General features: G+C 42.2%; 1 protein-coding gene across 1 annotated transcript; it reads right to left on the bottom strand.

Moving 5' to 3' along the window:
* Nucleotides 1–51601: 51601 nt before the first annotated feature.
* On the bottom strand, nucleotides 51602–116208 carry OPRL1 (opioid related nociceptin receptor 1). The gene is made up of 4 exons (XM_075276976.1): nucleotides 116032–116208; nucleotides 108573–108792; nucleotides 66372–66727; nucleotides 51602–52623 (listed from the first exon to the last, which is right to left on the bottom strand). The coding sequence occupies exons 2-4, from the start codon at nucleotides 108776–108778 to the stop codon at nucleotides 52100–52102; spliced, it is 1086 nt and encodes a 361-aa protein (XP_075133077.1). The 5' UTR covers nucleotides 108779–108792; nucleotides 116032–116208; the 3' UTR covers nucleotides 51602–52099.
* Between the last annotated feature and the right edge of the window lie 27971 nt (nucleotides 116209–144179).

The raw sequence follows: 144179 nt of genomic DNA, 5'->3' as shown, positions 1-144179 counted from the left end.
AGTCTGCTCATCAAGGAGGCTTAAGAAGCCAGCTCCAGCAGCAGACTTTGGGCAGAGCTTGGCTGGAGAGCCAAACAAAGAGGTCATATTTTTGGAGCTGTGTCCTGAGTGATTCAACTGGCTTTTTGACTTCTGTTATTCTAGGTGAGGTAACCTATTCTATGTTTAGTTAGAGCCTAGCTGGGCAGGGATTTATTCTTGTATTGTCTCCTTTTGTTGCTGCACTATATTTTTGAGTGAAAATAAAACTCTACCTTTGTTTTGGACTAAAGAAACTGGACTTGTGTGTCTATGCCACCCCACCTGGCAACCCCAGACCCTGACTATATATATATGTATATATATATATATATATATATATATATATATATATATATATAGTCAGTATTGTCATTGGCCCTTAGTAAATCATTCAGTCCATACAAATTGGTTACCTGTGCTGCTTTTAAAGGTTACATAATCAGTCATAGAACATGGCAGGGAGTGATATATATTATAGCTCAGACGGGTAATCCAGCAAATGATTATGTCCTGGCAGGAGATGCATTAATTATTATAATGTAAGGCAGATTGATATGAGATCTGCAGGTTAACTGTCAAGCTTCACCAATATATGAATGTGAGGACAGATAAATATGATCCCTTCAACAGGGAATAGAACTTTCTTTTAATAAACCTGTCTTGTAGGCTGAGCTGGAGCTTATATTAAGATGCTGTGCTTGTCTCTGGCAAGTTCCTTCCTTGGCTGTGCTGTGTATTAACATCATAGAGCAATGCAAACCCAGAGTCAAAGGTCCATGTGGAATAACACAACATAAAGTGCCTTATCTCTAGATGAAAGCAGAGCAGAGTCATACATCATAGATATCTAACCACTGCCATGATGCCCAGGAAGACATTATACTTGACATTGATTGATTATTAATTTTTAGCACAGGATAGTGGTGGAAAGGATGACTAAACTGCAGATCCCTAACAGGCCAGGCTTCATACATTTTATTATTTGGTCTGAATTCATGAATCCTTGTTTGTGGGGTATAATTTGCTTTTATCTTGTTTCTTTTAAAGGCCTGAAGGAGTAGGGGGCCCATAACAGCTGGAAATGGCCAAAGCCCCGCAGAATCATGGCAACAGTGAATTAAGTGGAGGCCCAAGGGAGGTGAGTAAAAATACCAAACAGTTATGCTCACATCTCCTGGGCATCTGGTTCATCTATTTTCCTCTTAAGGCCTCTCCAGGCTTCTGGCTTATATCACGTGCCCCAGGGTCAGAGCTGAGACGTATGATTGGGCCTCAACAGTCACATGGTATGCAACAATGTAATGACACTTTGAACCAGTATCATGATGTTGGCGCATCTCATGTGATGGGACCTTACCAAGTGACTCCGCAGCCGTGATGTCAGCAGAAGCTGTAAACATGGTGGCAAAAAAGCACTGCATTTTACAGTACCTGCAAAAAATATTAGACTATTCTGTCCAATCTTATCCATACAGTACAGAAAAGCTGCATTTTAAAAAGCGCTTGCGTTTATGAAAATGCAAAACATCAATTATACACATGGACAAAATTGTTGGTACCCCTCATTTAATGAAAGAAAAACCGACGATGGTCACAGAAATTAATAATAACCAAACTATATGTTGACAAAGTCACAAAGCTTCTGGGAGAATTTCCTACGGACAGATGAGGCAAAAATCTAACTTTTTGGCAAGGCACATCAGCTCCATGTTCACAGATAGAAAAATGAAGCATATCTTAAAAAGAACACTGTCTCTACTGTGAAACATGGAGGAGGCTCTGTTATGTTCTGGGGCTGCTTTACTGCATCTGGGACAGGGTGTCTTGAATCTGTGCGGGGTTCAATGAAATCTCAAAACTATCAAGGGATTCTAGAGAGAAATGTGCTGCCCAGTGTCAGAAAGCTTGGTCTCAGTCGCAGGTCATGGGCCTTGTAACAGGGTAATGACCCAAATCACACAGCTAAAAACACCCAAGAATGGTTAAGAGGAAAACATTGGACTATTCTGAAGTGGCCCTCTATGAGCCCTGACCTAAATCTTATTGAGCATCTTTCGAAGGAGCTGAAACATGCCGTCAGGAACAGGCACCCTTCAAACCTGAAACATCTGGAGCAGTTTGCTCATGAGGAGTGGGCCAAAATACCTACTGAGAGGTGCAGAAGTCTCATTGACAGTTACAGGAATCGTTTGATTGCAGAGATTGCCTCAAAAGGTTGTACAACAAAATATTAAAGGGGCTCTATCATTGGGAAAACTCATTTTTAACTAAACATATACCTGCATAGCCTTTAGAAAGGCTATTCTACGAGCCCACTTTTATTCATTAGAGATGAGCGAACAGTGTTCTATCGAACACATGTTCGATCGGATATCAGGGTGTTCGCCATGTTCGAATCGAATCGAACACCACGTGGTAAAGTGCGCCAAAATTCGATTCCCCTCCCACCTTCCCTGGCGCCTTTTTTGCACCAATAACAGCGCAGGGGAGGTGGGACAGGAACTACGACACTGGGGGCATTGAAAAAAATTGGAAAAAGTCATTGGCTGCCGAAATCAGGTGACCTCCATTTTAGACGAATAGTGGATTTCAAATCCGGGTCATATGAGAATGTGAACTTTGTGACTATGAGACAGGGATAGCTGTACAGGCAGGGATAGCTAGGGATAACCTTTATTTAGGGGGGAATGTTATTAAAAATAACTTTTTGGGGCTCTATCGGGTGTGTAATTGTGATTTTTGTGAGATAAACTTTTTCCCATAGGGATGCATTGGCCAGCGCTGATTGGCCGAATTCCGTACTCTGGCCAATCAGTGCTGGCCAATGCATTCTATTAGCTTGATGAAGCAGAGTGTGCACAAGGGTTCAAGCGCACCCTCGGCTCTGATGTAGCAGAGCCGAGGCTGCACAAGGGTTCAAGCGCACCCTCGGCTCTGATGTAGGAGAGCCGAGGGTGCACTTGAACCCTTGTGCACCCTCAGCTCTGCTACATCAGAGCCGAGGGTGCGCTTGAACCCTTGTGCACACTCTGCTTCATCAAGCTAATAGAATGCATTGGCCAGCGCTGATTGGCCAATGTATTCTATTAGCCTGATGAAGTAGAGCTGAATGTGTGTGCTAAGCACACACATTCAGCTCTACTTCATCGGGCTAATAGAATGCATTGGCCAGCGCTGATTGGCCAGAGTACGGAACTCGACCAATCAGCGCTGGCTCTGCTGGAGGAGGCGGAGTCTAAGATCGCTCCACACCAGTCTCCATTCAGGTCCGACCTTAGACTCCGCCTCCTCCGGCAGAGCCAGCGCTGATTGGCCGAAGGCTGGCCAATGCATTCCTATGCGAATGCAGAGACTTAGCAGTGCTGAGTCAGTTTTGCTCAACTACACATCTGATGCACACTCGGCACTGCTACATCAGATGTAGCAATCTGATGTAGCAGAGCCGAGGGTGCACTAGAACCCCTGTGCAAACTCAGTTCACGCTAATAGAATGCATTGGCCAGCGCGGATTGGCCAATGCATTCTATTAGCCCGATGAAGTAGAGCTGAATGTGTGTGCTAAGCACACACATTCAGCACTGCTTCATCACGCCAATACAATGCATTAGCCAGTGCTGATTGGCCAGAGTACGGAATTCGGCCAATCAGCGCTGGCTCTGCTGGAGGAGGCGGAGTCTAAGGTCGGACCTGAATGGAGACTGGTGTGGAGCGATCTTAGACTCCGCCTCCTCCAGCAGAGCCAGCGCTGATTGGTCGAGTTCCGTACTCTGGCCAATCAGCGCTGGCCAATGCATTCTATTAGCCCGATGAAGTAGAGCTGAATGTGTGTGCTTAGCACACACATTCAGCTCTACTTCATCAGGCTAATAGAATACATTGGCCAATCAGCGCTGGCCAATGCATTCTATTAGCTTGATGAAGCAGAGTGTGCACAAGGGTTCAAGCGCACCCTCGGCTCTGATGTAGCAGAGCGGAGGCTGCACAAGGGTTCAAGTGCACCCTCGGCTCTCCTACATCAGAGCCGAGGGTGCGCTTGAACCCTTGTGCAGCCTCGGCTCTGCTACATCAGAGCCGAGGGTGCGCTTGAACCCTTGTGCACACTCTGCTTCATCAAGCTAATAGAATGCATTGGCCAGCACTGATTGGCCAGAGTACGGAATTCGGCCAATCAGCGCTGGCCAATGCATTCTATTAGCCCGATGAAGTAGAGCTGAATGTGTGTGCTTAGCACACACATTCAGCTCTACTTCATCAGGCTAATAGAATACATTGGCCAATCAGCGTTGGCCAATGCATTCTATTAGCTTGATGAAGCAGAGTGTGCAAAAGGGTTCAAGCGCACCCTCGGCTCTGATGTAGCAGAGCCGAGGCTGCACAAGGGTTCAAGTGCACCCTCGGCTCTCCTACATCAGAGCCGAGGGTGCGCTTGAACCCTTGTGCAGCCTCGGCTCTGCTACATCAGAGCCGAGGGTGCGCTTGAACCCTTGTGCACACTCTGCTTCATCAAGCTAATAGAATGCATTGGCCAGCACTGATTGGCCAGAGTACGGAATTCGGCCAATCAGCGCTGGCCAATGCATTCTATTAGCCCGATGAAGTAGAGCTGAATGTGTGTGCTAAGCACACACATTCAGCACTGCTTCATCACGCCAATACAATGCATTAGCCAGTGCTGATTGGCCAGAGTACGGAATTCGGCCAATCAGCGCTGGCTCTGCTGGAGGAGGCGGAGTCTAAGATCGCTCCACACCAGTCTCCATTCAGGTCCGACCTTAGACTCCGCCTCCTCCAGCAGAGCCAGCGCTGATTGGCCGAATTCCGTACTCTGGCCAATCAGCACTGGCTAATGCATTGTATTGGCTTGATGAAGCAGTGCTGAATGTGTGTGCTTAGCACACACATTCAGCTCTACTTCATCGGGCTAATAGAATGCATTGGCCAGCGCTGATTGGCCGAATTCCGTACTCTGGCCAATCAGCACTGGCTAATGCATTGTATTGGCTTGATGAAGCAGTGCTGAATGTGTGTGCTTAGCACACACATTCAGCTCTACTTCATCGGGCTAATAGAATGCATTGGCCAGCGCTGATTGGCCGAATTCCGTACTCTGGCCAATCAGCACTGGCTAATGCATTGTATTGGCTTGATGAAGCAGTGCTGAATGTGTGTGCTTAGCACACACATTCAGCTCTACTTCATCGGGCTAATAGAATGCATTGGCCAATCAGCGCTGGCCAATGCATTCTATTAGCGTGAACTGAGTTTGCACAGGGGTTCTAGTGCACCCTCGGCTCTGCTACATCAGATTGCTACATCTGATGTAGCAGTGCCGAGTGTGCATCAGATGTGTAGTTGAGCAAAACTGACTCAGCACTGCTAAGTCTGCATTCGCATAGGAATGCATTGGCCAGCCTTCGGCCAATCAGCGCTGGCTCTGCCGGAGGAGGCGGAGTCTAAGGTCGGACCTGAATGGAGACTGGTGTGGAGCGATCTTAGACTCCGCCTCCTCCAGCAGAGCCAGCGCTGATTGGCCGAATTCCGTACTCTGGCCAATCAGCACTGGCTAATGCATTGTATTGGCTTGATGAAGCAGTGCTGAATGTGTGTGCTTAGCACACACATTCAGCTCTACTTCATCGGGCTAATAGAATGCATTGGCCAGCGCTGATTGGCCGAATTCCGTACTCTGGCCAATCAGCACTGGCTAATGCATTGTATTGGCTTGATGAAGCAGTGCTGAATGTGTGTGCTTAGCACACACATTCAGCTCTACTTCATCGGGCTAATAGAATGCATTGGCCAATCAGCGCTGGCCAATGCATTCTATTAGCGTGAACTGAGTTTGCACAGGGGTTCTAGTGCACCCTCGGCTCTGCTACATCAGATTGCTACATCTGATGTAGCAGTGCCGAGTGTGCATCAGATGTGTAGTTGAGCAAAACTGACTCAGCACTGCTAAGTCTGCATTCGCATAGGAATGCATTGGCCAGCCTTCGGCCAATCAGCGCTGGCTCTGCCGGAGGAGGCGGAGTCTAAGGTCGGACCTGAATGGAGACTGGTGTGGAGCTATCTTAGACTCCGCCTCCTCCAGCAGAGCCAGCGCTGATTGGTCGAGTTCCGTACTCTGGCCAATCAGCACTGGCCAATGCATTTCTATGGGGAAAAGTTAGCTTGCGAAAATCGCAAACTGACAGGGATTTCCATGAAATAAAGTGACTTTTATGCCCCCAGACATGCTTCCCCTGCTGTCCCAGTGTCATTCCAGGGTGTTGGTATCATTTCCTGGGGTGTCATAGTGGACTTGGTGACCCTCCAGACACGAATTTGGGTTTCCCCTTAACGAGTTTATGTTCCCCATAGACTATAATGGGGTTCGAAACCCATTCGAACACTCGAACAGTGAGCGGCTGTTCGAATCGAATTTCGAACCTCGAACATTTTAGTGTTCGCTCATCTCTATTATTCATATGCTATTTAGCAAGCAACGAGCACCAGATGTCTCAGTGAGCACTGTCTGCTGTGTGTGTGAGAGAGCAGGGAGGCTGCTGCTGCTGCTGATGACTAATCAACCTTCCCTGCTCTCTCACACACAGCAGACAGTGCTCACTGAGAGCCTAGCCACATAGTTAATGGAAAGAGGAACAGCCACCCATGTGGTGTATTTACATGCTGCTGAACCCTTTTCCAACAGAAGCCTGTTTGCTACAGTGCAGCAGAGCATTGGCATCTAGGCAAGCTGTTTCCTTAATAGTCACTGACACTCATGTATAAGGGGCAACACTGGACTCAAATTTTCAGAATGTTTCGGGGTTAATCTGGTATCTTCTATGGCATTCCAGCTGTTGTAAAACTACAACTCCTAGCATGCATACTTACTGTTGTTGGAACTCCCATGGAAGTGAATGGAGCATGTTGGGAGTTATAATTTCACAGCATCTGGCGTGCCGTAGTTTGCTGACTGTTGCCCCAAAGCATAATAATTGGAGGCTCAGGGGAGTTAAATAAAAATAACAAACACACTCACCTCTCAAGGGTGTCCAGCATACTCTTCCAGCCTCTGCCTGACATCACAATTCCTGAGTTCACCTCTGAGGCCTGTAATTGGTGTCTCAATGTCAATGCCCCACATGACTACTGCAAGTCATTGGGAGTATTACGCTGTGTAGGGTCACTGTGGAGCATTATATAGTGGAACACTGGGGAGCATATAATACTGTGGGGGGAAAGGCTCTTGGGCCAATTATAGGGGGTCCGGGAAGCATATTATATTATGTGGAGCCACTGTGGAACATTATATTGAGTTGGAAGTCTAGGGTGAGTATCTAATACTGTGTAGGGACACTATGGAACACTATACTGTGTGGTGGTTGTAGGGCTCTGGAGAACATATTATACTGTGTGGGGCCACTGTGGAACATTATACTATGGTGGGGGAGCATCATACTGTGTTGGGAGCACTGGGGTACATTATACAGTCCTATGAAAATGTTTGGGCACCCCTATTAATCTTAATCATTTTTAGTTCTAAATATTTTGGTGTTTGCAACAGCCATTTCAGTTTGATATATCTAATAACTGATGGACACAGTAATATTTCAGGATTGAAATGAGGTTTATTGTACTAACAGAAAATGCGCAATATGCATTAAACCAAAATTTGACCGGTGCAAAAATATGGGCACCTCAACAGAAAAGTGACATTAATATTTAGTACATCCTCCTTTTGCAAAGATAACAGCCTCTAGTCGCTTCCTGTAGCTTTTAATCAGTTCCTGGATCCTGGATGAAGGTATTTTGGACCATTTCTTTCTACAAAACAATTCAAGTTCAGGTAAGTTTGATGGTCGCCGAACATGGACAGCCCGCTCTCAAATGAACTGAAAACAAAGATTGTTCAACATAGTTGTTCAGGGGAAGGATACAAAACGTTGTCTCAGAGATTTAACCTGTCAGTTTCCACTGTGAGGAACGTAGTAAGGAAATGGAAGACCACAGGGACAGTTCTTGTTAAGCCCAGAAGTGGCAGGCCAAGAAAAATATCAGAAAGGCAGAGAAGAAGAATGGTGAGAACAGTCAAGGACAATCCACAGACCACCTCCAAAGAGCTGCAGCATCATCTTGCTGCAGATGGTGTCACTGTGCATCGGTCAACTATACAGTGCACTTTGCACAAATAGAAGCTGTATGGGAGAGTGATGAGAAAGAAGCCGTTTCTGCACGTACGCCACAAATAGAGTTGCCTGAGGTATGAAAAAGCACATTTGGACAAGGCAGCTTCATTTTGGAAACAAAAATTGAGTTGTTTGGTAATAAAAAAAGGCGTTATGCATGGCGTCCAAAAAGAAACAGCATTCCAAGAAAAACACATGCTACCCACTGTAAAATTTGGTGGAGGTTCCATCATGCTTTGGGGCTGTGTGGCCAATGCCGGCACCGGGAATCTTGTTAAAGTTGAGAGTCGCATGGATTCCACTCAGTATCAGCAGATTCTTGAGAATAATGTTCAAGAATCAGTGACGAAGTTGAAGTTACGCCGGGGATGGATATTTCAGCAAGACAATGATCCAAAACACCGCTCCAAATCGACTCAGGCATTCATGCAGAGGAACAATTACAATGTTCTGGAATGGCCATCCCAGTCCCCAGACCTGAATATCATTGAACATCTGTGGGATGATTTGAAGCGGGCTGTCCATGCTCGGCGACCATCTAACTTAACTGAACTTGAATTGTTTGTCCAAAATACCTTTATCCAGGATCCAGGAACTGATTAAAAGCTACAGGAAGCGACTAGAGGCTGTTATCTTTGCAAAAGGAGGATCTACTAAATATTAATGTCACTTTTCTGTTGAGGTGCCCATACTTTTGCACCGGTCAAATTTTGGTTTAATGCATATTGCACATTTTCTGTTAGTACAATAAACCTCATTTCAATCCTGAAATATTACTGTGTCCATCAGTTATTAGATATATCAAACTGAAATGGCTGTTGCAAATACCAAAATATTTAGAACTAAAAATGATTAAGATTAATAGGGGTGCCCAAACTTTTTCATAGGACTGTATATACTGTGTGGGGGCCATAGGACAGGAAACTGTAAAATATAATGGGGAGGAGGGGGGGCCACACATTCCTGCTTACAACCCTGTGTAATATACCTGCATCACATCTTTCTCAATAAACTCCTGCAAATGGAGTGGGCTTTGGCTGTGTCATTCCCCATACAGTACTGTGCATAAACTGGCCTTGGAGTTATTTGGGCATTCACAGTACTATAAGGGATGAAAATACAGGGAAAATACTCAATAATGTGCAGCACTGGTTTGCAGCCAATCAGAACACATGCAAGATTTCAGTGAAGGAGTCGTGATGTAGGGTATTCCTAAAAAGCTGGTGGATGGGCTCCCAGATCAAGTTCCTTTGTTGGACCCTAGGCATTTCAGTCTGATTCTGGATTGAAGCACAGATCTGATATATTTGTAGTATGGGTTGCGCTTTCTCCTGAGATAGGAATACCAATTCTCAAACACAAACACAAAAACAGCTATATCTGTAAACTTGCTGACATTTCTTATTATACAGTGATCAAACCATTGCGTTAAGGTCTGAACCTGCAATTCATCAGCCAATGTGAGGCTACACAGTTCCCATAGAGATCAATGATTTCCATGTCCAGCTCAGTCCACATGTATAATTACTACCGGTGTATCGTCACTGTTGACTTATTACTGGAGTCATTAACAAGGTGTCTGTACTAGGGAAGTATCAGAAGCCATTAGCAGAGTGTCAGATGTTACAGTAAGGTGTCAGCAGTACTAAGAAACCATTAAGGGTGCTATTACATATATGCATATTTACTCACACTTTAGAGCATGCATTTTTTGAAGCCAGACAGGTGTCTTACATGTTTTTAACCATGTAAATCATTGTCATTGGTGTAGATAACAAAACAGCACATCCATTAATCTGAGGAAGGCTGAAGTCGCTCGTTGCAAAAACACAGCATTTTACGGTACCTACAAAGTGAATAAGATTGTCGCTAATCCTGTCCTCATATTGCAGGAAAAAATCTGTTGGCGAAAAGCTGCGTTTTCAAAAACATGTAAGTTATAGCATCGGAAATGCTGGAGTTTTCCCTATAGGTTTAATAAGGGAAAAAAATCTTCTGAGCAAAAACACAATGAAAAACTCTGTGTTTCCAACGCATTTTTTTCTGCAGCCTTTTTTAGCTGTGTTTCGCTATATGTGGGGCATCTGCGTTAAACAGCACATTTATTAGCACCATAAGGTTAAAGCTCAACATTGCCAAAGTCAGGAGCGGATTTAACAGAAGGAAAATGTTTAGGTGCTCCCTTTATATTTTCCATTCCATTTCAATACACTCCAGGCTTTGGCTCAAAAAAATGCAGAAAAAGCTTCAACAAAACGAGTTTCCGCAATGTGGGGCCTTTTATTAGCTGAGTGTGATTAGTATTAAACCATAATTAACAATTTGTTAATATTAATAAACACTGGAGTCTCAACAAATGGAAATAATATAAAGGTGTGACCGACACCTAGAAGGATCTATAGGATAGGGTCCCACCCCAGTGCATATAGTAAATAAAGAGATCCCAATAGATAAATAAAATTTGTTGTTTTTATTGAATTGCAAAGGGCATTGTGCTACACGTGGGTATACAGAGTGTCGAGCAACGTTTCGGCCTAGTCGGCGTTTATCGAGCTCTTAGCTGGTATGTTTCCAGTTGGAAGGTGTCAGAGTCCTCCCGAGGGTTGTGTGTGGCCTGTGGGGCTTATTTGGGAGAAGGTGTAGACTTATGTCCCACAGTAAATGGTATTGCGTTGTATGGTAGCCTTTTGGAATAACAGATTCCCTCCTATGTTGGAGTCCCCAGTTGAGGTATGCAGTATGCCCTTGGAGTCCAAGGGGTCATGTGGTCCGTTGGTGGCGGCAGTGGGTAGAAGACTACGCGCAATGTATTAGGCGCAAGTTTTTTGGTCAGGAATTTGGTCAGGAAATTTAATACATTGCTTATTACATTGCTTACTTACTAGGTGTTTAGACTGTGATTGTGTTGCAAAGGTTAAAATTTAGAAAGAAAAGCTTATATCAATAGCTGATATTCTCATTAGCAGGTACTGGAGCGGTGTCATTAGCAGGCGTCAATACTAGATTAGAACATTTTTTAAATTCTTTTACTAATTTCAATGAAATTAAGGTAAACGGTGGCCTGCGGGTGACTTCCAAGAAAACCAAGCAAGAGAGAAACAACAGACACAATATGTAAAAAGCCTTGAGTAATGTGTGGTGCCACGAGCCAGCAAACCAGGCCCTAGAGGTCTGGTGCCTTTATGTACGAAAAAATTTAGAAGGAAAAACCTTTAAAAAATGAAGGTTCATAGCCAAAGAAAAACTAACATCACAGATTAAAAAGAATTCCTGGGGGAAGAGGAACCAGTGAATAAAAGGGAAAGCAGTCTAATATATAGCTAAAGATCCATTTCATGATATGGGATCCATGTCTAATATGTCGTAGGGCCTTGAACAGAAAATCCAGTCAAATGTTTTGTCTGAAAATGAATAACCAAAAAACAACTGTGGCTCAGTGGTTAGCACTGCAGCCTTGCAGCGCTGGAGTCCTGGTGTTCAAATCCCGCCAAAGGCAAAAAACCATCTCCAAGGAGTTTATATGTTCTCCCTGTGTTTGCGTGGATTTCCATCCCGTATTCCAAAAAAAGACATACAGATAGGGGAAAATGTACATTGTGGGGCTCACAATCTACATTAAAAAAAACAAAAAAAAAAAAACTGTGGTGACAGGGTGCTGCTAAAATATGACACAGTATAAATGAGGCACATTTTAAATCATGTGCTACGTGTTATAACGGCAATGTGTTTAAGATGAGGATGGAAACCCCACTGGACTTTGAGTCAAGGAATACACTCTGGTTAGAGATGAGCAAAGCAATTTATAACAAACCAGTTTCAACCAAAGGTTTAATTTAAATCAAATCTTCACGAATCAACTCAGGTGAGCTAAAATGACTGTATTGACATGTTGAAAGTTGAAAATACAGAGGACAAGTTATAACTGGAGATGAGCGAGTACTATTCGAAAATCCCGTTTCGAATAGCACACACCCATAGGAATGAATGGACGCAGCGCACGGCAAAGTCTGTGTGCCAGCTGCTTCTATTCATTCCTATAAACTCATCTCTAGTTGTTAACATATAACACCTTCTCTTGGCGTCTATTAGTGGGGAAAAATAAGTAGCTTATTCGCCATTGTGTGTTGACAGACAAAAAAGCAGGCAAAGCAGGCAAATCCATGGCAATATGCAAGATCTGCAACCATAAACTTAATTTGGCCACGTAGGAACAAATGTAAGAACTATTTCTCATGAAAAGGCACCACCAGCTGATGTGGCAAAATTGGCAGTAGCACTGTCATGAGAATTGAACAAGACTGTCCAACGCGTTCTCCCTTTGAACCCCATCAACAGCCAGAACATGGTTGTCATAATCGTCATCAATAATTGTTTCTCCTCCTCCTCCTCCTCCATGTAAATGTAAATCATCTATAAGGGAATGTATGTCCAGGAAACAATAAGCGTCCAGTCATCAAGCGGTTTTCCAACTTAACTTTCATCTGTCCAAGTTGTTGGCATTTTTCTCATTGCTATACTATGTAGGGGATCCATTGATGGCATGTGTCAATAGCAGATGCCTAGTTGCCATTATTTCTCTAGGAAAGCTGGCTGTGTTTTATATTGCCATGTGTAAGAAAATGTGGGTCTTTCCTTGGATATGTCAATATGGGGAGAGTTTCATGCCACTGTTGACATGTCGAGCAGCAATTATGGACAAGGATAATACATGGGCCAATTGGGTCAATGTTTTGAGTGGTAGTGGCCACAGTCCAACCCAGTACATACGTGGCCCATCCACCTCCTCAGGATCTTCCTCTCTGGACCATTTCCACTGCCATCATCACCAGGACAAGCTGTTGCTTCCAGTCCCCCTTCCCTGTTTCATGGGTGTAAGGTATAACACTGCCATGTGACTATACAGCTATTGAGCCTGGATCAGAGAGGCCAAACAGTGGAGGAGTTGCTCCGCTGTATTCTGCAGCTAGTATACCATTCTATAACTTCTCACTAACTACAATTGGGCAGTGTTGCCAACGACAGTGGCACCAATATTGTTGTTGTGCTGCCACTGGGTAAAATAACACATTGTCGGGGGCCACACGGTGGCTCAGTGGTTAGCACTGCAGCCTTGCAGCGCTGGAGTCCTGGTGTTCAAATCCCGCCAAGGGCATAAAACCATCTGCAAGGAGTTTGTATGTTCTCCCCGTGTTTGCATGGATTTCCATCCCATATTCCAAAAAAGACATACTAATAGGGAAAAATGTACATTGTGAGCTCTATGTGGGGCTCACAATCTACATTTAAAAAAAAAAAAATAACACATTGTCCCTGTATGGCATATGTGCTTAATCTGGTGGTGCATCATGTGTAGTGATGAACTTGCAGCAACAAAACAAATTGCCCTTGCACAGCCTCAGCTGCATTTTTATAACTCAATGGCATTCCAGCTTGTACATGCTGAAGCATCTGTGTGTGCAACAGAAGAAACTGAATGATTACTACATGAAATGGAACACAAGGACATTGGAGGCTCAAGAGGGAACTGTGTTACCTTCTGAAGCCCTTTAAGGAGGCCACCAAATTTCAGGAAGAACAACTGCAGCATCAATGATGTAACCTCTTTATTATATATCTTACAGAAAACACAATCATGCAGCTAGAACTTGTCTAGATAGAGCCTTAGGAGCCCTGACAGTGTCATACATGATGTTATAAGCCACATTCTGATTTATACTAAACTTATTTGACCCAAAACAAATCTTTCAACCAAACCATTTGAACATGAAACAAAATGAAGTTCTGCTTAAAATTTGTGGCACCAACAGTAGTATGCCCTTGCATTCATTATAAATTCCAGGAAAGGGTGCATAACCCTGTGAATATAGTTAGTTACTCTGGAAACAGGCAGAATGGTAACATCATCACTATTGTGATTGACAGTGTGATTTTCCCAGGCTTTCTACAGGATGTTCTCTTTTTTTCTGTAAAAGTAAACTCTGAGCAGTTAGTGTCTCTGGTCTCTGGCTCTCTAAGAGCCTGTGTATTCTGTCCATCTCAAGCCTGCTCCAAAAACTTGTTGAAAGGGGCCACCACTGTAATATAGAGGTCTTCTGATGCCTCTGTCTCAAAGAGTCCCTTGAACTTGAGATTATTGCAGCACCATCTGTTCTTAACATCATCCAAATATAAGGCAGGCTCAGTCTGGTCCACTGGGATACCGGTGAATCCATCAGTGGTACCGTGTCTTTAGGGAGCCCTACCAAAGCTCCACTGATTTTCTTAATAAGGAATGGGGAACCAGAAATGACTCCTATTTACTTATCTCTCCCCACTCCTGCTAAATGCAGTCTTCCTCTTCAGCCTCCAGGAGGCCCCTGTGCCACATCATCTTGACATGATGTGTGGTACAATGGACCCATTGAAGACTAAAGAGGCAAGAAGAGGCACAGGGATCGGTAAAAGAATGCGGCTAGATTCTCCCTGGTTCTGCTGATCCAGTTTTTAAAAATAATGCAGAAACAGGGAGAAAAGGTGCCCTGACATGGATCTGCTGCTGGCAGATCAGGAAGCTGCATGCTTTCTGCTCTACCAGTCCCCAAATTTTAGGCCACAGGCCACATTGAACCTGTGGCCTACAAGCTGCGTGGGATAAGGGGTAAGTATCAATATCCTGAGGATAGACCATATAAAAATTAAGCCTAATAATCCATTTAATACTTCCCCCTAATGACCTACACACTTTAATTCCAGCCCACAAAGGGTACTACAGTATGGAGGATCAGTAAAGGGGCCATTGTATGGGGGTGGGGGGATCCAGTGAAGGGGCCAAATAAAACTTAGGCCGAAACAACTCCTTTAAAGAGGTTGTCCATAAATTGAAGCAGTCCCTATGGAGGGTAAAATTTTAAAAACAAAAACATACTCACCTGTTGCCTTACTCTGTTGTCCCTGCCTGTGGACAGTAGAGCACTGGGGACACGTGTATACTTTTTTGATTTTAGCTCTACTGTCCACCACATGGGTTGCTCCAGTTCCTTGACACCCTCTTTGAAGGATTTATCCATCTTTCTAATATTGATGGCCTCTTCTTAGGAGAGGCCATCAATATTACATCTGCAGAAGTCCAGAGAGCCAGGACCTCTGCAGATCAGCTTTTCCAGTACTGCTCTGCAGGTAATGTTAACAATTCCAGAAGCTACGCTGCTCACTTACAATACAGAGTGTAGCGGCGGGTTTAAGTAGTGCAGTGGTACACATCATATGGCAGAGGTGAGCAGCATGGCATTGTTATTATCAGTAGCCACGCAGTCTCAAAAAGCTGATCTACAGGGGTCCTGGCAGTGGGCCTTAGAAACAATTCATTTGGTGGGCCCTGGATATCCCAGTCCGACACTGATGCAGGAAAAATCTCTCATCTTGGCAGCCTGTGTATCAAGGGTGGAGGAAAGAGAAGATACCTCAGTAGAAATAGATAAGTTTTGCTGCTTGAGGACCATAACGTGCACTTTTAGAGACTGCACTAACAAGTTTATGTCTTGAAGCATGTTTATTCTCCAGGTATGATAATTGGGCCTCGAGGTGCCTATCTTGTGGAGAGAACTCCCACAGATCAGCCAAGGTACAATCTAGAGGTTGTGAAACAGAAAAACACAACAACCAACTAGATTTAGTGGTGTAGACATGTGTATGGAGAGTGGCTGAGAATTAGTGTGCTGTAAGTCTTCAGGCTATGTACACAGCAGTGCTGGGGAGCCCCAAGTCCAAGATCACTCCAATGCCATGTGGACAAGGCAGCCTGCTGCTGCCGCTGTGGGGAGCTGTTGAGAATCAGCTGTAGCAGACTGATGCAGTGAAGTGGCCAATGCTGCTAGAAGTACACAGGCTGACTCCTCTGCTTCTTTCCCTTCGTCATGCCACATGCAGATTGAGCTGTGAGTAATGTCCTTAGGGGGCGTTCACACTACCGTCGGTGTCCGACATGTAGTGTCCGCTCAAAATCTGTCACAGACACTAGGAACGGACACTAGATGTGTCCGTGACACCTGCCATTCACTTGAATGGGCATCGGGTGCGTTCTTTTGCACTCCGTGCCCATCCTTCTCTGTCCGCAAGAAGATGCATGCAGGGTTTTTCTGTCCGCTTGAGAAGTCGGACATCTTCTCTTGCGGACAGAGAAGGACGGGCACGGAGTGCAAATGAACGCACCCGATGCCCATTCAAGTGAATGGCAGGTGTCACGGACACATCTAGTGTCCGCTCCTAGTGTCCGTGACAGATTTTGAGCGGACACTAGGAGCGGACACTACATGTCGGACACCGACGGTAGTGTGAACGCTCCCTTATTCAACCATGTTGAAACCACCCCCATTAGGGAAGTATTAACACTCTCAGCTGCTGTCAGTACTGTGGTACGATTAACAATTTTGTTAGTAGGTGTCAATACAAGGGTAAATAAGATTGTCCTTTGGCTGTAAAAATCCCCACAAGTCCGAAGACCATAACTATTGATAGCTATGTTGCTCTTTTGTGTGCTATTTGTTTGTGGTGTGGGTATATTTGGTGTCTTGTGTACCCATAAGTGGAGAATGGTGGCAGCTCAGTATGTAGATCTTTGATTGTAGGGGTCACATCATCCCTTTGTATCCTAGTGTAACAGGTGAGCTGAGACAGTGTGGAAGCCGAGTACCCATTCTTATAAACACATGCGTGTACAGTGGCGTAACTACCATGGTAGCAGTGGTAGTGGCTGCCACAGGGCCCGGGATATTTGGGGGCCCGGTGACAGCCACTATCACTGCGGGTTTTTTTTTTTTTTTTTTTTAATAGGCCGTTACGGGCCTTATTTACTTACCGAAAGGGCCGGGATCGATGAGTGATGCCGCGGGCCACACAAACACTGTCATTATACACTCACCGGCCACTTTATTAGGTACACCATGCTAGTAACAGGTTGGACCCCCTTTTGCCTTCAGAACTGCCTCAATTCTTCGTGGCATAGATTCAACAAGGTGCTGGAAGCATTCCTCAGAGATTTTGGTCCATATTGACATGATGGCATCACACAGTTGCCGCAGATTTGTCGGCTGCACATCCATGATGCGAATCTCCCGTTCCACCACATCCCAAAGATGCTCTATTGGATTGAGATCTGGTGACTGTGGAGGCCATTGGAGTACAGTGAACTCATTGTCATGTTCAAGAAACCAGTCTGAGATGATTCCAGCTTTATGACATGGCGCATTATCCTGCTGAAAGTAGCCATCAGATGTTGGGTACATTGTGTTCATAAAGGGATGGACATGATCAGCAACAATACTCAGGTAGGCTTTGGCGTTGCAACGATGCTCAATTGGTACCAAGGGGCCCAAAGAGTGCCAAGAAAATATTCCCCACACCATGACACCACCACCACCAGCCTGAACCGTTGATACAAGGCAGGATGGATCCATACTTTCATGTTGTTGACGCCAAATTCTGACCCTACCATCCGAATGTCGCAGCAGAAATCGAGACTCATCAGACCAGGCAACGTTTTTCCAATCTTCAATTGTCCAATTTCGATGAGCTTGTGCAAATTGTAGCCTCAGTTTCCTGTTCTTAGCTGAAAGGAGTGGCACCCGGTGTGGTCTTCTGCTGCTGTAGCCCATCTGCCTCAAAGTTCGACGTACTGTGCGTTCAGAGATGCTCTTCTGGCTACCTTGGTTGTAACGGGTGGCTATTTGAGTCACTGTTGCCTTTCTATCAGCTCAAACTAGTCTGGCCATTCTCCTCTGACCTCTGGCATCAACAACGCATTTCCGCCCACAGAACTGCCGCTCACTGGATGTTTTTTCTTTTTCGGACCATTCTCTGTAAACCCTAGAGATGGTTGTGCGTGAAAATCCCAGTAGATCAGCAGTTTCTGAAATACTCAGACCAGCCCTTCTGGCACCAACAACCATGCCACGTTCAAAGGCACTCAAATCACCTTTCTTCCCCATACTGATGCTCGGTTTGAACTGCAGGAGATTGTCTTGACCATGTCTACATGCCTAAATGCACTGAGTTGCCGCCATGTGATTGGCTGATTAGAAATTAAGTGTTAACGAGCAGTTGGACAGGTGTACCTAATAAAGTGGCCGGTGAGTGTACTCGGGGTCTTTGCAGACCCCCGAGTATAATGATCGGAGGCCGGAGAGAGGTAAGAAACATAAAAAACACTGTTACTTACCTCTCCACGATCCCGCCAGGCCTCCTTCCTAGTTGTCTGACATCTCTAATGTCACATGAACCCGGCCTGCGTCCCGGGTCATGTGACGTCCAACGTCATTGAAGAAGGACGGCAGCGGAGGACGACAGCGTAGGATCTGGGGGACAGGTAAGAAACAGTAGTTTTTTATGTTTTTATTCCCCCGGGTCTCTGATTAGTATTCTCTGGGGTTTGAAAAGTATATTCAAAAACTTCAAAAATGACACATATATGATCCCACTTATTCAGAACCAGGTATATGTTATAGGAGGAAACACAGGATATACCTGTATGTGCCTTTTTTTAGGAGGTGCTCACGTCCAAAAACATTTGTTACACAAATTGTATACAAAAGATGAAAAAATGCGGGAACTCACCAGGGCACTTTTTTCATAAAAGAATTTCTTTATTCCACATTCTTTAAAAGCAAAGGGAGAGAACGACATGCATCACGGCTGTTGCCTTTTTTCTTCGCCCTGATGCATGTCGTTCTCTCCCTTTGCTTTTAAAGAATGTGGAATAAAGAAATTCTTTTATGAAAAAAGTGCCCTGGTGAGTGCCCCCATTTTTTCTTCTTTTGTATACAATTTGTATAATAATTGTTTATGAGTGTCCACAGTGGGACATAATACTGTGTGCAGGGGCCACTAAGGGACATAATACTGTGTATAGGGGCCACTAAGGGACATAATACTGTGTACAGAGCCCACTAAGGGACATAATACTATGTGCAGGAGCCACTGAGGGACATAATATTGTGTGAATGGGCCACTGTGGTGCATAATAGAGCGCGCAGGAATGTGGAGAAGGGGGTCGGTCGAGGTCTTCGGCGCCGGTGTCGGTTGGGGGGGGGCATGTCAAAAGTTCGCCACAGGGCCCCGCCATTCCTAGTTACGCCACTGTGTGTGTGTATATGACTAGTGAGGTGTATGGATTCCCCACAGAATTGTCATACAATAAGCAAATATATCTGGTGTGAGGCTGATTCTTGACAGGTATTATTAACATTCTTATTATTAGGTGTCAGTTATAGGGTTGTAACACTGTCAGATCTTGTCAGTGGCAGTAGTAACACTCTTGCTAGCAGGTGTGTGTAGAAGAGTAGTACTAGTACTTTTAGCTGGTGTAAATACTACGGTAGTATTAACATTATTGTTATCAGGTGTCAGTACTATGGTAGTGTTAGTACTCTTAGATAGAATCAGTACTATAGCAGTATTAATATTCTTGTTAGCAGGTATCAGTACTAGGGCAGTATTAGTATTCTCAGATAGTGTCCGTAATATAACAGAATTAGCATTCTTGTTAGCAGGTGTCAGTTCTAGGGTAGTATTAGTACTCTCAGTGTCAGTACTGTAGCAGAATTAACATTCTTGTTAGCAGGTATCAGTACTAGGGAATTATTAGTACTCTCAGATGGTGTCAGTACTGTAGCAGAATTAACATTCTTGTTAGCAGGTATCATTTCTAGGGCAGTAACAGTACTCTTTGCTAGTGCTAGTACTATAGCAGAATTAACATTCTTGTTAGCAGGTGTCAGTACTAGGGTAGTATTAGTACTCTCACATGGTGTCAGTACTGTAGCAGAAGCAACATTCTTGTTAGCAGGTGTCAGTTCTAGGCTAGTATTAGTACTCTCAGATGGTGTAAGTACTATAGCATAAGTAACACTCTTGTTAGCAGGTGTCAGTACTAGGGTAGTATTAGTAATCTCAGATAGTGGCAGGAATATAGCAGAATTAACATTCTTGTTAGCAGTTGTCAGTACTAGGGTAGTATTAGTACTCTCAGATGGTGTAAGTACTATAGCATCAGTAACACTCTTGTTAGCAGGTGTCAGTTCTAGGCTAGTATTAGTACTCTCAGATGGTGTAAGTACTATAGCATCAGTAACACTTGTTAGCAGGTGTCAGTTCTAGGCTAGTATTAGTACTCTCAGATAGTGTCAGTACTGTAGCAGAATTAACATTTTTGTTAGCAGGTGTCAGTACTAGCGTAGTGTTAGTACTCTCAGATGGTGTCAGTACTATAGCAGAATTAACATTCTTGTTAGCAGGTGTCAGTTCTAGGCTAGTATTAGTACTCTCAGATGGTGTAAGTACTATAGCATCAGTAACACTCTTGTTAGCAGGTGTCAGTTCTAGGCTAGTATTAGTATGCTCAGATAGTGTCAGTACTGTAGCAGAATTAACATTTTTGTTAGCAGGTGTCAGTACTAGCGTAGTGTTTAGTACTCTCAGATGGTATCAATTCTATAGCAGAATTAACATTCTTCTTAGCAGGTGTAAGTACTAGCGTAGTATTAGTACTCTCAGATAGTGTCAGTACAATAGCAGAAGTAACTTTCTTGTTAGGAGGTTTCAGTACCAGGGCAGTATTAGTAATTTCAGATGGTGTAAGTACTATAGCAGAATTAACATTCTTGTTAGCATGTATCAGTACCAGGGCAGTATTAGTACTCTCAGATGGTGTCAGTACTATGGTAGTATTAACATTCTTGTTAGCAGATTTCAGTACTAGGGTAGTATTAGTACTCTCAGATGGTGTCAGTACTGTAGCAGAAGTAACATTCTTGTTAGGAGGTTTCAGTACCAGGGCAGTATTAGTAATCTCAGATGGGGTCAGTACTATGGCAGAATTAACATTCTTGTTAGTAGGTGTCAGTACTAGGGCAGTCTTAACACATTCATTAGCTGGGTGTCAGAACATGACTGTTTTCAGTGATCACAAATTCAGGCTAGTTAGTGCTCATGAATAAATTGCGTTCTCTAGAAGCGATCATGAATAATGGATTGTGAGGTCTGATTCTGTAGACATGAATTATTGATCAGGACTAGTCTTGACTATTTACAATGCATCAGTACTAGTCAGTGTTGTGTAACACACCCTGGAGCCTTTTCTTGTCTTCCAGACCAATGATCCAGTCCCAGCTGCTACACTAAGTCTCCCCAAATTATTGAGCTTCCCTGGCAGACACAAGTGCACAAGCTTTTTGATAATGTCCTCCAATGCCTTCTTCAAGTATCTAACCTCATTACTATATATTTAGGAAATATTGTAAAATTTTCATCCAAAGTTCCCTCAGGAAACTGAATTCACAGGACAGCAACATGGAAATTGTTAATAGACATTCAGAACTTAGAAAAAGTGTGTCAGGTCTCTGGTGGCTTCAAGTATTATACATCCAAGCCTGAGGATAATGAAGACAGCAGTGCCAGCAGCCTTGGATGTTTTATAAGAGATATTGTCCTGCCTGGGGGATTAGAACAATGTGGGATGGAGAGGGGAAGATTGCTGGATCACAGGTATTAAAGAAAATCTCACACTGAGGTGAGGATTGACAAGAAAGTGACAAGATGAGTCTTGGGAGCTGGAAGGGATAGTCTAAACTTTCCCCTGGGCTGTAGCCAGGAGCTGTCTATGGTTCTGAAATCAACACTTTTATCAGTGTAATGCACCTTTATCACTCAGAGCCCACCCATTGCTGGCAAATGTGGGTAAGATGGGGGCACTTGGTATTTTGGCAGATCACCAACCACTGCTGACTTCTTCATAGTTGCTGCGGTGTATTGAGGAGCTGTGAGATTTTCTATTTAATTTCACACACAGTGAATGTCTGATGATTGTGGACAGGAAGATAATACTCTGAATGTAACCGTTCTCTCTGTTCCACTTCTATGATATAAATCATACAGGCTGCATATTATAACATTCATCATTTGACACTACAGTAAACAGGAGATATTAAAAGTCTTCTACTGAGCATGATAGTATGGTTAACTATTTGCTCCCTAGATCACGTGTTTCCATGGCAGTGACGATTGCAATCAATCTAAGGAGCCAGGGCTAAAACCTCAGTCATTACACCCTACTTCACATATGGATGTCAGTGTATATAGGTTCAATGAAGTTGTATACGTGAAAATATACAGGGAGCATGTTATACTTATCCAAGGGATGCAGAATGCAGGCTGCTGCCAAATAGTCTGTTTATAGGAAGAGATGATAAGAAAGCAGTAGGGATCTTAACATCTCTCAGACTGAACGTCAATATCTCAAGGCTTCTGTAGGCTTTATAGGGGGATTCTGACAGTAAATATATAGTAAGGAATAGGAGAATCAGTGCTTAACATAACACAGAAACTAAAGCTTCAAATATCTCATGTCATACACACAGGGGTTCCAGAAACTCAGATTTTACAAGTGGTTTTATTGCGTCTTTGCACTGTAATAACCACTGGCTGCTATTTTCTATAGTATTAGAGGTCTGAGACATATTATGAGTATTTACATCAACGTATTGCTTTACATGGGTGTGCATGGGTATATGTATGTGTATCTGCATACATTTGTATTAGTTAATGTTTTATTGTCATTACATCTATGCCCCATCTTTCTGTATTATCCCTGTGTGGTGCCTGTATATGTATGTGTTGTCCTGATCTTTCTACAGCTGCACTCCCCTTTCCCTTTACCCATCGCCATCACAGATACATTACGCTATTGAATTTCATTACTGCAGTGCAGCGTACGTTAACATGTTCAGATTCCCTGGTGTTAGCAGCCACTATTGATCTAGGCTGCATGCCACTTTGGGAGGCAAAACCGAGAGAAATTGATCAGAGAAGACCAATACTGTAGTCTTAGCTGATTAATTGCAGCATATCTACATTGACTACAGAGTCAGACAGTATTCAGACAAGATAAGCAACAAGCTTGCTGTTTCCTCCTTATAATCCATAATGGGTTATTCAGCATCACTAAACCCCCCTCAGTGCCTAAAGACCCAAATCTGTTTGGGGAAATAAAACTGTTATCTCTTTGGTTGCTAATGCAGAGCTAGATTCCCTGACATTCCCTGCTAGAACAGTTTATGAAGAATAAGAACACACATTCAGACATAGCAATGAGGGCGATGGACAAATGATGATGTATGCACTAAAGATAATGTACATAAATACTGGTATACTAAGGGTTATTTACTGGCAGGGTAAAAGGTTAAACACTATTTCCACTCTCCTTTTCCCACTCTCTGGGAATATCTACCACCCTCCTTAGATCATTTTATTTGGGTAATGTTTGGTGGTACTAAGAGTGCACCGCCAATGCCATGTGGAAGTTTTTGAAATATCACTTTTTTGCCTTATTACATATTCTTACTGTATAGTCTGTTCTAGCTCAGCTAATTCCCCTTCTACTGATTTGCTAAAGGTAGGGGGTCTCCACACATGATATTGAACCCAGAGGGTAACAAAGAGCTTCTAGGACTCTATTTAGTCAATCTCTAGCTCTCTAAGATAATCACATCCTAAGTTATGTCAGAGTGACATGTATGTCTATTGGAAAATGAATGATAAGCAGCGGATACAATCTTCTAGGTTAACCATGCACTGCTTACTGCTTTTATGCATTTTAACATTCAAAACACTACAAAAAAAATTTACTTTTTTCAGGAAAGGTGCTTGCCCATAGCTTTTTATACACATGTGATGATTATATTGCAAAAAGCAATGGTTTTATATAATGAAAAAAAATGTCCTTTTTGATGACTTATAAGTTCTACAGATGATGTTCAGCTCTTTAGGAGCAGCAGGTACAGGGACACGGTGGCAGAACTATTCAGTGGTATTAGCCAAAGATTAGTTAACTGCCTAAAAAAGATAAAATTTAATCTAACTGAACTTCATTCTAGATGTCCTTCTCGAACAATTCTTATGATTATTATGGTGATGATAGCACCAGTGTCTCTCAGCTTGAACAGATCCCAAAAATGGCTAATATCTTCCCCAGCCTAAATCTTACCCCTCGTTCACATCTGCGTTCGGTATTCCATTCGGGGAGTCCGCATGGGGACCAAACGCAACTGCAAGAGGTGTGCTGTAAAAGCACACGGAACCCATAGACTATAATGGGGTCCGTGTGCTTGCCATGCGCTGCCTGCACGAATCCTGCGGACAGGAAAGTAGATTGTAAACTACTTTCCTGTCCACATGATCCCTCCGGAGACCTGGCGGCACACACATGGACCCCATTATAGTCTATGGGGTCTGTGTGCTTTCACTGGCACACCGCTTGCAGTTGCGTTCAGTATTCCGTTTGGGAGGTCCACATGTGGACTCACCGAACGGAATCCAAACGCAGATGTGAACAGGGCATTAGATTGTGTCTATGACATCCGCACTGTAAGGTCTCCACTCCTACCACTCATTATAGGCGGTCAGGTGATGCCAGAACCCAGCCAACGTTATAGACATGAGTCTCTTCTGTATTTACACTGAACATTGTATGTCGAGGAAGCCATTTTAGTTTGTCAAAGATGAATGGCAAAGATTTCATTAAACAACAAACATTTTGGTCATATCCAGCTTGTAAGGAATCAGTTCATCCATTTCTAGTACTAATTAAATTGTCCAATTTTGGATGAATCCTTTACACTTGTATTTCAGACCGAATATTTACATTTCCGTCATTGGTTTTACTTTGTATCCTCTTCCTGAGATGAATTCTGATGTCCAATCGGCGCTGCTGTACTGAATGACCTCCATATTCTATGACCTTTCATGTGGATGGATTGTGTATATTCTGATGATTAAGAAACCAAATCCAAATGGAACAATAGGAGCTGAATGTCAGTCAAGTGCCTGATACATTTAATCTCTGCCAGCTGCAGTCAATTGTAAGGCTGGATTACTTTGTCTCCCAGCTCTCCGATTTACTGGCTTCCTGAGACAGATTGTGAAACAAGAGCAGACTCCAGAGGATGGGAAGGGAAGCTGAGGAGGCACAGCTAGAATATCACTTTGGAGATTTTAATGTCACTTTTCAAAACCACAATATGTTACGGAATCCTCCCCCAGCCGCCACTGGGAAATGTTCATGCTGAGTAATTCTGTAGCCTAATTGTTTAAGATGATTTGAGAACCTACTTGAGGAAAAGGTAGCCTGAACATTACAATGTGTTTGTTCTTATACGGCTCATGTAACATTAGCTGCTGTGCATTTAAAAATGTTCTATGCATTTAATAAACAATGTATGATTGACAACCAGAGACAGAGTGAGTCATGGGTTAATGGCAGTGGCATAGCTATAGGAGTTTTTAACAAAACCAAACAAATGGTGATTTCTTTGGGAGAACAAAATTGGTCATGATAGAAGAAAATGGTCACTGTGTTCCTCTGTAGGCACAAGTGCACTAGATATACCTAACTACACAATAGTGAAGTAGTAGTGGTGGCTATGGTACTTCTAGTAGAGCATCCTTCGCTAATGTAAAAAGTAATCCCCGTTATTTTGATGTTTTTTGGTGTATTCATTCACCCAAAACAGTGAACAAAATATTTTAAGCATGGGACAACATCTGTGGCTCAGTGGTTAGCACTGCAGCGTTGGAGTCCTGGGTACAAATACCACCAGGAACAACACCTGCAAGTAGTTTGTATGTTCTCCCTGTGTATGCATGGATTTCCTCCCATTCTACAAAGATATACTGATAGGAAAAAAAAAAAGTACATTGTGATCCCTATATGAAGCTCACAATCATTTTAAGTGTCTCTCTGCAGGCGCAAGTGCACTGAGTGCGCAAATGTAATTCTAGATATACCTAACCACACAATAATACAGTTGTAGTGGTGGCTGTGGTACTACTAGTGCATCCTTCTCTAATGTAAAAGAATTTCTATTATGACTGGGGGGGGGGGGTTGTTAATAATTAAGCACCATGTGTATTCAAAAAATTAGTGAAAAAAACAGCGCAGATGACAGACAAAATGACGAGGAGGAAACACTTGTGCAAGTACTACTACTGCTTATGTCAATGAAGTTTTTGATTATTTAACTTGTTCAACTCAGTCACAGGAGGATATTGCATTCGAGAGTGATATGATCTTGAGTCTGGATAGATTAGCACTGTGTGCAAGCAGAGGAGAAAGACATGACAGCAACTGAAAAGACGCAAAATCCAAAAAGCCTGCCCAAGGAAACCTCTCAGGTTGGGGTGGTGGCACTATTGGTGGAAGTGGCAGACTTGTTTCCACTGCTACTGGCAGGAAAAATCCATGGAGATGTGCAAGATCTGCAAGCATATACTTACTTGTGGCTGTGCAGGAACAAATGTAGGAACAACATCTCTATATACTCACATAAAAAAGCATCACTCTCTTATTTGTAAAAATAGACTTGACAGTGGCAGCGCCAGGGAAAGTGAGCAAGGCTGTTCTTCTACTGGGGTGGCGTTGCTTTGATGTCCCTGTCATCTCTCTGGGTTTACTAATCATTCCAAGCATGGCTGTAGGTAACCTCTATTTTTGTGCATATTTTAGCACTGGCTGTGGGATTCATTGAGCATTACTATCAGGGCCCCTTCACACGGAGTTTACGCTCAGTGTATTCAGTCCATTTTACACGTGTAAAAATACACGTGTAATGTCCGGTTTAAAAAAACGGTTTCGCGGCGGAGAGCATAAAACGCTCACCGGCGCTCAGGGCCGGACCCGGTCTGACAGGTTTCCGTCTTCTGCATGCAGAAATTACAAATTACATCTAGGGTAAACTGAGGTGTGTTCACCTTATGTGTTTGACTGTTTATTTAGAACTCTCTGAATAGCTTTATTTACATGGTTTACCTGCTTTATCTATATTATTACTTGCATTGTACCTGAGTCTCTTTTCTGTACCTTTAGTGTCTTGTTGTTCCTTGGCTTTATTCCATCTTAGTCCTGCTGTAATATTATTTATATTGATTTTAATTGGATTATTAATAAATGTATATTATTTTACAATATGGTTGTAGTTTTTTTCTGGCCTGTCTTTCTACATCTGTGTCTCCTTGTCTTGTTTAGACCGGGTGCATTGATTAGAGCCATTTTTCCATTCAGTATGGGTTCTCCTACTCCTCCCCATGATCTTCCTGTTAGACAGTCCACATCTACACGTAGCACTAATACATGGTCGTTATTATCAACATTATCACCATGTTTCTGCTCCTGTTCCTTCTCTTCCATGCCAACATTCTCTAGGAAAACTGTCCCTACTTTATATCGCCATGTGTTGGAGAACGTGGGCCTTTCTTTGGATACGTCAGTCTGGGGAAAGGTGCACATCACTGTCAACACGTGGAACAGCAATTATGGACATGGACAATACATGGCTTTCATGGCCCCCTGGACCAATATTTTGAACAGCAGTGGCCACAAACCATAAATACAGTAAGGCCACGTGTTAGTTCCACCCCAATTGTGCAGGCCCAGTTCTGACACCATGCAAGGCCCATCTACCTCTTCTGGATCCTCCTCTCTGAATAGTTTCACACTACCATCTTCACCAGGGCAAGCAGTTGCTTCCACTCCTCTTGCTACTCCTCCCCCCTTGTTTCATGGGTGTTGCTATGCACTTACTTTTTGCAATTAATGAGCTTAGATCAGAGGAGCTGCACAGAAGAGAAGCTGCTTTGCTGTATCCTGTAGCAAGTATCCAACTGGGAAGCATTTCAGCGACAATAGCACCAATAATGCTGCTGCATTGCAGTTAGGACGAATAACTCATTGTCCCTGTATGGCACATGTCCTTAATCTGGTGGTTTGCCACTTTATTAACCTGTATAGTGGATTAAAAGAGGTACTCCATATGGGCAGAAAAAAAATCTCTTAAATTTTCAGCCATTCTTACATTGCAAAAAAAGACCCTGCTCAATTTGCAGCAGGGACAACTGCAACACCAGCTATGGGTTCCCTTTATTGTATATCTTACAGGGAACCCTTACACTCATGCAACGGAGGATGCAATAGTTGCCACCTCTTAGTACGTGTCATTGCCCTGTATTCCTGGAGGAAGATGAGGATCTGGGTCAGGGTCATCATGGTAGAAGAACAGAGAATCCAAGACTGGAAGAGGAAGAAAACTCTCCCTTGGAAGCAGAGGAGGCCCTTGATATGTCACAGAAACATTCAGGGAAGGAGGCCAACCCTTATCTGTTTCAAGAAGAAGATGATGATGACGACAACCATGCTGGACAAGAACACCAACCATGGCAGGCCTCTTGGTCTGTGCACATGCTGGCACAGACCAAGGGGACATCTTAGATCCTCCCTCGCTATAAAGACAAAATGGAGTATTCTTTCCTGCTTTCAAAAGCGAAGAAAACTTACAATATTATAAGGATAGGCTGTATATCCAGCTTGCTGCAGGGAGACCACTGCAACTGCCAGTCACATGCGTACCCAGGTGACCTCTGCCCATTCCTAGTCCACCTCACTCAGCCAGTGCTCCTCCTCCTCTTCCAGTTCCACAAGTGTCAAAAGGAGTAAATGAATCAGTAGCTTATGAACCTAGAATGTACCTACAGTCCAGCAGACAAATATGACCCCATGGAATTCTGGGACAATAAATCAGAACAATGGAATGAGCTGGCCTAGTTTGCCCTGGGAGTTTTATCTTGATCGGCCTCAAGTGTTATGGGTGTGTTATAACACCTAAAAGGAAGAAACTGTCCACAGGTAACATGAGAAAAATTAATTACTTTTAGCAAAATGAATCAGGCATGGTTCTATGAGGATCTTCAAACATCTCTGCGTGATGCCTCCGAATAGTGGTGTCACTGTCTTCTTTATCATCATCTACCATATACTATACTGCTGTTGATGCTAATCTTAAATATCTACCAGTGCCACTACTGCCTCTACTCAGACAGACGTGTCCTGGAGTCTGGGCCACCATATTATGCCCTACTGCACTGCCACACATGTTGCCACAGCTGCCTAGTGCCTACCATCACTGCCACCATACAAGCAGACATGTCCTGTAGCCAGGTATATCATATTAGTCCATACCACACTGCCACATATGTTGTCAGTTACCACCGCTTGGGCAAACATGTACAGTGGCCTGGTCCACCACATTCACTGTAGTACACTGTTGGTGCCATTACCACAAAGAATTATTTTAATCTCTCATCTCCTCCCATCAGATGACATTTTGGCTTTCTTTTTGAGACGCTAATTCTGCTCACAGCCACACATTTGTATCCCAAATAATAATAAGCTGCTGTAGCAATTATAAGCCACCAAAACAATTTAACTTTTCTACAAAACCATTGCTTTTTTTGCAATACAAGAGGATTATTTGGCATGAATGGAGGACCCTGTGCTTTCTGAATAGTCCTGGGCCCATGGTAGCCTTAATCCACCCTGGAGCTCAGGACAGGTAAGTAACACTGTTTATGTGTTTATGTTTATTCATCTTCCTGACCTGGGGACCATTATGATACATTACTGAGTAGTGGCTGCTATGGGACATTGTATTCTGTGGAGGGCCTCTATGGGACTGTTTTTGCCACAAGTATCTTTGGCACGATTGACAGGCCATGCACTTTCTGAACAGCCCATAGTCACTGGTGTCCTTTATTCCATTCTGGAGCCTGGGGGGGGGAGTGGAATAACATTATCTGTTATGCTTACTCACCCTCCCTTGGACTCCAATTATTATACTTTGAGGTCTCTTCAGACACTGTAGGGGTGATTGCATTACATGTGAGACACTAAAGGGAACATTCTACTGAGTGTGAGGGCTACTCTGCTACATATGAGGGGGGGGGGGGCACTGAGGGGGACATTCTACTGAGTGTGAGGGCTACATTGCTACATATGGGGGGCAATGAGGGGGACATTCTACATAAGCATGGAGGCTATTACACTATATGTAGGAGCACTGAGGGGGCCATTACATAACTGTTGACAAAGACTCCAAACAAAGTCTTGGAGTGATTGCAACTTTGGGGGGATTTGATTGGGACGTTTTCTTAATAGAGGGTACTTAAAAATTTTAAATAATAAAATAAAAAGTGCCCTTTTTATTATGCCTTATTATGTAAAAAAAAAAAAAACCTAAATAAAAATAGATTAAAAAAAATATGCTGTATCAGGGATATCCCGCTTGTGGCTAAGGCCCCACATTGTGGAAACACAGCTTTTTTACTTGCAGATTTTGTTGCGTTTTTTTGAGCTAAAATCAGGAGTGGATTGAGCAGAAGGTAGAAGTGTAAAAACTTCCGATATATTTCTGGGCATAACATATTCAGCGCTGAAATGCTGTATTTCTGGAAAAAATTGCAAATTTCCATGTTTACCATCTGCATTTATTTCTGGAAAATAAAATAATGCAACACTCAAGGGTCAAATATACTCATTCCATCCAGTGGCGTAACTACCATGGTAGCAGCTGTCACAGGGCCCGACACCGTAGGTGGCCCAGGCCCCCTCACTAGTTAATATGCCAAAATAAGAAATAAAAAATAAATTTTACTTTTTGAGGCCGAGGCTACCTAAGGTGTTGGGTTCTAGGTGGGGGTGGGATTAAGCAGGGGTCCTGACAATGGGGGAAGGGCGGAGACATCGCACAAGAAGCAGATGAAGCTGTGCAGGGGATTCATTTTATGGAGTGAACAGACCAGCGCTGAGGACTTCTGGAGCGTGGAGACTGGTGAAGTTAACCCATGCATGCAGGGCAAGCTGTACAGCCTACAGTACTGTGCTGGCAGATGCTCTTTCTCCTGTCCAACAATTATAAGTGTGCTGTCTGGTCTGGTGAAAATAGGGTTACAAGTGCCACGTTCAGTGTCTGTGAACAGTGATTTAAGTGAGAACTATGAGAACACTTCACTGACACTGAATGTGGGCCGGACAAAAGTATTGGCACTCTCAGCCTAATACTTGGTAGCACAACCTTGAGGCAAAATAACTGCGAACAACCGCTTCCGGTAACCATCAATGAGTTTCTTACAATGCTCTGCTGGAATTTTAGACCATTCTTCTTTGGCAAACTGCTCCAGGTCCCTGAGATGTGAAGGGGGCCTTCTCCAAACTGCCATTTTGAGATCTCTCCACAGGTGTTCTATGGGATTCAGGTCTGGACTCATTGCTGGCCACTTTAGAAGTCTCCAGTGCTTTCTCTCAAACCATTTTCTAGTGCTTTTTGAAGTGTGTTTTGGGTCATTGTCCTGCTGGAAGACCCATGACCTCTGAGGGAGACCCAGCTTTCTCACACTGGGCCCTACATTATGCTGCAAAATGTGTTGGTAGTCTTCAGACTTCATAATGCCATGCACACGGTCAAGCAGTCCAGTGCCAGAGGCAGCAAAGCAACCCCAAAACATCAGGGAACCTCCACCATGTTTGACTGTAGGGACCGTGCTCTTTTCTTTGAAGGCCTCTTTTTTTTTCCTGTAAACTCTATGTTGATGCCTTTTCCCAAAAAGCTCTACTTTTGTCTCATGTGACCAGAGAACATTCTTCCAAAACGTTTTTGGCTTTCTCGGGTAAGCTTTGGCAAACTCCAGCCTGGCTTTTTTATGTCTCTGGGTAAGAAGTGGGATCTTCCTGGGTATCCTACCATATAGTCCCTTTTCATTCAGACGCCGACGGATAGTACGGGTTGACACTGTTGTAACCTCAGACTGCAGGGCAGCTTGAACTTGTTTGGATGTTAGTCAAGGTTCTTTATCCACCATCCGCACAATCTTGCGTTGAAATCTCTCGTCAATTTTTCTTTTCCGTCCACATCTAGGGAGGTTAGCCACAGTGCCATGGGCTTTATACTTCTTGATGACACTGCGCACGGTAGACACAGGAGCATTCAGGTCTTTGGAGATGGACTTGTAGCCTTGAGATTGCTCATGCTTCCTCACAATTTTGCTTCTCAAGTCCTCAGACAGTTCTTTGGTCTTCTTTCTTTTCTCCATGCTCAATGTGGTACACACAAGGACACAGGACAGCGGTTGAGTCATCTTTAATCCATTTCAACTGGCTGCAAGTGTGATTTAGCTATTGCCACCACCTGTTAGGTGCCTCAGGTAAGTAACAGGTGCTGTTAATTATACAAATTAGAGAAGCATCACATGATTTTTCAAACAGTACCAATACTTTTGTCCACCCCCTTTTTTATATTTGGTGTGGAATTATATCCAATTTGGCTTTTTGACAATTGTTTTTGTGGTTTTCCATTGAAGACAAATTAAATGAAGATAATTATACCAAAGAATTTGTGGTTGCAATCATTTTCTGTAAGAAAATGAGTATTATCTGACAGATTTGCAGGGGTGTCAATACTTTTGGCCAACACTGTAATACTGTGTACAGGGGCTAATAAGGGGCACAGTAATGCATTCAGGAATATGTGGAGGGGGGAGGTTGGAGTCTTTGGAGGGGGGTCCCATGTTAAAAGTTCGCCATGGGGCTCCACCATTCCTAGTTACGCCACTGATTCCATCCCTTAATAAATACCTTGAGGAGTGAAGTTTGTAAAATGGGTTAAATGTCAAGGAATTCCACTTTACTTATACTTCAGGGGCTCGTCAAAAACAAGGGCATCCAAAAATCTAAATATATGCTCTAAAAGCCTTGTAGTGTTCCTTCCATTTTTCATCCTGCTATGTGTTCAATACAGCAGTTTGTACCCACATACACAATGTTGATGTACCCAGGATATCCTGCTTAAGGTCAGGACCCCCCCCCCCCCCCCCCCCCGCAGAGTAAGCCTAAGGCCACACGCTGCAGAAACAAAGATTTTTTTTGTTTCAGTATTTTGAGCCAAAGCAAAGAATTGCTACAAAGGAATATTTAGGAAGTTCTTATACTTCTACTTCTACCTTCTGCAAATCCACTCCTGGCTTTGGCTCAAAAAAAAGTCCTGTAACGAAAAAAAGCTGGGGTTCTGCAAAGTGGGGCCATAGCCTAAACAACACAATTTTAACTGCAAAGTGGATGGAACTCTGGCTAATCCCATCCACAGATTGCAGAAAATAATCAACAGCATAAATGCTGTGATTTGAAAAATGATTGCGTTTTTCCCATTTGAAGCATGAAATTTTACCTACAGAAACGCTGGTGGTTTTTGTATAGGTATAATAGAAGCAGAAAGTCTGCAGGGGAAAATTCTGTGAACCTTCTGTGAAAAGCACTGAGGAAAAACGTAATATGAATCTGCCGCCCTTTTTCCTGCAGCAATCTTTGGCTGCGGCTTGCTATGTGGGTTTAGCAATACTTGCCTCTGCTGACATATCGTGAGCACAATATATTGGGTATTCTAAACATTTTACTTTTCACATTGATTTTTAAAAAGCACTTCCTGCCAAAATTCCTTGAGTTATATAGTTTCTATTCAATAACCAAAATCAAACGTATAAGTTGATCTTTAAATTTTGAGCCCTGTCTTATTTCCAGGCAAAAAGATTAGGGTCACATGTAGGGTGTTTGTAAAATCAGGAAACAGCACACAGTAACTGGAGAGCTTTCTTAGATCACTCTACCCCTTGACAAAGTTTCCAAATGAGATCTTCCTTGACATTTTCCAACCCATTGGCACCTTAAGGGCTCTGCATATGCATCATATCATCTGAAAAAGAAAATTTTCCCTCCCAAAGCTATAAAAGAACAGTCTTATTTAGTAGTTTGTTTGTTTTTTTAATGTAGATTGTGAGCCCACATAAAGCTCACAATGTACATTTTTTCCCTATCAGTATGTCTTTGGAATATGGGATGGAAATCCATGCGAACACGGGGAGAACATAAAAACAGATGGTTTTTTGCCCATGGTGGGATTTGAACACCTGGACTCTAGCGCTGCAAGGCTGCAGTGCTAACCACTGAGCCACCGTGTGGCCCCATTTAGTAGGCTTTTTAGCCAAACAAGCTCACTAGGCAATCCAGACAAGTTGAGGTGCCCACGGCCTAATCCCAGTTGAGGCCTTGTAAAGAGAGGTTGAATACCTGGGGAGCTCCAAAGGTAATGGGTCTCTATGGCCTGCTGAATCGAAAATGCAGTAGGATCAACAATGTGGGAATGCCAAGGTGTGCGGGTTGCAAACCCAGTGCTTCATAGAATATGAAATAAAAAATATATTTAAATATAAAAAAATATGTTTTTTTGAAAAGGTAAGGGATCCCTTTCTCCCACGATGCTGAAAGCAATGACATAAAGGGATTCAATCATTAAAATGCTATTTTTTTCTCACTAACACATAGGAATAGCCTATTCCTATGGCTATTCTTCTCCTACCTTTAGATGTCTACTCTGCGACGCCGTTCGGTAAAAAAAACTTTCAATTTTCTTTGGTATGCAAATGAGTTCTCTCGCAGCACTGTGGGCAGTCCCCAGAACTGAAACAGCACTGGGGGCATCCAAAATGCTGCAAGAGAAATCTCCAGCACCACGTCCATCTTCGTCTGGAACAGCCTCTCTCCGCGTCTTCTTCCGGTGGTGGCTTCAAACTTCTACGCATGTGCAGTCGGCTCTGCTATCAGGCATCGGGCAAAACCGACTGCACATGCTAGCGGCATGTGCAGTACTCTCCTGTAGTTCAATGGAGTACAGAGCGTAAGCTACCACAAAAAAACGGCCGTGGGCCTGAGCAGTCGGCTCTGCCTGAAGCCTGATGACAGAGCCGACTGTGCATGTGTAGAAGCCAGCGCCGGAAGAAGACGCGGAGAGAGACCGTTCCAGACAAGAATGGAAGTAGCACTGGAGATTTTTCTCTCAGCATTGGGGACGCCCCCAGTGCTGTTTGAGCGCTGGGGCCGCTACCAGTGCTGCAAGAGAGCTTATTTGCATACTGAAGAAAACTGGTATTTCTACTGAATGGCGGTGCAGAGAAGACATCTAAAGGTAGGAGAAGAATAGCCTTTCTTAAAGAGGACCTTTCACCACTTTTGGGCACATGCAGTGTTATATACTGCTGGAAAGCTGACAGTGCGCTGAATTCAGCGCACTGTCGGCTTTCCCGATCTGTGCCCGCTGTAAAGAGCTTACGGTGCCGGTACCATAGTGCTCTATGGTCAGAAGGGCGTTTCTGACCATTAGCCAGAGACGTCCTTCTGCCTCGCGGCGCCAATCACGCTGTGCTGTGGAGCGGGGAGGAACGCCCCCTCCCTCTCCTGCTAATGCTCGTCTACGGACAAGCTGTGTGAGCAGAGGGAGGGGGCGTTCCTCCCCGCTCCACAGCACAGCGCGATAGGCGCCGCGAGGCAGAAGGCTAATGGTCAGAAACGCCCTTCTGACCATAGAGCACTACGGTACCGGCACCGTAAGCTCTTTACAGCGGGCACAGATCGGGAAAGCCGACAGTGCGCTGAATTCAGCGCACTGTCAGCTTTCCAGCAGTATATAACACTGCATGTGCCCAAAAGTGGTGAAAGGTCCTCTTTAAGGCTATTCCTACATGTTAGTGAGAAAAAATTGCATTTTAATGATAGAATCCCTTGGAGCATAGTTGTAAAGTTTGAGTAGGTAAGAAAAAAAGAGATGGTTGCCCCCTGAAATCCTTATCCTATGTTTTTTTTTTTAAATGTAGATTGTAAGCCCACACAGAGCTCACAATGTACATATTTCCCTATCAGTATGTCTTTGGAATATGGGATGGAAATCCATGCAAACATGGGGAGAATATACAAACTCCTTGCAGATGGTTTTTTGTCCTTGGTGGGATTTGAACACCAGAACTCCAGCGCTGCAAGGCTGCAGTGCTAACCACTGAGCCACTGTGTGGCCCCTTATCCTATGTTTTTGTGCTTTGCAAACTGCACACAACATCCCATGGTCTATCCACTGCATGTCAGTTATAGCTATGGAAACTATAAGGGGGCATTCACACGGAGTAACATGGCGCTGATTCCGGCACGATAATTCACGTAAAAAATCAGTGCTGCAAAAAAGTATCCCATTGACTTCAATGGGTTCCGTTAAATGTGCGTAACACATTAAAATCAATGGGTTAAAAAGCTGTGTTACACACGTTAAATGGAACTCATTTAAGTCAATGGGATTCTGATTTGCAGCGCTGATTCTTACACGAGTTATTGTGCCACAATCTGCGCTGCATTACTCCGTGTGAATGCCCCCCCCCCCTTCTGAGAAAAACTCTGGAAAAAAAAACATGATGCTTTTCTACCGCAGTCTTATCTGCAGCATTTTTTTTTTTTTTTTTGCAACGATTCGATGCATTGGGCCTTAGCTTAACTGTACTCCAATTACCATACAACAGCTTAGGGTGCAGACTGTATCAGTTAAATTCCATGTGCATTTCCATAATATACTATAATGCACAATCATAGGACAGGTTACTTTTTTTCTCCGATTTTCCTGTTTCGTGTCCCTTTAAACCAGAAAACCAAGCGCAAAAAGCTTTGCATCTAATTTACACTAAAAGCATTTTATTGCAAAGCAAATCTATTTATCTGGCTGCCTTTATCATTAGATGTATTGCTGCCACTCCAGGGCGAATTGCACCAGCTGCAAACTATATATCTACTTAATGTTAAATTATAGCGCCATAAATAAAATCCTGTCACTGGCTGCTGTAATCCACGTATCAGCCATGTAGCTATTATTTACAGAGCCTGGAGCATGACAACCGCATCAACAGAGAGGATTCATATTGATTTATGTTGGTGGATGGACAATTAAGTTGATGCACGATCCTTAATTTTGAGGTCTTTTTTCCTATATGAGAGAGACACTGAGCAGTTTCGGCCACCATGCTGAGAGTTGCAGTTCCACCAGATCTATTGACTGTCATCTTTAGTTCTCTACCTGTTTAACATTGTCAGGAGATTATTCCAGTAGCATAGTCATCTAACACATGTCTGACAGTCTAAAAATACATCAAAATATAAAATAGTCAGGCAAGGACACAGAGTGACATTTCTCGGAATCTGTTTCGTGTTCCCAGAACCCCCACAGAAGCTTGGAAATGTCACTGTGTCTATTTGCCCAGCATTAGGGCCCATTAATTGTGTTATTCAGGCACATTGCTGCAAATCTAGAGATGTAAAGGTCACATAGATTTATTCAACAGACGACATGGCTCAACGAGACCCATTACATGTTTATTACATATTTCACCAACAATACAGAGGGGTATCCCACCTGGCACAGTCAGGGGGACCCACATAATATTCCAAATGCAGAACAATGCACCTGCATAGCAAGGAGATAAAGAGCCCTTATGATTGCATAAGTGCAGTTTAGTAGATACGTAAGAAGCTAGAGACAGGATCCTCTTGTTTGTGTAGTGTCAGCTGTTTAAGACATTTAGGAGCATTCCTAAATAGGTGTGTGGTCTAACAGCAACCTTTAGATAGAAAATGGAGAGTCTGAACCCTACACTACATATATGACCCCTCGTTCACATTTGCGTTTGGTATTCAGTTCCGGGAGTCCACATGGGGACCCCCCCAAAAGGAATACCAAATGCAATTGCAAGTGCTGTGCAGTAAAAGCACAAGGACCCCATTGACTATAATGGCATCTGTGTGCTTGCCGCACGCTGCCCGCACGAAACATGCAAACAGGAAAGTAGATTGTGAACTACTTTCCAATCTGCATCATGTTCTGTATGGGGATCTGGCGGCAAGCACACGGACCCTATTATAGCCTATGGGGTCCATGTGCTTTTACACACAACTCAATACAGTCCAGTATATGATCATACTAGGCTCAGTGGCATAAATTTAGCGGTTTCAGAGGTTGCTGTTGTAAATGGACTCATAAGTCAGGGTGCCCTCAGCTACTCTTTATCACACAAGGTTCCTTTCCTAACTATTGGTAAGAGCACTCCTGAATTGTTCAGCCTTCCTTTTAGGGTATGTTCACATGGCAGAAAATGGATTCCACGTGGCTAACCGCAACGGAATACCGATGCAGTGCACCAGCATCCCAAATGAATGGGCCTAATCGGAAGGGAGTCTCACACTGCAGATGCTGTGGCTGAGTCAGCCGTGGAATCTGCGGCAAGATAGGTCATCTCTCTTCTTTTTTCCGCTTCTAGCTAGCAGAAAAAAGAAACAAGCGGCTCCCATTAAAGTCAATGGGAGCCGTTTTGGCAGGCGGATTTTGAGGCGTGTCAAAATCTGCTGCCAAAAAACGTGTAAATATACCCTTAGGCTTGGTTCATACAGAGTTGTTTGACCGGATTTTGAGGTGGAGGCCACCTCAGAATCTGATCGAAAAATGGCTAGCAGCGACTGGATGCACCGGCAACCAGTCGAGGCATTCCGCTCCAGATTGGCCTAGTCGGGAGGGAGTGTTCGCTTCTCGGACTCTGCAGCGGATACCGACATGAAGAAGGGCATGTTGGTTCTGTTTTCCATGAGCTTTCAATGGGAGGCGTTTATTTAGCCAGATTTTGATGCGGATTCCGCGTCAAAATCTGGACCAAAAAACTCCATCTGAACCCAGCTTAGAGTTTTCTTCTTAGTTTTATCCTGTACCTACAATAAAGGAAGATACTACAAGTAACTACAGCCAGAGAAATGTGGGAGCCTGGAGAAAAGGCATAATCATTGGATCTCAGGTATGTAGCATTAACCCCTACACTGACTGCAGTTGAGATATAACCATTAATTGTTTCACTGTCCTAGACTACCAGGGATCCCAACATTAATCTGCTCACTGCGGTAGACCACCAGAGGTACTGTAATTAACTTCTTTACTGACCTAGATTGAAAGGTCAACAGGCATACAGACAACAACCCATTTAGTACCCTAGACCATCAATGATTGATACATTAAACCTTCCCTTTCTTAGGCTGGGCCCCACGGAACGTAAACGCCGCGATTTGCCCGCAGCGGAGACGCTGCAGGAAAATTCGCGGCGTAGTACAGTGCATGCGAATCCCATCCCCACTATGCGGAAAAGATCGCAGCGCGGACACGCTGCCATTTGCAAACCCGTTACGGCTTTGCAAATCAAAGCATGTCAATTATTTCTACGGAAACGCCGGCGACTTTCCCGTAGATATAATGTTAAGAAAAAGTCCGCAGAGGAAAACTCTGTGAACTTTCTCTTAAAAGCGCTGCGGAAAGAACCGCCACTGTTTTTCCCATAGTGCTTTTTAGCTGCAGAACGTCCTGTGGGGTCTTATTCTTAGAATCCATTCACACTGAGGTAAATGGTGAGGATTTTGGTGTGGCATTTCAGCGCTGAAAAAAAAGCCTCCCATTGACTTCAAGGAGTTCAATGCTAGCAGAAAAAGGTTCCAATTGAAGTCAATGGAAGGCTTTTTTTTTCAGCGCTGAAATTCCACACCAAATTCCTCCCCATTTTCCTCCATGTGAATGGACCCTAAGGCTAAGGCCCCACGGGCTGTATCCGCAGCACTAAACCGCATTGCGGTTCTTTCTGCAGTGCTTTGAAGATAAAGTTCACAGAGTTTTCCTCTGCGCACTTTCTCTTCCCATTATATCTACGGGAGAGCCGCCGGCGTTTCCGTAGATATAATTGACATGTTGCGATTTGCAAATTGCAGTGTGTCAGCACTGTATTTTTTTCCACAAAGTGGGCATGGGATTTGCATGAATCCCATCCCCTTTGTTTGAACTTAAAAACGCTGCGATTTTTCCCGCAGCATCTCCGCTGCGGGCAAATCGCGGCGTTTAGGCCCCGGCCTAAAGTTGTGTTTTTCCAAATCTACAAAGTTATGCTTTCACCTTCTGTGCCCCGCTGAAGAGTTATCGATGCCGTTAAGGTAAGTTCACACAGGGTTTTTTGGTCCAGAACCTGAGGCAGAAGCCTGCACTGCACCGGCATCCAGTTGCGCACTCCACTCCGGATTAGGCCCAATGAATGGGCCTAGTCGGGAGTGTCTTCAGGCCAAATCACGAGACCAATCGGCCTGAAGAATGAGCATCTCGCTTCTTTTCTCCAGGAGCTGGAAAAAATGGCTCCCGGAAAAAAGACCTGACAGGCTCCGATTGATTTCAATGGGAGCTGTCTTTTTGGTCAGGATTTTGAGGCGGATACGGCCTCAAAATCCTTACCAAGAAACCCTGTTTGTACTTACCCTTACCGTAGCTCTTCAGTGTCAGAAAGGCACTGTATTGCACTCTATTGAGCTGTACTGTGAGAGGGGGCGTTCCTTACTGCCCGGCAATGATGCTGAGCGGTGAAATACACCTCCCCTACTCCTGATATTACTCACCTCTCAGCCGCATGTACCCTGAGGACATAAAAGGTTCTCTTTAAGAAATAGTAAAGCATAGAACAATTACACCAAAATGGCTCTCTATAAACAAGTGCTTTTTTTAAAACAACATGGTTTTTTATCTGTAGTTGCAACCAATTCCGTCTTTTCTTCTATACTTTTAGACAGAACTGGTAGAGTTGCTTACGCTGGGTTCCCACCTGCGCCTCGGTCTGCGTTCTCAGGACTCCGTCTTCTGCAGATAGAAGACGAAAACCTTTCAGACCGTGTCCGGCCATGAGCGTTTTGTGGTCTCCGTGGCGAAACCATTTTCTTTTAACCGGACACAAAGTCCTGTATGTCCGACTTTGTGCCCGGCTAAAAAAAAACGATTTAGCCGCGGAGAGCACAAAACACTCACCGGCGTTCACGACTGGACACTTTTCAAACTCATTCAAATGAATGGGTTAGAAAAATGCCTGCAGGTTTCCAACACGGGCAGGAAACGGAAACCTGCGAAACGGAGACCCGGGGTACAGATGTGAACGAGCCCTTAGCGGGATAAATGTAGTCAACACCAACGCAGTCCAGCTTATTAGTAAGCTCCAAAAATGAAATACATGTTAAATGTATTTTTTTTGTAATTCCTGTCTTATGTTTTCTATAAATAAAAAGATCAATGTCTGGGAAAGTTTTCCAACATCTACTAAAGTGCATTTATTACAGCAGGGCGGGCGTGCAGCATACATTTCCATGGCCCATTGAACCAGCATGCGTGGGATGTGGACCCATGGTACCAGGACATTTCATTGGAGCAAAAGCTGACAATCTTCCCACCTGAAACAAGTAGAAAAGTGCTATGTTTAAGATGTACAAAGTTTTCAAACATTGAAATTCAAACTATTAATAACATAATTACTACAAGCCCTCTGGGGCCCATTTCACCAGTTAAGCATCGATTTTTCCCACCACTGCCAGAAATGGCCCTTACAAAATAGCCGCCAGTGATTGGTTCCCTGTAGGCACATTGATCTCCAGATTTCATTAAACAAGGCTTGAATTACAATTACACCATAATAAATCTGTGCATGCAGCAGAGTAGTATAACATGTACAAGTGCAATCCTTAGCATTAAAGATAGGTGGTCACAGGGATGGCATGGTGATTCATTGGTGTAGATCTGATTGTAATTAGCCTTAATGGGGCAAGTATATAGGATTCTGCTATCCCCACATATGCCTGTAAATTCATATAGATGTTTCCCCTCTTGGATTTATACATGGCACGACCCATAGCAATTCACAAGATAATCTTCCCTTGACGCAACATTATCTATATTACATATAGCCCAAGGGAATGGCATATACCCCTGGGAAATTCAAAAAAAAATTGTCCACTGGATTTTTTTTTAATGGCTTTTACTGTATGGTATAAATAATAGCAGACTATTTTTAATTTTTTTATATTTGGAATGAGAATTTCTATATACCTGTTTACTTCTTAAAAATAAATTTACTGTTCCACAAGGGGGCTTGAAGATGGAATAGATTTATCACTAGTGCGATATACTTCAATACTTCTGTCTTGAGGTACATTGCTGTACTAGTGTATTCACATATTGTTTACGTCCTAACGCTTTTCAGTACAATACCCAGAAGGCCATTGATAGGCCTCCTGACTGCCATGGAACACCAGTGGTGTCTCACTGGAGGGAGGACCAAGGATAAGGAGCTCTTGAGTCACTCTCATTGGTCACACTAAGGAATTAGTCTTCTAGAATCTGAGGTTTTTTTTTACTGACACCAGAAGAGAGGTCCAAGTGTCCAAGTGAGGTCAGGGGCCCCATGTGGTGTAAGCCACAGGAAAAATCGTGGTGTTTTACAGTCACTGTATAGTGAATGGGATTCTGGCAAATCTCATCCCTACACTGAGGGAAAATACACACTGTAGACACTCTGCAATTTCCAAATCCGTTGCAGTTGTGGAAATTGAAGCATGTCAATTATACCTACGGAAACGCCGGGGTATACAGGTATAATGAAAACAGAAAGTTCTGTGAAAAGCGCTACAGGAAAAACCGCAATGTGTTTTTTATACAGTGCTTTATTGTTGCTGCCTGCTATGTGGAGCCTTAGCCTAAAATACACATTTGAACCCATTAGCAAATTAATCTGGTAATACATTGAAAGCACAGACCAAGGTTCATGGGTAAAACTCAGTCATGTGAATGGGGCCTTAGAATAGAATTTTTTTTCTTCTGAACACACAGGTCAGGCTTTATTCACATGAAGGTGTAATAGGGTCATGTGATGACTTTACTAATGATCATCGTAAACCTGCAATCAAAATGCAATCAAAAAGCAAAATGAATGCATTCTTATGGGCCTATTCACATGGCAATTCCCTTGATGGACCATGTGAACGGTCTGTAAAAAATAAGACATGGATCCTTCAATAGATTCAAGTCTATGAGGGTTATGTGAAAACTGGTGACACATGGATTCAAATCAACCATGAAAAATGTCTGTTTTCTATGTCTGATTTGTATCATGGCGGTGAGACTGAAGCCTTATAGGCCTCCCTAATTACTGCAATGCACCTGTACTCTCCTATGTGAAGCAATGACAAGTACATGCGCAGCCTGGTAATTAGTGATAAATGCATGCAGCCGCTAATTATCAGGCTGCATTGTACATGCCATTGCGTAGTACAGGAAAGCACAGGTGCGTCCTGACAATTACTACATCGTACATGTTGCTGGGAAAACCATATGGCGGCAATATAGAAACAATACCAAGCTTCCTGTTGTCACAGGTGATACTAGCATAGTCACAATTAACCCCTCAAGCACCATACCTCACATGAGATAACCCCAAAAAGATTGGATGTGGTTCGTGCTATCGAAGAATAAAATATCAGACTGTGTGGCTGCAAAAATTGTAATAAGCAATCTAGTATTCTAATATACAAAGAAACAAACAGAAACACACTACTGAAAAAAAGAAATATATATATATAATTGTACAAATTAGGAAAATAATATGATGAACACTTAACGAAACAAGTTATGGCAAAATACTATTATACATACATCAATATAGAGATTAAAACCTTTAGGCGATCTAGTGTCTACAATGAGTACCCAGGATGTGTTCCAGTTGCATACTTTTCATTTCCATTTTTTCAAGACCCAGGACACGAAAATTGGTGTATTTCTACCATGTACTGTGGCAAAATATTTTGTAGCTGCAAAAGTGTTGCCTATCCCTGGTTTGTAGACATCAAATAAATGTTCTCCTATGCATTTCTGGAGTGGTCACAATCACAGAAGCTACAGAAGTTACTAATGGGGTATTCCAGGTCATTTTATTGATGGTCTATGCTCAGGATAGGTCATCAATAAGAAATCAGTCAGGGTGTGACACCTAGGAACCCAGCTGATCAAGGGACCATGGTGCTCCAGCCAGTGCCATAATGACACAGACCTGTGGGGAACAACCTTCTGACAGTGGGGAGATATCAGTGCTGAAATTACAGGCATCTCCAGCACCCAATTCAGCGCAATGTCGGCTTTCTAGTGGTATACGATAGCGCACATTGATGAGGACATGAAAAGTCCTCTTTAAATTTATGATGGAATTCCCCACTATGGGTTTGATGTGCAGATTGCAAAGAATAGACCTGGTAGCTGTATTACCTGTCAGAGACAGATCAGGGAACAGAATGGATGACTTTTCCATACTGTTTGTATAAATCTAAATGTCAGAACTGTCATCTTCAAAAAGGGAAGACTCTGCTCTGCGCTATGGGAGGAATTTCCTAAACTTCTGACCATGGTTTTCTGACCCACACACAAGTGGTGCAGTTTTTTTTTGTTTGTTTTTTTAAATGTAGATTGTGAGCCCCACATAGAGATCACAATGTACATTTTTCCCTATCAGTATGTCTTTGGAATATGGGATGGAAATCCATGCAAACACGGGGAGAACATACAAACTCCTTGCAGATGGTTTTTGTGCCCTTGGCGGGATTTGGGCCCCAGGACTCCAGTGCTGCAAGGCTGCAGTGCTAACCACTGAGCCAACGTGTGGCCCCCCAAGTGGTGCAGTTTTTGAGCACCTAAATGTGTGTATAAAATGTGCCACTTGGTCCATTTAGGAGAAATTTGGCAATTTTGTGAAAAGAGGGCAGGGCAGAAATGATGCTAGGATGAAGATGCCTCAGATAGGCAGATTTACTATAATTCCTGCTGGAAAACTGACATGAGTTATAGCTGAAATTTACATGAGTCCCTGGCTAGCACAGATTTCCAGGACCAGATGCACAAGAAGTATGAAAAGGTTGGGGCCTCTTAATAATTCTGACTCATCTACCTTCAGCACTCACAATATGAAGGCAAACACACAGAATTTGAAGATGATGGTTCTTGACAGAGATAGTTCTAGGCAGTGGGTATCCATGTAAGAGGCTGAGCAGAGCAAGCTAATAAGTTGAAGGTGTGAAGGGGCAATCATAAGACTCTATCTGATAGTCAGCATGCAGTTTCCGACTTTAATTAACAAGAATAACATTATCTGGTTCATCTTCAATATTCTGCTCCTTTGATTCCGAAGTTCGTCTCATCTAATCGGAGCTTGGAATAAACTCAGAATCTGTCCACATGAGGTAGCGTTTGGGTGGAATGGGGGGGGAAGGTCAGTTTCTACTTTTTGCCCATTAATGTTAGCCCTTTACAAGTGAAACGTCATTGATAATGTTCATAACAAAAGTCGTCAAGAAAGATAGTCAACTTTCCATCATGTTTGTTATTTTAGTTACCATAAGTGCTCATACTAGGGATCAGGGTCTATTCCAAGACTCTGCCAAACATGGAGATATACCATGCATCTGCTATTGGGCCCTTGGAAAGCAGGAACCCATTTTATAACTGTTTTAGGCTAAGACCCTACATAGCGGGTTGCAGCAAAAAAGCGGTTTCACTAAATTTCTGCAGTTTTCCTTTTTTTCCTATAGGAAAACTGTCGGTGTTTCCATAGGTATAATTGACATGCATGGATGAAATTCATTTAGGCCACATGGGGCCCCGGTCTTACTGTGTTATGGGCATGCTATTAAATTATGAGAACCTACCCAGGGATATAGTATACACTGGACAAAAAAGTGGAAAGTATACCAGACACAGTATAAATGGGGGCACACACACCTCCTGTCCTGTGTGGTCAGGAATTTTGTGGTTCCCCTTCTTCTATAACGTAGAAGTACACCACTGCTGCATGCATCTTCTGAGACTGTCAAAGACTTGCACATGGCTGTCACTCTGTTCACGGCAATGATATCTGAAGAGATTAATGTATGTTAGAACAGAGTCTCTGCCGTTAGCATTGGTCTACAGTTGCAAAGAACGCCTTTATTCAATAATGGGGGGGGGGGGGGGGCGGCTGCTGACAAATCTTTTCGAGTTTCCCTCAGGAAGTATTTCCAGTTTTGGCTTAACTTCCTTGATTAAATTTGTCACCACTTATTGTCAACTAAACAGATTATCAGCGGCTGCAACACGCTCTGTTAAAGCCCGTACTGCATGGAAAGGTCTTGAATCTGCCAGGGAGGCTGGAGGTGAGCAGGCTCTGCCGCCTCGCCGTGCCAGTCTAGACGTAGGATTTCATTGCTTTGAATAATCCCTTTAACCCTTACAAGGAAAAGGAAGCGCTAAAGATGAGGGTGGGAGGGATGACTAAATGCGCTGAAGAGATAAATGGTTTCTGAGAATTTTACACATAAACCATCGGTAATTCTATTAACAAGAAAACAGGATAATTGCATTCATTTGTTCTGCATAATATTAGCTTGATACATGTTCTTGATAATTGAAGCTAAATTATTCCTGAGAGAGGAAGCTTTTTTTTTAAGTACCGTGGTTTAGACAGTGACCTTGACAAATGGCGGGGCCACTCAGAGTCCTCAAAATGTGTCTGTCCTGTATGCAAGGCCATTTCTGAAGTAATTGGGCATCTTCATGTTTATCGTGTCTAGAATTTAAAGAGAACCTGTAAGTAATTCTTGCTCCTATGAGCTTAGGAGGTGGTCTTATGCAATGATTGATCGCTATCTCTGTATGTATCTGCGTATTACAGCAGCCATAAATAAGGACCAACCCCTATAGAGTCAAGATTTACATCAGTACTGACTCTGATGCCAAATATCAATCTTCTCAGATTCCCTTTTTCGCTGCCTGAACACAGGGAACCATGTTTATAAATAACGTATTCGCTTCAATGGGCAACCTACACTCTTAATATGTTCCTACATACACAAACATTTTGAGAAGTCAATGTAGATCACACTCAGAACCTGTCAGATTCTGGATTGAAGTAATAATTGAGAATGACTGTCCATATTTTTATAGAACTTGTCAGGGCATGCTGGGAGATGTAGTTTAATCATCGGAGAGCCACATATTGGGGATCAGTGCTCTAGAGAAGAGGCGTAACATGAACCTCCGGGGCCCCAATGCAAAATCTTAACCCTCTTCCAACTATTACTGGAATTGGTCTCATATTGGGAAGAGACGATATATGGTTCTCTAAGGCTCCTGGGTCTAGTTGTAACTGTACCCTAGACCATCCCCCTACTGTAGAGGCAGGCTTCAGACATAACTTGTTCCATGCTATTCAAGTGAATGACTAATATTACAATTCCCTACATTGCGTAGCCAGTCATGATTATAACACCGCCATGCAAGGAACCAATCACAGGCCATTCACGATTCATTACATCATATTTATCATTGAACCTGCTGTCATAGATATAAAGTGAATAGATGATTACAATAAAGTGAAAGTCACCTCAACCAATGAAAGCAGCAAAATGACGCAGAGGGACAAGACCCCAACAATTCACCAGCGTGTTACAGAGCTGTGCTAGGAATAGCAAATATTCAACATTTACCCATTATATAGTGATAAGATTTCTAATGTTATTAAAGAGCAATTCCTCAGAGTTCATCTCATAATCATTGATACATTACATCTTTCTTGTAAAAATATCTTAACTTTGAGCACATTTTTACAAGAATTTTTCAATGTTCTCCCATCATTCCATTTCATAATGTCTATTTACCCTGATAAAACATTTCTCCTGGGCATATTGTCACTCCCTGAGAAAATGAAGGAAAAATTATATGACAACTGTTCTGAGCATAATTCGAGCTCACAAAAGTGGCTGCACTAGTCGCAATTCTATCAGAGGATTACTACATTATCTACAATAACAGTGCCCCCTGTGGACACGTAAGTAACTGCAATAATTTTGTCCCTATAGACAAGACTATAATAATTATTCTACTGTATTAGTATACTTAAGATTGAAATAGAATCCTGTATAGCCTATGATATGGAGCTGAAGGGGTCAGAGACGTCATATCTGACTGGAGCTGCTCTTTACGTATGCAGGGAAGTCCTGGTGCTGTCAGGGATTTCCCCTCGTCTTCGGTGATCGTAGGGTTCTGTAGTGGTTCTTAACAGGTAGGAATCATTTTCACAATGAGTTTACATTCCTTGGGTAAATGAATTGGCTTTCCCAGCAATTGTCTCTTAGCGTGAGATTAATCTTGCTGCAAACAAAATTAAGCACAAAGTCAGTGACAACAAAAGCGTTTCTGTACAGGTGAGTGAGAAGGCCCAGAACCGGTGAGTTCTAGGCAGACATTCAATGAGTCGTTCTAGCACAAAAATATGTGGGATATGAACCCGCATCCCGCAAAGCAGCATGTTAAGGTCACAGAGAACACTGGAGCAAGCAGAGGAAATCTGTACAGGAGGTGGGAGGTCACAAGAGGGGGGAACCATTTTGATCCAATGCTGGCCACTGAGAGACATCCACACACAAGCCATTCATGAACGCGAGTCCAGTCCATACGCCATACAGAAATACATGAGAATTCCAATATATTTAACAATAAGGCACTCCTGGAAGCAGATTGCACTGTTCCCCTTCTTATATCTAAATTTCAATAGTTTTAGGTTTATATCATTTTTTAAGCATTTCTAATCATACTCCATATTGCACTCTTCGGTGAATGCATACAACCAAAAATGAAAAAGCTACAGATACTGCTCAGGGATTACCGACCAATGGTGTACCTACCATGGAGGAAGGATAGGCAAATGCGTTGGGCCTTGTAAAGAGGGGGTTCCCCTAACAACGCATTACTTTTTCTTCATGTCTGGCCGTACAAATATCGTAATTTTTTCCTCCAGCTCTGTTTATGGAAATTTATGATACAGTCTGTCAGACATGTGCCCTACCTGTCATTGATCCTACAATGAAACAGTAGTTTGGAATATGGTCAAATAAGAGAGGCAGTGAAGAAATATATACTTGAAAGGTTGCTGACTGTCTGCTGAACTAGAGGTCTCTGGAGGCAGAAGTAAGTGCACCCTTGTTTTCATTGTTGTTAGGCTTTTTCTTTTTATTCTTTTTTTTACGTTTAAAAATATCAAATACATTATTTCTATAACAACAGTCTTTTTTTAACCTGTCTGTTGTTGGGCAGATGGGGGAGAAATTCTGACTGTTGTTGTGGGGCCCTATGATTGCTATGTATTCCAGAAAAAGGCATAGCACCTTATACGAAAAGTGTGGCACCCGGTACTTGGAATATGTACAGCTCTCTATGACCCTGGCCACCTACCTGTTCCAGGATAATTTGACTGGCTACTGTAAGTCAAATATCACTTGTACAGCAGGCCTAAAAAGAATAAACTATACCCGAGCTCACAAATAATTGACGTGATGTGCTTTTAGTTCTGACTATGTCCCACTATTAGACCCGTACACAATATCATATCTCTGGTATCAGACATTATTTATCATTGAGCAATTGCAGATGTGCCCCAGTGTCTCCACACTGCCTCATGTGGGGCAGGGGTAAATAGCTCTTTGCTATGCTGATAGTTATGTCACTGCCCCTTGGCATCAGGCATGGGGCAGTGTATGATAAATAATGGCATCAATTCGGGAAACTCTTTCAAATTGTTCCAATGGAATACTGATGTCACACATTTATGGTAAATTCAGAGGAAAGTCAAAATGTTAGATGAGATTCATTCTAACTGGTAGAACCATTTTTGAGTCTATGGACTGAACTAAAGTCAGGATGAGAAAGTAGGACATTTAATGTGCTATTTGACAACTATGAAAGACTAAAGTGCAGTCTCTTTAGTTGAATAAATATATTATAATTTTAGGAGGAGCTCTCTCTTTTCACTACTTGGGACAGTACATGATACTTTCCGATTCCCATTTAGTGAGTTCATGACTATCCCATTATGTTATGTAATAAGTTAAAGCAAGCAAACAGTATGTGGATCAGCAAATCGAGTCCTCGTTCAAAGTGAAGGCAGCTTGGATTTAATTTTTTTTCTATTTTTTCTAAATAGAACTATTGGATTAAATCCCCAAGTGTTGAATGTCATCTTCAAAGCTAAGGCCCCACGTGGCGAAATGCAACAAAAAAACGCTGTGGAAAAAAACGCAGTGTAAACCCATTGCGAGTTTTCCACTGCAAACTTTCTGCCCTCACTATACCTCAATGGAAAACGCCAGCGTTTGCGCAGGTATAGTTGACATGCTACAATTTTCAAAAACGCAGGTGTCCGCTGCAGATTTTTTTTCTGCAATGTGTGGATGGGATTAGCCAGAATCCCAATCACTTTGCCGGTACTGTATTACGCAGTGTTTTTTGCCACAGTGTTTCCAACGTGGGGCTTCAGCCTTACAGTATCTAACACATTATTTAATCCTAATAAACATCTTAAAGACACGCCACTCACCAAACTCATCCAACCAGCTCTAAAACTGAGGTCTGCCAGTCCCATATGAACACTCAAACACTCACTACAAGTTCATACATGCTATGCTACTCATCATACAATTTCCCTTTCCACGGTCAAAAGAAAAGTTGATAGTTCACACTGCTAAAATCTTCTAGGGACCAGCAGAGGATAAACTCATCTGCACATGTATCATAGCTGTATCTCTAGGCTAATGATGGAATGGTTACTCTCAGCAGGCATTGGATCTTGGTCCACACAGCATCTTGCAGAGCACAATATAAATTGTCACGAGTACATTTAAAAAGTCAAGAACTTCTTTAAGTCTTCTACGTTCTTCAGTCCAAAGGATACTCTTCTTCATTCGTTGTATTCTTTTTGTTCATGTAGCCTGGCATTGCGGCCCATGTAAAAAGCTCTATACGTTGGTTGTTGCTTGTTTCCAGACACTATACAATCATTACTCTCACAGTCTCTGTTTGCCTTTGGCTACTGCAAATTTTTTCTTTTCTTTGTTTTTATTTTAAGATTCCTTGCTAGTGGAGCAAAGCTCAGCAGATCTCCAGTGAAGAAAGGCTTATATTTTTGAGGCTTCAAAAATTTATGCAATTCAATATATATATATATATATATATATATATATATATATATACTGTATGTTTACATAAAGTATATGTAACAGTGTCTATATACAAATCAGAAATACAGAAATGTTTTTAGTAAGGGCAATGTTAGAAGAGAGAAGAGTTAAGGCTGCTTGAGTGTAACCTTCTCAACAAGTAGATATGGATTGTGACATGGGTCAGTATCCACAGAGAACATCATTATGAATTTGGCAGAACCTACAAGCATCTTTTTAGTCTGTGGTTTGGACCTTGTGTTCTAGAGCAAAAAAGATTTGTTCATACTTCATACAGGTGTGCAGAAGGCATCTGTCTAGTCCTGTAACAATATGTCCCTTCTTAGATGTGACAGGCCTGTCACTGATGATGTAAGTAGTGTTTGCGACACATTAAAAAGATTTGGCGAGTTCAAGCTTTGGATAAGTCAAAGCATTTTAAGAGACGTTACACTTAACAAGAAGCAATTTAACCAAGTTGTGGACAGGTCCTACAGAATATTTCCCACAATGAGGAACCCAGATCTCTGATGTCTTCAATAATGGAGTCCACAGTTGACCACAATTATGAAACTAGATTTTTGATATCCACAAAAATGGAGCTTCTGCCTGATAGTAAGAGTACATATTCATGGGCATGGTAGGAAAAGGTCTATTTTTTCTGTCCAAAGTTCATCATTCATAAGAGATTTGTACATGTATCAGCTTGGAGAAGCAACTGTGGTTGGACATAAGACCATTAAGGTTTTGGTCAGGTATCTCATGAATGAATATCTTCTAGTTGTAGACAATATGTCAGGTTCATGTGCAATCATTTTTATAGATATTGAAAATTGTACTTATGCACATCTATACTGATAAAGAAATTATAGTCTCTACGCAGATGGTGGAGATGAAGGGGAACAGATCTCTGGGTGATTTCTTCTAGAAAAATCTTTGATTACTGTACAGACTATAGATAAAGGAATTTATAGAAGATTACAATTTCAACAAAGAGGTTGAAAATCAGCTGAAGACATTGCCCTGATATTGGGTCTCTACTTTACTGAGAGTTAAGTGGGCAGAGCTCTAGATGAAGTGAGCAGTCGTCCTCTTCTTACCAGAAGTTGGCACGTTCCATATAAAACAATCAATGGATTTCCTCTGTATTTCCATTGTGTACATGAATTGCATCCAATAGGAGGTGTCTCTCAGTACACCTCCATCATCTTGGTCACAACGCAGTGATTTGTGTCAATTCTGCCTGTGGATTAGTCCCCACTTGATCTCCTTCCCCGCCCAACATGGGCAGTTCCATGCCTAGTCATGCCGGATTATTCGGCCCGTCTGAGTTCTTGCAGGCATAGGCAACATCTTTGGCAATGCTGCACATGCGGTTGGACATCTGCAGCTCGGTACGAAAAGCAGAGGGAAAGCAGAACTTTTTGAAGCATGCTTTGAAATTCTCATCTAAAAAGGCATAGAGGACAGGGTTGAGACTGCTGTTGATATAGCCCAAAGCAATGCAGAAATGAAGGATGGCCACCTTGATGTCACTGTTGGGCTTAGCACCAAGGCTCTGCACCAGCACGTAAATCTGAATGGGGGTCCAACAAATAATAAACACTGCCACAACCACCAGAACCAGCCGTGTAATTCGACGAAGGTTTCGGTCCTTTTCCCTTGAGCCAGACAAAACTCTGACTTTTTTCAACCTCCTGATCATCAAGCTGTAGCAGATGGTGATGATAAGAACAGGTATGACAAAAGAAAAGAGGAAAACGCAAGTGCCAAATACTGGTTCCCAATAATGTTCTGGATCAGGAAGCTGCACCATGCACTCAATATCTGCAAGGAAAAAAATATCCTGTTAATATGTGGCTGTAAAAGCACAGTGATAAAATCTGCCTAGTTACATGCAAATTGCAAATAATCCACACACAATGGGCACAGGAAAATTACAGGTTCAATCGTACTCTGCAGCACAAACATAATGTATCCAGAATGTCTTAGAATTATTACATCATTTTACAGTTATTGATTTCTATCCTTATTGTATTCACCGTGCCTTCCCTAGACTTGTAGCTTTTCATCTTGCTGCCGTGTATTAATGTGACCTGTGACTGTCGAGTGTTTACCTAAGCCTCAGAATTATAATGGAAAATTGTCTGAAAATGAATTATATCTTTTCGATTATTCTCGAGTGCTATTGTAAAAAAATAATTCCTCCTCTCGTAAATCTGAGCCCACCTTACTTGTCTACCAGTGATCCTATACTCCAGTAATAATGGAATTATTCAGTAGGGGACGTTATCACCTACAAAGGCTGGAAGCTTGTCAGTGAAGATTTGGAGAGCAATAACTTCATCTTTCGATATTTTTTTTTGCATGAGGGTCTCAGTTTTTTCATAATTCGCTGTAATTTGCATTTACTCCATTTTGGGGTATATATTCCTTATTGGGGAGAACTTTTCAACTGTAAATTGTGCAAAATGTATTAAAAATAATGTTGCCTGATCAGTTTTGGGCCTTGAGGGGGGGGGGGGGGGAATTTAATTAGACTAATGTTTCCTATGTCAGTCTTAATTAGAGATGAGCGAACACTAAAATGTCCGAGGTACGAAATCTGATTTGAACAGCCGCACACTGTTCGACTGTTCGAACGGATTTCAAACCCCATTATAGTCTATGGGGGGAAATGCTCGTTTCAGGGGTAGGCAACATTCAATAAAATTATACTTACCAAGTCCACGAGTGACGGTCGGGCTGGATTCTCCTTGAAGTCTTCTCCCGATGCAGCGCCCCCGTGGCGTCTTCCGGCTGGAATTCACTCTGCCTAGGCATCGGGGCCTAGGCAAAGCCGACTGCTCATGCGCGGTTGGCTCTGTCCGGCCGACGCCTGAGTAGAGCCGACTGCGCATGCGAGGGCATGCCCGCGCATGCACAGTTGGCTCTGCCTAGGCCGGATGCCTAGGCAGAGTGAATTCCAGCCAGAAGATGCTGCGGGGACGCTGCACGGAGAAGACTTCTAAAGGTAAGAGAAGAACCAGCGTTGATTGGCAAAATGTATATATAGCATTCTGCCAATCAACGCTGGTTCTGCATCGAACCTTAAACTTCGAACAGCTAGTAGTGTTCGATCGAGTACGAGTATTTCGAATACCTAGTATTCGATCGAACACCTACTCGATCGAACACTACTCGCTCATCTCTAGTCTTAATCCATTCTCCAATTCTCTGTCTTGCTTATTAAGAGGTTCTGGCTGATTTCTATACAGTTACTGGGGTTTTTTGGTGAAGATTTAAATAAGCAAATCTACTGTTGTTTTTCACCTTTAACCACGCAGTAACAATAATATATCAGCTTTATTACATAGGACAATTTTTTTTTCAGCTCAGCTCAATGATGGACGCCCAGTTAGTGGTGGGGATCACTAGTCCCTTTTTTGGCGCATCAGGGAACAATTTAGTAGGTACAAATATTACCATTAGTTCAGTCTATGTTGAACATCTTATAAAATATCTAATGTAAAGGAAACCTATAGTAACCAAAGGTTTTATTATAGTTTGACTTTATATCATCGAAAATAGGGGTGGCGCAACTGCTAGTGGCCAAGTGTAAATCACTTCCAGTTGAAACCAGACACTAATTCCAAGGTGATTAATCTTCACTTGCTTCATTGTTCTCTCAAAAGCCAAAGCTAGAGGCTTAGGCTTGTGAAATATAACTTTAATAACATTTCCCAGTAGCAGAATGTAGAACCCTTGGAGAATGTGAGAATAAAGTCAGTATTAAGAAAGCAGACGGCAAGTGTCACCAAAGACAGCTGGCAAACAACAGTATACATAGGTAGATGTTTGCCAAAGCTCGATCTGTCCGGGCTATTTACTTCAAGCAGCAGTGGCTGATAGATTTTATTGGACTCTCCTCTTGGTCCTTGGTATGTGTTGTGTTGATCACAGCAGGGAATAAGCTCTACAATGGTACTGGCTTAATAAGAGCTTATTTCCCCAGACACTCTTGTCTCTCCCCTACCTCTTGCCTAAATGTGGCTGAGGGACTGCAGATAAGATGCTTTATCATCACTTGATATCTATGTTTTTACAAACCAACAAAAATCTATTCTAGAAGCAAATAGCTACTAAGAAAGTAAAGAACATTCCAAGTAAATAGAAATGTACACATCTGGGAAAGAATACAGCATTAAGGGGAATGAACAGAAAATCCTTAAAGGGGTAATCCCAGGTACATAACTATTTTTAAATTTGTAAATAATTAAAAGTTAAACATTTTTGCAAATAAAAGTTAAGTATTTTTCAGAGTTTTAAAGATTTTCTCTAAATACCGTGTGGTCACAGTCTTGTTGTCTTGATCTGTTGTCAATGGATACAACCATGAATGCAGGAACTTTCTAAGGTCAGAAAATCAGCAATGATTTCCTTATTGTGGCCGGGATATCTTCTCATACATGTAGTGTCCCTGTCTGATAACCCAGCTACAATAAGAAAGTCATGGTTGGGTTTCTGACAAGTCCCAGACCATAGAAAGTTAGACTGTCACCACTAAGATAATGGAGAAAATCTTTAAAACTCCGCAGAATTCTTAACTACTTATATTTGCAAAAATGTTTATAACAGGTAATGATATACAAGTAAAGTAAGTCATAAGTGACTAAAAATGCACTGTTTCAAAGCCATATGAGCCAAAATCACTCCTAAAGGACAACGTATATGCAACATAGCCCTCATTGCACTCCCCTGGGCCTTACATCCTGACATGGGTATGCACACCATTATAGCTATAGAAATAGGGTTATATTATATTTTTCCTAAATGTGTTCCTATTTTCAGTTCTTCCTGTTGGTGTTTTTGTATGTATCCATTACATAGACTAGACAGTGTAAAGGTTTACTAGACTTAGTATCAGAGACTGAAAAATATGGTGCACTTTAAGATTATCTAGTCTAAAAAAAAAAAAAAAAAGTATTAGTTTATCTACCCCATTGTGAGCTTTGTATGGCAGATAGCCTCCACACACCATTTCAGGGCTACTGTTAGTTCCAGCTATGCAACTAAATAAAAGTCACATAATGACCAGAAATAGTGTTACTTCTCATGTACACACAAGGCAGTTTTTTTCTGAAAAGTTGTATGAAACACTGACTCGCTTTAAAGTAACCATTGGTTTATGCCTGTGTTTTGTGTAGTTGCAGTATTTGACTTGCTTAACCTGTAATATCAAAAACTGAATCAAAAACATTGTAAATCCTTGTGTGTTCTTTCTGATGCCCTTTTATCTACACCCAACTAAGTACACCCTTTATAACGTCTCCGCATGTTCGGGTCTGCAATGCAGGAGGCTTGTTCTGTTTGACTTCTTGTTTAGAGTTTTTAGTTGCTATGTGTGAACACTGTCCTATTCCCTCACCTTGGTAATTGATTTTCCACCACACCCATCTCCTTTACCCTGGTTTCCCTCTGCCCCTCTAGGAGTAAGTTCACACACAATTTTTTTGGACCGAAACTTGAGGCAGAGGCCGCCTCAGGTTCTGATCCAAAAGTCGGGTAGCCGCGACTGAAAGCTGGTGCACTGCACCGGCATCCAGCTGTGCACTCCACTCCGGATTAGGCCCAATGAATGGAGGAGGGACTGTCTTCAGGCCAAATTGCAAGGCGACTCGGCCTGAAGAATGAGCACCTCGGGGGGTTTTTCTGGGAGCTCCCCGAAAAAACTCCTGAGCGGTTCCCATTGATTTCAATGGGAGCCGTCTTTTTGGTCAGCATTTTGAGGCGGATATGGCCTCAAAATCCTGACCAAAAATCTCTGTGTGAACTTAGGCTGTGTGATTGACAGCCTATCTTCCTATCAGGTCTGGGGTGGGTTATTCCTTCCTATTTATTCTTGGCTCACATTCACATAGGTGCTTGCTATTGCCTTGTGCTTGCTGGCTATTTACTCTTGCTCTTTTAATACCTGTATTCATATTCCTGACCCCTGGCTTACCTTTGACTATTCTCTTGGATTACAATTTTTTACTGCATTGCTCGACTATTACCTAACCCTTGGATATCTGACTTCCCTTTGTTGTTGTTTGTCTTGTCTACGTTCTGTGTCAGCACATATACCTAAGAAGGGCTTGTCGACCAGTTGTCACCGGGATAGGCAAGCAGGAAGGGATGGGTTCATCAAGGGTTCATCAGCATTCATTGGGTAATTGCTTCTCTAGCATTTCCCTGACACCCTTATGCTGTTCAGGATGCATTAGAAAAAAAAAACATTGTAGCTGCCTGCATCTTTCTGGCACCATGTCATACAACAGTACCACATAAAGGAAAGATTTGGATGAGAGGTGCACAAATTTGGTGCCACTCTTAAAAATGGGACATCCAATGCTTTTCAAGTTTGTAGATCAGCCTTGTTACCAATCAGGCTAATGGTAATAAAGCAGTAGGCCAGGGATAGGAAACGTTCAGATCTCCAGGTATTGTGGATCCAAGCATGCATATTATAAAATCTAGTTTTGACATTTTTATCCCCAGCATATAAAATACTGGACTTTCAGTGGTCTACTCCACCTATAGAAGGACACATCATCGATGAAGGTCATTTGGGCTTTGTGGCATTAAACATGAAGAAAAAGATGTCCGGCAGCTCTCCGATAAAATATAACTTTTAATGAAAAAATGTCATAAAATAACAAAAAATTGACATAGCAAAGGAAAAAAGAAAAATGAAAAACCCCCTAAAAACGCAGACGCGTTTCGGAACGAGATGTTCCTTCCTCAGAGCGTGTTTTTAACAATCTGACCTGAGTATATATAGCTAGCAAACATTACAACACTTCCGGTCATTAGTTCAACTTCATTTCACCTAGGTTGATTAAAGGGATAATATACACCTGGATAGTCACAAGCAGGAAAGAGACATGTCATGATATAAATATACATACAAATAGAATACAAGTATCTCTTTACCACAATTTACAAAAAAGTCCTATTTCACTCGATTATCTAAAAAACCTACATCTTATTAGTGACCTAAAATAAATTATATATATATATGTACCTGTATCTCTAGGATATGTGCCTATTCACATTAACTACCTCCATTGTTTCACAATATGTTACTTGACATAACAATAGTTTTAGATCTATTCACACCACATGCGTTTTGTCAAGGGTAAAGAAAGATATTTCATATAAAAACATACTGAATATTAGTTATCCGAAAAACATACCCACGACGGTGAAATCATAATCGAGCTCTTTTAAAAGGAGTAATGAAAGGACCTAGCGTACTCGATTCCATGGCCTGAGTCACGTGATCCTTAGTAACCAATCATCGAATGGACACTCCCATATATACTCCCATAAACACCTCCTACTCCACAATAACATGGGATACTCATTCATTCATGAAGGAATCACGTGACTAAGAATGGCCAATAATCTTCAAGAGAAATCTCCTTTGACAGCCGGAGTCGCAAGATAGAAGAGAAAATTAACCTATAGCAAACATTTTCTTGAAAATACGTATGTATAAGAATATTAAATACCCCTCATGAAGCACATATTTATAAACAAACAGTGAACAATAAACATCCAGCAATGATGATGTGCGGGGCAACAAGCAAATTACCACTAAGCATAAGAACGATACCCTGTACCCACAAGAAGAAAGCATCTTTGGTAAGTTAATAAGTGGCAATACACCTTACATATAAATTACCTGATAATATTCATAATAAACCTAATAAATAGGAACACCTCAACTACATACATAGCTAATAAACCACCTCATGGTATATATTGAAAAAACTATTAAACTTCCTGACAATATAATAGAAACCCAATAATTTTCATATCTAATGACTATCATTGTTACTATCATTATTGTTATTTAATTATTATTATTTTTTGTGTACTACCTCTAAAGGAAAGGATCAATAGATATAAGTGAGGTCAGTTTTAATATTCATACCAAATGGAGTCCTACAATTAAATTGTAGGATCCAGAAAGCCTCTCGTTGGAATAATAGTTTTTGCCAGCTACCTCCTCTAATAGGTTTGTCTACCCTTTCGATGGCATAAAATTCCATGGTAGATAAATTAGTTTTATGTACTGATGCAAAATGTCTTGATATTCCCGACATATGGTCTGAGGGGAATTTACTACTATCGTTTATATGTTCGGCTATACGAGTTTTCAACGGTCTAGTTGTGCAACCGACATAATCCATTTTACATGCTGTACATTTGATGTTATAAACAACATGATGTGTGCTGCAATTCATGGCATTGCTTGTACAGCTTTAAGAATAAGCCTTTTAGTCTATATTTCCAATCCAATTCTCCAGTCACGGAGCAAACACTAAAGGCAGCTGTCCACATTTGCATTCATAAATTTTACCCAGAAGCAAGCACCCTGCAGTATGAGCAGAGGACATGAATTATAGATGTGACTGAACGATATGTGATATTACAGTGACAGGGACGGATGTGGTGGTGTTAAACCCAGCAGATCAGTTTCAGAGGCGTCTGTTTTGTTGCTTTGTTTCCTCTCCATTCTTCCTCTCCTTAATGCCTCTTCCTTAGTCTGCTGTGTGCGCACATTAGACAGTAAGTAGCCACATTAATTGCAACCTCAGTTGAGAATAAAATTGGGTCATTTGAGAAAGAAAAACCTTTTTTCCCCTGCAAAATTATAAAAACAGGTCATGAGTTACACTAGCCCCGGATAATTATAAACTTGGCGAAACGAGCCTTCTTTTCACATCAACCTTAATTATAATAATATTTCACCGCTGGAAAGACCTATTTCTCACTCTGCAGATTAGGTTTAATTGTAATATGTCGCAAACAACCCATCTCTCACTTCACCAATTAACCCTTTCACACAACCAGTTTTGGTTAACCCCTTCCTACCACAGCCATTATCCATTTTGGTTTTGTACTTCCCGCCTTCCAAAAGTCTTATTTTTATATAATTTAATTCACAGAGCCGATAAGAGGACCCGTCTTTATGTGGAACAAATTGTTCTTCCTAATGGAGCCATTTAATGTTCTGTACGATGTACTGAGAAACTGGAAACAAAAAGTTCAAAATGGGGTGGAATTGGGAAAAAATGCAATTTTGCTATTTTGTTTTGTTTTAATGACATTCACAGTATGGTTAAAAAAAAAAATAACATGTTACATTTAGTCTACGGTTCAGCACCATCATGGTGATACCAAATTTAGGATAAGGCACCATGTTGCAGAAACACATAATTTTGGGCTGCTGCAGAAACAGCAGAAAAAATTGCTGCATTTACAGTATCAGCGAAGTGAATGAGAAAAGAAAAGTTGCATGTTAATTTTAGCTGCAGAATCACTAAATTTTTCCTATACATTTAATAGGAGAAGATTAAACTATAAAACCTATTGAAAAACGTTGCAGAAAAAAGCAATGAATCTCACTGTGTTTTTTCCTGCAGCATATTTTTAGCTGCATTTTGCTCTATGGGGTCCGGGGGAGTCCACATGGAGACCCCCTGAGCGGAATACCAAATACAAGTGCAAAGCACTGTGCTGTAAAAGCACATGGACCCCATAGACTATAATGGTGTCCGTGTGCTTACCACCAGATCACCGCAGGAATTGTGCGGACAGGAAAGTAGTTCCCAATCTACTTTCCTGTCTGCATGATTCGTACAGGCAGCGGGCGCCAAGCACACGGACCCCATTATAGTCTATGGGGTCCGTGTGCATTTATAGCACAGTGCTTGAAATTGCATTTGTATTCTGTTCGGGGGATCTCCATGCAGACTCCTCCCGGATGGAATACAAAAGCAGATGTGAACGAGGGCTTAGGGGGCGTTCACACTACCGTCGGTGTCCGACATGTAGTGTCCGCTCCTAAAAAAAACCCCAGAAAAACCCTGTCCGCTTGAGAAGTCGGACATCTTCTCTTGCGGACAGGGAAGGACGGGCACGGAGTGCAAAAGAACGCACCCGATGCCCATTCAAGTGAATGACAGGTGTCACGGACATATCTAGTGTCCGCTCCTAGTGTCCGTGACAGATTTTGAGCGGACACTAGGAGCGGACACTACATGTCGGACACCGACGGTAGTGTGAACGCTCCCTTAGTCTTGTATAGTCTTTGCCATTTATTTATATTTCTAAAACAATATGAAACTTTGAAAACTGTTATTTTTTTGTGGGGCAAGTTCAGAACATTTTCAGGCAAAGTGATACCCAATATGTTTTTCGCTTATTTGTTTCTATAAGTGATTTAGGGAAGGGGTAATTTGATTTTTAGATTTTTGTGTTGTTTTTAATATGATATAACGATATTGACATCTATTGAAAGTCTGCAATGCTCATATTGATACTTGCTACAGGCAGAGCTTAGTGATAACATAACCAGTAACCAGTCTAGGAACCTTCAGAAAGCTCCTAGTTGCCATGGCTTCAGTGCTATTGCCATGTGAAAGCCTTGGTGTCCTGAAAGTGAGAGTATAAAAGAGAGTTCTCTCTGATCACCGGTACTGCAAACAGCAAAGTCACAGCGGCCATGGTGCCCACTCAGCTCTTCAGTGGAAGCCATCTTTAAAGTCTGACATCTGCTGTACATTCACTCAGTTAAAAGGACAGCAGCCATTTTGTGTACTAAAATTAAAAGCCACAATATTACAGTCTATCTATCAACTACCTTAACCACTTCAGTGCCGGGCCAATTTGTGGTCCAGGACCAGACACATTTTAGGTTTATTTTGTATGTGCGGTTTTGAGGGCTGTAACATTTTTCCCGTATGTCTCAGTCAACTAATTTTTGCGTCTTTTTTCGGGGACACATAGGGCTTTATTTTTACGTTATCTTTATTTTCGAATGTGTTTTAATTTTTTTTATATCTGGGAAAATATAAACAAAATAGGAGGGAAATTATGTCTGGTTTTCAAATTTGTTTTTTTAAATTTAATAACACAAAGTGTCACTGAAAAACTTTATAATATAGTTTTTCCTCTCCGTTACGGTAATTTTTATTTTGTATGGTGTCATCGGGGGTGGGGCTATAACCTTTAATAACGCGTTTTATTAGCGTATTATTTATTTATTTTTTATTATTATTTTATTTACATTTTTTTAAAACTTTTTTATTATATTTTTATTTTATTTTTTTTTCCAGATTGTGTCCCCATAAGGTAATAAGAGACCTTTGGGGACATCTGATCACTTTTTTTTTTGTACTTGAGGCTGATTTCTCCTATAACTGGGGCTGGTACATTTAACCTCAGATACAGGAGAAATCCAACCTCCTGCATGCTGTATACATGCATGCTGTAGGACCCAGCAGCTCTGGTAAGACTCTGCTCCCATTGGATCACGTGTCTGCCGGGTCAGAGGGCAGCTGAATTATGGCTGCGTCCATAGCTGTGTATACAGCGCTCATTGAGTGCTGTATACACAGCGATCGAGAAGGCAGGGGAGGTAATAAATCTGCCCAGTCTTCTCTCTGGGAGCTCCGGCTGAAGTTACAGCCGGCTCCTAGTGAAAGCAGCTACACGATCTCCGTGCAGCTGCTGTGTTCTGCTGGACGTACAGGTACGTCCTGGCAGAACTAGACAACCACTATCCGGACGTATATAGTCTATGGGCGGTCCGGAAGTGGTTAAAAAGATGTATAAAAATATGGCTTGGAATAAGGATAGTCATTAAATATCAACATATTATTAACCTTTCAGAGTAAGAGCTCCTCATCTTCTGCATAGACTAAAAAGGTTACAGATTAGAGGGATTAGAGGGTCTTTGGAAGTACTAAGGGCATATTTCAAAATTTGCACCAATTTTAGGCAGATCAAGCCTCAAAAACCGGTCCTTATTCTACCTTCCCTTGTATTCAATGGGAGACAGAGATCGAAGTTGGGCACTGAAAAAAATATAAGAGTCCTGATTGATCTTACTGCGGATACTACAACTAACTCAGCCACAGACCCTGCAATGTAAGGGCTCTTTCACATCTGCGCCCGATCTCCGTTCTGCAGGTTTCCGTTTCCTGCACAAAACTGAGCAGGAGACGGAAACCTGTAGGACTCTTTCATATCCATTCATTTGAATGGGTTTGAAAGATGAGCGGCCGTGAGCGACGGTGAGCGTTTTATGCTCTCCGCCGCGAAACCGTTTTTAAAATCAGACAAAGAGTCGGACATACAGTACTCTGTGTCCGGTTTAAAAAAAAAAAAGGTTTTGCAGCAGAGAGCATAAAACGCTCACCGCCGCTCACGGCCGGACCCGGTCTGTCAGGTTTCTGTCTTCTGCATGCAGAAGACGGAAACCACAGAACGGAGATCGAACGCTAGTGTGAACCTAGCATAAGTCATTCCATTGAACAGGCCCATACATCTACTGCATGGAAATCTCAAGCTCTGCTTTTGCTTTCTGTAGCTGGAAGCTGGAGAGATTGAAATGGAAAAGGAGTTTATGGAGGAAGTCTTCTTCCATTTCCACCATGTACACATTTCCTAAATCACCAGCCTGCTCTTATGCAGCAATGGTTTAGTGTTCCTAAGCATTCTGAAGAGTTCTCTTTAAATTCTGTCTGTTTTCAGCCACCACTAGAGGTATTTACTACTTAGTGTGTTATGTTTCTTCTGTATGGCTTACATATTATCAACTAAATTGATCAAATTATTCCTGGCAGCTCTCAGATATGCCCCTTCCCTTCAACCTCTGCCCACTGCGCGAAAGTGCGTTGCCCGCACTATGGCTGGGACCGCTATTTCGCGCATGCGCAGTACGTTCGGCAATCTTCGTCGAACAGAGCGTACTGCACAGGCGTCCGACAGTACGCTGAAGAAGCAAGGGGAGGACACCGAAGACCGGAGAGGCGGCGCTGCGGTGAGTTTTCGAGCTGCAATGGGGACGCCCCCATCGCTGCTCCTGCGATGGGGACGCCCCCATCGCTGCGAGAGAACTCATTAGCATACCGGTACAAACCGGTATTTTGAACGAACGGCGCAGCGGAGAGCACTTCCACAGGTAAGAGACGAATAGCCTTTTTAAAGGCTATTCCGACGTGGTAACTAGAAAAAAAAGTGTTTTAGTGGTAGAATCCCTTTAAATGTATTATATTGAGATTTTAAGTGATAGACTAACACAAAGTAACAGATAATTGTAAAGTGGAATGAAAATGGTGCATGCTGCAGAGTCTCAGTATACAGTGGCTTGCAAAAGTATTCATACCCCTTGAACTTTTTCTTATTTTGTCACCCTACAACCATGAACTTAAATATATTTTAGTGAGATTTTAAGTGATAGACCAACACAAAGTAGCAGATAATTGTGAAGTGGAATGAAAATGTTACATGGTTTACAAAAATTTAATCAAATAAAAATATGAAAAGTGTGACATGCAAAAGCATTCAGCCCCTCTTTATCAATACTTTGTAAAGCCTCCTTTCACTGCAATTACAGCTGCCAGTCTTTTGGGGTATGTCCCTGTCAGCTTTGCGCATCTAGAGACTGAGATTTTTTCCAATTCTTCCCTGCAAAATAGCTCAAACTCAGCCAGACTGGATGGAGAGCGCCTGTGAACAGCAATTTTCATGTCTTGCCACAGATGTTCAATGAGATTTAGGTCTGGACTTTGACTGGGCCATTCTAAAACATGAATGTTCTTTGATCTATTTTAAACCATTTCCTTGTAGCTCTGGCTGTAGGTTTGGGGTCATTGTCTTGCTGGAAGGTGAATCTCCTTCCCAGTCTCAAGTCTTTTGCAGCCTCCAACCGGTTTTCTTCCAGGATTGCCCTATATTTAGCTCCATCCATCTTCCCATCAACTCTGACCAACTTCCCTGTCCCTTCTGACAAAAAGCCTCCCCCAGCATGATGCTGCCACCGCCATGTGTCACAGTGGGGATGGTGTGTTCAAGGTGATGAGCAGTGTTACTTTTCTGCCACACATAGCACATTGCATTTAGTCCAAGAAGTTCAACTTTGGTCTCATCTGACCAGAACACCTTCTTCCACAGTTGTACTGTGACCCTTATATGGATTATGGAAAACTGCAAACGGCACTTCTTAGGTTTTTCTTTCAACAATTGTTTTCTTCTTGCCACTCTTCCATAAAGGCCAGAGCACACAACTTATAGTTGTCCTATTTACAGATTCTCCCACCTGAGCCCTGGATTTCTGCAGCTCCTCCAGATTGACCATGGGCCTCTTGGCTGCTTCTCTAACCAGTGCTCTCCTTGCTCGATTTGTCAGTTTAAGTGGACGGCAATGTCTTAGTAAGTTTGTAGTTGTAGAATACTTTTTCCATTTTGGATGATGGATTGAACAGTGCTCCTTGGGATGCTCAAATCATGGGATATGTTTTCATAACTTAACAATGCTTTAAACTTCTCCACAACTTTATCTCTGACATGTCCAATGAGTTCCTTGGTCTTTACGATGCTGTATGTTCATTAGTGTTCTCTAACAAACCACAGAGGTCTTCACAGAACATGTGTATATTTATATTGAGACTATATTACACACAGCAGGACTCTATTAACTAAGTGATTTCTGAAAGCAATTGTGCACACTAGATTTTATTTAGGGGTATTCAGAGTACTGGGAATGAATAATTTTGCACATCACATTTTTAAAATTATTTGATTAAAATTTTGAAAACCATGTTGGAGGCTGCAAAAGATTTGAGACAGGGAAGGAGATTCACCTTCCTTCAAGACAATGACCCTAAACCTACAGCCAGAGCTACAAGGGAATGGTTTAAAATAGATCAAAGAACATTCATGTGTTAGAATGGCCCAGTCAAAGTCCAGACCTAAATCTCATTGAACATCTGTGGCAAGACATGAAAATTGCTGTTCACAGGTGCTCTCCATCCAGTCTGGCTGAGTTTGAGCTATTTTACAGAGAAGAATGGGAAAAAATCTCTGTCTCTAGATGCGCAAAGCTGACAGAGACATACCCCAAAAGACTGGCAGCTGTAATTGCAGCGAAAGGAGGCTTTACAAAGTATTGATAAAGAGGGGCTGAATGCTTTTGCATATCGAACTTTTCATATTTTTATTTGATTAAAATTTTGTAAACCATGTAACATTTTCATTCCACTTCACAATTATCTGCTACTTTGTTTTGGTCTATCACTTAAAATCTCAATGAAATATATTTAAATTCATGGTTGTAAGGTGACAAAATAAGACAAATAAGACAAAATAAGAAAAAGTTCAAGGGGTATGAATACTTTTGCAAGCCACTGTATACTGAGACTCTGCAGCATGAGTTATGAGACTGAAGCTTTTTGTTAATAGTCTCTCTCTTGCTGCTCTTAAATGGTACTTAATACGATGAGGCTACAGCCCCTCTAGAAGGTCAGGGACACTATGGGAAATGTAGACTGCATTAGTGAACCAATATCAGAGAGGAAGTAGTAACTATGATGGCAGATGACACCCAAATTACACATCAGTTAAAACACAAAAACATGCACAAGAACCTCTATATTGTTCTTTAATAATAGTCAAACCCAAACTATATATGGAAAACATTTTCAAGGGCTTTCTTTATGATAACAACATCTTAACTCTTAAATTCCTTTTATACTGACCCTCATTGTCCATCTCTGCTGATCCCATGACCATAACAGGAATTCCAATAAAGGAGGCTAGTATCCAGATGCAGACGTTGACAACTTTTGCTTTGTGTGGAGTACGGATGTCGAGGGCTTTCACAGGATGACAGATGGCAATGTACCGGTCCACACTCATCATGGTCAGTGTGAATGTGCTGGTGAACATGTTATAGTAGTCAATAGCAATTGCAATCTTACAGAGCGCATTTCCAAAGGGCCATATTCCCATAATAATGTCAGTCCCTTGGAATGGGAGGGTTATCAAAACTAAGGCATCAGCCAAGGCCAGATTGAAGATATAGATGTTGGTAGCAGTTTTCATCTTGGTATACCTGGAAGAAACCAAAGATATGTAAATAGAAACCATTATATCGAGACAAGTGATACGTCTAAAGGCAAGGTGTAGTGTCCCCAGAAAACAACCCCTATGAGAAGACCCCCAATATTAATGACCAAATTTTAAATGGCCGGTTTTCCTTCCATTATATTCTTTGGAAGCTGCCTTCTGATGAGTAGACCACCCATTATCTAACCAAAGATCACTTTTTCAGTAAATATTTCAGTGCAAACCCCTATGAAAAGACCACACATTGAAAGTACATACACTATAAGACCAACATGGACACAGTTCTGTGCTGCGCTGCATTACTGGACTGCAACAAGAAAGAGCAAGAGACTTAGAAGTTACATAATAGAAGAAATGTCGCCAGCATCACTTTGGAGCATAGAGTCCATGTCATAGTCAATGTGTGGACTTAAAAGCTCAGGTTTTGGCCTATGAAATGTCAGCATGTTGAAAGGCAAGTCAAATATGAAGATCAACAGTGAAGGGGGAAAATGGAGAGGGCAGTCAAGTTTGAGTCTAGAAATGAAAGGGAGCCATGTTCGAAATCAGGAATGAGAGGGGTAGCCATGCTGAAGACCAGAAATGGACCATGATGAGGACCAATATCTAAATATATACAGAGCTGGGGACTAGGATTGAGAGGGGAACCGTGTTGAGGTCCACAAATTTAAAATATACTGTGCTGGAGATTAGACAAGAAAGAAGAACCTTTAATGGGATACCATCTTGGAAATCAGAAATGAGAGTGGGAACCATGCTGGCAACTATGAACTAGAGGAATGCCATACTAGGGACCAGAATTTAGAGTCAAGGGAGCCATGGGAAGGGTTAGGGGCATGGTTTAACATGCAAACATTCTTGTTTGACTCTGTGTCCTCTGAAAGTTTGGAAGTATGTCTAAATGGTGGTGGTTGGGAAGGCCTACTTATGAAACCTTTGCACTAGGCCCACAAGTGTGTTAAAATGACAATATAATCATTTGCTTAATCCAATACCAGCTGCAAAAATGATGAAGCACAGCCTATTGGGTCCTATGGAATTCTACCAAATAGCCTAGATTATATTTCAGGTATAGATCAGATTGTGTCTCTAAGATAACATGATGCAACCAGAAAATGTTTTAGCTAAGATAACAGGACACTTTTCTGCAATAGGATAATCCCAGGGCACATATTCCACGGACTAGAATACATGATACTTTATTTTCAGCTAGACTGCAAATCCTCATGGACTCAATGTAATGATATATAGCAGATTCTTTATTTTATAGGCTGGATTTCTACATCTTTACCCCTAATTGTAAAGCAAGTAGAATGCTTTTAGCCGGGTAAGTCTGGTGCTTAAAATAATAAATTCTACAAGGCAAAATATCTCCTTACAGACCACAGTGCTACCAGATCACAGGATATAGGACCACTTCATGATTTATTGAGTTGATATTTCAATGGTAATATAGTAATGGCTTAAGCTGGAAGTCTCTTGGTGCTTATGTCTAGGTCTTCCTTGATTTCCCTCGAGCTATTTCCACCCCTGGGCTGTGAATTATTGAAATGACATGGAAATGAGGGTTGGTGCAGAGCAGATGTAGCCAGCATATAAGATACACGCTGAGCCTTCCCGCTGATCTTTGCAGCAGTGGATACTGAAACCGAACATACACAGGAAAAACGCGGCACACCTGTCACCATGTAATGACAGACACCCCAGCAAGCATCAAACACAAGAATGAATGAATATATGGATTAAAGGACCACTGACTTTAAAACATACACTGGTATTGAAAAGGAAATATTACAGTCCAACTTGATGTTAAGATGGTTGATGTCAATGAGGCCATATAAGTAGATAGCTCGAACACCAAGGTACATGACTAGCAAAATACAATTCTTTTGTTACAGGAGCAAAAAATGAGTCAAATATTGACAGAACAGGTGCTGCAGGATCATACAGCCCAAAGAATGGAAACAACCACAGCATTTGTCTATTTAGTACTACAGAGTGGAGGCCCTTTTTTGTCTAGGCTTGGGGGCCCAACGATGATAAAGGACGAAAGCCTATAACGGACATACGAAGTTTTTATGGCTCGTTCACATCTGCGCCCGGGGTCTCCGTTATGCTGGGAAGGAAACGGAAATCTGCAGGCATTTTTCAAACTCATTCAAATGAATGGGTTTGAAAAGTGACCGGCCGTGAGCTCCGGTGAGTGTTTTGGGCTCTCCGCGGCGCAACCGTTTTTTTTTAACCGGACACAAACTCAGACATGTAGGACTTTGTGTCCGGTTTAAAAAAAAAAAAAAAAAAAACAGTTTCGCTGCGAGAGCCCAAAATGCTCACCGGTGCTCACGGCCGGACACGGTCTGACAGGTTTCCGTCTTCTGTCTGCAGAAGACAGAAACCTGAAAACGGAGACCGAACACTGGTGTGAACCCAGCGTTACCATATTTTCAATCCACTACTTGTTTTGGCTTCTAAAAATGCATCAGCAATACCAGAACAGATGTCTTTACCATTGTAGATGCAGATCTTCTGACCACAATAAGGAAAGACGCAGCTCTGGCTGTGGTGCTTTAACTTCAGAAAGTGAAACAATAGTTGATTATTGCCTGTCAATATTGTGAATTACTGCACAGCCACTTAATACCAGCCAATAATCAATACATCTTTGACTATGCAAAATGCGTATAATGTATGTAAGTACCAACTGTAGGGACATAATAGCGGAGGCTATAGCTATATAATTAAATGAATAGAGTGGAACCTCCTGTACTTGGTGAATAAGTCTCCATAGCTTCAGCAGCAGAGGAGGAAGGAGAGTTGTGTGCAAGGTAAAGGACTACCCCTCCACCTCACTTCCTAGGGGGATTTGCTGCATTAAGATAGAAAGGAAGAAATAATACAGGCCCAGGCTCTCTGCTCCACAGGCCTCATAGCAGCCACATGGTCCGGTATAATATTAATATTAATATATATATATATATATATATATATATATATATATATATATATATATCATAATGGCTGCATGAAACCACCAGGGAATTATAGAGGAACAGCCAGTATTATTCTTTCACTTACAGAAGTGAAGTCACCATTGGCCAGACATGCAGAATAGAGACACAGTGTAGCAGCATGCTAAGGGTTAGTTATAGTATCTCCGATAGCTAATAATGACTAGCTGAATCGCATTATCTTGAGTCGCTTCAGTATCAAGTTGGCTGAGTAGAATACAGCTGGGCTTTTATGTTGTCTTGTGTATTCAAAACTGTTCAGAACATTAGTAGAGCATTGACAGCAGCTTGTTGTACTACGCAATGAAACTTTTCTACTGAAAAAAAACAACAATAATTACAATAGAGCAACAAAATAATAAGAGAATTAGAATGAAGTTTAGTTAGATTTAATAAATTACAGCAGATAGTCAGAAAAATCATAGGACTGGGGGTAGAGAGAATTTATGTACTGTGAGTCTGACAGAATTCAATGAACAGTTAACCCTTTTATCACCAATAATCTAATTTTGTTAAGGGTCTTTTGCAATAGAGCAGTTTGATTTGTGACTATCCATAGAGTCTCTTACATTGTTTTTATTGACAAAATCAGACCTGTTAGTGAAAAATCATTTGTTAAGATGGGCAACAGTGTTTTTTTTATTAAATACATACAAAGTTCCATTGCAATGGCAAAACAGTGATGCAGCCTGTGCTCATCTGAAAAATGTGTTTGTTAAAGGGTTTCTTTGGTTATCCAGTATGCATACAAGCTACCATTGTAACTGCAAAACACCGACATAGCCTACTGAACTGCCAATCATGTTGCCACAGGTATCACTACTGCCACCACTCAGCAGCATATCCTGCAGCCTGATCCATCACATTATTCCATGCTGCCATGTTGTCACAGATGCCACCACTGCCACAACTGAGCTAGACATGTCCTGTGACCTGGTCCATGTCATTCTAATATTCCACACTGTTGGCATCAATAAAACCAAAGTTTTATTGATCCCCAGGTAAAAAAAAAAAAAAAAAAACGAAAAAACTGTTCCATTGCATGTTTCAATGCCAATGCCAACGCCATTTTGATTCCATAAAGGGATAATTTTTGACACATTTATATTTTGGAAAGCCACTTCTTCATCTCTTTTCAACTACCGTAGTCACACAGCCACAGACTTTTGTAATATAACTGTTGAATCTGGTTTCAAGTTACAATGTTCCAGCAAAGATGGCGGGAAACAGTTCATAAAGAATAGTGTATAGTATCCAGTCTTAGGACAATAAAGCAGTCAATACATGATGAGGCTACACCTTATTATGAGTTAGGTGCGTTCTCCAGGTATCCTTGCCTCTACACAAAAATATATATCAGTTCCTTGGTAGCAAATACTTTGACCTCATTTAAATGATGATGAACGTGGTGTTCGTGATGGTGCCACCTACACCCATTTTAACAAATTGTCACTATTTGCACTATTTTCCCCCATTGTATCCTGAAAATACCATATCCTGAAGCCATTGTAACCTGAGGGACTACTATATTTTTCTGTATTCTGTGTTTACATAGCTCTCATTTTCTGTCAAATATCCTCTCTCTCCATTCTGGTCAGCCATTAGTGACTCACACCTTCAATACCTCATGATTTCTTTTGAAAGCTCACTAGGCTGGTGCCCAAGATCATGTGATCTTATTGTCTGTCATCTTCTGATCTGTACAATGACAGCCATTTTGAGCAAGGATAAATCCCAAAATTTTCAGATTTGCTCAAAAGCAAAACTTCTGAGAAATTTGTAACAAATTTGAATTATGTGAAATGGTTTATCTATAATGCGAAAGGGTCCCTGTCAATCTAAAGCGTCCAGTCTCTGTATTTGGTCACCCAATGGTCGTGCCTACGATCAGAGATGTAATTTCACCCCATTTCAGCTTCCTGGTACATCATATGGGGTAATGAAACAAAACATAAGCCATCATATTACATCTAGAAAAAAATTGCAAAAATGAAATATCTAAGAAAAACTATAGTTTGAGAGTTATTTATGTGAGAGAGGAAACAGCTTATTTCTCCTACTACTTGGATAAATATAGCATTGGACATTACGTCAAAAAGTACTGTATATACTCAAGTATAAGCCAAATTTTTCAGCCCAGTTTTTGTGCTGAAAAAGCTCCCCTCGGCTTATACTCGAGTCAGCAAAAAAAAAAAAAATATATTTTTTTTTAGGAGGGGGGTCTATGACCAGCCACAATATTAATGTATAGAATCTCCCATAAAATAGTACAAAAAAAAGATTTTAAAAAAATAAGAGTTCTAAATCACTCCTTTCCCTAGAATACATATAAAAGTAGAAAATGACTGTGAAACACATACACATTAGGTATCCTGTGTCTGAAAGTGCCTGGTCTACTGAATATAGGGGATCTGCAGTGCTCCTGTTCTGTCGGGAAGGGGTTAATACGAGCATTGCAGATACCCTATATTCAGCCAGACTGAATTCCAAGTGGGGGAAGAAAAAAACAGTCCTCAAGCTCAGGGAAGGGGCAGACAGACAACCAAAACACCCCCTCTCCTTCCCCAGCACCCAGCATCTACTGCACCCAAAAACTCCGACCATTTTTTCCCAGTTTTTTGTGGTAAAATTAGGGGGGTCGGCTTATATTCGGGTCGGCTTATACTCGAGTATATACGGTATGATGTAAGAACGTCAAAAACAGTTGTAGGAGTTTTATTGTCCACCCTGAAAAACTATTGAAAAGAACAAGTAAGGGACTAAAAATAATAACAGAAATTGCTATAATGAAAACTGTATTATGTCCTGCTACAGTGATATCCATCTAAACAGGAAAGGCGATGAGCCAGAACATAGCGATAAATAAATCAATACCAAAATCAATAGTGAATGACCAGGCATAGTTATTTCTAAAACAAGTATTGTTAAGAGAGCGCTTATGTGCTAATTTCTATCTGAAAGCCTGCTGAGCCCAAACTATAGTATGTCAGGCAAATAGCGTATGTCTGGAGCTTATACAAAGACGGTGGGATTCTTAATTCATCAAGTGTGTTTGTAAAATATTACTTACCACAAGTATTTTTGTAACAAACAGAATTAGCTGAGCCTTTAAAGATGTGTTTTTTCAGTTTCGAGTGGTTCCATCCAAAGATTAATTTCGGGTCAAACAAGTTCAGAATGAACCAGAACTTGAATTAGCTTAAAACATAGATTACTGTCGGGGCTCCTAGGACTCTATAGCCAATGTCTAACACTCTAAGGTAAACAGCCAAACTTATGTCAAAATGAAAGTTACATATATGTCAATAGGAGAATGGATGGTAAGTACTGGATCCATACTGATAGTTTAACCATACACTGCGCTGTCACTTGATTTTATGCATTTTAATATTTAAAACACTTCAAAAATTACTCTTTTGGGGGGAAAGGTTCTCACCTGTGTTTTGTTTTTGTTTTTTTTGCACACATGGCAGTTACACTGCAAAAAGCACTGGTTTTATTAAAAAAACAAAACAAAACAAAAAAAGTCCAATGGTGATGACCTGTGCTACACAGGATTTTTTTGACGTGGGGACCTTTATTTATTATAATTTATGTTTTTTATGCCAACACGGTGGCACCAACAGTGTGCTATAATAAAATGTAATGGACCAGACTGTAGGACATGTCTAGCTGAGTGGTGGCAGTGGTGAAGATGAAGGAGACATGGTTGACAATCCAGTAAAGCGCTGCTGTAAATTATGTGTTTACAACATTACAGGGAGAAGAGGAGCACACAGAAGCCTGGCTCAAGATCACATCACGCTTGGATGTAAAATCCTTCTGTGCCTGAGATGAGTGAGCTGAGTAATCAAAAACTTCATCTGCATTTTCTGGAAGTATAACAATCATGTGACCACTGCCAGTGCTACCAAAACCAGAAGTAGTGTTGATGTTGCCATCCACATTCTTATTGTTAGTACTTACACCAGTGTTTCCTCCTCTTCATCATTTAGATTGTTCCTTGCCCTGTTTGGTTTCCAGGCTTTTACTGCAAACTGCTGATGTAATAGTGATTGGCAACAATTCTGACACTGTGTCCATGTCTCCCCCCCCAAAAAAAAAAAAAAAAAAAAATGCAAGAAAACTAACAAACTGCTATAAAGTACTGAAAAGGAAACCTGGGCAATGAGTATTAGCCAAAAACACACTGCATGAGTCAGCTTGTTTTATTTTTTGCCATGATAACAGCATTCTGTATGTATTAGCTAACAAAAAACACTATTGACCAAAGAAAAAGGAGATTTTTCACTATAAATTACAACACAATAGATTATTTCTATAGACTGCACAGTGTCAGTACACTTTTTTGATGTGATAATAACACATTGTATGTATTGATTAAAGAAAAGAAACACTATTTTCCCCAAAAAAAACCTTAAGAAAAGATTTTTCAAAGGATTGACCTGTTAGTTGTCAGTAAAAACTATGCAAGACCCTCTGTGGGCAGTCACAGATCACATTGCAGCAACATACAGTAATAGGGCAATGACAAATCTAACATTGTATTACAAATAAAAATGCTCTATTGCATAACAAAATTTACAAAATGAGATTATTGGAAATGAAAGGATGAACTGTCCACTATATGTGAAAACTGTATTCACATCAACAACATGGCAAAGTGCAGAAAATTTCCCTCCCCAACACTGATTTATCTCCTTAAGTGCCTAAATGACTGCAAGGGGCTGGTTACAAGTGTAGTTGTCAGCCCCTTGCAGTCAAATGACTGATGGTGTTTGACAACATTGGGAGAAGGAAACATCCCTCTGCACTTCTAAAGTCATGTGATGCCAGGGTTATGTATAGGAATGGGCAAACCTCTTTGTTTTGTGTTCGGGTTTGGCTGCTCAGGTCCCTGATTTATTTTGTGTCAAGCAAATTCAGTATGAACTACACCTTCAATTGGCTTAAAACATGGCGTAGAACACTATTTAGGCTTCTAAAAACCTATGTATATCATTTCTATCTCTCTAAGGCAAACATAGTCAAAGTTATGTCAAAGTGAAAAGTGTCATTACTATACTCTGGGGCTTCTTTAGACCCCACAGTATAATAGGTGGAGGCCCAGAGAAAGTTAAAAAAACATTCACACTCTCCTTACATTATCTCTTTGGGCTTCCTCGCAGCATCCAGTGCTCTCCTGGTGACATCTTGTGCTCTTCTGTGAAGTCATTGTCCAAGGGTTCACGACTGAGGTCTGTGGTTGATAATGTTATGACACTCAGCGCGCCCAGGTCACTGCTGAGGTCCAACCACAGGCCTCAGTGCCGAACCTAGGCTGATGAAGTCACAGAAGAGCACCAAACGCCGCAAAGAGGCCCTAGAGAGGTAACAAAAGGTATATATGAGTGTTTTGTTTTTTTTATCTTTGTCACCTCTCCTGGACCTTCACCTATTATGTTCTGGGGTCTGAAGAGACTGAAAAGACAATTGAAGGAAGGATGAATGGACAAATGTACTGAGACATTCTTGATAAAAAAATCTGCTGCCAACTACGAGGATGATGAAGATGAAGGCTGGATATTTCAGCAAGACGTGAACCCAAACAGCCAAGGAAACTCGATTGGTTTCAGAGAAAGAAAATAAAAATGCTAGAATGGCCGAGCCATTCACCTAATATGAATCCAATAGAAAATCTATGGAAGAAACTAAAACTCAAAGTTATTAGAAGGAGCCCACAGAAGCTTCAGGATATGGGGCCACACGGTGGCTCAGTGGCCTTGCAGCGCTGGAGTCTTGGTGTTCAAATTCCGCCAAGGGCAAAAAACCATCTGCAAGGAGTTTGTATGCTCTCCCCGTGTTTGCATGGATTTCCATCCCATATTCCAAAAAAGACATACTGATAGGAAAAAATGTACATTGTGAGCTCTATGTAGGGCTCACAATATACATAAAAAAAAAATAAAAAAAGAAGCTTGAGGATATGAAGAGTGTTTGTATGGAAGAATGGGCCAAAACCACACCTGAGCGATGTATGTCACTAGTTTCTTCATAGAGGAGAGATCTTGAAGCGGTCATTACCAGCTAAAGGTTTTTATTTGAAGTATTAAATCTATTTTGGTAAGGGACCATTCACATGGAGGTAAATGGTGAGGAATTTGGTGTGGAATATCCATGCTGAAAAAAAAAGCCTCCCATTGACTTCAAAGGGTTCCATTTTCTGCTAGCAGTGGAAAAAAAAGCTAGCAGAACCCATTGAAGTCAATAGAAGGCTTTTTTTTTCAACGCTGAAATTCCACACCAAATTCCTCACCATTTTCCACCGTGTGAATGGACCCTAAGTGCGTTAAATACTTTGTGTCCTTTCTGTTTATTACACTTAACTTAATTTATGGACATCTATGGTTTGATTTCTTGTGTATGTACATTGGAAGGGTTCTTACCAACATCTGGTATGAATTTCATGTCATTAGCACCTTTAGAAGTATATTTACTTAGATAATTGGTGACAAGTTCAATACAATTTTCACCCACTGTATCTACTACTAGGGACAATAATATGTGTATTAATAGTTGCATCAAGAGACGATTTAAAGACTATGAGATGGCCCTGCTTTTTCTTAGGGAAGGGGAATTGGGTTATTGTACCGAAGTCCTTATGTAATAGTTTCGGGGGTTTATAATCACTATTATGTGTTTCTTGTATACAAAGTAAATCAGATTTTTGCTGAAAAAGGCGTCCTGCCATATCAAGTTTTTCTTAAATGGATAGTTAATACCCTTGATACTAAAGAAGAGAATTTTAATAAAAATTCTGCTAAATTTTGAATTACTTAGGAGCAACTAGGTTTCATCCATTTAAAGAATCATTGTGCTCTTTTTACAAAACAACAGATCGAGGAAGACGTGATGACTCAGCAAACCACGCCAGTCTGCTTAAGACAAAAATAATTACACCCTATTCCCAATAACGTGGCCATAAAATCGGATTAAGCGTACAACATTGCTCACATTTGTCAATAGTAGTACATTCAGATATCGATAAGTACAGAAATGCACGCTTGGCCATACAAATATTCACAGTGAGATATCCCGATCATCAGATCAATATAAACCATCATCAATACCAGTGAGGGTCTGATATCCAACACCCCCACCTTTCAGCTGCTCTCAGCAGTTGATAGACAGAGAATGGAATAGTAAGCAGACATCTCTATTCTCTGTGTAGTGGACAGCTTATAAACTGCAGACCAACTCCTATATATTGGAATGTGACCTAAGCTGCAGTGCCTCATTTCTGTAACTACCGTACACAAAGTGAACTGTCTGCTTCCTGCTCCATTCTCTGTGTAGGAGTCAGATCTCTACTGATCTGTTATTCATTTTTTAGCCCAGAAAAACCCTTCAAAGTCCATTGCTTTACAAAGTAACACTTGTAACTGAATGCAAAACTGATTGAAAGGTTGCATTCAAAGAGCAGACATAAACGGGTCATTCTCAAACTGGGCTACTATTATGAGTAAGAATTCCCCAGGGGTCCGCACTGCGATCAATGCTAATTAACATTAATAAATTATGCAAAATTAAACTTAAAGAGGACCTTTCACCATTTTGCCCACAGGCAGTTCTATATACTGCCGGAAAGCTGACAGTGCGCTGAGTTCAGCACACTGTCGGCTTTCCCGATGTGGGCCCAGTGTGAAGAGCTTACGGTCCGGTACCGTAGCTCTTCTATGGTCAGAAGGGCGTTTCTGACACTCAGTCAGAGACGTCCTTCTTCACAGCACAGCCAATCGCACTGTGCTGTGAGAGCCGGGAGGAGCTCCCCCCTCCCTCCCTAATAATGCTCGTCTATGGACGAGTACTGCGAGCAGAGGGAGGGGGCGTTCCTCCCCGCTCCACAGCACAGCGCGATTGGCTGTGCTATGAAGAAGGACGTCTCTGACTGAGTGTCAGAGACGCTCTTCTGACCATAGAAGAGCTACAGTACCGGACCGTAAGCTCTTCACACTGGGCCCACATCGGGAAAGCCGACAGTGTGCTGAACTCAGCGCACTGTCAGCTTTCCGGCAGTATATAGAACTGCCTGTGGGCAAAATGGTGAAAGGTCCTCTTTAAAGTGTATCTATAATTATAATGTTTCACAAATAAATGTTATGGATACATATAAGAAACTTTGTAATATATCTTATTTAAGAAATATGTTTCCTTCTTCATCTACAAAGCTGATACTTATTTATTTACTGAGAACTAAATAGAAATAAAATCTCTAAAAAGCCCTTCACCACCCAAATCATCATCACACAGCTCAAACAATGTTATAGCAACATGAGCGCGTATACAATCGAATGTAGATAATCAATTCAGTAGTATAGCCAACAGCTTGGATTAGCATAATGTGATAGAATATAGGTAATTAAATAAAGCATGGCAAGCACGCTCACTCAATCAATTATGTACAGCTCTGACCGGTGAGGTTCACTCCCAACGCGGGCTCAATTTATTATACCTTCAAGCACTCTAGCTATATATGAGGCAAGAAAAAAATTATCAGATATACACCAAATATCCAAGCTATATATCCTGACCATAAACTCAGTAAAATAGGTTAGGATATAGCAACAGTAAGATATATGTTATAAATGACATAGGATATAACATATATCACTGTATACAGTGCTCAGTCTGGTGTATCACACATAATATAAAAATAATCTAGAATCGGCAAGATAGGATATGTAGACTCAGTATTGTACAGCCATCAAATATAAGTATAGCACCCTGAATAGAGAAGATCTGCAATGGAGAGCAGATCGTGGACCCATTGTGCCACCTAATGAGTTTGACTTTCAGATATTCCTCAGGGCATCTTCTAACTGGTCCCCTGGTTTTCCCTCTTTAACCCCCCATAAAGGGGTCTGGTCTTCACTGCAAGGGACCACTAGGTCACTACCTCTAAGAGTAGTCCAAAGGTTAGGAGTAAGCACCGGAGATGTAGGGTTGTGTGAAGCCAAAAGGTCATATACAGTACATAGTAACAGCAACTGGATATCCAAGAAACCAATGTTTTTCAGGTGCAGTGCAGAGAGCTAAGCAGGTTTGCATAGGTTGGTATTGCTTGACAAGGCTCACAGGTATACTTGTTAACCCTACATGTTGCAATAAAGGAGGGAACCTGCTGCCTCATCAGCAGAAGTACACAGCAAAATAGAGACATGAATTGCACAGTACGTTCCAGTAGGCACACAGCAGTTGATGAACTACATCTCACATGTCATGCCTCAACGACACTAAGACCATCCTGCCTGTTCCAGTAACATCGTAGCCAGTCAAAAGATCACATGAAATGGGCAAGAACTTGTAATTGATTAAGTCACCACTTCAGCGCCCCATTACCTCTTCCAGCCTCCACTAAACAGGACAACCATGCCCTCATCACAACTCTAGAGTGTGAATAATCCTCAGGTCACCATATCTATATATCATCCATATCCATGTATGTGACTACTCCTCAGGCCACCATATAACAAACATCTATATTAACCCAGATGTGGACAAAGTTTTTAGTAGCCTTCCATTAACAAAAGAAAAACCCACAATGCTCAATTAAATAACTTGAAACTGACAAAAATATTAATAAATTTAAATTTACTGAAAAGTAACTAATGAAAATCAGATATTGGTTCAACAAAATACTTTTATAAACACAAACTGAATCTGGCCTGGACAAAACTGATTGTACCTCTAGAAAAGGCAAAACATAATTTGACCTTAGGGACATATTAGACTATGGAGTGCCCAGAAAATAGCATCACACATGTCTTCACACTTGTATTGAGTCTGCTCATTTACAGGGTGAAAGTAGTCACTGTGCTCCTTTTACAAATAGACAATAGATAGTGAAGATCTGCATAACTCTTGCACCAGCCTGGTACGAAGTGACTAAACCCCCACACCCAGATTTCACCTATAACAAGTCACTACTGTTGTTTTCCAGTACTCAGAGAGTGCGAGCCCCAGGACCTATGGAGAGGGTAAATGGTGTGAAAGACCAACTCCAGCATTGTATAATAAACTAAAGGAGACCCAATTACCCCCTCTCGTATACAGAAGGGGAAATGTAATTTATCAATAGATTTGAGGAAAAACCAGGTCCTATAAATGCTCATGGAGCAAAGACTAGATATAGCAGGTAAAACTGAGTTTGAGTTGAATTGACTACATTTGGGGCCACAGTCTTAGCCCTCATTCACATCAGCGTTTGGATTCAGTCGGGGTGAGTCCGCATGGGGACACCCTTCCCCCCCCCCCCCCCCGAATGGAATACCAAACACAAGTGCAAGCACTGGTGCTGTAAAAACACACGGACCCCATAGACTATAATGAGGTCCGTGTGCTTACCGCTAAATCTCCACAGGGATCATGCCGACAAGAAAGTAGTTCACCATCTATTTTCCTGTCCGCATGATTTGTACGGGCAGTGCACGGCAAGCACACGGACCCCATTATAGTTTATGGGGTCCGTATGCTTTTACAGCACAGCGCTTGCAATAGTGTTTGTATTATGTTCGGGGGGGTCACCATGCGGACGGAATACAAAAGCAGATGTGAACATGGCATTACACCTGTAAGTCCATTGGGTTTCTTTCTACAGTAGTTTTCTGTCAAAATCTCCTCTCCTGATTGTAGATCTAGTCACTTCAAGCTTTACAAACTTAATTGTCTTGGTGTCACCTCCTGGTGTTCAAGGACATTTCGGAAAACTGGTATATCCCTCCCGTTTGTGATATCACCTATATGCTCCAGAATCCTTCTCCTAAAATCCTGTTTAGTGTTTCCATTGTAGGCCAATCCACAGATGCATTCAGATAAAGATAACCCTTGTAGTACAACAAATAGAAAAGTTTCTAATCTCATAAACCCTATCGAAATTTGGGTCTTTAATTTGTGAACATTCTAATTTAGGGACAGGCTTTACAGCCTTGGCATGCAAAATTGCCCTTCCTCCTTCTTCTCAACCACATGGTATTTTAGAATGACATTAACCTCCTCCCCTTCTGTACATGATAATGGGGTTTTCACTTAAGCAATCACTCAAGAATGGGTCATTTTTAAGTAGGCTACCGTATTTAGAAAGTATCTGAAAGATTTCCTTAGATTTTGCATCATATTTGCCTATAGTTTCCGCTATATCCTCTATATCCTTTGTTGAGATTTAGGGGGACAGTTAGGACCCTTCTAGTCCTGTCCATAGGAACTCAGAATTGCCATATCTTAAGCTACTTTACTGTGCATAGGATCTGGAGATTTTTTATAGCTTATTTGTCTTGAAGTGGTAATTTCTGTGTATAAGTTATTTGCGATCACTCTTTCCTCTGGACAAGGACCTTGCTGGGGTTTGCGTGGATTTCCTCCCGTTCTACAAAGACATACTGATAGGAAAAAAAATGTACATTGTGATTCCTATATGGGGCACCCTTATGTAAATACACAGGTTGAGTGAAGGTAAGTATATGTTGTCACAGAATCCGCTTCAAAAAACACAACACAACTCTCCCATTCACTTCAAATGGAGTCGAGCAGATTTTTTTCTCCTCTAGCTGATTTTTTCAACTAGAGCGGAAAATAAGCGTCATGACCTATCTTCAAGTGGATTCTGGATTGCAAACCCCATTGAAATGAATGGAAAGCAGAAAAAAACATTAGCGCTTTTTTTTGTTTTTGCAAAAACTGCTCCAAAAACTGCTAGCACTTTTTTTTTTCAATTTTCTTCAAAGAGGTTTGTATAGCATAATCCACCTGAAGATAAGTCTTGATGCTTATTTTTATTTCTAGCAGTAAAATCGACTAGAGGAATAAAATCTGCTCTGGGAGATGTGTTTTTTAGGCAGATTTCACATCAACATCTGCCTGCAAAAAAGTGTGAACTTACCCTAAGGGTCCATTCACATGAAGGAAAATGGTGAGGAATTTGGTGTGGAATGACTTCAATGAGTTCCTTTTTCTGCTACCATTTTCCTCCACGTGAATGGACCCTAAAGAGGAGGAGAGCAGACAAATAAATAGAAAAGGAAATACATTTCCTAAATAAAAATATATTACAACGTTTCGTATATACACATTCACTATTCATTTATGAAAATTAGTATTATAATGTGAGGTATGTTTTAACCATTTCCCAACATCCTCTATGGTATTACAACAGAGGTATTTAAATAACGTGGTCACTCAGGGTCTCCACTATATTACACAGCAGACACTGACCGAGACGTCACACTGATCGTGGGCACTCCAAGACCCAGTACAGTAGCTATGGTATCTGCTCTGCAGCAGACAGCCCACCATCTTTAAGTATCCAGTATCTGCCGTAATTGCATGGCAGATGTCGGGAAGGGGTTCAACTAGCTAGGGCTTATTTTTGGTGTAGGGCTAAGGGCTTGTTCCCACAATGTAATGCGCCGTGCATTCAGACACGTATACACGTGTCAGAGTGTGAGCGCTCAAAACAGATGCCATTCATTTCAATGTGTGCCGGCTCACGCGAGCTACACATTGAAATCAATGGGAGGCTTTTCAACCCATTGATTTCAATGTGTAGCGCGCAAGAGCCGACACACATTGAAATGAATGGGATCTGTTTTGAGCGCTCACACTCTGACATGTGTATACGTGTCTGAATGCACGGCGCGTTACATTGTGAGAACGAGCCCTTATATTTCAAGCCTAGTCCAAAAAAGCTGTAAAATCTAGCAAGGGCTTATTTTCAGGGTAGGTCTTATTTTAGGAGAAACACAATAGTAATTAGACCCCTTGGGATTTAAGAAAAATAGTTGCAGCGGGAAAAGGTTAAAGGGGTTGTGCCGTTAGAGACATGTATCCATGGGGAATATATCTGATTCAGCCGCCATGTGTGGATCAGATTAAATGAAATCTCATTCACTTTTCTGGTTGACTACTTTTTTTTTTCAGCTACATTTCCGCAGCAGCCAAAAATGCTGCGTTTTCACAACATGAGGGCTTAGGCTAAGTTTATATGGGTTAAAAAAAAGCATGCCCTGCTGAAATGATTGCCTGAGATGAAGTACAAGACTCTCAACAAGACAAGTATACACTGTATCACTCCAATTATTTTGGTACATTATTTGGATGAATGACTGCTTGCTTCTTGCCATGAAGGTCCGCAGTGGTGTACTTAGGGTACTTTCCTGGCGAGAATGCTCCTTGATTTTCAGTAGCAGTGCTTCATTGTATGTTAAGACACCATAAGATTCATTATAGTTTAACTGGAACAAAGGATCCCCCCCCCCCCCAAAAAAAAAAAAAAAAAAAAAAAAACATTAAAAAATCTTATAAGGGCAACCTAGAAAATGTCACGAATAGCCTATATTCTATACTTTATGTTCAAAACTGGGAACATTAATAGGATGTGCTGTGGCTATATAGCTTATCTTCTCCTGAAAGTACAGATATAAATCATAAGTAAATTTACTGACTGCCAGTTAAAAGGTAATGAAGAATAAGGTAGAGCTAGACAGATATGCACATACACATTTTATATATATATATATATATATATATATATATATATATATATGTGTGTGTGTGTGTGTGTGTGTATATGTCAGATTAACACTGGTATTTACATGAGGTGTTTGTATAAACAGCATAACTGATTGACACAAATGACTGGCAGAGCCTGGACAATCTGTCACGCATATACCTGTGAATAGGTCACAGCTATAGTATCTGTGTCATTGTCATTAGGATGCATTAAGCTCTTCTGTAAAGTTACACGGAGATTGCTTCAGACAGTTGCAGATGTCCAAAAAGCCAGCTCTCTCTCCAGTATAATGAGAGGGAACAATGCAGAGATGGAGGTTGGAATATACTGTATATACTTTTGCCCTCTGACAGCCTGATGTCTATAGCGGTGCTTGAAAGTTTGAGAATTTTCTACATTTCTGCTTACAGCTAAAATTACATCACATTTTCATACTTGTCGCATAGTAAAGAGAACCAAAAAAAAAAAAAAAAAAGTCAAAAATATGAGATTCATTCATTTATTTATAGTAGGAAATGACCCAAGTTCACATGCCTGTGAGTGGCAGAAGTATGTGAACCTTCAGGATTTGCATATAATTAGTAAGGGCATGTGTATTCAATCAATGAGATGCCAATCGCGTGACAGTGGGCACTTATTTTATTTAAAGAACTGGGATCAGGGGCAACACGGTGGCTCAGTGGTTAGCATTGCAGCGCTGGAGTCCTGGGCTCGAGTCCTGCCAGGAACAACATCTGCAAGGAGTTTGTATGTACTCCCCGTGTTTGCGTGGATTTCCTCCCATTCTACAAAGACATACTGATAGGAAAAAAAAATGTACATTGTGATCCTTTCTGCTGCCAGTTTTAATAAATTAGCCCCACTATGTACAAATGGAGGAGATTTAAGACCAATATTATTCTTTCCCTGGACTACCTGGCTGGCTAACAAAGATCATGCCTCGAACAAGGCAAGTGCCTCGAATAGTGTGCAAGATCACAAAAGAGCCCAAGGATCTTGATTTAAATAAGAAGATTTATGTCTAGAGAAAGGAAAACTTTTCAGCATTAAGACCTCATACAATCTATGAGACACCGTGTTGTTTGGCTGTGTAATGGTTTGAGCTGGTTTTGCTGCATCTGTGTCAGGACAGCTTGCCATCCTTGTTGGAACAATGAATTCAGAATTATACCAGCAAGTTCTTAAAGAATACATAAAAACCAGGGGTGGAACTCCCACTATAGCAACTGTAATGCTAAAGGGGGCGCAAATGGGTCAGGACAGTTAATCCCACCGAGCTGCAGACCACACAGAGAGAATGCAAGAGACTGTAATTACATTGCACAATCCCTACGAATCACGTGTGATGTAAAGGGGTCATGGTACTTCCACAAACACTGCACCCCTTTCAAACAAATGATCAGCGGGGGTCATGGTCGTAGGGCCCACACTGATCTTTTATTGTTCACGTGTCCCGAGGATAGATCATCAATAAAAAGGGACTGGAATAATGTTTTAAAACATGATAGGGATCTAGCATCAAGTAAGTTCCGATCATTAGACCATTTGCAAGTAGTCTAAAAAGGCACTAAGTAAAAATGGGTAGACACTCTATACAACTTACTAAGGACTCTTTCTTATGATTGGTGAGGGGCATTATAACCAAATTTTGCACGTCACTACCTAAGGCCCGGCCCTGCATAGGGTTTTACCTATAGGACTACTCCAGCAGATGACAGCCGATATTCACTTGTCCATCTACTTCTGGCCCTAGCCTACCTCTACATCTCCAGCCTCCAGGGAGCCTAAAAACTCCATCCCAAATATGTACAGCATCCAGACACCGCAGCAAGAGCCTGAAGGCGAATTCAAGGAGACCATGGGCAGATGTGAGGTAGGGACAAGTGCATATTGGCCATTACCTGCTGGTTTAATCCAGTAGTTGATGGCCTAATGTGACACTGTTGGGGCCTCTATGGGGGGCAGTATATTGTGTGAGGGCCAAGTATGGAGGACAGTATATTGTATGAGGGTCAGTATAGGGGGCAGTTTATCGTGTAAAGGGGCAGTATACCATATGAGGCCCAAAAAATGGGGCAATATACCAAGTGGCTATGTGAGTCTTTTTATGACATCAGTAGTCCATGAATTATAATATAAGGAAAATCTGATGGTGGATAAAAAAATCTTTAGCTATAGAAAGGATATCTAAAGTGGAACAACTAAGAAATATGGTCTATTTGTGATCCAGTACTCATCCTTCTGCTTGATGCTTATAATTAGAGATGAGCGAGTAGTGAAATACTCGAGATTCGAATATTCGATTCGAGTACTCCTCAATATTCGACTACTCAATCGAATATCGAATCCCATTATAGCATTCCCAAAATGCTCGTTTCAGGGGAAACCACAATTTGACAAATGGGAGTCACCAAGTCCATGAGAAGCAGGAGGAGAGTGTTGAGGAGGAGCGAAGGAGAGTGCGGTACTTGGGCAGTCAGCACTGGAAACTAGAACGAGTAAAAGCAAAGCGGAAGGAGTCTGGGCCCACCTACAAGAAAAGAACCGTACAGAGCAGGACACGGCGCGGGGAGAATGATAGACCCGCAGGATAGTATTTTACCTTTGAGTAGCAATCCCCAGCACCCCTCCTGCAGAACCAGTGGCCTATCATGGCTGGTTCTGCAAGAGGCTCGTCTTTGACAATTGGAGTCTAAGATCGGACCACAATGAAGACTGCTCTAATGTTAGATATGCAGTCTTCTTTATGGTCCGATCTTAGACTCTGCCTCATCAAACCCGGCGCCTTAGACTCCATCTCGTCAGGACACGGCGTGGGGAGAATGATAGACCCACAGGATAGCATTTTACCTTTGAGTAGCAATCCCCAGCAGCCCTCCTGCAGAACCAGCGTTGATTGGCTGAATGCTATACAGAGTATAGCATTCGGCAAATCATCACTGGTTCTGTAGGAGGCTCGTCTTTGACGAGGCAGAGTCTAAGATTGGACCACAATGAAGACTGCTCTAATGCTAAATATGCAGTCTTCATTGTGGTCCGATCTTAGACTCCGCCTCGTTAAAGACGAGCCTCCTGCAGAACCAGCGTTGATTGGCTAAATGCTATACATTGTATAGCATTCAGCAAATCAATGCTGGTTCTGAAGGAGGGATGCTGGGGATTGCTACTCAAAGGTAAAATACTATTCTGCGGGTCTATCATTCTACCCGTGCCGTGTCCTGCTCTGTACGGTTCTTTCTCTGTATGTGGGCCCGGACTCCTTCCGCTTTGCTTTTACTCGTCCTGCAGAACCAGTGTTGATTGGCCGAATGTTATACACGGTATAGCATTCGGCCAATAAACGCTGGTTCTCAATAGAATTTTTACTGCGAATAGCGAGTGGTATTCGATCGAGTATGAGTATTTTGAATACCGTAGTATTCGATCGAATATCTACTCGATCGAATACTACTCGCTCATCTCTACTTATAATATGTTTGTCACTATGCGACAGCAATGAAACATACAGCTTGCTATGCTTGCAAGTGTGGGCACAGACCCAGGGGCCTGCCATGGTTCGTCTTGTTGGTCAGCGTGGTCATAGTCATCATCATTCCTTCCCTGGGTGCCTGTAACATATCAAAGGCCCCCCCTGCATCCAAAGGAGAGTCTTCCTCCTCATCCTTTTCTTTTTCTGTGTATTATGATACAAAATAACGTCATTCCCTCTTAGTGATTCAGTGGGGCACTCTCACTGTAAATTCCCACAGGGACCATATATGTGGGGCATCAACCTTTTAATCTTATATATACATTTTGGGAACTCAGTTTTTATTTAATTATCTAGTAAGTTAAGTTTTATTGGCACAACTTCATATTTCACAGTACCCTCATTATGTCCTTTTCCCTTCCCATCATTATATATCGCATTATATATCATCATCATATATCACTGTACAATAACGACTGTATAGTGGCTGTGCTTTGTTTTGCAGCTCAGTCACATTCATTTGAATAGAACTGAGCTGCAGCATGGTCACGTGACCGTTGGAGGAGATGTCACTGGTCTGAGAAGAGATAATGGAACTCAATATCATAGTCCTGGAGAACCCCTTTAACTCTATAGCTGTTGCTCAGTTGACTAGTTACATTGCTGAGATTACAATTTATCCTTCATTAGGGATCAGTCACAACACCAAGGGTGCAGCCCATGCATGTGCATGCACTAGAGAGCTATGACATTACTGAGTCTGTTCATTGACTAATAACACAAAATTAAAAATGGCAGTGACATCACACAGAATGCAGCCTACATGTTCATTAAAAACTGGCAACACCAATGCGAATTTATCCCATTACAAATAACATCCCAGCTATGTAATCTATCCGCCAACTATAACCAGTGCCAGTTATATACTTGTAGCTAGAACCTATTGTATATATTTTAGAACAAGTGTACAGCTAACCATATAATAACAGTGTAGGTAATTATGTGATTCATGGACAGATATAAAAAAAGACGTAACTGCAGAGACCAGGAACATAAAGTTCCCATAAGAGTGAATAAGGGGGAAATCACTGAGCGCTCTCATATCAGTGGCTTCATTAACAGCCATCACTTCTCTTCAGTGCCGCTGTGTCATGCAGGGATCAGACAGCAGAGAGCATGCTGGGAACTGGGTTTTGACTAATTAATCTGAACAAACCATTATTGATTTACAACAAGCTCAATCAATATCTACATTTTATTAAAGTACAGTGAGTCAGGAGAACAGAAAATTTGTGTCCCATTCCTAAATATCAAAGACGGGTTTCTGACACAGGCCTGGGACATTTGCTCCATGGTAAGCTACACATTTTAACAACATACATGCAAATCTAGAAATCAATCTCTATGTGTGCAAAACCGTACTTTTATCCATAAGACACAGTATTAGTAATAATAATAATTAATAATCATTTTATTTCTACAGCACCATCAGATTGCACAGCACTTCCCAATGTTACTATTATAATATGCAATAGCAGTTACTATAGCAGTTATATTCAAAGAGAAGACAATTAACAAGGACCTTTCACAACTTCCACCAATGTCAGTTTTTCTGTCCATTTGGTAATAGGTGATCCTTTCGTCCAGCCTGGGGCAGTTGGAATTTTTTTCTGTAGCTCTCACTGTTCCCAAGCAGTTTCTGCAGCTAGTTTTGGTGCCTGATATGCCAGTTAGCTTCTCTACTGTCAAGGGGGTTGTGTCAGGTAAAAAAAAACAAGGAAGTGCCATTCAGAGCTCCAATCAGTTGGATTCAGTGTCATGGAGCTCAGAATCACATCACCTTTTTTGCTTGAGGTCATGACTGCCCACTTGTAGATAAAATGCTTCATTAACATATTGGGCTCCAAAAGATTGGTGAGGAACAACAGGGCCCAAAGAAAAAAATTCCAACTTCACCAGAACCAGTGGAGTTGTGCTTATTACCTTTCACGTCCTCAGAAATGTGCAGTATTACATACTGCTAGAAAACTAACAAAAATCTGAGCTCCAGTGTGGGAGATATTGTTGCCATTAGTTTCAGCACTGATATCTCTCCACTTTCAGAAAGGCGGGCCTTACAGCCTAGTGTAATTGCTGTAAACAGTACTCTTCCATAGATTTGTAATGTTAATCTTTGTAATAGCTATGTACAACATACTAATTATAATGTTGTACATAGGGAAGAGTATGATAATAGGCTCCCAACCCACAATAAAGATATTTGACTTAGTTTATCAGGGCAATGACTGAAATGTTTTCAAATGTCACAACCATATCCTTGTACATAGGGGTTTGGATTTATAGTATTTATATTTTTGGATATAGGGAAGTATCAGTGGTGCAAGTACTGCCATAGCAGCTGCTACAGGGCCTAAGACATTAGAGGGCCCGGTGACTGGTGGAGGTCTCCTGGAGTGTAGAAGAGGTAGTGGTGGTCGTGAGCAGGTGCAGTGTATTTGTATGGCGGATCCCAACAAATACTACTATTATTATGCTTGAGGGTCTATTCAAACTCTAGATTATAATGAAAGGAGGCACAGGTGAAGTGATCAAACATTAAAAACAGAGTTACCTCTCCTGGGCTCCCTGGAGCAAATCCATGCAGTCTTTGGACCTCACAGACATCACATGGGTGAGACGTAACCCACGCCGATAACAGCAGGGAGCTGCGCTGCAGCCCAGGAGAGATGAGTACTACTAGTTTTTATATTTGTCACCTCCTTTGGACCTCCAATCATTATACTCTGTGGTCTGAAAAGACCCCAGTGTATAATAATATTTTGTGGGTGGTAAATAACACTGGTAAATAACACTGACATAATACACAATGGGACATAATACTATGTGAAGAGGACAATATGGGACATACAGTCCTATGAAAAAGTTTGGGCACCCCTATTAATCTTAATAATTTTTAGTTCTAAATATTTTGGTGCTTGCAACAGCCATTTCAGTTTGCTATATCTAATAACTGATGGACACAGTAATATTTCAGGATTGAAATGAGGTTTATTGTACTAACAGAAAATGTGCAGTATGCATTAAACCAAAATTTGACCGGTGCAAAAGTATGGGCACCTCAACAGAAAAGTGACATTAATATTTAGTAGATCCTTCTTTTGCACAGATAACAGCCTCTAGTCTCTTCCTGTAGCTTTTAATCAGTTCCTGGATCCTGGATGAAGGTATTTTGGACCATTCCTCTTTACAAAACAATTCAAGTTCAGTTAAGTTTGATGGTCGCCGAGCATGGACAGCCCGCTTCAAATCATCCCACAGATGTTCAATGATATTGAGGTCTGGGGACTGGGATGGCCATTCCAGAACATTGTAATTGTTCCTCTGTGTGAATGCCTGAGTCGATTTGGAACATTGTTTTGGATCATTGTCTTGCTGAAATATCCATCCCCGGCGTAACTTCAACTTCGTCACTGATTCTTGAACATTATTCTCAAGAATCTGCTGATACGGAGTGGAATCCATGCGACCCTCAACTTTAACAAGATTCCTGGTGCCGGCATTGGCCACACAGCCCCAAAGCATGATGGAACCTCCACCAAATTTTACAGTGGGTAGCAAGTGTTTTTCTTGGAATGCTGTTTTTTTTGGACGCCATGCGTAACACCTTTTTGTATGACCAAACAACTCAATCTTTGTTTCATCAGTCCACAGAACCTTCTTCCAAAATGAAGCTGGCTTGTCCAAATGTGCTTTTGCATACCTCAGGCGACTTTGTTTGTGGCATGCTTGCAGAAACTACTTCTTTCTCATCACTCTCCCATACAGCTTCTCCTCGTGCAAAGTGCGCTGTATTGTTGACCGATGCACAGTGACACCATCTGCAGTAAGATGATGCTGCAGCTCTTTGGAGGTGGTCTGTGAATTGTCCTTGACTGTTCTCACCATTCTTCTTCTCTGCCTTTCTGATATTTTTCTTGGCCTGACACTTCTGGGCTTAACAAGAACTGTCCCTGTGGTCTTCTATTTCCTTACTATGTTCCTCACAGTGGAAACTGACAGGTTAAATCACAGACAAAGACAACTTTTTGTATCCTTCCCCTGAACAACTATGCTGAACAATCTTTGTTTTCAGATCATTTGAGAGTTGTTTTGAGTAGCTCATGATGCCACTCTTCACAGGAGATTCAAATAGGAGAACAACTTGCAATTGGCCACCTTAAATACCTTTTCTCATGAATGGATACACCTGGCTATGAAGTTCAAAGCTCAGTGAGGTTACAAAACCAATTTTGTGCTTCAGTAAGTCATTAAAAAGTAGTCAAGAGTAATCAAATCAATAAAATGATAAGGGTACCAAAATTTTTGCACCAGTCAAATTTTGGTTTAATGCATATTGCATATTTTCTGTTAGTACAATAAACCTCATTTCAATCCTGAAATATTACTGTGTCCATCAGTTATTAGATATATCAAAATGAAATGGCTGTTGCAAACACCAAAATATTTAGAACTAAAAATGATTAAGATTAATAGGGGTGCCCAAACTTTTTCATAGGACTGTATATTTAGAGATGAGCGAACAGTGAAATATTCAAGATTCGATATTCGTTTTGAATAGCCCCTCAATATTTGACTATTCGAACGAATATCAAACCCCATTATAGTCTAAGGGGAAAATTGCTTCGTTTCAGGGGAAGCTACACTTCGACTCAGCAGAGTCACCAAGTCCACTATGACACCCCAGAAAATGATACTAACACCCTGGAATGCAACTGGGACAGCAGCGGAAGCATGTCTGGGGGCATCTAACATGCACAAGTACCTGTATTATGCCACTATCTCGTTGGTATCCCTGTCAGCTTGCGATATGCGGGAGCTGACTTTTTCCCATAGGAATGCATTGACCAGTGTTGATTTGTCAAATGCCATACAGAGTACAGCATTCGGTCAATCAACGCTGGTTTTGCCGGAGGAGGCGGAGTCTGAGATCAGTCCACAGCAGTCTCCATTGTGGTCTGATCTCAGATGTAGCAGTGTTGAGTGCACAGGTGTAGCAGAGCTGGCCGTGTGCTGAGCTCTGCTACACCAGAGATGTAGCAGAGCTGAGTGTGTGCTGAGCCCTGCTACACCAAAGATGTAGCAGAGCTGAGTGCCGGAGTAGGCGGATTCTAACATCGGTCCACAGTCCGATCTCAGAAGTAGCAGTGTTGAGCACACAGCTCTGCTACACCTGAGATGTAGCAGAGCTGGCCGTGCGCTGAGCACTGCTACACCCGAGATGTGGCAGAGCTGAGTGTGCACTGAGCTCTGCTACACCAGAGATGTAGCAGAGCTGAGTGTGCGCTGAGCTCTGCTACACCAGAGATGTAGCAGATCTGAGTGCCGGAGGAGGCGGAGTCTAAGATCGGTCCACAGTCTGATCTCAGATATAGCAGTGTTCAGCGCACAGCTCTGCTACACCCGAGATGTATCTCTGGTGTAGCAGAGCTCAGCGCACACTCAGCTCTCATCTCTGGTGTAGTAGAGCTCAGCGCACACTCAGCTCTGCTACATCTCTGGTGTAAATATATATATACAGAATGCAAAAGGCTTAATTATAAGGTGAAAATCCAAAAAAGACTGATAGAAAACATTGTCAAAAGACAGGATCACCATAAAATTTTATATTTTATTGGAATATAATATAAAACAACAAAATATAGACAAATATAATAACAAATATCGAAAAGAGGACCAATGAAACCAAATATAGACCAGTACGTGGGAGGCACAAATTTTTAGAGGATCAATAGTAAGTATCATATGCTGGGTTACAGAAAGTGCAACAGAGGGAAAAACACTCTCCAGAAGGAAGTGAAAACCAACAAGTGCTAATTAATAATATTGGCAGTGATTGCCATAGTGAACAAATATTAACCAACAAATACACAGAATTAAACACATAATGTGGAAAAAAGAAGAACCAAGCACTGAATTATGACATAATGATTAGGCGTGATGCAATTATTTCTTTTGGCCAAAAAGGAGTATAGTTACATACTATTTAAAGTCAGTATGTGGCGAAACGCGCGTCGGGCGCACAAGCATTGTGGGTAGGCACGCTGTTATCACTGTTATTATTTATTATGTCAATCTCTGGTGTAGCAGAGCTCAGCGCACACTCAGCTTTGCTACATCTCTGGTGTAGCAGAGCTCAGCAGATGGCCAGCTCTGCTACATCTCTGGTGTAGCAGAGCTCAGCGCACACTCAGCTCTGCTACATCCCTGGTGTAGTAGAGCTCAGCGCACGGCCAGCTTTGCTACATCTCGGGTATGGACCGATATTAGACTCCGCCTCCTCCGCCACTCAGCTCTGCTAGATCTCTGGTGTAGCAAAGCTCAGCGCACGGCCAGCTCTGCTACACCTGTGCACGCAACACTGCTACATCTAAGATCGGACCACAATGGAGACTGCTGTGGACTGATCTTAGATTCTGCAGAACCAGCGTTGATTGGCCGAATGCTGTACTCTTTATGTCATTTGGCCAATCAACGCTGGTCAATGCATTCCTATGGGAAAAAGTCAGCTCCCGCATATCGCAAGCTGACAGGGATCCCGACGAGATAGAGCCCCAAAGAGCTGTTTGAGTAACATTCCCACCTAAATAAAGGTAATCCCTAGCTAACCCTGCCTGTAGATCTGTCCCTGTCTCACAGTCACATAGTTCACAGTCTCATATGACCCGAATCTGAAATCGACCATTCGTATAAAGTGGAGGTCACCTGATTTAGCCAGCCAATTACTTTTTCCGATTTTTTTTCGATGCCTCCGTTTTCGTAGTTCCTGCCCCACCTCCCCTGCACAGTTATTGGTGCAAAAAAAGCGCCAGGGAAGGTGGGAGGGGATACAAATTTTTAGTGCGTTTGCCTCGTGGTGTTCGATTGTAATCGAATACCTCGAACGGCCTGATATTCAATCGAATATCAATTCGATTGAACGCTGTTCACTCATCTCTAGTTATTTTGCTAGAGTAGTTATATTCTTTTACCTCAGAGGCAGTGTCATAGTAGTTCTATTCTTCTAAATGGGAGATAGTATTATTGAAGATATATTCTTGTAGTAAAAATATAGCAAAATTTAATAAAATATTTCTTTCATGATTTTTTAATAGCTTTTGCTGTCTTCTGTGATATGATATCATGCTTCAGAGAGTTATCACACTGCAGAAAGTTAGAATATAGTAACTGTATTGTCGTATATATACACTACTAAATATTGTAGTATTTATATTCTTATATATAAGAGGTAATATTATAGTAATAATATTCTGGTGAATAGAGGTCAGTTTTCTGCTAGTTATATTCTTGTACTCTTGAGCAATATTATTCAGTTGTAGTTTTATTCTTGTACATAAAAGGCAGTATTATAGTAGTTATATTATTGTACCTAGGAAGCAATATTATAGTCATTATACAGTCCTATGAAAAAGTTTGGGCACCCCTATTAATCTTAATCATTTTTAGTTCTAAATATTTTGGTGTTTGCAACAGCCATTTCAGTTTGATATATCTAATAACTGATGGACACAGTAATATTTCAGGATTGAAATGAGGTTTATTGTACTAACAGAAAATGCGCAATATGCATTAAACCAAAATTTGACCGGTGCAAAAATATGGGCACCTCAACAGAAAAGTGACATTAATATTTAGTACATCCTCCTTTTGCAAAGATAACAGCCTCTAGTCGCTTCCTGTAGCTTTTAATCAGTTCCTGGATCCTGGATGAAGGTATTTTGGACCATTTCTTTCTACAAAACAATTCAAGTTCAGTTAAGTTTGATGGTCGCCGAACATGGACAGCCCGCTCTCAAATGATCTGAAAACAAAGATTGTTCAACATAGTTGTTCAGGGGAAGGATACAAAACGTTGTCTCAGAGATTTAACCTGTCAGTTTCCACTGTGAGGAACATAGTAAGGAAATGGAAGACCACAGGGACAGTTCTTGTTAAGCCCAGAAGTGGCAGGCCAAGAAAAATATCAGAAAGGCAGAGAAGAAGAATGGTGAGAACAGTCAAGGACAATCCACAGACCACCTCCAAAGAGCTGCAGCATCATCTTGCTGCAGATGGTGTCACTGTGCATCAGTCAGCAATACAGCGCACTTTGCACAAGGAGAAGCTGTATGGGAGAGTGATGAGAAAGAAGCCGTTTCTGCACGTACACCACAAATAGAGTTGCCTGAGGTATGCAAAAGCACATTTGGAGAAGCCAACTTCATTTTGGAAACAAAGATTGAGTTGTTTGGTTATAAAAAAAAGGCGTTATGCATGGCGTCCAAAAAGAAACAGCATTCCAAGAAAAACACTTGCTACCCACTGTAAAATTTGGTGGAGGTTCCATCATGCTTTGGGGCTGTGTGGCCAATGCCGGCACCGGGAATCTTGTTAAAGTTGAGGGTCGCATGGATTCCACTCAGTATCAGCAGATTCTTGAGAATAATGTTCAAGAATCAGTGACAAAGTTGAAGTTAAGCCGGGGATGGATATTTCAGCAAGACAATGATCCAAAACACTGCTCCAAATCAACTCAGGCATTCATGCAGAGGAACAATTACAGTGTTCTGGAATGGCCATCCCAGTCCCCAGACCTGAATATCATTGAACATCTGTGGGATGATTTGAAGCGGGCTGTCCATGCTCGGTGACCATCTAACTTAACTGAACTTGAATTGTTTGTCCAAAATACCTTTATCCAGGATCCAGGAACTGATTAAAAGCTACAGGAAGCGACTAGAGGCTGTTATCTTTGCAAAAGGAGGATGTACTAAATATTAATGTCACTTTTCTGTTGAGGTGCCCATACTTTTGCACCGGTCAAATTTTGGTTTAATGCATATTGCACATTTTCTGTTAGTACAATAAACCTCATTTCAATCCTGAAATATTACTGTGTCCATCAGTTATTAGATATATCAAACTGAAATGGCTGCTGCAAACACCAAAATATTTAGAACTAAAAATGATTAAGATTAATAGGGGTGCCCAAACTTTTTCATAGGACTGTATATATTCAGTACATAGGTAGCAGTATTACAGTAGTGTCTGGATCTTGCACACAGGGAACAGTGTTATATTAATTTACATTTTTCTGGATACGGGGAAATATTATAGTAGCTATATTCTTGTACATTGATCCAGTATTATAGTAATTACATTCTTGCACATTGGACCCGTTAAATTACATACTTGTAGATAGGGCCAATATTCCAGTAGCTTTTTTCTTGCACATGGAGGCAATAATAAAGTAGTTATATTCTTGAACATAGGGTAAGTTTATGAGTACCGTATATACTCGAGTATAAGCTGACCCGAATATAAGCCGAGGCCCCTAATTTTACCACAAAAAAACTGGGAAAACTTATTGACTCGAGAATAAGCCGAGGGGGGGAAATGCAGCAGCTACTGGAAAATTTCAAAAATTAAAATGGTCAGAGTTTTTGGGTGCAGTAGATGCTGGGTGCTGGGAAAGGGGAGGGGGTGTTTTGGTTGTCTGTCTGCCCCTTCCCTGAGCTTGAGGACTGTTTTGTTTTTGTTTTTTTTACCCCACTTGAAATTCAGTCTGGCTGAATATAGGGTATCTGCAGTGCTCCTCTTAACCCCTTCCCGACAGAACAGGAGCACTGCAGATCCCCTATATTCAGTAGACCGGGCACTTTCAGACACAGGGATACCTAATGTGTATGCGTTTCACAGTCATTTTCTTCTTTTATATGTATTCTAGGGATTTAGAACCTTAAATTTTTTAAAAAATTTTAAAGCTTCTTTTTTTTCCCCACTACTTTATGGAAGACTCTATACATTAATATTGCGGCTGGTCATAGACCCCCCCCCCCCCCCCCTCAAAAAATAAATAAATAAATAAATAAATTTAAAAAATATTTTTTTTTGCTGACTCAAGTATAAGCCAAGGGGGGATTTTCAGCACAAAAACTGTGCTGAAAAATTCGGCTCATACTCGAGTATTTACGGTAGTTTTATACTTTTACATTGGGGCAGTATGATAGTAGCTATATTGTTCTACATAGGGACGAGAATATATGCACCTATGTCCAACCTATAATCCTACCAAGTTGAGAGTAATGTATGTGAGACTCGTGTTCCATACAGTGTTTAGCTCTATTCAACTATTGTTGTAATCCACATTATGGTAAGAACACTCAATTAAGTAAAGAGAAACGACCATCATAACTTTAAGACATAATGATTAGAGATGAGCGAGTAGTGTTCGATCGAGTAGGTGTTCGATCGAATACTACGGTATTCGAAATACTCGTACTCGATCAAACACTACTAGCTGTTCGAAGTTTAATGTTCGATGCAGAACCAGCGTTGATTGGCAGAATGCTATACATTCTGCCAATCAACGCTGGTTCTTCTCTTACCTTTCCGAAGTCTTCTCCACGCTGCGTCCCCACGTCTTCTTCCAGGTGGACTTCACTCTGCCTAGGCATCCGGCCTAGGTAGAGCTGACTGCGCATGCGCGGGCATGCACGCGCATACATGCGCATGCGCAGTCGGCTCTGCTCAGGCGTCGGGCCTGGGCAGAGCCGCACGCGCATGCGCAGTCGGCTCTGCCTAGGCCGGATGCCTAGGCAGAGTGAATTCCACCCAGAAGAGGACGCAAGGACCCTGCGCTGGGAGAAGACTTCAAGCAGAATCCAGCCCGAACGTCACTCGTGGACTTGGTAAGTATGATTTTATCAAATGTTGCCGACCCCTGAAACGAGCATTTCCCCCCATAGACTATAACGGGGTACGAAATCCGTTTGAACAGTCGAACACTGTGCGGCTGTTCGAATCGGATTTCGAACCTCGGACATTTTAGTGTTCGCTCATCTCTAATAATGATCAGTGCACTCAGAAAATTACAAGAACGTTGAAGGTTTGCTCAAATGAATCTACAACATAGAAAAAAAAACTGAAAAAAAAAACATGGAATGAAAAGGTGTCCAAACTTTTGCCTGTTGCTGTACGAGGAAGGAGTATGCTGAAACAGCTGTTGGCTCCCTTTATGAACTCCCTTCGCTATATAAAGTGAATGATCCAGCAGGTGGCAAAACATGAAGAAAGAGGAAATCTATGTTCCATGATATCATTAACATCTAAAATATATGTAGTTTGATGTAGGAGAGAATAAGACACTCTGCTGTTATATGGGATAAGAAGCCCCCAGTGCACCCACTGTAAAGCACTGTACAGAAGCAGGCGAATGTTATTAACCTATTATCTATGGCTCACAAAGGAACTAGGATGCCTTATAATATTTGATTGTAATGAAGCAATGCCTAGTTTATCAACAAATCCTAAAACAGCCACCAAAATTATAATGCAGATGTAAAATCCACAAATGAATGAATGACAATACTTGTGTACTAAGTAAATTATAAGATGATTTCCTCTCTGGTAATATCTCCTTATCGTCTCTAGAGCCAGACTAATCTATGTCCGCATTTCAGATTCTGTACATCTGTACTCTACGTCTTCTTGGTCCATTGCTGTCACTTTCATTGATCTATTTATCAGGACTCTCTCATTAATAAATGTTCTGTTCTATGTGGGTGTATCGTATAGAAATGTGAGTGTAACTGTCTCTCAGGGGGGCCAAGAATATGTCCGATGACACCCATGAAGCTTAGCGCAAAATTTTAATAACGGTAGTTAGAGCTTCAAGTGAGGGGCACAGATTGGAACCTGTCCAACCAATCCCCCCTCCTTGACATGTAGCTTGTTAACCTGTAGAATAGAAATGTTGGAATGCCGCCATCCTGTGTAATTTGATTACTTCGGGCCCACTCCTCTAGGCCACGAGAAATCCAATTACCTCTTCATGCATTTGAAGTACATTTTTAATGCAAATACCCAGAAAACATCACTATCAATCAATAGTTGGATTAGAAAAGTGCCCGGTAACTTAAACTCATGTTGACATCTACTTAACCCTTTCAGCTAATTAGAGTGTAAGCTCTAGGGGCAACATTAACATGTCTATATTTAAATATCCATATTCCCTAAAATTATATCACTCAGCATTATTTCAGCACTGATACAGGATAATAATATGAATCATTGAAGAAATTGTGGCAGGACACTTAGACATTAGGCAGTTCTGTGATGTGCTGGTCTTCACACGCAGACACAGGATATTAGGGCTGGCCATGCAGTTCACACAGTTCTTATGGGTTTTATATGGAATTACTATATGGTATAAACCTGACGTTGTCAATTTGCATTTATTGAGACTGCAGGATATTAGGGTTGTAGAGGAATGCAGATGGACACCTAGATGGATGACCTTTCCTTCCACAAGATTATGGATCTACATTATGTATATTTGTATGCACAAGCTGATCCCCGGAATACCAAAACAGTTTCAGGAGATCCAAGCAAATATAAAGTCTTATTATCTATTCAGATACATTATTACATTTATATAGGGGCAGTATAATAGCAGATCCATTATTGCCCATTTTTGTAGTTGTGCACCATATATAGGACAGTAATACAGCATGCTTTAATTCCTACAGTAGAAGGAAGTATTACAGTAGTTATATTCTTGTACACAAAAGACAGAATTAAGCTAAGGCCCCACGTAGCGGGCCATAGCAAAAAAGCGCTGTGGGAAAACCACGGAGGCAACACATCACGGTTTTTCCCACAGTGCTTTTCACAAAAAGTCCTCAGAAGGACTTTCTCCTACCATTATACCTATAGGGAAACCACTGACTTTTCCGTAGGTATAATTGACATGCTGTGATTACCAAAACCGCAAAGGTTTTGGAAATAGCAGCATGTCCGATGCACATATTTTTCCACAATGTGTGGATGTTATTCACTAGAATCCCATCCACTTTGCAGGGACTGTAAAATGCGACAGCTTTTACCAAACTGCAGCATTTACATCAAAATACTTTTTTTTTTTTTTCTCGATAACACGTAGGAATAGCCTTAAGAAAGGCTATTCTTCTCCTACCTTTAGATGTCTTCTCTGCACCGCCGTTGAAATCCCGGTTTTCTTCCCCAATGCTGTGAGAGAACTCTCCAGCGATGCCTCCATCTTCTTCAGGAACCCGCCTCTCTGCGCGTTTTCTTCCGGAGCTGGGTTTCAATCTTGTAGGCCTCGGGCCTAGGGCAGAACAGACTGCGCATGCCCGCGGGCACAAGAAAAATGGCTGCTTACACAATGGCCACGGGCATATGCAGTCTGCTCTGCCCGAAGCCTACAAGATTGAAACTCAGCTCCGGAAGAGAGGCGAGTTCCTGAAGAAGATGGAGGCGTCACTGGAGAGTTCTCTCGCAGCATTGGGGACTCCCCCAGTGCTGTTTGAAAGATGGGGTCCGCTAGTGCTAGTGGTTAGCCATGTGCATGTTGGTCTGTTTTTCATTTGGTATGTTTTTGTGATTAATACCTTTTTACTCACACACAGTATCTCACAATGTTTTTTATGGACTGTATTATACATTAATAAAAGCTAAGTTTTATCTATCATTGGATTCTCCTTGGTTGCTGGATATACTTACCTTTTACTTACCTGGATGATTCTGAGAGTGCTTTGGAGAAGATGAGACAAAAATTGAGCTCTTTAGCATTAACTCAATTTGCCGTGTTTGGAAGAAGAGAAATGCTGCCCGACACAAAGAACACCGTCCCCACTGTCAAGCATGGAGGGGGAGACAGTATTTTTTTCTTGTACATGGTGGCATTCATTTTAGTAGTTGTATTTTTTGTACAGAGGGACAGCATTTGAATAGCTATTTTTTTAACTGGGGCAGTGCGATTGTATATTTTTGTAAATCTCTGTTATATTGATATGCAAAAGAGGGGAAAAGCACTTTGCCTGGGAATCTAGAGCTGAGACCAAAGCCCACGCAAGCTACAACATAGCTCCAAAGCACATTTCCCTTCATTTGCATGTGAGTATAACAGAAATTTACATGAAAATAAGAGTACAAAGCTGAATAACAGGCATATTTAGAAACTGCAGAATCACTTCTACAAGGTACTGGAGTAAGGTTTGTAAACAATTTACTGTTGAGACTCCCTTTAACACTTATGATCATTGTCCATGAAAGAATTTGCATCCCTAACTTAGTGGGGTTGTTTATACACTTTGGTTAAGAGTAGAACATATAAATAAAAACAGTATATACTTGTTCAATTGCTTGCCACTCCAGTGCCATCATTGCGAAGGTCTGGTTACCTCCCTGTAGCAATGACGATGTTGTGCCACTAGGGATGATCATTGGCATAGGATTGCTGAAGTCAGTGATTTAGCAGTCACATGTTCTGTAAGTCATCGCTGGTACATGAAGACGGCCAAGGACCACCTGAACACTATCTCTGGAGCGCTTTGGGGTTGAACCAGTGAGTACTGTTTGTTTTCTTTTTTTATTGCATTACATGTACTGTTCATGGCCAAAGTTTTTCAAATCCAAGACTATCTCTTTTCTGTTTACAAAATGATTTTTCACACATATAGGTCACTGGGTGAGAATTGTTTGCACCCACAGAGTATTTTTCTGATATTTAGCAAGTAAGTGATGATTTATACCAGTGGGTGAAGCTCCTGAGTCATGCTATACTCATAATCTTTATGTTGGCTGCTCACTACAGTTCTACAGAAGATTAGAGAATCCCATTTGTAGGTGGGAGTATCTATATTTGGCAGTAAATCTAGGCTTTAATACCATTTACAACCATTAAATGCATTTGAAATATTAGCACTTAAATGTCCTCACCCATTAAAATGAAGCTCCAGAAGAGTCGCACACAGCCCCAGATTCATTTCTGCAATAACCTTCCTATATATTCTGGGGAATGAGCAATGAAAAGATTCTAGTAGATTGCAAAAAGACCAGGACTGCCTGACTGGCCATATAATCTGATCCTGATAATATTGCTATAGTCACTAATGGTGATGTCATTGTTATGATGTCACCTAATGTGAGATTTTTAGCCAATCAACAAAAATAAGGTAAAATGACTCCACCATTGCACTTTGGGGTTAGGCTGGGTTCACACTATCGCCGCTGTCCACCCTGGGGTTTCCATCATAAACTGGACAGGGGACGGCTTAACAGCAGTCAGCTGATTTTGTGTTCATGAAAAGAAAATGTTTTCCAGGCGGAGATGCTGCATATGGATACCAGCGGTCACCTTCAAATGAATGGGTTTTAAAGCTGACCGTTGGCAAGTTGTCCCCTGTCCAGTTTCCCCAGGGTTCAGGACAGAAACCCTGGGGCGGACAACGGCGGTAGTGAGAACTCTGTAGTGTAAAACTGATAGAAGGGATTCAGGATACTTGGTGCTCACTGACCCAATGCAAAGTCAGTAAAATCCTAATCTAATCCTACTCCTATCACCGGTAATTTAAAGCACAAGACACCTGAGGCAAAGGGAATTTCAGAGCCCCCTCATGCTCCAGGGTCTAGGTGTATCTGAAACCTCTGTACCATGTCATTCAACAATTTTATATCATACCTGATACTTTGGTATGGAGGCATATACACTTTGTTCTGCTAAATCTATCCGACATTAAATACAAATTGTTACCGCAATAGTCTTGTGCCTAGAAATGCTTGGTATGTGTTATGGTGTAACTTGACAGCTTTGTTACTATCCACTGTAAAATATGGCTCGGTTTCAAGAAACTCAGCATTGACTGACATCTCTTCTTCTATTCATAGCTGTCTTAATGTTGAATAATTAATGATATATTTGTTTACAGTGAAGTTGCATTCTAGCGCGGAAGCGATTGTGGTATGGGGCCGTGTATCTCTGCTGGGCTACTATGTAAACAAAGGCAAAGTTATGACACAAATCACTGCGCCGGCCCGCTGATGCTTGTTTTATGTATCCAAGCTACAGCGCTACGTTTTTCCAAAACTGAGCAACCAGTGAGAGCTAACAATGACTAGATGGGACAGCAAGGACCACTACTTATTAGATCCCTTAGCATTATTTACATCATATGGAAACTGCATTGCTACCACTCGCTAAATAATTCTGCAATATACACTACCCAGCAAACATACTGCCAAATATAAATCCACACGCCCCTTGATATATTAAAGTGCCTATATAGATGACATGAATGCTTGTACAACCCACTGATTTTGATGACAATCTAATCACTCCCCGACGGTAAATGTTGGCAAAACGAAGAGTTAGGCATTCGTTTTTATAGAAGAAAAGTCACTGACAGAGGTGGCGATATCTGCATCGTAAAAAGTATTACGTGAACTATTCCGTAAATATGTATAGATGTCCACAACAAAAACACTTCAATATTACCAAATACATAGTTACATAGTAGATGAGGTTGGACGAAGACATCAGTCCATCAAGTCCAACCTATAACCCTACAATCCCCTACAGTGTTGATCCAGAGGAAGGCAAAAAAAAACCCACACGAGGCTTAAGCCAATTGCGCCATTTTAAGGGGAAAATATTCCTTCCCAATTCCAATCTGGCAGTCAACATAAACCCTGGATCAACAGGTCCTTATAATCGAGACTAAAAATCAGTAAACATTTTTTCAAGTGTTTGCTTTTTGGGAAATCCTGTTTTTTTTTTCCCCAAATGACCACCTATGCTAATAAGTGGAACCTAAACCAATACACAACGATAATAAAGATGGAGTTTGTGAGAAAACATCCTAACAACTTACTTCATTCTTGTGACTTGTTACAAACATTTCCAGCAATATGAACATGTTCCTGGGAGAATCCTGATCTGAATGCTCTGATCTGGCAAACTGAACTGCTATTCTGGAAGTAGTGAACTCCAAAGATGCGTACCTCAAAAGCACGTGGCTTAGGTATGGCTCCATTGTGAGAGATACAATTTACAAATGACATCTGTAGGCCAGGGGCCCCACATAGCATAAACTCTGAAATTTGGCCGTGGCGCTTTACATTACCTGCAAAGTGGATAGGATTTTGGATAATCCCATTCACACAATGCAGAAAAAAAATCTGCAGTGGAAATACTGCAATCTCAAAAGCACTTGCGTTTTTGTAAACCGCAGAAGGTCCACAGAGGAAAACGTTTTTTCCCATAGCGCTTTTTGGCTGCTGCTTGTTACTTGGGGCCTTAACCTTATACTTCTTACACTGAATAGGCAATGAATGTGGATTATGGGGTCTCTTATTGTGTCTTCTTTGCTCTGTGATCACTTTTTAGACTGTTGCTCAAGAAACTGGGCTAAGTTCATATGTGCATCCCCCTTCCTCCCTGATTCCCCACTGTGTGATGCCTGGGGTATACAATCTACATTATAATGTGAGTTTTACATTCAGCTCTGATTTGATGCTGTTATTCATGGTTGCTGTTGCCATGGTAGCGAAGCAGTCGGACAAATTATATTGGCAACGTTGCAGCAACACTAAGATTTATATACATATATATTACTGGCTGATCACTGGATGACTGCAAAGTAAAAAGTCATATTGCTGATAATACCGAAGACCTCCAAGATGTGGATAAATGTGGGTCAAAAAGAATAGTGTGGACAAAGATACCCCCCAACAATGTCAGATTTAGATAGACAGCCATGTAAAAAAGCCGTCAATAGCAAATGACAAAGATACAAAGGACATATACGTTGCCTGTGCACACATATAAGACATTCTATGACAATTTTCTGGTGTAAAAATTGGCAAACTTCACATTTACAACTTCTTACACATCAGTTGCCATAACATAAATTTCTGCAACTATCTTTATTGGTCCGCCCTCGCCACTTTTCTAAAAAGGGGGTGTAGTGAGGGTGCGCCATAATTTTTATTATTATTCATTCCACAAAACTGGTAGCTCTCACTCTAGGTGCACGGCCCCGCAGAGGGTGCGCTTCATTTTTGAGGAGGCGTGCGTCTGTTGATGAGATATACCCACTACCAGTACAGGGAATATAAAGACTGGCATGGTATATTTCACTCTTTACAAACATCCCCCTGTGTTTTACCTGTTTTCTCCATTCGACTGGTAGTAATCAGAGATTGTACAAGATTTCCAAGGTTCCCAGACATTCACTCAATGATAATTTTTTAGAGCTTCAATATTAATCATCCAAAATGTATTTTTTCAGCCATAAAGGGGTTGTGCCATTACAGATACCATATTCACAATATAGGGAATAATTGTCAGATTGTTGGGGGTCCGACCACTGAGACCCACAGGAATAAGGAAAACAGGGGTTGTAAACTCCCTGTGAATAAAACATCAGTGCATTTGCATATCTGGCCCTCAGTTAACTTCTATGGGATTGACAAAGATTACAGTCATGGCAGTTCCAAAGAAATTACTGGATTTATAGGGAGACTTCAGAAGGACCTTCAGTCCTCCTTTCCTGTGCATAGGATATGTATAGGGGATGTTTTTAATAGCACAGCCCCTTTAAAGCTCTGGCACACTGCCGCATTATAGATCTGAGCATTAAGGGCCCATAATATGGCACCAACAGAATAGTGGATAAAGGTACGATCACTCATGTCCCCAAGAATCATGAAAACTGGGTTCCCTGAGCGTGAATTCAATATTAATGTACATGCCTGGCCACTGCTCAATTCATTTCTATGATTCTTCTGGAAAAAGCCAACTCTGTCAGTCCCACAGATGTTAGAGGGTACCTGAGTTGTCATGAAAAGTTGAAATATGTATAGGGTCTTGTTGGGCAGTTTGTATGACTGATAAGCCTTCATACATGGTGTCCTATCAGTTTCTCTGTTGCTAATGTCCTCTACTAATGTAATTTTGGCTAAAGCACATTTTGCGTTTTACTTTGAGGCTGTGGGCACATACAGTATGAAGCAGGTTGTCCCCCTCCCCTATCCATTATAACTAGTTTGGTTTGTTTACATGGAATTCTGCCAACAGCAACTGTGTAAGGGCAAACAAATAGCTGAGAAAAGCCCAAGTGATCATCATATAGGATATTCAGTCACACTCAGCCGCAAATATAAGGCAGGTACATGATGGCACTCAATTCTAGCATCTACTATGCAGGATGACACAGGAAAAGAGAAATCTATGAGCACAGTCAGTTAAGCTGCTTGCTGTCTGTGAATAATATCAGATTTGTATTTGCACAAGCACGTAAGTAGGTACAAGCACATAGCAGACTTTTCTTATATTGTAAGTTGTGAAACTAGCATTCCTCATCACAGAGCAGTTTTCAGACCTGTGTGTGGAGTCTGTGAGGAGAATCAACTCCTCCCATCTGCATTTATTATGTGAAGACACCATCCCCACCTCTTTTTTTTTTTTTTAGGCTGCCTTCACACGGAGTAACGCCGGGCTTGTAAAAATTCTCATTCACAGCCGTATACGCGAGCGCTGCAGAAGGCTCTCGAACACTTCCCATTCACTTCAATGGGAGCGCTTGTAAAGCTGGCGTTACGAGCGCTCCCATTGAAGTGAATGGGAAGTGTTCGGGAGCCTTCCGCAGCGCTCGTGTGTACGGCTGTGAATGAGGATTTTTACAAGCCCGGCATTACTCCGTGTGAAGGCAGCCTTAAACTGTAAATTTTTATAAAATATTACATAATAGAGTAAATAACATAAGGAACAGCAACAACATGCTGCAAAACATCCATTACAACATAGAACAATACAGAGCACCTAATGCAATGGGGAGAGGAATAGACAATAGACAAAGACATAAGACAAAGGGGGGAAGGGAAGGGGGAAGAGGGATAGGGGAAATACAAGAAAAACAAAATCAAAAACCATGAATAATACAGTAAGCATCCCAGAATGACCAAATAGAGTGGAAGGCCTCCACCATGTTTCAATGTGGCTGTCATGAATTCAAGACTACGAACATCCTTCATGCGAATTCAGACCTTGTGGACGGAAGCACATCCTTCCAATGACGGGCAATGAGAGTTTTCGCCACAGTACATAAGTACAAAAACAGGCGAGAGGGAGGTTAAGCAGATAGACCATGGAATCCAATGGTACTCCCTGCACATAAAGACCCTCTGTAAGGAGTTGTACCTCCTCCCAAAAAGGACAGAGAAGAGGACAATCCCAGAAAGGGTGATACACTGTTCCCAACGAGGACTGACAATGCCAGCACAAGGGGAAAATGGTAGGGTTAAGTTTAGTGTAGCAGTGCAGGCGCATGATACCAGTACATAAGGATTTTATACAGAGTTTCTCGAAAAGTAATGCAAGAGGAGGACTTAGCAGCCCAGGACCAGATGATTTGCCATTGATCAGGTGAGACCCAACATCCCAGAGCCTCCTCCCACCTGGACATATATCTATGAGATGTATGGGAAGACACCTCTGAAAATGACAGGAGCCTATAAAAAGTGGAGATGGAGAGGGGGGAGAGACCCGCGTGGAACCCAACTGCGCTCTAACAAAATAAGATATTTGTTGATAATGCAACCACTCAGTGGCCAGCATACCCAAGGCAAAAGTAAAGTATTCAAAGAGCAAGGACAAGGAGTCGACCAAATCAGCAATGTGAAACAGGTTACACCTGCCCTAAGGGTGCACCATAGCAGAGGAAAGTCCCCTTCCCGGGAGGAGGGGATTGTAGAGAAATGAGATCATGGAGGATGAACGGGAGGCTAACGGAAACTGTTTAGACCACACGGTCCAAATTTCCCTTGTGAACTTGATGGAACCGAAGAGCGGAGTGGCAAGCGAGGGGGGGGGGGGGGAGCAAGACCACAGAAGAGCATTGGGGTGGACAGGAGCCAACCAAAGTTTTTCTACCTCGACTCAATTGGCGTAGGCCTGGGGCACTGTCCAAAATGGGATAATCCGGAGATGCCCAATAACAGTGTAGTGAATGCGGAACAGCAAGTCCCCTCTCTCCCTTGCCCTCAAGCATCACAGATCTGGGAATACGGTGGAGTCTAGCATTCCAAATAAACTGAAACACACCCTTCTGAAGGGAACAAAGCTCACGCCTCAGCACCGCGACAGGGGGGGTCCCCAACTCTTTGTAATCACTGTGACCCATCTTGCATCTATGGAGACAAAACTAGCCTAGCAACAGAGAATGAACTGTAAATTAGCTATATACACCTAAGGGCAGGAACTTTAGAGTAGTTTTCAGGCAAAAAGCAGCAACATTTTTAATTAACGCTTATTACATTTTGGTCCAGAATCACATGTTCTATTACATGTGATTAAGTTGTCTGAAAAGTTAGTGACCATTTAATGGAGCAGTGGTAAAGCATCAGCATTAGCGTCACATTTTACACTCAGGGATCGCAGTTCTCATGATCACTTTGTCCACTCTGTGGAATTTCATGCTGATCTTGATGTCCATGTGGGAGGCAGATATCAAAGCAGGATAATAAAAAAAATGCCCTGCTTGATCTTGCCACAGATTCCATAGCTGATTTAGTTGCAGAGTCCGTATCTCAAACCACTCTACTTATTGGTCCCATTTATCTAGGCCTAATCAGTGAGTGAAAGCCATGGTGAAAAGCTGGAGGAGCGAGACACAAGAAGAGCAGAATTCTAAGGGGAAGTTGATGCTGAAGTCCTACCCAATTTCTATTCTATTACCACCATTTTATATATGTTTGTCTCCAAACCGCAGTAGCCACACATGGTTTACTGTTAGTTTCCAGGCTGCACCTGTATAAGCCATATTTGGCAAGTTTGCAAGAACACGTGCAACATGGAAATTAGTGGTAAACCATGTGTAGTTACTTCAGCTTGGCCGAACATGCATTAGTACTTGAATAATAATTATACAAATTAGAATCCTATACAGTTCTAGACAAGCAGAATTTGTCTTACCTAATAATGACGTACATCACCGCACAGTTGCCCACAAGGCCCACCACACAGACAATGAGATACACCACAACTATGGTGACCTGGATGCCCAGTGGTAGGAATCTGTCTCCTGTTCCATTGAAGAAACTTCCATTCAGAGATGAATTTCTTAAGAACTCTCGCAGAAAGGCGGCCTCAAAGGGCAAGTCCGGCAGAGGGAAATCCATTTGTTAACAGAGACCTGTGGCACAAAAGAATACAAGTTCAGACAGAGACCATTAAGCTGCAGCCATGGTATTATGGCAGAAGTTTCAGATTTGACCTACCAGGCAGCACCAGAAGGTGATCCTGTCACTATACGGAGCTCAGACTCTAATGCATTAAAAATGGAACAGCAGAGCAATAAAAACATCTCACCTGAGAACCTGCTGAGCCATAAAATAAAATGTCACTGAGCACATGGTCTGAACACAGCCCCTGCCAGCAGCTCTCTAATCATATACACCCAGCTTGGACTGAGAATTTGGCTACACTTGAGCCATGCTGTCAGACAGAACTGTCATTGGCCAGGTTCTATATTAAGATAACAGAGGTTCCTTGAATTTATGGTGTATGCAAAACAGAGGAGTCAATGACATTATCGAGACTTAATGACCCGAGCTCCATGACAACATGAGTGTAATGATGCCTCCTGGATCCAGTATATGTTTACCTTTATCAATCAATTCCGATTATCAGTTCCAGTCCTCAGTTATATGTAAATATTTATAGAACAAGACAATAGAAAATGTAAACGAGCATATTCTAATAAAACATGTGACAAAGTTGCATGGGCCTTCGAATAGGATTTTTGGCAGCTCAGTGGTTAGCCCTACTGTCCTACAGATATGGGGTCAGCACTGTTAATGTTAATATTCCAGCCCACAGAGGGGCAGATTTACTAATCCTGTCTAATAGGATTAGTAAATTATCTTTCTGATAATTAATCGGTCTAATGATACCGCCGATCTCCCGATTAATGACTTTGCTGGATCGGGTGATCGTTTGCTTTCAGTGGGACATAGAAATGACTGCTTGCCAGCAACATATCAGTCTGTGTAATCAGGGCTGTGACAACAATGAAAGTACATGCCAGGAGAACAAGAGATGATTCCTTCTGCATATGCTCTGTATTAGGCCAAAGCCAAACAAGTGCATTTTGATGCTGATCAACTCCATCTTTTCATCTAAGACATCTTACTTATATTAGACAATCCTAAACTGCACCAGATTTACTAATGTGGCTGATGATAAATCTGGTGCATCTTTAGGGCCAGTTCACACGGAGTTTATGGGCGCGCATTCTGGCACGTATACACATGTCAGAATGTGAGCACTCAAAACAGATCCCATTAATTTCAATGGGTCGTTACGGGCGTATATTTTGCAAAATCACGCGCGTTATCCGCCCGTAACGACCCATTGAAATGAATGGGATCTGTTTTGAGTGCTCACATTCTGACACGTGTATACGTGCCAGAATGCGAGCTCGTTAGCTCTGTGTGAACTGGCCCTTAGGCTGTCTACTTTATATCATCTATTAGTTGACTCACTTTGAGTTAGAAATTTGTACCAGAATTTTGGCACAATTCTGGTGCAAACTGCTTTATCTTAATCCCCGCCTCGTTCTCAATAAACTATGACTTCTAGGTGTAAAAAACTGTCTAATCCCAACACAGCAAAACGCAACTAAAAATGCTGTGTGGCTGGGCACGATTTGCAACACTTTTAGTTCAATTGCACAAAAATGTTGCAACTTTTTTGAGTTCTACACAAATCACTTCACTTTTCAAAAGTGAGTGGGAAAGCTGGTGTAGTTAAAGAGGACCGTTCACCTCCTGGGGCACATGCAGCTTTATACAGTACACTGCTAGAAAGCCAACAGTGCACTGAATTCGGCTTTCACGTTCTGTGCCCCTGTGAAGAGCTATCGGTGCCGGTACCAAAGCTCTTCACTGTCAGAAGGGCATTTCTGACAGTCACACAGGAACGCCCTTCCTCACAGTAGCATCTATTGCGCTGTACTGTGAGAGTGGTGAGGAATGCCTCCTTCCCATCCTGATTGTACTCATCCATAGATAAGTACTGGGGGGCGTTCCCAGCATCATCGATGGGCGGTAAGCAACACCCCCTCTCACAGTACAGTGCAATAAACACTGCTGTGAGGAAGGGGGTTCCTAACTGCCTGTCAGAAGCACCCTTCTAACACTGAAGAGCTACGGTACCGGTACCAATAGCTCTTCACCAGGGGCACAGAACGAGAAAGCCAATAGTGTGCTGAATTCAGTGCACTGTCAGCTTTCTGGCGGTGTATTACACCGCATATGCCCCAGGAGGTGAAAGGCCCTCTTTAACCTTTCTAGCTGCCTGCACTTCAGATTTATCAACTGCAACTTTCATCTAATTTACTATGCATTGTGCGACGTTTAATAAATTTGGCACAAATTCCACACACAGGCTCAAAAAAACTAATAAATTTCCGCCTGTGATGTAATGTACTTTAATTAAAGTGTGGCTGCTTTCTGCCTGAAAAACCTCTCCAAAGTTCCTGCCACTAAGTTTCTCCCTTCTACCTAATTTGCTGTTCAGTCTGTTGTTACTAAGGAAGTCTGTCCCTAGATATATTCCATTCCATCTTGCTTACCTAGGAGACTGTAGAGGGCAGTGTTTTTCCCTCTTTCTCTGGAGGGGAGGGGTTGATTCTGCTCACAGTCTGCACAGACATGTCTGCAAAATGTTACTGTGTGCAAAAGACAGTATCCAGGAAATCTCACGGCTTACAATTTAATAAAAGTCTTCTATGCACTTGTATCTACTTCTGGCTCTATGGTTACAGACGGGATATTATTCACAGACAGCAAGCAGCTATACTGACTGTGTTCAAAGATTGTTTTTTTTTCTTGTGTTTTATCTGCTTAGCTGCATGTATTTGCCCTGTATTTAAAGTCCAGTGTTCTTGGATCACCTATATTACGATCACTTGGGCTTTTCTCAGGTGTTCATTTGCAAATTATGTAGTTACTCATGGCAGAATTGCAGAACATTATCAGCCGTGAATAGGGGCGAGGGCAGACTGCAACTTATTGTACTGGCTGAGAGATAAATGTAAACCTAAAAGATAACAGAGATCTTAAAAAATAAAGCAGAAACTGATGAGTATTTAAAACGCAAAGGAGAGTGAGTTACATTAGGGACACAAAAACGGAAACTCTATCCACTTAACAAGCAACTACGCATGAAAACCTATAATGGGGTCTGTCCGGTTTCCACCCAAAATCGGTGGAGAGAAAAGTCCTGCTTACAGGACTTGTCTCTCCGCATATTTTAAGAGGATTGGGGGACGGACTCCCCGAACGCTAGTATGAACCTAGTATTAGATGATATAAAATATGTTGCACATGGCAGGACTCATGTTTATTTAATATAATGTATTTTGGGCAGGGCCATCATGAGTAAGAGTAGTTAGAGAGAGAATTATATCAGATGCATTAAACCACATTCGCCTCTTGATACATTGATTGCAATTTGAGCCATTTTCATGGACTCCAAAATATTTGCATTCTATCAACACAATTGATAAATCCCTTCCACAATGTCAATTAGACATTAGATATTGCCATTAAACATTTAGACATGGCAACATCTTTAATTGGAAATGTAATTTGCCTACTGGCTGAATATTTACCCTGAGCTTTTCGAAGTAGGAAAGTAGAGAGTTCCATTCATCCCAAATTTCTAAATAGGTGTATCTCTATTTGCAATAGGAGCTGCATAGTTTCATAGATTACAGCTGCACTTAGGCCCTGGAACCCAAGACTCATAAAAGGTTCTTCTGCAAATTAAGTCAATTTTAGAAGTTAAAGTACATGGATAGTACATGGATAGCTCCCAGATAAAGGCAGAAATCACTCAAGACAATGCTAAAGGTATTTGGGTGCACTTATTAACCCATTAATAGCACTAACAGACCTTTTTTAAAAAAAAAAAAAAAAAAAAACCTTTTCTGAGTTTTCTGAGCAATTTTTTTTTTTTTTTTTAAAAAGGTCTGTTAGTGCTATTAATGGGTTAATAAGTGCACCCAAATACCTTTAGCATTGTCTTGAGTGATTTCTGGGTTTATCTGGGAGCTACTGGCATCTTCTGCATTTGTTTATGAGGTGTAGCATCCTGATGTCTTAGCTAATGAATGCATCATGGCAGTTGTAGGCTGACTCACACTACCTCCCTCTTTCCCTCCTTCTCCCTCTATCCCTCCCTCACACCCCCTCCCTATTTTCCTGGCTATCCTGCCCAGTACTATACCCTCCCAACTAACTAACTCAGCCCACCACTCCACCCCATCATACTTACCTATCTTCCTGTCTAGACTTGCCTTCTGCAGGGATGGCTCCTCCTCTGCTTTAAGACTCTGTCAGCACTAGCACAGGCCGGAGGTGCCTCTGACATCTGCGCAGCAGAGGTTGAAGATTGAGTTCCCGGCTCCATGTGGGCAGTAACCATTTATAGTTCTCTGAGACAAGAAAAGGTTACCGCCCACTTGGAGAATCAGAGCTAATTCACACATAACTTTCCAGAAGCCATGTATTTAGAACAGGTAGATGTATTCTAAAACAATATACACTAAATTGGCCAGAGTCACAGTGAGATTAAAATGATGTATGTAGTTCAGCATTTGGTACTTAGCAACAAGTCCTTTTAAGGCTAAAGCCCCATGTAAAAGGTCTTTTTTGAGTAGCAGGCCCTCCAATCCTCATAAATGAGATGTTAAAGGGGTTGTTTGGGATAAAATAATAATTTTACCCTAAACTAAACACCCTCCACGCGCCTAACTTCTAACTTACCTTACCAAAAATGTACATTTACCCAGCTTGCCGGAACATCACCAATACTACTGGAAATGGAACATCACCAATACTATTCCCTCTCCCACCCTATCATACTTACCTGTCTTCGTGTCCGGTTCTTCTGGACGCGGAATCTCACTTTCTTTAGGCAGACTTCAAGAGGAGAAGGAGCCGGCTGCCCAGAAGGAAGTGATACTCTACTTGACGTCTACTGGCTTCCTACACCTGTGCAATAGAGACAGATTGCCGGCCGGTACTCTGGCTCTATTGTGCTGGCGCTGGCAGACATCTTTATGAGAAAGTGCCAGCCGCACACAAGGAAGTTTTCCTCTGAGTCCAGAAGATCCGGTGAGAGTTGTATATTTTATTTTTAGAGATTGATATGTCTCACATCATAATAAGGAGCTAGATTGGAAGATGTTGCATCCAAAATGGGATAATGTCTGTAAAGAACATGAGGAAACTTAATCAAGTGTCAGTTTTCATTACATAGTCCTGTCCAAGTCATGAAAGTCTCAATTTCTCTCATTTTACAAACTAATAGAGCTTCTTAAATTGCAGCAAAATCATAAACATGAAGATACTGAAGTAATGGAGCGGACTGGTGGTGCTGCATGTTATAAAGTGTGACACCAGCTTTCTTTCCTTGATTTGTCTGCCTTCTTTCTTTGGCTCTGTGTCACAAGTCCATACAGTCAGCCATTCTGTTTAACAGTGAGGGATTTTAGGATGAAGAGTCATATGGATGTTACCTAGATAGGAAATTGTACTGTAGCTCAAGGAATCATGGGAAACGTGATCCTCATCAATAAGCAGTACTATAACCGCCATGTAGACCTGCGTCTGGATTTACAAATATTAGGTATGTTCTTACTTTGCTTTCTCCATCAATATAACTCCAATTTCTTCCATAAAGTTGTTTGATTTTCTATAGGATACCCTGCCCAATAATAACCGCCAATACTAAATCATTTAGTCTACCTAATGTAACAACCCACCATTTCTTCTTTATTCACATAAAGTACATCCGCCTCCTTTGTTTTTTAGAACAGATCAGATTGCGCGCCATTTACATCAAGAGTCATTCCTTAAAGGGCCACTAAACCTCTGAAGTTCTCACCACTGGTGATATGTCACATGAAGTAGTGATGGGGGGGGGGGGTTAGGAAGTTTTTTTGACTTCATGTTTATCCTGTCCCATTGAAGGACACTACAACAGCCTCATACAAGTCTAATAACAGGAGGCAATGTACTGCATTCACACAAGTTAAACTACACAGTAGGCTTAGTGTCCCTTTAAGTGCTTGGTCTATCTGATCTTACAGGCAACACTGGTTACTCCAAAAGGTTAAAACAACATGTACTAGACCAGGGGTAGGGAACGTACGGCTCTCCAGCTGTTGCAAAACTACAACTCCCAGCATGTATACTTGCTCTGCTTTTCTTGGAACTCCCATGGAAGTGAATGGAGCATGCTGGGAGTTGTAGTTTCACAGCAGCTGGAGAGCCGAAGGTTCCCTATCCCTGTACTAGACTGACGATGCCAATACCAAGGTGCATCTAGCAAGCTACCCAATTTATTAGAGTGTAAGCTCTTATGGCTTTGATGAACCATCTCTATACATGTAAACAAGCACAAGTATGTACATCTACCTACCTCACACACACAGCAACAAACCCCCTGTCACTATGTGATGTCACTTATGTATCATGCTACAGCAGACTCCCTCCCCCTCCTCCTTACAGCATAATGGTCAATGTTTACATGGGATGGGGTCAATCCATTGCTATAATGATGTCGGTAATAATTAAGTCTTAGACAGACAGACAGCACACCAGGTACACTGTACTGTGAGTGGCCTTTGTAGGATTGCTGTGACATTCCATAGGCTCCTGTCTGCAGCACATCCATACAGTCTGCAGCACATCACCTGCTGTATAGGTACAGCCTCATAGCTAGAAACAAGCCCCATAACACACATAAGACACATAAAGCCCCATAACACACACAATAAGACATATAACACATATAGGACACATAATGCAGTACATGACATAAGCAGACATCTATTGCAACAATGTGTCCATGTAGTAAATGGCAGCATAGCGCATAGTACACACCACACTTGTCAAGCACAGACATACACACTCCCCTGCAACATGCCATACACATTAGCAACCTGTGGCTTCCCCATTTGGTAGGACTTGCTGTAACTTGTAGTTCCCCACCTACTGCAAAGCCACAGGTTGCCAATCCTACATATGTGCTGTATGGAAAACAGTCTAAGCAATCTCCGAGCATCTCCTATAGGGGATGCTATAGGGGTGATTGGTGGTGTGTAAGTGTATGGGGTGACACTTGGTCCCAGAAGTTCGCATATAGTTGGGGTCTCAGTGCTGCAGAGCTTCTCACACACTGCACCACGCATCCCTGCACCAGTACATAGCAACAGGGCACTTGGTGCAGACTGCATGACAGCAGAGCATCCCACAGTACGGCAGGCCTGACAGGGGAAGGGACTGGAGGGTCCCCCATGAGAGCACAACCTCTCAGGTGATAGAAGGGGTAATGGGCTTAAAGGGATGAAGGGACTTACCTAGCCCGGCTGCACCTTGCTTTGCAGTGCGGTGTCTGGAGTCTCCTTGCTCCTCGGGCTGGTGTTGGTGATACCTCCTTCCCAAAAACAGAGACAGCTGCAAAGCCCTGACCGAGGAGGGAGAGGGGGATAATCACATCGATGCTTCGGAGGGGCGCACAGACACAGGGAGGGAGGGGGTGCTGGCTGCAGAGAGCAGGGCTGGAATTCTGCATTAACTCACTGTGCTGCTGATGCTATACAGACAATAGGAGAGGAGGAAGCAGCAGGCTCAGACCTGGGCTGGAGGGGAGGAGAGGAGACTCTCATTACACACACATACAATATCAGACGGTGAGGGCTCCATGGACTGACATCTGGAACCTCTACCTGAGGCTTTGGGGGGGCTCACGTGTGCTAGTCATTCTGAGGAGTGGGAAGGGGCATAGTATAGTGGTTTCCACCCAAGGGCAGGATGGAAGCCGCTTCAAGCACCTCAGGATATTATTACATGGAGAGATTGGGGAAGGGAATCAATGAGTTCATTCCAAAAACTGGTCTGGGGTGCAGTGAAAGGGGCTAAGGTGTGAAGACATAAAAGTCATGTAAAGAGAGAAGTAACTGGTGGAAGGGAAGAAAAAATGAATGACAGAAAAGTTATGTCCATCTGTCAATAATTGTACAATAAATATTGGTGCAATTGTGTCAGATAATATAGCGCATTGGGCGCCTACATTATGACTGCTTGTATTTGTGGGATGTGACTTGAGGTTCAGGTATTATACAATTTCACCATGGTTTCCATGACACTTTTAGAAGACTTTAAAAAAATAAAAATTCTGCATATTCTGCCCTAGTTTAGCTAAGTTATCCTATGCAGTTCGGAGTGAAAGAAGACCTGTCACCCCTCCTGACATATCTGACTCAGGCAGTGTTTGCATTGCCCGTGAAATAATTCTAGATCATCTTTCCTCATAACTCTGTGGTCTGTTCCTCTGCAATATTCCCCGGGCATTTATTGATAAATTGGCAATAATGTATTACCATATTTTTGGTCAAAGGAGTGTGTCCCTACAAAGTCTGACACTGATGGCCCTGGCTGAAGAGTGTGTAGAGACCCCTCCCAATTGGTAACACCCTACTGGTAATTTAAGTTACAAGTAAGAGTTAGGGTCCATTCACACGGAAGAAAATAGCGCTTTATTTGTCGCTGAATTTTCAGCGCTGAAAAAATAGCCTCCCAGTGACTTCGATGGGTGTCACTAGCTTTTTTTTCCACTAGCGGAATTTTCCACTAGTGGGGGAAAAAAAGCTAGCAGAACCCATTGAAATCAATGGGAGGCTTTTTTTCAGTGTCCACTCACACGGAGGAAAATGGCGCTGAATTTCAGCGCTGAAAAAAAATCCATCAATTACACGTTTTATGATCATAACAGTTGTATACCCATAATAGAGCATGGAGACAGCAATGTACTGGGATCAGATCATGCACAACTTCTATATGGGCAAAAAAATGAATGTGATACAGAGAATTACATTTCCTTAATATATGTTATGATCGTATTATTATTAGTAGTGACTGAGAATTACTTGGGAACAATAGATTTTGTATCACAGATAGAAGGATGAAGGGCATTTAGGGTCAGATAGCAGATGAGTTTATGGTCACCTTTACTGATTCTTAGAAAGAAGCCACAGTCACCTGTTCAGCATCTTCATTCTTTAACCACTTGCCATTGATTCCTTCTTGTGTTTAATAATAGAAAAAAAGTGGAACAGTACAAATGAAAGCTATAATCTCAAAGCCTTCCACCCTAAGAGCTTATTCAGATGGCTGTAATGTTGTCAGATTAGAATGATCATATTACAGCCACAAATCCCATTTTGACTGAGTGATGCAGCTAGTTTGGGTCATTAAAGCCATGGTCAGGATGTAATTCATAGCCATATACAGTCTATATAATATAGCCATATTAGGCAGTCTCAATAAACTTTAAGTCTCATTGCCTCAGTAAATGTATCTGAGGCCTTGCTGTCCATGTAGGACTAAGGGTGCATTCACACTAAGTATACGCTGAGCTGATTCTGAACGTAAAACACGTTCAGAATCAGCGCGTACAAAGCAGATCCCATTCATTTCAATGGGAGCCGGCATACGAGCGCTCCCCATTGAAATGAATGGGCTGCTTTTTTCCCTATTGATTTCAATGTGTTACGCACGTTAAACGGAACTCATTGAAGTCAATGGGATTCTGTTTTGAAGCGCTGACTCTGACACGTGTTTACGTGTCAGAATGAGCGTTGCGTTACATCGTGAGAACGAGCCCTTAGGGTACATTCACACAGAGGAAAATGAAATGAAAAAATTTTTTGAGAGAAGTCCTCAGTAGTTGATACCTTTTTTAATGGCTAACTTAAAAAATTTTGATGACATATTTTGAGCTTTAGGGACTACTATAAAGGTCCCTTCATCAGGTTAGTATAACACAATTTCTGAAGGCAGGCATATTTATACAGGAATGGAGTGTTAGATGCAAAATAGATGGAAAACAGAACATGTAAATAAACAGTTTAAAAAAAAACATATATATATATATATATATATATATATATATCAGTTCACAGGAAGGTTCTCTGGGTTTATGGCTTCTTTGATCAGTGAGGTGCCTGATTTAAAGGGGTTGTCCCATCACAAGGATCCTATCTATACTGCTTGTTAGTGTGGATGTAAGACTTTTCCTAAATACACTGCTTCAGCAAAACTGCTTTGTTTGTCCACTATCTTACTTTATTCATTTCTTTTTGACACATCCCTTGACTTATCTGGTCATAAGTCAAGTGATGTATCTGCTGCTCTCAGGGGGGAGGGAGGAGGGGCCAAGTGCACGACGGTCAGTTTTAAAACCCATTCATTTGAACGGGTATTTAAAGTAAACCAGCAGTGTCTGTATGCAGCCTCTCCGCAGTGAAACCGTTTTTATTGCACGGTCACAAAATCGGACATGCAGGACTTTGTATCTGTGCAAAAAAAAAAAACGGTTTCCCTGCGGTGAGGCTGCATTCGGACACCAGCGGTTTTCTTTAAAAACCCATTCAAATGAAGCCACCCCTCTAGAGTTTTTCCAGGGATTAGGACGGAAACCCAAAGGGCGGATAGTGGTGCAAGTGTAAACGCTGCATTTTATGTACAGATCATAGCCCTGCCCTAATAAATCAGAGCTAAAATCAGCCAAGAAGCAAAACTGAGGAACATGCAGAACAGGAAATTATCCTCTATAGCTACAGATGTATAGTTTTTGATATATATATTTCCAATGTCTGTTCTAGAACGGCCAAAATACTGGACTAATCTGCACCCGATATGGCATGTAGATTGGAAGCTTGGAAAGATTTCAGACCTGTTTTAGCTCTCTAGAACCTGAAAGCAACCAAAGACCAAAATCTGAGGAACATACAAAGCAGGAAATTATCTCCTATAGTTACAGACCTATAATTTTTGATATCCTAAATAGACAGTCACATTCATATATAGATATTCATTATATATATATATATATATATATATATATATATATATATATACTGTATGTACAAGTTAAAGAAATAAAGTAAATACATTTATAAAAGTACTATTGACATGAAATTCTCATTAGATATGAGTAACAAACCAACCAATCTACACAGGCAGGCAAAGTAAACTATAGAAGTTGTGGGGAAGGTAGCTTGGTAGCAGTAGTGGTGCTGACCCAACCAGTCAAAGACAAGGACACAAAATATGCCGGAAACTGGTTTATTTAGGAAAGAAACAGGAAAATAAATTAACCTTGACTTCAGGCACAAAATGAGCAAAATAAAATACAACCTTAACTTCAGGCAAAACAATAAGAAACAAGATCCTGCTCGTCTGAGCAACTAACTAAACAGTAATAACAAACTAACTATACATGTGGCTTACTAACAGCCACACAAACAAACCAATAAGCACAATACAGTCTCACTAGACTCACTCTCTGGATCACTCTTCAGCCTTTTATGGGCCAATAATGAGCCTCAGGAACCACACCTGGGCTGAAACCTACTCCAGACCCGCCCTGGACCAAGCATATGTCAGAAACCTGGGGCTGATATAGCGTGATTCCAGCACTCTGTCTTTCACCTTTTCACATTGTCCATAAATTAAGTTATGTGTAATAATGAGAAATAACACAAGGAAAGAGTACTGAAAACATGAAGAAAGAGAGGTGCAAAAAGCCATGGAGAAGAAGCATCTCATGATGAGTAAAGGCAGTGGGCTGTCTCTAAACCTTGAATCACAATATACAAAGTACAAAGAAAATTTGGACAATGTTAAGGACAAAGAATACAGATACAAAAAAGCTGGGTGCTGTGAGATGCCAGCTGAAGTAATAATCCCTGAAGGTGCTGCTGAGTTGCTACAATGCTGAAATACATATAGCTATAATACAATCTCCCATGAGACTCTATAAATGTGTGAAATCATTTCACATGTATGGTACCATATTCAATCAGGGCTAAGATACTACCAATACTTATAATGTATTACATACAATCCCATAGATAGGTATCCATTGGCCACACATGTGATGTCACTTAGTATGATTCAAGTCAAAAACTAATACATACATATAAAGCACTCATATCCATATAGGAATTTCACACATAGACGCTTACCCATAGTAGGGATACAAAGCAGGCCAACAGGGACAGGCACCCACTACCTGGGGTCTGGATAGTGGGTGCCTGTCCCTGTTGGCCTGCTTTGTATCCCTACTATGGGTAAGCTTCTATGTGTGAAATTCCTATATGGATATGAGTGCTTTATATGTATGTATTAGTTTTTGACTTGAATCATACTAAGTGACATCACATGTGTGGCCAATGGATACCTATCTATGGGATTGTATGTAATACATTATAAGTATTGGTAGTATCTTTTGCACGTGCTTTAGCCCTGATTGAATATGGTACCATACATGTGAAATGATTTCACACATTTATAGAGTCTCATGGGAGATTGTATTATAGCTATATGTACTGTATTTCAGCATTGTAGCAACTCAGCAGCACCTTCAGGGATTATTACTTCAGCTGGCATCTCACTGCACCCAGCTTTTTTGTATCTGTATTCTTTGTCCTTAACATTGTCCAAATTTTCTTTGTACTTTGTATATTGTGATTTAATAAAATTTGTGAAGTTTTAACATCATACTATGTGTATTGGCGTTATAGTATTTACATACCAGATGTCATACTTACCTTTTTTGCTGTTTGTTGCCCTTGGTTTTTTGGTAAGGACATGTTGTTGTAGGGCCCATAATAAGTATAGGAGATACACGCATTTATTTTTATATGCGTGGTTGCTTTGTGTTTTGTTGTCTCTAAACCTTGGCAACCTTATTGTTGCAAAACATACTGGCATTGGTTATTAAAAGAATGGCTGCTGAAGGTTCTAAAGGTGAGCACTGCTGGGGCCATAATCCAACGTGGAAAGAACATAATTTCACCATGAACAGGCAAAGACCAGGTGTTTCCTGCAGGATTTCAGACAGAGGAGTGAAAGAATTATCAGAAGAGTTGTCTAAGACCTAAGGACCACCTGTGGAGAGCTCCAGAAAGACCCAGAATCAGGACCTATTTCAAAGAAAACAATAAGTTAAGTACTTAACCTCAATGGCTTGTATGCACACTCACCATGCAAGACTCTATTGCTGAACAATGAGACAATAAACTACCCTCACTTACTTCACCATATCTTTGGAGTGCCGCCTATTTTGCAATATATTTATTGAGACATTGGCCTGTACTCTGAGGCCTGGTTCACATCTGTGTTCAGTATTTAATTCGGGAAGTCCACACAGGGACCCTCCTAATGGAATACCAAAGGCATTTTCAAGCAGTGAGCTTACGAAAAGAAATGGACCACATAGAGTATGATGGGGTACTTTATGAACTACTTTCCTCTCCTCATGACTCATGTGTGCACCATGTGGAAAACACATGGATCCCATTATAGTCTATGAGGTCCTTGTGTTTTCATAAACTCACCGCTTGTCAATGCGTTTGGTATTCCGTTCGGATGGTCCCCATGTGGACTCCCAAAATGGAATACCGAACACAGATGTGAACCAGGCCTGAGGTGGGCACTCTTCTTTATTACTAGTGCAGTCTTTATTTTGGACTTTAGATATATGTATTAATATATATATATGTACAAAGAAAGACAACACAGACATAAATAAGAGTGCCAGTCCAGAATATAGGCTAAACTCCAAAATATCCAAACAAATTAGACGGCACTGCACAGGTGAATTGTAAAAAATGTGAGAGTTTATTGCCCCATACAAGCAATAAACCCTCACATTTCTTTACTATTCACTTGTGGAGTGCCATCTAATTTGTTTGGAGATAGATTATATATTGTGGGGAATCGCTCAGGTAGATGCTTGTAGCAGTGCAGGAAACAGGGACACAGACACTAGATTGCACACAAGTTCAGGCTTTATTCACATGTAAAGCATACACTGCTTTTGCAAAGCCACAGGATAAACAAAACAAAACCCTTCTCGGCTGAGAAAACTAGCTTAAACGTAAGGAAACTTTTCCCTGACTATACAGGAGACTGGCTACCAGTCTCCCACCTTGGCAACGGGTGGCACAGTACCTGCTTTGGAGGTCCACTAGTCTTCACACTCAGACTCACACAGACTGTTATACCCCCTTCCCACATAGATTGTAAGCCCTCGCGGGCAGGGCCCTCTACCCCACCGTGCCAGTCGGTCACTGTTAGTAGTATATCTACCTGTATATTTTATGTATTGTATGTAACCCCCAAATGTAAAGCACCATGGAATTAATGGTGCTATATAAATAAATAATAATAATAATTAGGGCCTGATTAGTCAGCTGACCTCTCTGGTGTGAATCTTTACCATACACCCTTTAGATGCCTGGCTGGAATGTACCTGTCTTCCCAGACGACACCCTTCACCCTCTCACATATACCCCCACCCCCCCAGTTCTGACCCCCCATGGCGAACTCCAGACACCAAACAATAAGTTCGAGACAAGGCAACCGCATTGCCTTTCCGTTTCCCAGCTCTGTGCTCCACTGTGAACCTAAAGTTCTGAAGTGAAAAGAACCACCTAGTCACCCTTGGCATTCTTGTCCTTGGTCCTGGTCATCCAAGTGAGGGGCGAGTGGTCGGTCACTAAACGGAACTGCCTCCCAAGCAGATAGTACCCCAGGGCCTCTAATGCCCATTTTATGGCCAGACACTCCTTCTCTATGCTGTAGTTCTTTTCTGCTGGCGTGAGTTTCCTGCTCAGGTAGGTGACTGGATGCTCTTCTCCATTCATCTCCTGAGACAGGACAGCTCCCAGCCCTACATCTGATGCGTCCGTCTGGACCACAAACTCCCTCCTGAAGTTGGGCGTAATTAGGACAGGCGATCCACACAAGGCCACTTTTAGCGCCTGAAAAGCACTTTTGGCCTGATCATTCCACTGCACCACACCGGACCTTTTACCCTTTAGAAGGTCCGTCAGGGGAGCAGATACTGTGGCAAAGTTGTGTATAATGACCTAACTTGTATAATGACCTAACTTGTTTGGTGCTCAGAGGTCGAGGCCATTCCCGGATAGCGTAGACCTTGTTGACCTGGGGTTTGATTATGCCACGGCCGATCACATACCCCAAATAACGTGTCTCATCCATCCCCAAAGCATACTTTTGGGGTTGACAATTAGAACGGCTGCTCTCAAAGAATCCATTACAGCTTGTACCTTAGACAAATGACTGTCCGAGTCACTGCTGAAAATGATGATGTCATCCAGATATGCTGAGGCGTATTTTCTATGAGGTTTCAACACTATGTCCATTAACCATTGGAATGTAGCTGGGGCCCCATGGAGCCCGAACGGTAACACGACATAGTGAAAAAGTCCCTCAGGGGTGATAAAGGCAGTCTTTTCTTTGGCACTGTCAGGGGTACCTGCCAATATCCCTTAGTGAGATCAAGCGTAGAGAAGTACTGGGCCCCTCCCAGTCTTTCAATAAGTTTGTCTACCTGAGGCATGGGGTAAGCATCAAACTTAGACACCTCATTTAGTTTTCTTTTTTTTTTTTTTTTTTTTAATGTAGATTGTGAGCCCCACATAGAGCTCACAATGTACATTTTTCCCTATCAGTATGCCTTTTTTTTGGAATATGGGATGGAAATCCATGCAAACACGGGGAAAACATACAAACTCCTTGCAGATGTTTTTTTTGTCCTTGGCGGGATTTGAACACCAGGACTCCAGCGCTGCAAGGCTGCAGTGCTAACCACTGAGCCACCATGTGGCCCCTCTCATTTAGTTTTCTGTAGTCATTGCAGAAACACAATGTCCCATCTGGTTTGGGTACTAGAACAATAGGACTGGCCTATTCACTTTTGGACTCCTCAATGACTCCTAATTTTAACATTTTCTGCACCTCCCCTGAAATTGCTTGTCGGCGAGCCTCAGGAACCCGGTAAAGCTTCATCCTCACTTTCACATGGGGCTCAGTAACAATATCATGCTTGATTAGAGATGTACGCCCGGGTTGCTCAGAGAACATATCTGTATTCCTAGCTACAAACTCTTTGCACTCTTGTTGCTGTTTTTTTGTGAGGGTCTCTGATATTCCTACACCTGCTGCTAACTCTGTAGTCCCAACTACAGCCTGTGGGGGTTTCACGGGAGATAGTTTAACTGGAGATCTTTCTGTAAGCAGACTTTCTCAGTCTTTCCACGCCTTTAGCAAGTTTACATGATAAACCTGTTCAGGTTTTCTCCTACCTGGCTGACTAACCTTGTAGTTCACTTCCCCTATCTTTTCCATTACCTCATAGGGGCCTTGCCATTTGGCAAGAAGCTTACTCTCCACCGTGGGAATGAGTACAAGTACTCGGTCACTGGGTTTAAAGGTCCTTACCCTCGCCGACCTATTGTAAACATGGCTTTGAGCCTTTTGGGCCTCCTGCAGATGCTCTCTAACCATGGGCATGACTGCCGCTATCCTGTCCTGCATACCAGCAATATGTTCAATAACACTTTTGTGGGGGGTGGGTTCTTGCTCCCACGTCTCTTTGGCGATGTCCAAGAAACCCCTAGGATGTCTGCCGTAAATCAACTAAAAAGGGGAAAACCTAGTGGAAGCCTCACGGATGACAAACATCAAATACGGTAACAGAACATTCCAGTCTTTTCCATCCTTGCTTACCACCTTTTTCAGCATATTTTTTAAGGTTTTATTAAACTGTTCTACTAACCTGTCTTTCTGGGGATGGTAAACAGATGTATGCAACTGTTTGATATTAAAAAGTTTACACAATTCCCTGGTGACTTTAGACATAAACGGGGTACCCTGATCTGTGAGGATCTCCTTGGGTAGTCCCACTCGGCCAAACATGGTGAACAACTCTTTGGCTATCAACTTTGCTGATGTGTGCCGTAGAGGGATGGCTTCAGGATATCGGGTAGCGTAGTCCATGACTACCAGAATATGCTGATGCCCTCTAGAGGACTTAACTAAAGGACCTACCAAGTCCATGGCAATCCTTTCAAAGGGTACCTCAATATTGGGCAGAGGTACCAGGGGGCTTCGAAAATGTGCCATGGGGGCATGCAACTGACACTCTGGACATGTTTCACAAAACACTTTAACCTCATGATATACCCCTGGCCAATAAAAATGCTGCAAAATGCGGTCCAGCATTTTTGTGGCACCTAGGTGACCCCCTAGCACATGTTTATGTGCCAACTCCAGTACCGTCCGGTGACACGGCTGGGGTACCAGTAATTGCTCTAAGGTCTAACCTCGCACCCTGTCAACTCGGTATAACAATCCCTGGTTGACAACCATGCGGGGGAACACCTCATCAGCACCTGGGCGCTGAGACACACCATTGATAACACTAACATTTTCCCAGGCCTTTTGCAGAGTGGGATCCTGGTGTTGTGCAGTACCAAAGTTATCATGCAATACTTTCAAATCTGACATCTGAAGTTCAGTACCAGCCTCCTCGGCTTCACCTGCCATTACCTTTAGGGGAGACATAGAGCCACAATCCTCTTTTAACATGGTCACCCCTACGGCAGGAACCCTAGAGTCCTGTTCATTAGGTTCAGGCTCAAGCACCTAACCAGACAACACTTGTGGTATTCATGGGGTCAAATACTCTAACCCTTGCTTTCCCCGCCACAGAGTCCAAAATAGGGAAAAGTCCCGTCCCAGAATGAGGTCATGGGGCAAGTCCTTAACAACCCCTACATCATGTCGGCTCTCTCCACAGGGGGTCTGGATGGTTGGGTAGTCCCTTATATCTCCATGTATGCACAGGACTCCGACTGTGCATCCAGTGACAGTCCGGTGGTTAACATAGTTCCCATTAACAAAGGTCACCCGACTGCCAGAATCCAGTAGTGCCACCACTAAGCACCCAGCCACGGTCACCTGGCACAGGTGGTGCTCATCAACAGTGTCTGGGGTGGCAGCAGTGTAAACAGGTGCAGCATAGAGGGATACCCTCCAGCCCAGCTGCAGTCCATGGGTTCAGTGGCATGGGGACAATTAGCTGTAATATGGCCCGGCTCCTGGCACTGCCAGCAGATGACAGTTCTTCTCCCCTGGGTCACTACCCTATCCTGGGGAGCCCGAGATAAATTGGCCCTCTAGGCCTGGGGAGATTGTGGGATTTGGGGGCGCCCCTTCGCAAGGGACTATGTAGCCCAGTATCGCTCCACCAACCCCACCACTGCAGTGGCGTTTCTTGGGTCTCCATGCCCCACCCACCTCTGGATCTTACTTGGTAAAGACCTCAGGTACCGGTCTACGGCAATCCGCTCCACAATCTGCACTGGGGTCAATGTCTCCGGCTGGAGCCACTTCTGGACAAGTTGGACAAGGTGGTGCATTTGAGACCTTGGCGGTAACGCCTCCTGGTATTCCTACTCATGGACTCTTTGAGCCTGGACATTCTGGTCCACATCCAGTCGGGCCAGGATCTCTGCCTTCACGCGCTGGTAATCACATGCATCCTGTTCACTCAGGTCAAAATAAGCTTGCTGGGACTCAGCAACTAAGAAAGGGGCCAACACCTCTGCCCAGAGCTGCGGTGGAAGCCTCTCACTGGTGGCCACTCTTTAAAACCCAGTCAGATAGGCCTCTACGTCATCCTCTGATGTCATCTTGGTCAACACTTTACGGACCTCTTTTCTGGCATCCTGCTCTGGCTTTGCTGGGTCGGCCTTTTGCTGAGCAGCCAGCAACATGGACATCTGCTTGGCCAAAAGACGGTTGATCTCCTGTTGCGCTGCATCAGCTTACTGCTGCTGCTGACAGGCCTTTTGCATGTCTCTGCTGCAACAGCCTGTTAGCCTCTGCATTTCTCTGCTTCAACAGTCTGTTAGCCTCTCGCTGCACTGCATTGGCCTCTGCATGTCTCTGCTGCTGATTAGCCAGAATTAGCTGTTTCACAATCTCTTCCATAGCTGTGGCTTTCTATTTCAGCTGGTGTATGTCTCACTGCACTTATGCCCGCATCCGAAGCACCAAATGCGGGGAATCGCTCAGGTAGATGCTTGTAGCAGTGCAGGAAACAAGGACACAGACACTCGATTGCACACAGGTTCAGGCTTTATTCACATGTAGCGCATACACTGCTTTTGCAAAGCCACAGAATAAACAAAAACAAACTCCTTCTCAGCTGAGAAAACTACCAGTCTTCCACCTTGGCAACAACCACGGGTGGCACAGTACCTGCTTTGGAGGTCCGGTCTGGACAGTTCAACTCTGTCTATGTGGTGCCACATGTTAGGAGTATTTTGGTTCATTGCTTTCTATTTTTCTTACTTGGGGAGTTTTTGGCTGCGCGGTGTCTGGGGTGGCATCCTGGCGCTGCGGGGTTGTCCTGTCGTGGGTATTGGGGCACACCTTCTGACTTGCACGCGCGCACTGTTGGTAGGCAGCTTTATTTCCTGGTTGATTAGTCTGTCCTCCCATTTGCACCTGGGAGGAGTGGTCTCTACTCTGTATTTAAACCCATGCCTCCCATGGTTCTGTGCTGAGTGTCTCTTTTACACTGCTAGGCCTTAGCAGGAGGAGTAGGTGGTGATCTGGGATAGAGGAAGTTCCGTGGTTGGTTTTTGGGAGGTTTGGGTGAACTAGTTGGAGTGTGAGTTTTCCCTTCTGTGTTCACCAATCCTACCTCTGTGTGTAACTGACTGTGTGAGTGAATTGCCTTATCCTTTGTTTTCTACTCAGTTTCCCTGTATTTGTTTCCTAGTGTAAGGTACCTTCCCATATTGGTTTGGGGGAATCCTTTCCCACATGTTTCCTGTGTGCTGCTTGTGTTGTCAGTCAGCGCACACCCTTGTCAGTCCCTGTCAGTAGCAGCTTCACGTGTTCGTTAGGGGTGACCCCCTTTAGTCTCCAGTCCCTAGAGATCTTATAGGGCATTCCTTCTCCCACTTCCCTCTAGGCCTACGGTGTCAGTGAGAGAGGAGCCGTCGGGGTCAGGCTTAGCCTGAGTACAGCCGACCCACACCCGTGAGGCAGGGACCGGGATAGCTAGTGGGAGTAGTGCAGGGCGAGATTTCCTACTGCTATTCCTTAGCCCCGTTGCAGCTACTTGGAATGACATAACACCACACTGCTAGTCTTCACACTCAGACTGTTATTAGGGCCTGATTAGTCAGCTGACCTCCCTGGTGTGAATCTTTACCATACACCCTTTAGGTGCCTGGCTGGAATGTACCTGTCTTCCCAGACCACACCCTTCACTCATATATATATATATATATATATATATATATATATATATATATATGGTTGTTATTAATGGTATATTCTCAGATTGGGTCAGAGTCTACTATTTTTATTAATGACTTGGCAGAGGGTTTACACAGTAGAATTTCAACATTTCCAGGTGATACTAAACTGTGCCAACACTGAAGGTAATGTATAAAGGGATTTAGGGCTCGTTCACACGTGAACAAAGGGGCAGATTTTGACAGCGGATTTTGCTTCAAAATCCGCCCCTTTACAATGGTGGTCTATGCGGCTATGTGGCTTCTTTTTTCCACTAGCGGAGGGCTTCTACTAGCGTAGAAAAGAAGTGACATGACCTTTCTTCAGGCGGAGGCCACGGCGCGTTGGACCGCGGCTGGTTGGACCGCGGCTACCGCCTAGCAGCAGCACCCTCCTGTGTCGGCTCATTCATTTGAGCCGACATAGGAGGGGAAAGCCGTGACCACGATGGTCGTGGCAGGCGGGTTTTGACCAGAGAGAGAGGCGGCTCGCCGCCTCTCTCTCTGTGTCAAAACCCGCGCGGGTGCCCCACGTCTGAACTAGCCCTTAGTAAGCTGGATATTTAGGCATGGAAATGATAAATTCATTTTATTATAGATAAATGTACAGTTATGCACCTGGGCTATGGAAACAAGTTTTACAACTATCTATAAAATAATAAAACACTATGTAAAATTATCGACGAAAAAGACTTGGGGTATTGGTGGATACTAAACTTAAAGGGGCTCTATCACTAGGAAAAGTCATTTTTAACTAATCACACCTTTGCATAGCCTTTAGAAATTATATTCCACACCTACCTTCAGGATGTAAATTGCCTCAGTGGTTTCTGAATAAGTCCGTTTTTATTCATATGCTAATTAGACTGTTGCACGATACATCATGCACTCCTCTCTTGTTGTTTCCTATAGGAGACTGATGATGATGATGACTCAGCTTCCTGTTTGCCTCACACATATACTGTAGAAGATAATAGGAGAGAGGAAGCTGCTGGGAAATTCCTGTACTGGCTGAAAGCTCATTAGCATATTAATAAAAACGGACTTATTCAGAGACCACTGAGGCAATTTACATACTAAAGGTAGGTGTGAAGTAACATTTCTAAAGCCTATGCAAGGATGTGATTAGTTAAAAATGACTTTTCCCAGTGATAGAGCCCCTTTAACTTTAGCAACCAGTATCAGACGGCTGTGCCAAGACGAATGAAATCATGGGCTGCATCCGGAGGGCATAAATACTCATGGAAAGGACATAATTCTGCTAATCATAATCTCTAGTTAGACCAGATATAGAATACTGGCAATAATTTTGGGAACCTATATATCAGGACTAACTGAATCAGCAGGTACAAGGTGATCAAGGGATTTAAACCCATCCCGCCATCCGCCGTACTACACCATGCATCGATCGCAGGCAATAACCTTTCTGATGCCTCGGTCAAAGCTGACCGACGCGCCATTTTCCTAGGTAAAAAAAAAAACCACATATAAAAGTACTTAAATACTGAGAAACACATACATGTTAGGTTATCCCTGTGTCCGAAAACGCCTGGTCTACAAATCTCTAAAAATAGTTCTCCTATACAGTAAATGCCGTAGTGGGAAAAAAAGTCAAAAGTGACAAACTGCCATTTTTTCACAGTTTTGCCTCTGATAAAAATTTGAATAAAAAGTGATCAAAGCAATAGACAGTCCCCAAAATGGTATAACTGAAAGGTACACCTGACATCGCAAAAAAGATGCCCTATAAATCCCCTTACATGGAAGTATAAAAAAAGTTACGGGTGTCAGAATATGGCGACTTTTAGAAAAAAACATTTTTTGTCACAGTATTGGATTTTTGTTAAGGGGTTAAAATGTTAATAAAACCATATAAATTTGGTATCCTCGGAATCGTAACGAAACATAGAATACATGTGACATGTTATTTGGACTACACAGTGAATGCTGTAAAGATGAATTCTGCATATGTTATTTCTGGAGATAAATACTTTTCTACCTCACCTTTTTCTGATTCCTTATTTTTGGCTATATTTCCTTCTGTTTCCTCATACGATTGTCTATGCAGGCGATTGTCTGCATTTTGGTAAAACAGCTTTGCCCTTAAAGGGGTTGTCTAGCTCAATTAAAAACAAGCCCCATGCTGGAGTTATCTCACCTTATACAGACCCCCTGGCCCCAGCAGTGGCAGGCCATGTTGTTGTCAGTTCCTGGTTATTTCTGGCTTTAGCAGCCATGTGCGGTTTGTTTGGTCAGCTGACCACAAATGGAATATCATGAACAGACCTCACTAGGGATCAGCAACAGAGAAAAAAGGACTGTCGCAGCTGGTACCGAGGGGCACATGAGCTGAAAAAAACACATAAATACATACTACCAATTTCACATTTTTATTTTTAAAATTTGTCTGCTCATTCAAGATATGTCCCCTCTTATTCACCGTGTGGGTGGCAACATTTCTCATAGAAAATAGAAAGTTCACTCCCACTTGAAGAATAACAGCTAGTTTATAGCTGGATCCTAGACTACCTCACAAACTGACCTCAGTATGTAAGAGCCCGGGGCTGTGTATCAGTAACTGATCTATAGTACAGGGCACCACAAGGTACAGTTCTTGCTCCTTTCCACTTCACACTGTACACTGCTGACTTTAGATGCAACTCATTTAGCTGTTACTTACAGAAGTACTCCAATGACTCTGCTATAGTAGGCCTCATCACAGACAGAGATGACAGGGAATACAAAGACTTAAACTAGGCTTTTGTAGAATGGTATCAGCGGAACCACCTCAGGATTAATGCTGAGAAGACCAAGAAGATGGTGGTGGACTTTAGTAAGTGGAAGAGTTCCCCGAATCCAGTGGATATCCAGGGCACAGGCATTGAGATAGTCAAGACCTAGAAGTACCTGGGTGTGCTCCTTAAAAGGGGCCACAGCAGGCTCTACCTGCTCATGAGACTGAGGGCCTTTAGAGTCCAGGGGACACTTCTTTGGGCCTTTTTCAACTCTATGGTAGCATCAGCCATGTTCTTCAGACTGGCCTGCTGGGGGAGTAGCCAGCCAGGGATAAAAATAGACTTAACAGGCTGATTAGAAGGGCCAGCTGTCCTGGGGAGCTCCCTGGACCCAGTACAGGTGGTGGGTGTCATGGTTGTGTCAATGCCAGAGCAACCGTGATACTTAAGGCTACTTAAACGTCTATGGAAATGGGGTAGGAAAGCTGACCCTGGCCCTACGACGGCTCACTAGGCCCTGCCTGAGAGTGTTGGTCAGCTGTACCCAAGCTAAGCTTGGCCCTCCTAGCTCTCTAAATGTGAAGCCCTAACAGACAGGTGGGGTGAGAGCTGAAAGAGGCTAGGGACTGAGATACTAGAGGTGGTCACCCCTAACGAAAGAATAGTGCAGCTGCAAACAGTAACAAACTAGGATGGGACATGCTGGAGAACAAACAGGCGCAGCACAACCATAAACACACAACAGTAATTGAGGAGAGGAACAGTGGAGTAGTGAGGAAAGGGTATAACAGGACAGGGGCAAAATAAACAGGAAGTCCTAAACAAAAACTCACTAAAACCAAAACAGTGACAGGCAACCAGAAATGCAGGACAGGGGCAGAGTAGAAATGCTGAGGGTAAAACAAACTCTCACACACGACAAAACTCACTCCACTTCCAAATCAGCTCCTGAGACCGTGCACCTCCTACTACACACTCCTCCTAAACTGGGCCAAGAATCCTAGTTGGTAACAACGATAACCATCAAGGACTGAAGCCAGCCGTGAGTCTTTTACAGACCCTAGAAAGACTTGATAGGTTGATGACAATGGCAAACACCTGAAGCTCACATCCACTGAGACACCAAGCCAGCTCAAGTATATACTGAGGCAGATACTTAACCACTATCCAAACAGCTCAGTGGCAGAGAGAATGACCAGAGAGCCACAGGACACCGGCCCAAATACCCAGAAAACACACAATAATTTTATCAAACAACTCAGATCCTGACAGTGGGTGACAGAAAAATACTGTCCGTGGAGAGCTCCATGCTGCAAAACAACTCCCATCCCATGTATGAGACCATGGCAGCACTGAGCAATACTGTCAGTGACCAACAGCTTCACCCTAAGTGTGAGAAGGAGCGCTATCGGAGATGCTTCCTCCCAACCGCGGTCAGCCTGTATAATCTACATCAGGCTAAATGAAGATCTCTCTGCACAGAAAACTAAATAATGCTGAAGTCTTTCTTTTTCTTGTTATGACTTCTAGTATCTTTTATCTAGTATCTTATCTTCAATTCTGAGCTTTGTATGTGTTTTTTCTTGTATTATTATTGTATTATTTATCCTGCTGTAATACACTGAATTTCCCTATGCTGGGACTATTAAACGATTATATTATCTTAATTTATATACAGTCTTCCGGAAGCCATATCTTTTAAAAAGAACCTTTCATGTCCTCGAGCACACGTGGTTTTATATACCACTAGAAAGCTGACAGTGCTCTGAGTGCACTACTGTATTTTTAAAGGATGGTACTTTGCTATAGGCTATGGGATGGTGCACTGTACAGTTGCTAGATTTTATAGCAGTACAGATTATAAATCCTTTAGTGGTAAATTGTACAATGTTGCAAGGCTTAGATTCTGCCTTTCCCCATTCCCCTTGGACTATGTTCCATCACAGGTACAATATATTCTGGAAGGTATGTTTGCATATGGGAACAATGTACCTGGTCACTCATCTTCACTTACTGGGAAGCTGTATAATATCATACCTCCCAACCGTCCCGATTTCCGCTGGACATTCACGATTTGGGTGACGTGTCCCGCGGTCCCAGTTGCAGGGAGGTATGTCCCGATTTCAACTCAGATCTGCGTCCAGAGGACGCAGATCTGAGTTGAACACATACGCGGCTGAAGCAAGGAGCTGTCACAGTTCAGCTCCTTGCTTCGCCGCTGCACGTCGGCTACTGGGTGTGTAGACGCGATGTGATGACGTTACATCGTGTCTACAACTGTGTGCCAGTGAGAGAGAGAGCCGTGCATAGAGCGGTGCGGGAATGAGGAGAAGGTAAGTGTAATGTGTACACTGAGGTGGAACGTGAAACTGGGGGCAGATGAAGGAGAGGACGGCATGACACTGGGGGCAGAGATGTGGGGACATGAATCTGGGGGCAGAGATGTGGAGACATGAATCTGGGGGCAGAGATGGGGGGACATGAATCTGGGGGCAGAGATGTGGAGACATGAATCTGGGGCAGAGATGGGGGGACATGAATCTGGGGGCAGAGATGGAGAGGACATGAATCTGGGGGCAGAGATGGAGAGGACATGAATCTGGGGGCAGAGATGTGGAGACATGAACCTGGGGGCAGAGATGGAGAGGACATGAATCTGGGGGCAGAGATGGGGGGACATGAATCTGGGGGCAGAGATGTGGAGACATGAATCTGGGGCAGAGATGGGGGGACATGAATCTGGGGGCAGAGATGGAGAGGACATGAATCTGGGGCAGAGATGGAGAGGACATGAATCTGGGGGCAGAGATGTGGAGACATGAACCTGGGGGCAGAGATGGAGAGGACATGAATCTGGGGGCAGAGATGGAGGGACATGAATCTGGGGGCAGAGATGGAGAGGACATGAATCTGGGGGCAGAGATGGAGAGGACATGAATCTGGGGGCAGAGATGGAGGGACATGAATCTGGGGGCAGAGATGTGGAGACATGAATCTGGGGGCAGAGATGGGGGGACATGAATCCGGGGGCAGAGATGGAGAGGACATGAATCTGGGGGCAGAGATGGAGAGGACATGAATCTGGGGGCAGAGATGTGGAGACATGAATCTGGGGGCAGAGATGGAGGGGACATGAATCTGGGGGCAGAGATGGAGAGGGCATGAATCTGGGGGCAATGATGGAGGGACATGAATCTGGGGGCAGAGATGGAGAGGACATGAATCTGGGGGCAGAGATGGAGGGACATGAATCTGGGGGCAGAGATGGAGGGACATGAATCTGGGGGCAGAGATGGAGGGACATGAATCTGGGGGCAGAGATGTGGAGACATGAATCTGGGGGCAGAGATGGAGGGGACATGAATCTGGGGGCAGAGATGTGGACAGGGGTGAGCCTGCTCCTTACGCCGCCCGAGGCTAACTGCAGAAAGCCGCCCCCCCCCCGCCGGGAGGAGGGGGCGGAGCGGGGGCGTGGCCGGCGGGTCGGGGGCATGGCCGAGTGAAGGGGGCGGGGCTTAGCACCGTTCGCCGGCAGAGAGTAGGCCCTGAGACTGCCTGCTCTCTGCCTGAGCGTGAGGGGAGGCTGCTGGAGCAGCGCTGCTCCAGTGGCCTCCCCAAACCACTGCTCGGTGAGAAGCCAGTCCAGGACAGCTTGTCCTGGACTGGCTTAGGGAAGCAAAAATGCCGCCCTCCCTGAGGCCCTGGCATAGTGCCGCCTGAAGCGCTCGCTTCAGGTCGCCTCATGGGAGGTGCGGCACTGGATGTGGAGACATGAATCTGGGGGCAGAGATGGAGAGGACATGAATCTGGGGGCAGAGATGTGGAGACATGAATCTGGGGGCAGAGATGGGGGGACATGAATCTGGGGGCATAGATGGAGGGGACATGAATCTGGGGGCAGAGATTGAGGGAGACATGAAACTGGGGGCAGATAAAGGGTGTATTTGAAACTGGGGGAGAGATAGAGGGGGGACGTATAATTTACAGGTGACTGTAGGAGGATTATACTGTGTGCGGGCACATGAAAAATTAATGAGAAAATTAATGAGAATGGGCGGAGTCAACACAAAAGTGGGCGGGGCTAAATGTGCAGCGAAGCGCGCACAGCACATTTTGTCCCTCTTTCGGTTCTTCAAACGTTGGGAGGTATGTAATACTCTCTCACTTCAAACAATGCCCCAACTATATATTTTCGTATTTTTGGCTATAGTGATGTATCTTATTATGCTGTAATGCTAGATAGGTAAAACAAAGATTGGTCTTATGTAATACTGGTTAAGTTATGAAGTTACTAGGGGGATGAAATTGTCAGAAGTACAGGGATGCTTGTGGAGGACCTGATGCAATCTGCAATAAAATAGAAAAGATCCACATCACTTCCTGTATAATGATATGCGTATACAAGTTTTATTGACATAGTATTATATCAGACATGGCAGTGGGTATTAGGAAATATTACAATGTATGCTGCATACAATATTTTTATAAATTGTTGAAAAAGGTCAGGTGATGACCTAACTGTCCAGTGTTATACATCTGCATACATTGTAATATTTTCTGAAATCCATTGCCATGCGACATGATCGCAATAACATTTTAATTGGCGGTTTATTAGAAGGGAAGTGGATCTTTCCCTGCTTTACAAAGTGACTACACTTCATGGCAGTACAATGTAAAATTACTGGATTGAATAGTGGTGAATCAGACAATTTCGACATTCTATGGTGGTAAACCATATACAGTATATACAAAGCTTGAATGATTAGTCTCTGCCATGCTTCATTACTAAGTAACTACAATGCATGGTGGTACATTGCAAAAGTGATGGAATATTGTTCATTTAATACACTAGGTGGTGTAATCTGTAGAACATATGTTTGCACATTATATAATTCATAGCCCTTATGATAGTATTATAGTGGTGTACTGTTCACTTATTGTATAGTTACATTTTGATTGTATTTAACTAGGCTGTATGGTGTTGCATAGTATAGTTATTATTCTGGTCATATTAAGATGATATACAGTATAATACTGTCAATATGTATGATGATATGATTAGAGATGAGCGAACAGTGAAATATTCGAAGTTCAGTACTCGACTGTTCGATCGAACATCGAACCCCATTATAGTCTATGGGGTATAAATACTCATTTAGGGGGAAACCACTATTTCACTCAGGAGGGTCACCGACTCCACTATGACACCCAAGAAAATGATGCCAACACCCTGGAAAGCAACTGGGACAGCAGGGGAAGCATGTCTGGGGGTATCTAACATGCCAAAGTCACTGTATTACATCGGGATCCCTGTCAGCTTGCGATCTGCGGGAGATTACTTTTTCCCATAGGAATGCATTGACCAGAGTTCATTGGCCAAATGCCATACAGAGTACAGCATTCGGCCAATCAACGCTGGTCAATGCATTCCTAGGCCGAGAAGTAGCAGTGCTGGCCGTGTGCTCAGCTCAGCTACGCAGGAGATGCAGCCGAGCTGAGTGCATGGCCAGCACTGCTACACCGGAGATGTGAACCCTGCTGCACACTCAGCTCTGCTGCATCAGACATGGAGCAGGGCTGAGTGTGCACTCATAGATGTAGCAGAGCTGAGTGTGCGCTGAACCCTGCTGCACACTCAACTCTGCTGCCTCAGAGATGCACTGAAACCTGCTTCACACTTAGCTCTGCTGCATCAGAGATGCGCTGAACCCTGCTGCACAGCCAGCACTGCTACTTCTCGGCATAGGAATGCATTGACCAGCGTTGATTGGCTGAATGCTGTACTCTGTATGGCATTCGTCCAATCAACGCTGGTCAATGCATTCCTATGGGAAAAAGTCAGCTTGCGCATATCGCAAGCTGACATGGATCCCGACCAGAAAGAGCCCCAAAGAGCTGAGTGAGTGACATTCCCACCTAAATAATGGTAATCCCTAGCTAATAGAAATGAGCGAACACTAAAATGTCCGAGGTTCGAAATCCGATTTTGAACCCCATTATAGTCTATGGGGGGAAATGCTCGTTTCAGGGGTAGGCAAGATTAGATAAAATTAAACTTACCAAGTCCATGAGTGACGGTCGGGCTGGATTCTGCTTGAAGTCTTCTCCCGGCGCAGCGTCCCCGCGGCGTCTTCTGGCTGGAAATCACTCTGCCTAGGCATCAGGGCCTAGGCAGAGCCGACTGCGCATGCGTAGTCGGCTCTGCTTAGGCTGGATGCCTAGGCAGAGTGAATTCCAGCCGGAAGACACCGCGGGGACGCTGCACAGAGAAGACTTCTAAAGGTAAGAGAAGAACCAGCGTTGATTGGCAGAATGTATAGCATTCTGCCAATCAATGCTGGTTCTGCATCGAACCTTAAACTTCGAACGGCTAGTAGTACGATCGAGTACGAGTATTTCGAACACCGTAGTATTTGATCGAACACCTACTCGATTGAACACTACTCGCTCATCTCTACTAGCTAAACCTGCCTGTACATCTGTCCCTGTCTCACAATCACATAGTTCACAGTCTCATATGAACCGGATATTAAATCCACTGTTCGTATAAATTGGAGGTCACCTGAATTAACCAGCCAATTACTTTTTCCAATTTTTTTTCAATGCCTCTGTTGTCGTAGTTCCTGTCCCACCTCCCCTGCGCGGTTATTGGTGCAAAAAAGCTCCAGGGAAGATGGGAGGGGAATCGAATTTTTAGTGAGTTTGCCACCTGCTGTTCGACTCAAATCAAACATCTCAAACAGCCTGATATCTGATCGAACATGTACTCGATCGAATGCTGTTCGTTCATCTCTAGATATGATGACTCATAGTGAAGCTAATATGTTGGATGGAGATACTATAGTAATACAATAAATTATTATTATTATTATTATTATTATTATTAATGTTGTGATTCCTATTGTACTGTACATTGCACACTCACTATGACATAAGACATTGGTGAAACTCAATGATGGTATAAAGGGACCAATGTTCCTTTAAGAGTGGAATAAGTTAGATTTATTAAATGAATTTGCTGATCAGGCTTTCTAACTAACAGCTAACGGGTAATTGTTGGCTTTGATTTTCGATTGTTTAGAGACTAATTACCAGTTGCAATTAGTCCGTTTGACAGAGATTCGTGGAATTCAGCTGGAAATGAAATGAGAAACACATATATACATCTATGGATTTGACATCAAGACTGTTACACAATATCTATTTTACACAGGGCATGATCCCATAGGGTTGTTAGATGAAAGATGCATGATTAATCCAGAGTCATATGGGCGAATCTCAATGCACAAGAACTTGTTCTTTGTACAGAATTCTATTTAAAGTACATCTTAAATAAATATATTCGGTGTATGTTGCATGCACAATAATGTTGGCTGCCAGAAACACTTTAGCGTATGCAGTATTAGTTTACCGGAGATATTATATCTCACTGTGTAATCCTATTCAGTGCTCTCATAGGTACAGACACTGCTCTAGCAGGGGATGTCTGTCAAGTATCATTGTAGTTTGGATAAGACTAAACGGTAAAGAAAATCTGAAGTGACCACCACCATCATTTCCACCATACATAGTGTGAAGCAGGGTATAGCTCTCAATGGAGAACAATGAATAAAGCAGAGCAGGATTTCATGGAAAGTAGACAAAATTTATCAATTGCACAGATGCTGCTAGAAAATCAAAAGTTGTTCCAAAGTTTAGTTCTGCTTGATGTGTAGATATAATGAAAGGGAACTTAGGTTTTGAGCCCTGTGAATGATAAAGTTTGTAAAGCGCTGTGGAATATGATGGTGTTATACCAGTACTATAAGTAAAAACATAAATAATAGATTTATAAGGTTCTTATCCATGCCCATGCTCAAGAACTAATAATAATAATACATTTTATTTATATAGCGCCGAACATATTCCGACAAAAAAGATACATTACAAAGAAATAGTCACTTCACACAATGGGACTGAGGGCCCTGCTCACAAGAGCTTACAATCTATGAGGTAGAGGGGGTGACACAAGAGGTAGCAGGGGCGCATCGGAGGTAGCTGTTAGGGAATTGCTAGGACAGCAATTCCTCAGTAGCTGCTGGAAACCCTGGAGGAAGGGGCACAAGAGACAGTGAGCCCTAAGCTGAAACCCCCCACTGTCCCTTCCTCTTGCCTGGTCCTATCCTACGCAATTGGCGGCAATGTGGAGATGATCCCTTCCTATGTATGTGACACACAAAATGCAGACAAGACAAACAACAACAAAGGGAGGTCAGCTAGCCAGGGTTCGGTAACAGTCGAGCAATGCAGTGTCAAATCGAAGTCCAAAAGAATAGTCAATAGGAAAAACCAAGGTCAGGATTAACCCCTTCCTGACATCCGCCGTAATAGTATGGCGCTGCTGGGAAGGACTTCCAGCAAACCGCCGTAGTACTAAGGCGGTTGCATGGTGCGCACACAGAACCTGTGTGCGCATCATGCCCTGCGAGTGTCAGCTGTATGTTACGGCTGACAATGCCCTGTAACACCCGCGGTCGGAACCGGGTCCGAACGGGTGTTAACCCCTTAGATGCCGGCGGTCAAACATGACCGCCGGCATCTCAGGGGTTTCGGTATGTAATAGTGCCGATCGGCACACTTCGCGATGGTTTTGGGGGTGCCGGTGTTGGTAGTGGGCAGCCCGGGGTCTGATCAGTGACCCCCAGTCTGCCCCATCACTTCCCTCTCCACGTACCTGACTGATCCTGCCAAAATGGAAGCTGTCAGCCCCATGTGTGTGCACAGGGCTGAGAGCTTCCTGTACACTGCAATACACATGTATTGCAGTGTACATCTAGCTAAGCAGAGATCAGAAGATCACTGCTTCAATCCCCCATGGAGACAGAAAAAAAAGTTATAAAAAAGTAAAAATAAAAAAGTTTAAATAAGTTTAAAATAAATTAGAAATAAATAAAGCCCCAAAAATCCGATTTTCCCATATAAAATTTTTTATTAATGTAAAATAAAGAAAAATAGAAAAAAAACATTACATATCTGGTAACACCGCGTCCGTAATAACCTGAACAATATAATTAAAACATTATTTAACCCGAACGGCGAACATCGTAAAAAACCCCGTAGAAAACAGCACAAAATAATGATTATTCACCACCTTTGCCTTACAAAATGTTCAATAAAAAGTAATCAAATTGTCAGATGAAAACCAAAATGGTACCAATAAAAAGCAGAGGTCATCCCGCAAAAAATAAGTCCTCAACCAGCTCTGTCTACAGAAAAATAAAAATGTTATGCCTTTCAGAAGATGGCGATGCAAAAATAATTGATTTTTTTCCCCTAAATTGAATTTTATTCTGCACAAATAGCAACGCATTAAAAAATAATATAAATGAGGTATCGCCATAACCGTACCGACCCGCAGAATAAAGGTAACATGTTACTTATGCTGTACGCTGCACGGGGAAAAAAATAAATGCTAACAAGCAATGCCCGAATTGATGTTTCCTTTTACATCCCACCCAGAAACAGTTAATAAAATGTAGTCGATAAGTTACAGGCCCCAAAATGGTGGCATTGAAAAGCACATCTAATACTGCAAACACCAAGCCCTCATATGGCCATATTGCCAGAAAATAAAAATCTAGCTTGTACAATGTGAAGACAAACCCCCCAAAAGTCGCCAAATCATTAGGACATAAGTGGCTGCGACTAGAAGGAAGTGTATAATCTGTGCCAGTGTTTACAGGGGACCCCTCATATTTAGAGCTTATGAGAGATAATACACCAGCGCTGATCCCCCAGAATGCCCCTCTTCCCCGTCCGTGTCATAGGAGCTAGTGGGAAAATAGAATGGGATTTGGTGTGCCCAATTTACTCCGCACAGCTTACATATTCACTTCAGGGTTACTAATGCTACTACATCACTTGATAAATTCTTTGAGGGGTGCGGTTTTCAAAATGGGGTCACTTTCTAGTGGTTGCCAATGTTTTGACACCTCAAGGGCTTTGTAAATGCGACATGGTTCCTGAAACTGATCACAGCCAGATCTGCCCTCTAAAAGCTCCTTGGCGCGCCTTCCCTTCTGCATCTCGCTGTGCGTCCATATATTAGTTTACATCCACAAGTGGGGTACTATGGTAGTCGGGAGAAGTTACATAACAAATTGTGGGATGCATTTTCTCCTTTAACTCCTTGTGAATGTGCAAATTCTAAAGTACAGTAAATGAAAATATTAGTAAAATAAAATCAAATTTGAAAATTTCACCTCCATTTTGTCTTAATGCCTGTTAAGCACTTATAGGGTTAAAATACTAGGTATATGTTGTTTTGGCTTATTTAAGGGGTGCAGTTTTGAAAATGGGGTGATTTATGGGGGGTTTTAATACAGAGGTCTTTCAAAACCCCTTCATAACTGGATTAGTGCCTTAAAAAATGGGTTTTGGAAATTTCTTAAAAATTTTGAATATTGTTGTTTCACTTGTAAATCTTATAATGTCCGTAAAAAATAAAAGGGCGCCTAAAGTTTGATGCCGACATAAAGCAGAGATCTGGGACATGAGATTTATGATATAATTTTGGCGGTCTGACTATCTGTATGCAATGCACATCATTTCAAACTTTATAAAATGCATATTTTTCAAAATTCCACCAAATTTTCTATTTTTTCATAATTAAACACAAAACATATCAACCAAAATTTACCACTCAGGGCTCGTTCACATCTGCGTTCTCCTCTCCGTTCTGCAGGTTTCCGTTTCCTGCATAAAACAGAGCAGGATACGGAAACCTGCAGGATTCTTTCTCACCCATTCATTTGTCTGGCCGTGAGAGGCGGTGAGCGTTTTATGCTCTCCACAGCAAAAGCGGGTTTTTTAATCCGGACACAGAGTCGGACATGCAGTACTCTGTGTCCGGATTTAAAAAAAACGGTTTCACGGCGGTGAGCATAAAACGCTCACCGCCGCTCACGGCCGGACCCGGTCTGTGGTTTCCGTCTTCGTGCATGCAGAAGACAGAAACCACAGAACGGAGACCAGAACGCAGGTGTGAACCTAGCGTCACATGAAGTACAATGTGTTATGAAAAAAAATGTCTAAAAATCACTTTAGTATGTTAAAGCATTCAAAAGTTGTTGCCAGATAAAGTGACACGTCAGTTTTGAAATATCGAGCTTGGTCAGGAAGTCAAAAAATGTCATCGGCGGGAAGGGGTTAAGAATACAAGTAACTAAACAGCAAGAAAAACGACAGCAAGCAGGAGGCAATAGCAAGTGTGAATGTGAGCCAAGCATAAATAGGAAGGATGACCCCGCCCTGGACCTGATAGGAAGGCCAGCTGTCAATCACAGGGCAAGACTAAATGTAACCATTAGAGGAGCAGAGGGAAATGAAAGTGCAAGCAGACGGGTGTGGTGGAAAATCAATTACCAAACTAGAGCCGTGTTCACACAGTGCACCCAAAAACTCTCACCAAGGAATTAAACTGCACACGCCTCCTGCACCGCAGCATGCGAGCAGAGGGCGGTGAAGTGACCTGAACAGGCAAAGACGTTACAGTAGCATTGTTTATACAGTGGTCAGACAATTTTGTAATAGAGGTTACTGTCATTATACAAACATAAAACTGTATGAGACGTCACCAGTTGTGTCCTTTCAGATGGTTCCCACACATATAAAGTTAGTCTGAAATGGCATCATATCGTGTGGGGTAACATGGGAGCGGGAACAGAGGAGGGTTCGTTTTAGGAATTCTAATTACATTATATGGTTTACAGGGTTTACATTACATAGGCCTGTCTGAAAAGATGTGTTTTTAGTTTGCGCTTGAAGCTGTAGAAATTAGGAGTTAAACATTGTCCGGGATAGAGCATTCCAGAGAAGTGGTGCAACTCAGGAGAAGTCTTGTATATGAGCATGGGAGGTTCTGATAATAGAAGATGTTAATCTTAGGTCATTGAATGAACGTAGAGCGCAGGTTGGGCAATAGACAGAGATGAGGGAGGAAATGTAGGGAGGTGCAGTATTATGGAGAGCCTTGTGGATGAGGGTGATAAGTTTATATTGTATTCTGTAATGAATAGACAGGCAATAACACAGACCAGAGGCATCGCTGTAGCCTCTAGTATGATAGATGAGCCTGGCTGCTGCATTCAGAATAGATTGTAGAGGGGAGAGTTTAGAAAGGGGAAGACCGATTAGAAGGGAATTGCAGTAGTCAAGGCTAGAGTGAATCAGAGTGACAATTAGTGTCTTTAGTGTATCTCTGGTGAGGAAAGCACGTATTCTGAAGATGTTTTTGAGGTGAGATGACACAAGTGTGCAAGTGATTGGATATGGGTGGTGAAGGAAAGGTCTGCGTCAAACATTACCCCAAGGCAACGGTATACTGCCTAGGAGTTATAGTAAGGCCTGAGACTGCAATGGATATATCAGGGACAGATTTATTAGATGGTGGAAACAGCAGTAGTTCAGTCTTTGAAAGATTCAATTTCAGATACAGCGAAGACATGATATTTGAGACAGCATAGAGACAGTCACTGTAACAGTAATGTTACATTACATTACATGCGGAAGATGCTGTGTAATGTTTTACCACCAAAACCACAA

Source organism: Leptodactylus fuscus, chromosome 6, assembly GCF_031893055.1.
Source record: "Leptodactylus fuscus isolate aLepFus1 chromosome 6, aLepFus1.hap2, whole genome shotgun sequence".
Taxonomy (NCBI): Eukaryota; Metazoa; Chordata; class Amphibia; order Anura; family Leptodactylidae; genus Leptodactylus; species Leptodactylus fuscus.
Note: the sequence above shows the minus strand (reverse complement) of the source record. Positions and strands in the feature narration are given on the sequence as shown.

Excerpts from the sequence above, each read along its gene's own strand:
- OPRL1 (XM_075276976.1), bottom strand. The coding sequence starts at position 108,778 with ATGGATTTCCCTCTGCCGGACTTGCCCTTTGAGGCCGCCTTTCTGCGA. Across the intron at positions 66,728-108,572 it reads GTGATGTACGTCATTATTAG|GTATACCAAGATGAAAACTG; the intron begins GTAAGACAAATT and ends GGTTTCTTCCAG. Across the intron at positions 52,624-66,371 it reads AGCAGAGATGGACAATGAGG|ATATTGAGTGCATGGTGCAG; the intron begins GTCAGTATAAAA and ends TTTTCCTTGCAG.